Raw genomic sequence first — 133,208 nt, forward strand, 5'->3', positions numbered from 1 at the left:
AATCTGGAAGAAATAAAAGAAACAAGCGCCCCAGATTTTCTCTCAAACTGTAGCAAAAAGATCACAAGGGCGGGTAAAGAAAGGAGGGGGGAAGGAAGAGAGGGCTGAACTTTTCATCTGCATGTCCTCAGTTTGCCTTTAAGCTGTGCACATCTAGTTTACTCTTGTCAGAAGCTACTACCACTGTACTTTGTAGCTCTTAAAGAAAGAGATAATTGCCTTTTTTTCCAGTCACATGCTTACTAATACAGAACTTTATTTTTTTTTTTCCCCAGCCCTACACAGTAGGACCTCCATCATTCAAAACAGCATAAGCTTTGCTAGAGATGTTAATGCACTATCCAAACCAAACACAATGCACAGGCTCTGACAAGTTCACATTTTGAAGTCCCTTTTGAACTCAGAATTTCCCTTTTTTTTGTCAGATAAACAGTGGCCAATTATAAATTATGGCTCTCTCCTAAGGCCCCACCCCAACAGCTCCTATGGGTTATGTTCCTATCGGGTGTGTGTTATAATAGGCTGGTTTTATGTCTCCAAATAGTTGTTGGGTATTTTCCCTACTGTGGTGTTTAGCTAATACATAACTAAGCATATGGGAGAAAATAGAAGAGGGAATTAATTCTAGCAAGAAAGAGCCTTATAAACTACTTTTCTTTTTTTGACTCAAAGACGTGCCAAGAAAGCTATTTTTATCCATAGCATCAGATACTCAGCTGGACCTTTAACAACAGTTCACTAATTTACATCAGATGCCCCATAGGGTCTATTTGATTTGCAAGTTTAAGTAGAAGATTGTTATTGAAATCACTGTTCTTATATATAAATATATAGCTGATCCAAAGAGAATGTAAATATCTACTACAAACCAAATCCAGCCTAGATTCTCTGAACCTTGTAGGAATTAATTGCAAGAATTACACTTTGGAGCTTTTAAAGTAAGAGATAATTGCCTCTTTTTCTGTCATGGGCTTACTAATACAGAACTTCAGTTTTTCCTAGTCCTCCACAGTGGGACCTCCATAAGTCAAAGTAATGTAAACTGTGTGAGAGATGCTAATGTTAAGCACTACAAAAATATTCAAATGGGACATACAGTATTTCAAGTGTGAAACAAAGCCTGTGGGTTCAGGAAATATTTCTTCACTCAATTCAAGGAGAACATGTAAACAGGATTTTTTAACTCTTCAGAGTCCGCAGGGGGCTTACGGTAGTGCTAACCTCATAGCACCTCGAGCCCTGATTCAACAAAGATGTAAGAAAGACAGTCATTCCACCCTCGGGGGGACTACTCAGGTGCCCAAAGTTCAGTCTGTTTTTAATTAACTTGCAGAGCTACAACCTAGGTCAATAAACTAACATTTCCAACAGGATTCCCAAAGCAGCTACTGTCTTCCCCTGTTTTATCATGGGTGCTTGCTAGTCTACTGATTTTCATTCAACTACAAGATGGTCTTTTCTTACAAAAGCCCACTTCCATCTCTCTAATTCCCGCTAAAATGTTTCCCACCCTGCTAGAAGGCCCCCTGAATAAGAGATTAGAAGGATGATCAAGTAGAGGATGTTTAGCTCTCTCCTTTTCAGTATAGTACCTATTAACGGGAACTAGGTATATCCCACAGCGTTGCAGTTCCTAAAATAGCTACAGGCAGAGGAGACAGTGAAATGCAGAAGCCAGTGTGTTAATTCTCTTGTGAATTACTATCAGAGTTTGCTACTAATTGAGAAAGTAAATAAAAAAGTTCCTGACAATATGCTCTTTTCTAGTGGGGGCTATTCTCATTAAACGCAAAATAAAAGGTTGCTGCTTCTCTTTCTGACTGGAAATCCTTTACAGCAGAGAGAATGTTTCTCTTCATTTAAGGAAAAAAGACACCAAGTTATATTAATACCAGGCTGAGTAGCCAGCTGCATTACGAAGTTTCATTTATTTCCTTCGCACTTCACGGCAACCTGAAGCGAGCTGCCACATCCTTAGGGACCGTACTCCTAATGTCACCCATAGATGTAGTTGTGCCACTCTGTATGAAGGGAGTCATAAAAAATTCTGCCAAGACTTTGGCTCCTGGTTTCTACGAGTCCCCTGAAAGGGCCAGGGCTTAGGGGATAGAGGATGCAGGATGACTGGGCAACCATGTAAGTAACCCTGAAGGATTAGGTTAAGGAGTTACAAGCAACCAGCATGGACGTAGATGAGCTGGAAATTTAAAAAATGCTGTAGCCTCCTAGGGAAAGTATATGTATTTACAAACACTGCTCAGGCATTCCTACCCTTTCAGCTGCAATCACACCTTCATTTGAAATGTAGACATCCACTTAAATTCAAAATACCCCTGCCTTCTTAAGATGCACACTTAGCTTACTGTCACTCTCCTACAGTAACACAACTTTTACATCCACAAGAGGTAGGGACAAGAAAGGTATTAAAATGTTCTGGTCACTGGACTCCAAAAACTGGGATCACAAAGAGGTCTCTAATGACTAGTCCACCTGGCAACTTTAAAGCTAGGCACAAGGAGCTGCAATTTCCACTCTTCAGACGAAGGCTTTTGTGAGGAAGCAGATGAGAGGAATTCCAAAAAGAAGAAGGAAGGAAAAAAATACGACATATTGTGGGGAAGAATAAAATAGCCCACGTGAAATTTCATCAAGAACTTTGCTAGGCCCCTGCCTTCAGCCAAACATCAGGAACATCAAGTTATATTGCTTAGATAAAGCGAGTGGCACACTGACAACCCACGAAGCTGTGGTGTAAAGGGTGTTTGTTTCCTCTGGGATGACAATACCAGTTGGCAAGCAGAAAGGCACTAGCAGATCTGCCGATTAGCTCAAGTAAATGCTAATACAAAACTCTTGCTCGCTTTGCAAATTCTGTATATAGCTAGAGAAATATCTTTCACAAATGTCCTGGGGACTTTTCATCATTTTTATTACTATGCTGCTATATAATTTCTCCTGAAAAGAGAATGTGTCTTTTAATGTGTAATGTGACACTACATTTTTTCCAATGCCATAGTCATTTAAGAAGTTTCCCCCAACCACCACTCTCCTGCACATACACAGAGATGCAGTAGTTCACCATTCCCTCAGATTTACCACTACAACAGGTGACTTAAATTATCTAAGTTACAAAACTAACTTTGGCAACAGTCATTTTTAACCACATTGATTTCCGTGACCAGGTTACAGCACATCCCACAGATGGTTTTGATGACAAAACTCTGGAGAGAGGTGAGCTGGGGCAGAGGCAGGAGTGACTAGCCCACGGGTAGAGGAGGGGAAAATGACTTACACTGCTTTGTTAAGAAAAATGCAATGTACATTTGCAACGTTAGTGTAAGGTGTGTGTTGCAGAATTCAACCCCGGCGTAACCCCATAGATCACTGCAGCCATGCAAGGAATATACTTGGCACTATGTGAATCAAAATGTGGAGGAGATGGGGGAAAGCAAAGCACCACTTTTTAGAAAATCACTAAAAAATGATCTACTATTCCTTGTGTAGATGACCTAACCTAACACACAGACGGGTATATGCATCAACAGTGTTATCAGGAAAGATGAAGATTTGGACTAAGTCATAATCCTGAGAAGGAGGAACCGATCAGCGGGGGGGGAAGGAGTGACCTGTGGTTCTCAGCAATACTTATCTGAGAAATGAGAAAGATATGCCTGGATTGAAACCTTTGGTAGGAACCAGACGTGGCAGGCAGTGTGAATAAGAGGATAAGACACTGGTGTGAGCTAGAGTAGAGTAGGAATCAGGTCTGGATTTTATCCCCAGATCTAAACCGACCTGCTGCGTGAAGCTTAACTCACTTCACCTCTTCATTTTCCTTTTCAGCATTTGCCTTTCAGCTCTATTTAGGTGACAAACCCTCTGGGCCAGAAAGTCTGCGAGTGGATGTGTGCGTGTGTGTACTGCTGAAAAATACACTGTGATTTTGATGTATTAATTATTTGCATGACTTTTTCAGTGCTTTTTCTCCCATTGTACTAGGTGCAGTGCAAGCAGAGGCAGAAAAGACAGTCAATTCTCCAGAGGTTATTAAAATATAAAGTATGTTCATGTCAGACTCACAAGCAAGTTATTACTGCACAGCGAGTAGCCTACATCAGCTGAAGCATAGTAACCGTTCATATAGGCACTCTTAGCCAGGAACGAATGGAAGATAATTCTTTTTAGTCCAGTCCACAGTGAAAAGGGATTGACAAAGTCAAATTACATGGTGTTCTCTACCATGTGAGAGTACACACAGACAGTTACTGTGGCTTAGGCAGTGAGGAGTAACTGGTTAAACCATGGTAACTTACACAGAAAGTCTGAGCCCTAAGAGAAGAGAGAACCAATGGATACAAACAGACAGGAGACTGGTAAGAATGTTAGATTCACACAAATAAGTAATAGGTTTCATGGTCAAAGTGGGGGCTTTGATAGCAGATGCAACCCTGTAGAAGAGTTCTGTGGTTTTCACAATAAATTAAAGGGAGTTTTTTCAGAAAATGAAGCATTTCATGAAAAATACTTACATGCATTTTGTAAAATATTCCCAAAGCACCCAAAACTTTGACAGCACTAGTAAGATGGCATCGCTTTCTAGTTTTACTGCAATAACATCACATGTGGAAAGGAGCAATATCTACAGATTCTGGCTAGTGCCCATGACTAACAACTCCTGCAACAGCAGCATCAGAGGATCACTGATAACATTTCTTATCGGTTACAGGGAAGCTATCAAGATTCTGAGTGTAGCCAAATGACTTACAGTGAAATTTGGTCATGAACTTGATTTTATTGTATAGTGATTATTCAGCTAGAGGGATAGAATTTGATTTTCCATTTGCTGCTATCCCATGCATGCAGATGTGTGTTGGCTCCTCACTTACCCTAATGACGCAAGCTTTTGGTTTTAAAGACCATACCGGTTATGATGTATTTGAGCTCTATGGTGTTTTGAATGGAAGATGCTTCTGTCCTTTCAGGCCTCTTCTATGGCAAGTAGAAGTGCTAACTGCTTGGGGGAGTGCTGATTAGAGCAATTATAACTTCATGTACCTGTTGAGGCAATGAAATTCCCGAGGCATTAGCTGCTATTTACAAGTCTTATTTGGTATGCTGACATTTTTATGCTTCTGTCAGGAATGATCAATCAGACACATTGGTAACGCAGAGGTGGAGCACTCCCTTACTGTCATTCTTAACAGCAGTTTCCAATGAGTGAGGGGTGAACCCTGAAACGCAAAGATTCAGTTCAGCTGAACATACCTAAACTAGATGCATGTGAAACTTATCTACCACCCTTTAGCATGTTACTTTCACAACACAGTTCTGTAATTACTGACTCCAGAAGCAACATAACAACAGCTGTTCTTGTGATATTTTAATACCACTGGAATTAGGAGAGGTAAGAAATTCAGCGGTGTATGACAGTTTTGAAAATATCTGTTTCAGTATGAGTTTAATTCAAAATGAGATTGCTTTTGCCATCCCTAGGCAAAAAACACATGGACTAGACACCAGAGGACAAACTGGAAGAGGGCCACTATGGTCAGGATTATTCAAGTAGAAGTAATAGCTATTTCTTAAAGAAAAATGGTGCTATTTGGAACAGTTCAGGTGGACACAGAGCAGCAGAGGAATAGCTAGCATGGTAGTTGACTGGAAAATTGAATTTCCAGAACACTTTTTAAAACAAATTCTCATCTTTAACTAGGACAAGAAGACAGAAGTTCCAGTTTGTTAAGAGGAGCTACACTATTAATGAATAAATACAATTATTTCAAGGATAAACCGAAAATGTTACTACTATTGCCTAATTACCTTCATTTCCTGACTTTTACCACTGAAATGGGGAAAGACAGACACTCAAGAAGCCATGAAACTGCAAGAATTTGCAGTTCCAGGTTCCCTACTTGGGAGGCAGTTGAGAGGTTCAGAGAGCAAGCTAAGAAAACACAGGCAGGTTTCATAACGTTCCCATGAAATCAGCAAGCTCTGATGCAAATTTTGTTTCTTTGTTCTTTTGTACCTCTCGATGGGAATCTCTTTCACCTTACAATATCTATGGAATAGGCAGAAATGGAGTAGTTCCTCACGTGGCTTATGAAACAACCAGCCAAGCCATCACCTGCTTTTCTGCATCGCTTCTAGAAGGGGCTAAAACATTCAACAATCTCAAATTAGAATAAGGCATTCACATTTGCTGGAATAACCTCCTTCTCCAGTTTTGAGGGCCTCACTGGAAGAAGGACTTCAACAAAGAACAAAACTACTCAGAGAAGGGGAACAAATATGCAACGCAGGGTTGCATGCAATCACTGCGATCCATCTGGCAAACTACCACTCCTCCAGTCACCCAGCAGATCAGGGGTATGGACAGGAGAAGATGGGAAAGCGGTTGGAGCGAACCTGTTTCTTTTGTATTTGCAACAGATTAGGAAAACGCAAGGTGTCAGTTTCAGTGCTGTGAGAAGCATGTCTCACTTGAGGAATGGTAAACTGTGACATGTTATCTCAGCCCCTCACAATTTCCTGGCTAATCCTTGATCACTGCACATAGATCTACAGGACTGCGTTTAGAGACTTAGAAGACATGGCATTCAAGATTGGGAAAGCAAAAATTTTAAAAAAATTAATTCTGTTAGCAAGAATAAACGAAAAATATGGTTAAAACTATCCAGGAGCTCATTATTTTCTTGATACTTAATATAAAAATGACACTGAAATTAAAAGGCTATAAATACAAAGCAAAAAAAGAAACAAAGACACATTTATGCTGTATGCGGTTCACCTGTGGAATTCATTATCACAGAAGGTCAGAAGTGTTAAACTGTGGATTTTTAAAGATCTGGATAATGACCATGCATAGCATCTGTAATGATGTGACACAAAGTTAATAATTTATTCTACCTCAAAAATTTTGGCATCATCTGATTGCCTACCAGGTTCAATGTAAAGTTTTTTCCCTTCTGCCACGGTGATGCAAAACTGTAGTCATAGTCTCTTTTGGAATGTTTTCTGTCTCTGTGTGCACACCCCCCCCCAAAAAAAAAAAAAAGGGCAGAAAAGCGTGAAGAGAAATTCTCTTAGACTGAGGTTTCCTCTTTATAAATTCAGAACAAAGTCTCTCCACTTTTTTGGAAAATAAGCAGGGCTGGGAAAACTCTGAAGTGCCTGATTGATGTAAGGAGTTACAAAGTGAGGCCTTCAGATTGTTTCATAGACACTGCGGCTTGTAGTGAACCGTAGGTGCCTTTTAACCAGCTTCAGGATTTTTCTTCTTAGTCCTTAAATAGCCATCTTCCATTGTCTGGAAACAGTGTTTCTCCTGAATAGCTTAGAGCAAACCATCACATATTCCTACCTCATGCTGTATTTTGGTTTTGCACTGGTGGCTGAGATTCTTGAACATTTTGGTCACAGTCTGCAAGGTTTGGGCATTCCACAGAGAGCGCAGGGGCAGAAGTTGCCACTTTGGATCTTTGTTCTGGCTAATTCAGTGCTGTGTCTGTCCATGGGCAGGAATACTTGCTTCAGAGAGGAGCCACAGACAAGACAGGTGTGAGTATGTTTTACATGGAGTACTCATCCTGATTTCCAAATATTAGATTAGTTCAAGAGCTGAAAAAAAAGAAGAGTTTTATCTCCTTTCCAGTCTTAGCTTAAAATTCTTAAATTCTCTGCCCTATGACAGGGAAGTTGATTTCAACCAATGCTGATCTTGATTAATTTTCCCAATCCTAGCTGAGCCTTTCAGTCAGCTAATGTGTCAGGTACAGGACACTTCATGGGCTAATGACCTGATCTAGTCTGGGAATTCTAATATCATTATAGCTGTCAACAGAAAAGGGTTGAGGAGGAAGAGCACCATCTTGACAATGTCCCTCAAAAATGAATAAAAGTGTTCTTCACAGAGATATGGACTTAAAACTGTCAACCACAAATTCATATAATTAATGAGAAGATAAAAATCTCATGCACATGCTCTGGAGAACACAACAGTTCTGGTACCAACTCTTCTTTTTTGACAAAAATACAGAAGTCCATCTTGGACATGCATAACCCTGACCTGTCCAAGAAAATAATGAAAAAAAAAAAAAAAAGCAGCCTTATTAAAGCTAACCAGAATGAGGCACATCCACGAATGAATAACGCCCAAGGAGCCCTCAGGGTCAGAGTGAGTGGTGAATCAGACATTGACAATGCAGTATGGCAGGGGAAAAGAAAGCCTGCAAATGTGGTCCGTCGTAAAGGAGAAAGAGACTGTGTGCAGAAGGCTCTCGAAGGAATACTCTGCAAATACTCACTGAGCTCCTGACCTGCCATTGCCAAAAAAAAAAGAAAAAAAAAAAAAAAAAAAAAGGGAACTAGAGGAAGTTCGAAGAAGAGCAATCAGAAAGATCTGCAGGCTGCAAAAACTCAACTGTGTAGAAAGTCTAAAATGGCTAGATAATGTCAGTGGTACCTAAGTGGCTTTTCTGGGCGATTTGCTTGAGTTCACAAACATATGGAAAGCAGAATCCAGCCTCTTTACACTGCTTTGGCTTTTGTAGGTATCATAGAGAGTCCCTAAAAGCCCAGTGTTGTGCTGAAGAAGGACTCTGCCAATGCAGTGACTGTAGGGAATACCTTGAAGGCTTCCTTAGGGAGCCCAGCACCAGTTTCAGGGATAACAGCCAAGCTGTGGAGATGGTGCTGCAGCACAGTAGAAATTACAGTACAAGCAGCAAGATTGTTACCTGAACTTCTGGTGCTCAGGGTACTTAAATTATACTAAAAGCCTTGAAACGGTCCAGAAGCAGGAGGACACAAAGGTGGCTTAGAGCCAGCACAGCCCCGTCCTTAAGACATACAGCAAGCAGAAATTGTGAGAGGTGGGTAGGAGGAAGGGAAGAAAAAGGGAAAAAAAAAAAAAAGATGAGTTGATTGACTAGCAGAGGAAAAAAAAAAAAACATCATAAAGGTCAAAGCTAAGACTGTAGATGTGAGAGGCAAATGGCAGAAAGCTTCACTTCTTGCAACATTTGCCATGAATCTTAAGGGGACACCGTGCAGCTGAATCGGAGCGGACTCTTGTCAGGTAAATAATAAACTGGCAGGCAATTTCCATCTTGTCATTTAATATTTAGATTAAAAGACCTAAAGCCTTATTTCAGGCTAGACTTGGGTGCGGGGGAGGCTGTACAACATGCGTGGGTGCAGAGGGGCTCCACGAGTCCTACGGCAAGAGCCGAGATTTCAGTTCATTTTGCATTAAGATTAGTCATAACCCCGGGGGGGGGGGGGGGGAGCCCTCTGGGAAGAGGTGGCCCGAGCAAAGGCAGGCACCTGGAAAATCCTCCTCCGCTCCTTCCCATTCACACACAAACCGCCGCATGTGATCACCCCCCCAAAGTGTCATCTCCATTAATAATTCACCGAAATTCTTGATTCATCAAGTCCAGGAAGTTCCCGGGAAGTGTGGGAAAAGACCAGTCGAGCATCTCTGGTGTCAACAGAAGGACTTAAAAACCGGCTCCGAGGCTGAGAAGCCGCACGGCACAAACACACAGTTCACAACAGAGGAGCGTGCCTCTCCCTCCTCTTCATCCCCCCCCCCCCCCCCCCGATTTTATTCTGCTTTTACTATCAGTACCAAACGATTAGGAAGAAGCTGGCAGCTCTCCACCTCCAGCACGGAGCGGCTCTCGGGGGGAAGGGGGGGCTCCTTAGCACAGCCCTCCCCCTCTGCCCTCCCACCGCATTCACTTGCAAATCCCTGCCCGCCCGGAGGAGCCCGCTCCGCGCCCGCGCCCGCTCCGCGCCTCTCCGCGCCCCCGGTGCGGCAGCTCCGGCAGCCGCAGCGCCGGCGCCAGGACCGCCTGTGTGTGCGAGGGGGGGGGAAAGAGTGTGTGTGTGTGTGTGTGTGTGAGTGAGTGTGAGTCTGCCAGGGCGGCAAGCAGGGAGGGAGGAGTTTGGCTTTTTTTTTTTTTTTTAATCCCCTTTCCCTCCCCCCCCCTTTTTTTTTTTTTTTTTTTATTAATCAGGAGCACTGAATGGAAACCAATCAGATAGAGAGCCCCCTCGGCTTGGGCTGCCTGCATGCTGGAGTTAAAAAGTGCTGCCGGCCGAGCGGGAGCCCCAGTGCGAGGCGGGGAGGCTGAGCGGCGGGGCCGAGGAAGGGGCCGGGGAGCCGGGGAAGAGCCGCCGCGCCGGGCGAGGCTCGGCCCCGTCGTGCCTGCTTTGCCGGTAAGGAGATGCGGCTTTGCACTTCTTTAGGAGCAAGTTTCAACTGTCACCAGGCAGCTGCCTTCTTCCCTTCTTTTTCTTTTTTTTTTTCTTTTTTTTTTTTTTTTCCTTTCTTTATTCCGCGCTTATCGGGAATGCTAATTAAGGCGGGGGGCAGGGCGGGGGGGGGGGGGCAAGCACTTTATTTTTCAAAGTTGGCAGCTGTGTTGAGGAGGGCTCTGCACCCCACCGCCGCGCCGGGGGGTCCCGTCATCCCCCCCCCCCCGGCTCCGGGGCGTGCGGGGACCGCGTTCGCTGTCGTTTTAAGTGAGGCGAAGGGATGCGGCGTTTTCCTGGGAATTGTTATCGCCAGCAAGACACTTGGGTCGAGGGGAGGTGGTGAGAGCGGGAGGAGGGTCGTGGGGTTTTGGAAGGGAATAAGAATCTAATCATAACAACGACAACAACAGGAACAACAGGAGAAACGTGATGAATGACTAGCAAATAATAAGAATAATAAAAAAAATCCATCTCGGTTTCTTGACGCTGCCTAGTTGCTGTGAAATGGATACAGGGCAAAACCCTTCGGATCACGAGCAAAATCAGAGGCAAAGTGCAGACCTGAATGTAGAGCACGGTTGAAATGAGGTGCTCCCTCAGCGAAAAGAAGGGGGCAGAGGGGGCAGGTCTGGGGACGTTACAGGAATTGACAAATGTGAAATCTTTTATTTGATAAAGGAACGGGTTTGGGAGTGATGGAGGTGGTAGAAGAAAGGGGGTAGGCGTACAGGCATTTTACAGGAGAGAAGTTGGATAATTGCAGAAAGAAAGCGCTGAATTTGGCTATGTTGTAAATGTTTCTAAGGAGCTGGTAACATACTTTGTATGTCAGATAGATTGAACTATTTATATATTCACATGTATATAACACCTACATGCACACACAGGGAAACCGATACACAGTATGTATACTATATATATGTGTTCTTATGCAAAAGGTTGAGTCAAGAGATAAGCAATAGCAGTAGAGGTCAGTGGCTGTGGAAAGAAGTCTTGTCACTGCTGCAATAAAATCCATATTTTATGGAGAGTTAAATGCAGTACTTTGTAAGTGCAAGTGGATGGTCACCTAAGTAACTCCTGATGACATTCAAGGATCAAGAAGTTTAATGACTGAAATTACTCCCAGCACGATGGCACAGCTGCTACTTTTATACAAATCGAGAGGATGGGGCACCTTTTTCCTTGTACTTGTGTATGGTGTGGGATTTTAAAGTTCTGTTAGCACTGCGTGGGAGATGGTGTAGAAAAATTACTTACAGAGTGTAAGGTCAGTCCTTTCTCCAAATTTACCGTTCTTCTAGCACAGCTGGAACAGAGAGTACAGTTGTTCCCGTCTATTCAGGACTCTGTGAGGATGGCACATGCATCCTACATGTGTACTTTGTGAGCTATGTGCATGAGCATATGCGCAAGGAGAACACTACAATCAAGAGCAAGGTTATTTCCATTCCCTTTTGTCATAGGACCATATGTAATAGCACCCTGGAAAGAACATAATTCCAAGGGAATAAAATTGCTTGAACGTGCAGACCTCTTTGGTTTTAATCAAAATAGACATAACTCTCCCAGTCAAGATAAAGGCTTATCTCATGTATTTGCTGGGCTGAAATATCTATTATGCAGTCAGTTCTGTGCAAAAGTGCTTGCATATTACTTAAAGCATTCCATAAAAATGATTAACATCTGTTCCTAAGCAATATAATGCAATGGGTAATGGTGCATCCCTATTAATTTCTTTTTTTCTAATTCCTGTTTAAAGGCAATAAGTTTGCATGTCACAGGAAAGTCGGGTAGGGCTTGGAGGCTTGTGATCAAGATCAAGTAGATTCCTTTATCACGGATATATACAGTTTTAAAGGCCTGGCAGCAATGACACAATTGGATAGCTCCTTTAAACAGCCCAAACATGCTAATAAAGACTGCAGGGCTGAATCCTTTTCCTCTCTTCTCAGATGTTATCTGACACAGCACCGTTAAATATATAATCTCATATGCTTCTGGCTTTCAGCTGTACTGTAATCTTTCTGGACATGTTTCTAGTGGCTTGCAGTTGACTTTTGAGCTGGGGCTGGGGCGGGGGGGGGGGGGGGGGGGGCGGGAAGGAAAGCAGCCAGTCTTTTCAGAATAATGTAATCAGAGGCAGCAATTTTTTTTTTTTTTTTTTTTTTTTTCAGGGAAAATGGCATTGATTCAGTCCTGTTGTAGTTCTCTGCAATTATCCTTTGCAGCCATTTAAGGAACTGGGGTCCCCATAGGGACTTATTAGTCCCTCTAGGTATTTCAGTTTTCACACCAGTTCACAACTCTTGCATATCTCCATGCCAGCACTCCAAAGATTACATTTATAGACATGGTCATTCTTTTCTAACCAAGTTGTTCAGCTGGAAATATGCATCTTAACTTCTGACTCTTCCCTCCCTCCCTTGCACAGCTCTCCCATGCAGACGGTAACCTACCGCTCAAGGCAGCCTTCCCTTTCATAAAGTTTGCTTTTTGCCATCTGCTGTTTCAATAATATTTAGTTGAGAGACTTCCTTGAAAGCAAAACACACAGGTTAAAAAATGTTGTGGGGGTTTTTTTTTTCCCCTCCTTTCTGCTGAAGATCTCGAAACTAATGCAAACTTGATAGAAGTTATGAACGTGCGTGTGCTCTCACCAGCTGAGATCCTACCAGAGCACCTTCTCTCTGCGAGCGACCCTCTCCTCAAGGGCACACTGCGTTCCTCGCGCCGGGATCCTCCCTCCAGTCCACCCTACCCTCAGGTCTGCTGCATCATTTTTGCTTTGACTGAAGATTTCTGCACACCGATCTGCTGCTTGTTAATAGACTCTGGCAGTATTTCAGGGCTTGGAAGGAATCGCTCTTGGGTTTTCCAGTGGATGCCTGTGTGCTGTGTAGTGGTCAAGCAGACCTGGAGGGCATTGACATTTATCTGTTGTTAAATGAAATGGTGGTCTCCGTCGCTTGCTTACCTGAACTTTTTAGTGTGCCGTCTGTTCTTCGTTGACTACTTTTAAACTATGTTCACTTGCTAGTGCAATCTTGTAGCATTATGGCTCAAGATGGGCAGGAAATTGCTTATGGATCTCCTTGGAAATGGTGGCTAATTACTAAAATGAAAGGTAGCTGAAATCTATAAAAATGAGTGGGTAGAATCCGTTGGAAACAGCAGGCCCCACTGTGATGGTGCCTCATCGTGCATAATGGTTGCAATTCCTCTAGTGGCTCTGCTGCAATTATACCAGAATAAAGTAGAATTGGTTTTCAGTATCTTTTGATTATCATAAGCGTGCGGGAAATGCCATGGAGGGGCTGTGCCTTGGAAGCTGGGTGTTAGGGAGACTTCTTCGTTAACCCCTTGAAGACCTAGTTAGCTGCATGCAGTAACTGTTCCGATCTCTTCCAAGTCTTTGTGTCATTTGGGGTTTGCTTCCATTTCCTTTTCTTTTTTCTAAAATAATTACTTGGATTCACAACTTTCAGAAACAGGGCTGATAAACTTAGTTGTGATTATCCCGACTGACATGTAGGGCCAAACTCAGGACCTTTTCAACATAAATCTTTAAAGGGAGTCCCCCATCCTGCACGTGAAGTGAACGGCTCTGTGTGCCACCGAACCCGATCTCTTCTGCTGACTCTCTGCAGGATTCAACTTGCAGTATAAACACGGCTCTCAAGTTTAAATGTGTTCTGGTTGAGATAAAAATCCAGCAGCAGCTGGTTTGCTCATGCTGCTTGCTTAGTCATGGCAGCCCTTTCCAAGGGCTCTGGAGAAACTGGGCTCTGTGAGGAGAGAGGTGTTATGGCATCTCACCTTGTCTCATTTGGGATGGGGAGAGAGGAGATGTAGAGGGAATGTTTAGTGCGGTTAAATCCAGCTGTTATCTGTCTTTATTGCTTAACAAAAGGTATAGGGCAGATTATTAGTCCCTGCCTGAGTTTTAAAAACACCCTTGAAGAATGCATAATTAATGCAAAACATCAGCAGAAAAAGTCATCGTCTCTGGGTTGTGTTGTGAGTGATGCTGCAGTGGAACCAGGTGGAGGAAGTGCTGGATAAAAGCATTTTTAAAGTTTGAGTTTGATTACTTCTCTTCACATCCATTTGGGGTTTTCTTGCTGTAAATCTCAGTCTAAGAGCTTCTCTCTCATCCTTCCCCAATGACTGGCCGATATCTGTTGGAGTCCATCCAGCCTCAGGTTCCTAAGCTTCTCCAGGGCACTGCTGTGTGTCCTAATCCTGATCACCCATCAGCGGTTTCCCCTCCCTATTTTGGGCAGCCTTATCCCTCCTTGCACCCGTGACCATCTCCTGTATTTACTCCAGGTGTGGCTGGTTGCCAACATTGTCTTCCACCTTTTTTATTTTCCTGGCTGTGCACTTGGCACCGAAAGGCCCAAACAAATACTGTGAATATTTGTATTTATGCTTTTGTTTGTTTGTTAACAGGAGCATTCCCAGAAGAAACTAGGATAAGTGTAGTTTAGGACTACTTAGAGTGGTGTGAATTAATGTTACTGGTTGGTACATCCAGTCTCGTGGAGCTGCCCACTCCTCCGAGTATTTTCCTCTTTCAGAATAAACCAGAAAAGACAGTTTTGCTGCAGCTGCAACCCCGTAGCAGCGGCAAGGAGCAATACTGATGGGGAAGGGAAACTGCGTCTTTCTGGTGAGTGGAGCCTGCGGGCCCTGCCAGGATGGAAAAGGCACGTCTGGCATGGTGTCCTTCATGAGTTATGGTGTTGGGCCTTCAGCAAGAAGCTTTAAGCAAAGAAGTGATTGCTTAACTGTGACGGTGCCAGAGCACTTGGTAGCACTGTGCTGAAACCATCCAAGATTACACTGATACTGCATTATCTTTCTTCACACCCAGCCACAAGACAGCCTCTCCATACTCTCTTCTTCGCCAAGCACACAGACAAAAGAGCATATACATTTCCATCTGGTCGCGTTCAGGAACAGTGCCAGCCTTGCTATGTTTTAAGTAACCTGTTCAATAATGGCTTTATTCTGGTGGTGTGGGCAAATATTCTACGGATTAATTAGCCTGTTTTGTCAGGATATACATATGTATTTATATATAGTCAGAAAGTGCTTAATTCTAACCAGAATGTGACTCTTAGATTTGATTTGCAACATAAATACCCATCGTAACCCCTCAGCCCTTCCCTAGTGACACACCGCAACGCACAGAAGAGAGCACTTTATGAATGAGATCAGTCCTGTACTATCTGGGTACCTTAATTCCTCTCAGCTAAACTAATTCCATTATCTTGCTGTAATGTTTACAGCTGCCTGCGAGATAATAGGCAGTGTATCTTTTCAGCATTCCCTCTTCTGCATCTAATCGCAGAGCCAGAGCAGGAGGACCTAGGAGAAGGGTCAGCAGGAATTGAAAATTAGCACAGAAATTAAACCCTAGTCGAGTTTCCGCAGGTACTGCAGGTGCGTGCTCATCTGGGTGTAAGGCAGAGCCACCTACTCCCTAACTGCTGCGTTTCAATTGTCAGTTAATAGCTTCTATAAGCACAAAGCCTGCTTAATCAACACGATCATTAGCATGTAGCTCTGCTTTGGTGTGAAGGGTAAGACCAAACTCAAAGAAAATAGTTGCCTCTGATGGTAACTCCGCTTTGCGTTCTCAAAGGCCGTGGGGATCCAGACCTGTCCTGCGTGTGAGGTGGTGGGAGAACCACGCGTGCCCGTGCGTCCCAACCCGGGTGCTGACACTATGCAGCATGGTGGCCAACCTCCGTAGTGACGCTCTCACCTGAGGGAAAGCCCTCTCGCTTAGAAAGATACCCATGTGTCCTCCTCCCTCAGGCCCGCCAAGTTCCAATACATTAACAAAAATAATTAAAAGCACGGTTGCTTTTAGTTTTGCCCTAAGCGTTCCAGGTGAAATCTGTTTCCTCACTGAATTGATTCTCTTTGAGTGCCTGGTGGTTTGTGACTTTAGGGTGTCATTACTCTGGCAATCATTATTTGACAAAAACATCTTCATGGACAAAAAGAAAACGAAATAGCTTATAGTAGCCGGACAAAAAAAAAAAAAATAACGCTATCATTGTGAGATGCTCTGTGGACATTTGGGAGTCTTGCTTCAAGTAAGGGACAAGGCATAGCTGATCGACATGGGGCCTTCACTCAAAAGCTGTTCAAGTATTCCACAATGTCTAAAAATTATGTCTTCACCACACGGCCCCCGTTCGAGACTGGCCTGTATAATTGGCCTTGTTTTACAGCAGGGGGAAGTGAGTCACATCGGAGGTGAGCAACTCGCCGAAGGTCACACAAGGAGGCCGTAGCACAGCAGGGATGCTGAACCAGGATCTTACGGCAAGTACAGCGTACAGTCAACCCTCTTGGCTCTCTGCTGCTCACTTGAGTTGTTGGAGCTGATCAAAGAATGGATGGGGAAAAAAATCAGATTTGGGTCTCTTTTTTTTCATCCAAAAGAAAGCCAATTATTTTTCTCAAGGACTCCTTGCAGCCGCTTTGACACTCTCTCCCCAAAGGATTTTCTGGATGTTTTTTCTTGTTTGTTCAGCCGAGTTCTGCATGGAGGGGAGGGGGGAGGCTGGGTAGCTCCAGAGCAGTCTGGGACAAGACTGAATATCTTATTCCCGGGAGAAAGTAATCTGAGCTGTCCCCAAGCAAGGTGGCGACGACCTTCCTCTCTGCATTGGCCCGGTTGGACCGGCCACAGAGTTTCTTTACCATTCCCTGCCTCGTCCATTCCCACTTACTTATGCCTGTTGGGGAGAAGGGGATAAAAAAGTCTCATAAAAGGCTGTCTCTTGTGCACGCTGCTGCCCGTGGTTTGGGGCAGCTAGAGGTCACACCACACTCTCTCTTGTTCACGTCCATGCCTGTATGAATGCATTTCAAAGCACCCCTGCTTTGTAAACATCTAAGGAGTAGTATTCCTAGTGCATAGATATGAAGGTGAGTCAAAGGGAAGTCACTTGAATAAGGACATGGCGTAGACCAATACCCCTGGCATGGGTATTGATCCTAGTATAAATGAATAGAGGGAAAGTAGAAAAAGACACATAAGAAAGACACATTAAATTTCCAAGTTATATGGAATGTTTAGATCCAATAGTACCAGGTTCTGAGCTGCGTGCCACCTACTAATGCTCTTGGAGCTGGCCTCACAGCTGATGGACCACTACAAGGATTCAAGAGAGCCTATTTCCTCATTTTCACAGTGCAAAGAGTGCTCTGGCAGATCACAGAGCAGGAATATATAGAGTTAGAGGGAGCAAATTCCTTTTGTGAAATTGGTGCTCAATTTAGCTGTCACTGCTGAAAGGGAAAAAGATGCAGAAGCAACTTTTAAGTCCACCAGCCACATCCCTTTAAGCAATTCATGCTGTGCCAACCGGTTTTATAAAACTCTGTATTTCATCTAAACTCCATTTAAGTCTAAATAATATGAATGCCCTGCTATAGTATTTCCCTTCTCACTGCTGATAATTACCAAGTTATTTTCGCTATAAACAAAGCAGTGTTCTTCTCTCTCTGTGTCTTATCGTACCTGGTCCCAGAGCAGTTTACTTTTAAACATACCAATAAACTGCACTGAGGTCCACAAGACTGTTTGAATACTTAGGGGCCTTCCTGGATCAAGATGGCAGGATCTTGTTATGAAGTGTTTACAACTTTGCAATTATTTCCATGGTGACCAAACCGTGACCTCCAAAAATTTGTATACTTGGTCTCCCTAAATAATAGACAAGGAAAAGTGGGGATAGGAAAAAACCTGTGTAAGGAATGATCATCTTTTCCCATTGAAGTCCCTTCAGCAAAATAGCCCTGGCTCATTTGTACAGCATGGGGGTGGATTCTTCGCTGTCCTTCTGCTCCCATCAGCAGCTGGGGGCAGTTGCAGCGGGGATCCAGAGGACAGGACTGAGATTGTCGCTTGCTGGCTGGGTCTGCTGGAACATAGCAGGAGCAGCTTTCCTTTGTGCAAGTGTCACTGTGCGTTACATCTCTCAAGCCAATTCTTAGCTCAGATTCTTCCTTCTGGTGCCTGTGTCTTCAGGTCATCTGCACTTAAGAGAAAGCAGTGCATAAGCATCTGAGGAAAAAAGCTGGCCCAGTGTATCTTATTTGTTGATATTTACAGCCATCAGCACAATTCTGCAGACAATCTAATCTCAAGCAGCTTTGAAATTCAGTGCTTTTCAGAGCAGTGTTTCCCATCAGAAACAGAAGTGTGCACTCTGATTTGTAGAAAGGGTTTCTCTTCCTCTTGGGGGAAAAAAAAACCACAAACCAACACAAAAACTGGCTCCCGCTTTCTCAGCACAGAATTTATATTGTTATTAAATGAAATGTATTATCATATTGTAACATGTTAGGGTGTCTTTTGCAGGATTTCTGAAGTGGCTCCTCATTAATCTACCGTAATTCATCTGTCAGATATCTCAAAGCTACTTGATATCACAGTTACTCTAAGCTATGACAGAGTTTTCCTTAGCAACAGGTTGAAATTTCAACCAGGCTGGTAAATGTGAGGTCAGAAGCTGGTTGCTGCAAATCTAGGAGGTTAAAATACACTGCACATCCTTGTTTCCTGTTGCAATACAATCCTGAGTCCTGGATGAGGAAAAATAAATACTGGGGTTGCTCAGGAACAAACAGGTTTTGTCCTCTTGGAATGGCTCATTTACTATGAAGTGTATTTTCTGTTTATTACAGAGGTATTTATGTTTGGTCAGACTGGCATTAGAACCAGCCTTCATGTGATGCGGGCACCTCGGGTGCAGATTTCGTTTCGAGCCCTGATCCGAGCTAGTATCTGTTACGTCTCCGAGGCTGTGGGTGGGTCACTGCTGGAGCAGTGCTGCTGCCTGGGGGGGACGGGGACGGGGACGGGGGGTTAGCAACAGCCATCCTGACGTGGTCAGGCGTCCCAGCCCCAGGAGGCAGCCGGAGAACTTGCTTCTTATACACACTACTGATGGTAGTGCAGGACTCACGGTTATCCCAGCTTTATTTACGGGATGTGTTGTATAAAGGGTGACGAGGACGTGTTTTCAGGCACCACTCACTTCTCTACGTTTTCCTTCCCTTGTATATTTCTCTTCTTCGATTGGACCGTTTCATGCTCATCTGTCGTTTTATAAGATACCCATCCTTTGCCCAGCTCTGTGCATGTTAGAATCATAGAGTCGTTTGGGTTGGAAAAGACCTTTAAGACCATCGAGTCCCACCGTTAACGTGACACTGCCGAGTCCACCACTAAACCATGTCCCTAAGCACCCCGTTGCCTGTGGGAAGACAAGACGCGCCAGGAAGCCGAAAGTTCAGTCGAGATCAGTGTGTTGGAAGTAGGTCTTTGTCCTCACACCGTGCGTCACGGGGCTGGATGAGCTCGTTCTGCACTTGCTGTTTTACCGTTGACTGCGACAGTCTGAACAGAGCAAAGGGACCGAGCAGGATTCAGCTGCAAGCTGGGATAGGATGAATTATTGTAAATAACTGAGCTGAGCCATTAGAAATAAGTTGCTAATGTAAGCAAGATTAACTTGATGTGCTGCCTGAAATGAGATATTAGAGATGATAGGGGAGAGAGAGAAAACTTTTCATTTAGATGGAAACAGGACTGATTAATTAAGCAGTAACGAACAAGGAACCTTGCCTTGAATTGATATGAGGCTTGCAGAGCTAATTTAACACAAAGTACAGCTCCCAATTTGTTATTAAATTAAAATGGCTTTTAAAATTGTTTACATTTTTTTTTTCTTATCTGCTTCTGTGTGGCAAAATGATTATTCTGGCTAGTTAGAGAAACCAATCGGAGCAACCGAAAGTGTAAGTTGAAGGGGGGAAAGATTGTCCTGTTGTGTAATTAAGAAATATACACTAATATCCATGACATCATGAATAAGCACTTCAAAGTAGTAAGTGTGCTCTGTTTTGCATATTAAACTAAACAATTAGCATCCTAACATGCTGCTCTGGACATACAGTGAAAAGGCATTGCACTTAAGGAAATGACTGCCGCTTATTTTTTCAGTCTAGAGTTCTTCTCACCTGACTGACAAATACTATTAAGGAATAATAAGGAAGAAACATTTCTCCTTTTTCTTCCTTTTTCCCTTTTCTTACCATTTTGAAAGCAGTTTTATTTTGGTAGACTTTGTGATTGCCCCGTACAAGGGAACTTTTGCTACCCCCATCAAAATATATGATGGAAATGTGAGACGTAGTGTATGATAGACAAATCCTATGGAACAACAGGGAAAATAACCTTGTAGCGACATTGCTTTTTTAGCCTCAAACAAGTTTTACTCTTGACAGGAATGATTCTATGTAATTTATTGTAGGATAGCTCAACAGTAGCAATTTGTCATGCATTGTGATGTAATTTGATGGGTTCATTTCTTAAATGAATTATGGATTATGGATTACCTCTGTATATCAACAACAGAGCTGTATCTTTTATGTAAATATTCCCTCAACTTTTCCTTCCTCTTCCAATCCATTTTCCGTCATACAGAGATGACTTTTCTTCCATCTAATCTTTCTACTAATAAGGTGTTTAATAATTTAGCAGCCTAAAAAATGAGCATATTTCAAAGGAGTTGGTATCAATGGTAGTGTAAGAGCCTCAGGCTACAAAAATGTGGATGAGGCTACCAAAGTTTTAGAGTCAGGATCCCAACTGTCTTTCTGCTTCAGGCAGCTATTTTATTAAAGTTGGTATTAAACAACACCGCCTAAGGTCTGATTAACAATTTATGACTTCCTAAGAAGGATTAGCAGAAGCCTATCATTTTTATATTTAAATCTTAATTTGCATCTAAGAGAAACCATACCCAGGTTTATATTTTCATTATTTATTATTTTTGTTATTACTGCTGCTGCCTCTAAAACACTGCTTATGTGAACATTGCAGGGACCAGTTTGTTGTAGTGATCTTTTAGTACCTCATCCCCCCACACGTGTCAGAGGGAAAACTGGTCTCTTGTATCATGCGATGGGCTTGATCCTGCAAAATGACGGCTTTTGTCTCTTGCTGGGCTCATTTGCTTTTCACTGTCCCTGAAGTCCATTGGGATGGAGGGTGAGCGGCACTTGGCGGAGGCAGGCTGAGATCTGCAAGCCCAGGAGCTGAACGTTGTCCAGCTAACATTACTATAGAGAATGAAATCCAGCTGTACATGACCAAGGCTTGCTTGATGTACCTTCCAGAGAGGAATTTTCCTTTGACATTTACTTTGTGCCACTAGTTGCATGTCTGTCTCAGTGATGTTTTTCTATAAGCCTCCCAGCTCTCCTTATTAGGTTACTGCTGGGCAGCCTCTGCTAGGAGAGGAGGCAGAGGGTGATCCTGCTGCTATATTCTGGGAAGCAACGGAGCAGGAGCTGTTGTTTTTTGCTAATACAGAGGCAGCCCAGGAAGGAACATGCTGCCAGGTGGGAAGGGGGTGAGGAGTAGATACCAGTAAATCTGCTGGCCAAACTTTGCTCACTCTCCTGAATATAAAATCAGGTCAAAGATGTGCAGCTTAGTGGAACATAGTGGAATTTATTCCACTTCTGGCAAATCTAATTTTTTTTTTTTTAAACTTGTTAATGTTAAAGTAGAAAATAATAACAATGGTGTGTTCTGTTATCTATTTTCAAATTGATCTAATGCCCCCCCTTGACTTTGTCTTCTTCAAGTTCAGCTGCTTCAGAAAATTGTATGGCATATTTTCTTTTTTTTCCCCTGTGTATTTCCATTTCTGATACTCTTCAGTGGATTTAACACTCATTTCACCAAGGGTTGGATGTGGTGGTTGTAGCCTGTAGAGCTAAGGGAAAAGATTGTCAGCTAGGGGCTATGAGCTCCGCTGGCTCACAGCAAGGGAGACGTTATTTTTGTCTTGAGCGTCTCTAGTCAGTAAGACACTAAAAAGCTCAAAAGAAATGCCGATATTTGAGCATCTTCATTGCTTTATTTGAACTCTCAACATCTCCATGGCTTTTCTTTTAATCAATAGCTTAGTTTTTGTCTTGGACTCGAGGGCTTTAAGTTCTAAAACACTAGAGCCATAATCTGAAAACTGCTGGTTCTTCAAAGCAAAAATGAGCATTAACACGTTCAGAGGAAGATTTCTCATTTCCCTGGCTTTTCAGGATGTGATAAACTGAATTTTAGTTTCAGGGCTGCATTCACATTTCAAGGATCTGCTGTTAGAGGGACTCTGAGAACCGCAATCAGAGTATTTTCTTGTGGCACTTGCATTCGGCATGTGCTTGTGGGCCATTACTGTCAGTGGGATTTAAGCAAATGCTCAAAAGATTGTGCTGAATCAGGGACTGAGCAGTACCTGCAAGGAATAAGGCCCTTAGATTCAGGATTAGCAACATTCAAGGTTTCTATCTTATTCTTCAGTTCTGACTGAAATTTTATCTAGTCGCATTCTCAGTCAAAAGAGGACAAATGAATATTATTCCATTGACTTCCAGGGAGCTGTAATGATAAACATGAGCTGAAAAACTGGACCAAGCAAGCAGAAGAAAATGCATGAATAAATTATCAACAGTGGACTTGCCCAGGAACGGAGAGCAGTCAGCTCCCCCCACTCTCTCCTCACTCTCCCGTTAAAAAATCCTCAGCCATGTAGCCAGAGAGCAGGAGTGATATCATGGGACTTCTGTGGCCAGTGACACAGCAAACAACAGCACGAGCAAATAGTTCATACTTAATCTGTGTGATGAATTATTTATCCAAACTATTCTGCAGCAACATATTATTATTTATTTGTATGACATTGGTGCCCACAGGTCCTAATTGCATGAAGTGATGCTCTAACCTAATAGAGTCCCAGCTGGCAAATAAGTTCAGAGAAATCAGTCTTGGCTGCAGGATTATTTGACCAAAATGTGGCTAACTTCACAGGAAATTATATTAGAACAGAGTGGTTAAGTGAGTTCCACCCTGTAATAGATGTGTAAGTTAAGCATGTCAGCTATGCTTTTGTCCAATTAAAGCATACTTATTAAAAAAAAAAAAAAATAGCTGAATGCCTACTATATTATGATTCATTCTGTAACCACTGGAATGATTTTAAAGTCTTCTGTGTACAGAATTTTCAGGGGAGGTCAATGTGACTTTCACTCCCAACGATGGCTTCTTGGTTCCCTTAAAAGAATCAGAAATTAAAAAAAAAAAAAAGTAGGTCTGACCGTAACGCATAAGAATATCTTATGTGGAGGAGCAACATGGTATCAGGCCTAACATAAGGATATCACAATTCTTTGATGAAAGTAAGAGAAAGAACTAGGAAATAAGAAGTGAGGTACAAAACAATCACTGGGAGCTCCTGGAGGTCAGTGGAGATCATAATATGTGCCTTCAGCGGTCTTCAGGATAAATTCTGCCCTCAGTGTCACACATCTTTCCACTGTATTTGTGGGTAGGACTGTTGCCAGGAAAATGGCCACCTCTTTGCTTTGTTTTTCATTTTATTCCTATTCTGTGGCTGCACAGTCTGAACTGGGCACTAACTAGTGCCTAGTTATCTATAAGCCGTTCAGCCTCGGTCAGTAGGTATTTTAGGTTATCCCAGGTTGCTTTCTGCAGCAAGGATGACAGAGTTTTGTGAGAAATGTTGGCTTTGTTCCACACAAGTCTGCAGCAGCATGCCAGAGTTTGCAGATACGGACATGGTGTATGCATCAAAAGAACTGCTAGATGGAAAAAAATCTGTCAACACCTGGTTCGTGCACATCTCTCAACCTCTACTTTTGGATGCTCATTACTAATTGAGTTCCATCACACATCAATGCACTAAGATTTTCTCATGTGGACATCATTTCCAGGAGAACATGTGGATATCAGCTTGCAGCAGAGTGTCAGCTGGCCTGAATCCAGCCGTAAAGCCAAATACCTTCACACGATGAAGGTGTTTGGAGACTGAACTGAGGTCCACGTTGTGCAAGTGGCATCACCTTGACATGACTGAATGAGGGAAATGCATGAAATTGTGATCTCTTAACATCTGCTCCTGCCTTATTTTCTGAATCTCTTCAGAACGAGCAGACACCTAGCCCTGCATCCACACACCCCAGCTTTAAATGGGTTACTGGTACCCATCTCGGCACTTCGTGGCTCAAGTCTTTCTGCTGCTTCAACCCAGCTCTGAAATGTGTCCCTCCAGGTTAGCTTGCATAAACATAAAGCCCCAAATTAGCATTGCAAGCAGCCATTGCCCTCAAAAACCAGTAGTTTTTCTGTGCTCTGTGCATATTTGCCATCTGCTAATGCATTAAAAAAAGAAAAAGAAAAAAGAAAAAAAAAGAATCTGGGCCAAGTCTTTAACTGGAGTAAATCCATGTGTAACTCTACTAACTTTAAGGAACTGTCATCGCCTTTACCAGCTGATGAACAGGCCTCTGCGACTGCAAAGCAGAGGATGCTTTAGAGCATTTGGGCTATGCATCGTTTCTGCCTGACTGAAAGGATACCAAAAGGAGGGAGTATGTTTTCACAAAGGGAGGGAGGATGTTTTCAGGGAGGCAGCCTTCCGCTGGTTGTCCGCTCTGCAGAACGGGGTGTATACCGACACACTGCAATCCGCCTGCACTTCTGGCTGCTTGGCTCTAGGCACAATTCACATACCCTGTAATATAAAGACGCAGGTTTGCTTTCTCAGCTCTAACTCTTCCCATGCAAAGTCAGAAGCGTGGACACTGTGCCAAAAATAGGAAGCTGAACCCTAGCTCCTGCACAAATGATCTCTTTAAAAGCTATAAGCAAAGAGGGAAAAGGATGTGGGACCATCTCACATCAGAAAGGATATTTTTGTTGCCTGTGGGATTTTTCCTCTATCAGAAAAAAAAAAAACCAACAAACAAACCCCCCAAAACTTAAAAGATTAAAATAACAAGCCCTGTTCTTTTGGACACAGGAGTGAGCATTTTAACCTGACTCCTGCTCAGGATGAGTAGCATGTGACAGCCTGGCTTGTGCTACACCATTACTATTCAGGCCACTGGCACTGGAAAAAAGTACAGGACTGTCAAGGAAAATGTAGAATGGTGAGAATTTATAAAGAATATGATTATATTTTACTTCTAAAATTCTCTCTATTTTCAAAAAGAAAAAGAGAGACTCTTAGCATTTATCTTTTCCCCATACTACGGTGGATTGGTAAATGCCTCTGGGGGAGGGATATCTGGGAACAGGAAAGAACGCTCTCCAAAAGCTTTTAACTAACGCTGCTTGGACAAGGTAGTTCACTAAGCGTGTTTAAAAGGCCGCACAAGAGAAATTTTGCATCTTTACTTCATGGCTCACCCTCGCTCGCCTGTCTTTTTCAATAAACTATTACGCTGCCATTGAGAGCACCTGGCTTGCTGGCTGGTATCACACATCTTTCAGTATGTTGATACCAACATAGCTGGTATTCCTCAGGGGATTGGCAAGCAAATGGGTTTTTGAAAGCCCTCTACCTTCAAGGCCCCTACTCAAACCCCAGCTAGAACAGATGCCAGCAGTCGAAAGCACCATTAGTACCACCTAATGGCTCTTCAGAGGACTGTGTAAGCAAAACAAGTATGTGCATTCCCTTTCATACAGGAAAAAATAAATAGTAGAGGGTTGTATTAATAGCATCATCTGTTGAGAACCTCAGTGGCACTGGCTCATGAGCCAGTAGCAGAAGTGACATGGAGGACGGTGCTGCAAAATGAGCTCTAGGCTTCTTGTCGAGGTGGGCTGAAGAAACTCTCATTGCTGCTGTTTATCCATTATCTCTTCTGTGGACAAATAAAAACCTTCAGCCTCTGCAGCTGGCAGTGTCTACACTGCAGAAGCTTTGCATCAGTAGAGAGATTTAAAAGGAAAAAAAAAAAAAAAAAGCTCATTCCAAGGTAGCTGACTTGCCATGGAGGCAGGCACGGGAAGGATTCCTGAACTTTGGGGCCCCTGAGTTACTCAGAGAGCCTGTAGCCTGTGTTTTCTCATATCTGCAGAGAACTACAGACAGGGGAGTCTCTTATCTCAGGGTGGAATTCACTTTTCTCACACCCTAGTCATGCAGTGAAAGACCTGCAGTGAATATACCTAATGCATTTAGGCCACATTTTTAAATCTTAAAACTTTGACTTGCAACGTCTCCTGCGATGGCGAGGGAGCAGGGAAAGGGGGGACAAAAGACACTCACAGTTTTGCAACTACCCGTTAGAGACCAGTTTTTAAAAAGGAATTGCATAACTCAAGGTTTGAGTGTCAGTGCCCTTCCTTTCATGAGTAATCCTTACTCACGCTGAGTTCAAATTTTTTTAATAAAGTATGTTTTATCACTACCTTTTAAGGTCTTTATATGCCAGAGCAGATCATTTGCAAATTTGCAATGAAAAGATTTTTTCATGAAGCCGGTAGTGACTCACTTGAACAGGAGTTTGCAGACCTGGACGCTGGGGTTTGAAGATTCTCTGAGTATTCGTGCTTTGTAGACATGCACCTTAACAGAAGCACAGGCACGCAAAAAGAGACTATACGGCATGTATTCGTAAACAGAACAGATTTTGCCCTCACACAAATAGACGTATATGCATCTAAAATGCATATAGCTGTTTGTGCCATGTATACACCTTTTTCTTCCACTTAAATCTAAATCAGACCTAAAGCTCAGCCTTAAGTTTCAGTTCATCAGACAGGTAAATCAGTATTCTTCCAAGGGAAAAGCAAAGCAAAACCAATTGAAATTTATAACAACTGAGGACATGATCCTATTTTCTGTTATTTAGACTGTCTGGTCAAATGACAGGACCAACATTTGCTCTTATTTACATTGGATTATTGGTCTTCCCTCTCCACTGGAGATCCTGGCAACATTTTCAATGGACTTCTATGAGTTTGGGAGGTTGGGATTTTACTCGTAGATTTTAGTGCAATTATTCTCAGCTTATGTGACTAGTAGCAATGAATCAGGCCCTTATATTTTAGTATTTTGGTGGTGTTTATTTCATCTCAAAATCCACTGCATATGTCATTCCTTGTTGTCCACTCTTAGCATTTGTTTTCCTTAAAGCTCTGACCTATTATGGTAAAGATGTTATTATACAGGGATTATAATTATCACTAAAAAAGTAAAATTTCTAGCCCTTGCATATAAAGAAAGCCTTGAAAGCATGAAGTCTACTAAGGGGAAAAAATAGAATAATCTTAAGTTATTTTTAAGTCAGACCAACTTATGATTTATTTGGAGACTCCGGGTTGGCAATACAGTTAATTTAATTGCAATAATTTATTACTTCCTCACTAACTAGTAGCTTATTACATTACCAGCAAACTTACCTCTGAGCTTGCTGGAGCAAGGCAGATTTCAGGACTCCACCGCTCTGTTCCTGTGGTCTCACTGGCTCACCCGCGTACAATCTGGCCAAAGGCACGCAGATGCCTTGGTCACAAGTGGCTAAATAAGACAGAAATGTATCAAGTAAAGGTGAATGATAATGACTGTAACACTTAACACTCACATGTTCCTCCGTGTCCAAGTACTTCGCAAGCAGGAACTAATTACGATACATTCAGTAATAATGGTATGTTCAGAGAGATGCTAAATTATGTCCTTACTGTAATAAACTGCTGTGCTGGGATAGGAAATCACTAGATTACAAGCTAGAAGGAGGCAGCTTTAGGATAATCGCTCCGTAACCTCATGCACCCAGGTCCCTCATTGGAGACGGCACACATCTAGACTTCTGCGCAAACACCCGCTCTTTTTTCGGAAGAGGTTTATGCCTTGCCTCCAGTGCCTTTGCTTCAGCTGTATCGGTGCAAAGGAGCTGCAGGGCTACAGGCACATCTGCCTTTGTCTGTTTGTGGTAGGACACAGAAGAAGGGTTGGGAAAACACTTTTTAATGGCCACAGGTTTAAAGAAAGCTGACTAACCCCGAAAGCATTTTCAGTTACATACTGCAGAGCAAGAGAGGAAAAAAAATCCCCTCTTTGCTGCTCTGCTTATACTGCTGTAGCAGAGTCATCTTGTGTTTTCTCCTTGAAGTATGTGTTGTCACAAAAAATTAATTACTTGAGCAAAAAGAAATAGGATTGCAGGGAAAAAACCAAATTTGTAATGTTAACCTGATTATAGCTACAGGTAACAGAAAACCTCCTGCTTTATCTTATGGGAGAAAAGATAGCTTGTTTTAAATACTTACTCAAAAAAAAAATTCCCATTTTTTATGAGGTGTCTAGCAACAAAGGAAAGGAAAAAGCATCATCCATGGATTTTTGCATTTACTTATTTGTAGAAAAACTTTCAAGGGATAATTCACATTCCAATGTCGTCTTGTTTTTTAACTTCAGCCAATAATCCTTTTCAGGAATTAAGTCCGCTGCATGGAAGAGGTAGTGGCAGATGCTCACTAAAAGGCAACTAAATTGTGTGGGTTGTGCTTCCTCTCTGCTGAACTGACCTCTCTCCAGGCTCCGGGGGGCTGCCCTGGAGCTGCTCCTCAGGGATGCTAGGACGTGGTGATGCAATCACCGTTGCCCACCAGGGAATGATGAGGTCATTCTGGATGAGAAGGAATTATCAACTGACAAAGTTTTAGGCATTAAATGAACTTTGGAAATGAGCAGGATGTTCTGTTGACTTGGCCAAGCTCCCAAACAACTGAAGTTCATGGCATTTCTGAGCTTGCCCAGCACACAACATTGAAGGCAATTTTGCTTTTCCTTGTAAGGGATGGTGTATAGGTGACATTCCCTCTCCACGGGTGCTTCGGGCATGGAAGTTCTTAAAAAGTATACGGCCACTAAATGGCAGTGGTGGATACCCCAGTTACTGGCAATGTTCAGGGTTATGGAAGAACACCCCCCTGCCCAACCTTAGTTTCTTGACATTAAAAATTTATATTGAAATACCAGCCCTGTAAAATCCATTGATTACTTGTTCTAATGCAAGAGAGAAGGCATTTCTGAACCTCTTCAGTGTTTATAATATAGATTTAATGAAGGTGGGTGTTGCCAGTTTCATGGATGGTAGCAACTCAGGTTGTATTCTTTCTGCCCATCATTGCTAAAGTGACATGCGATGGCAGTTTCCCTACGCTAAGCTGGTGAACATCCTTCTCTCCTCTCAGCTTTCTAAAAATTAAGTGTAATTGAACTCCCGTGAACGTTAGCCTGCAGGTTACAAGACAGCCGAAATTCCAACTGGTGCTCATTTAAAGAGGTCATTATTCTTTTTAAATAAATAAAAAAGGAAAAAAGTCGGTCTTTATTGGCAAGAAGTATGATTACTTTTCTCTTCCACCTACTCTGTGTTCAGTAAATCCTCTAACTTCCGTGAATTCTAAAAGCAATTTTTAAAGGTATTACAGCACAGTTTTACAACAGATAACAGACGTGCTGAAAACTTATCCTTTTTTTTTTTTTTTGTGAAACCTTCCTAAAACAATATCTCTTTGACCTAAACTTTTGTGGTTAGCAAAGCACTAAAAACATGGAAGATACTAGATTATTGGCATAGTTAGCATAGCTGATGATCTATTTAACTAGAAGAAATAGTTAATTTTCTAAAATGCTGTTTTAAGAAAACAATAGCAAACAGAAGGTGTTTACACTCAGAAGACTAGGGTAATGCATTTATCATTAAAAAAAACAAAAACAAGACAGGGTCGAAAACAAACAAACAAACAAAAAATCCCCAGCTACCCAAATAGACTGTGGAAAAGGGGAATGATTAAAAAAATAAATCTCTGATCAAAAAAACATCTGCATGCTAATCCTGGTGTTTTCAAGTGGAACAACAGAGTAAGAGGAAAAACCCCACATATTTAAGAAGAAATGTGAGAAGCAAACAAAAAAAATAATGATGAATGGAAAAATATGACCAAGTCAGAAAAATTCAGAGAAAGAAACTGATTCAATCTGTGTGTTCTTTCACAACGGAGCTTCTGCTGGTGTGACTGCATATTCAGCGGTGTGAAAATTATAATTAAAGAATGTCAGCTCAAGCAAAATGTTTTAAAACCTTCCTATTAATAAACAGATAAACTGCTTAAAAATACTGATTAAATTAGGGAAAAGGGATGTGTTTGGGGTTTGGGTTTCAATTTCTTTCATCCGCTATGACACATTTAAATAGCAGATGTCCCTCCCAGGCGGCGTTTGATAGTGGCACTGTTGATTTTGATGCCGAGGTGGTAAGAACATCTTTAGGGAGGGGGTTCGTTCAGTGCTGCGTTGCAGGTCCCAGAGCTCGCCGGTACCCGTGCGAGGGTCGAGTCAGAGATCCCACAAGAGCAGGCGGGCTGTACCGGCGCCGTGCCGCGTCCGGGCTGGTCAGCTCTGCCCCTCGGCAGGGTGGATGGATGGATGAGGCAAGGTGCAGCGTGGTGCTGATCCGGCGGGGCTGCTGGCAGCGCCTGCCCGGGCTGGGGGCTCTCCGCATCGCGCTCGGCTCCGCAGCCGTGGAGGCATGGCCTTACGAGTGCCGCAGACAAAGAGCGTGACTCCCTACAACGCAGGCAGCAAGCGCCGTGCAGCGCTTTGTCCCAGGTTTGGACCAGAGCGGGAGCGCGTGAGGGAAGGCTCCCCAGCGCTGTGAAACGTGGATGCGAGGTCAATGCAAACCTCTTTCGTCTCTGGGGTTTGAAAAATTTTTCACAACGGATTGCAATTAAAGTCGCTGCTTCTTTTTGTAATAGCAAGATAAAGCTATCGGGGTAATGGACAAAGGACACTCATGAGTGCCAAAAAAATTTAATTTAAGCTAAAGTGAAAATTAGTTCTGGTGGTCGCAGGTTGGACCAGATGAGCCCAATCTTGCAAATACTTATGCACAGATATATTTTTAGAGACAGAAATAGTCTCAAGCACTTACGTGTGTAGCCACTTGCTTATCATTCAGAGGTTTAAGGAAGATCTAATCATTACATGCAATGATCTTAAGGGAGATCATCACTACAATGTAGCTTAAACCCACACCTTTTTAGGTCTTTTTAAGATACTGTTCCAATGCAAATAACTCAAAGTTGGCTGAACTGTGAAAAATGGCAGTTGAAAAATAACCACTGATGTATAGACTCATCCTGGGCTCACAGGAAAACATTTGTCATTTGAAAAGCCACTCTGAGCTTACTTTTTTAGCACCCAAAAGTATCAGAGCATCTTAATATTTTTGTCAGGCTGTACCTGTGAGGCTGCAGTGCGCTTTTTCTCCCCATTGTGGCCAAGCTCTGTCTCGTGAGCAAGACGGTTTACCTGAGGTGTCATTACAAAGTGTGAGAAAATTGTCATCGTAAATCATCAATGTGAAAATCAATGCAACCTCTGGGATTGCAGGATTTCTTCGAAAGTTTTTGCCTTGCTACGAAGTATCCTGTAATCTAACACTAGGTTTCTGTCTTTTTCAGTTGCTGAAGTGCTGTTCTGCATTTCTCTGTTTCCAGAGAGTCACCATGGCAGTTAGACTGTTAACCCAACCTTGAAGAGCAAACAACAGCACAAGCAACAGCCTGGTTATGAAACTGTAAACATTAGCTCATCCATTTCAGAGACATTTTAACTCTCTTTCCCATTCAGACAATGAGATACAAACTGCCAACTCCAATGTCAACTGTTTAGATGCCAAAAACATTAAGCATTATAAAAAAGAATTTTAAAAAATCCAGAGTAATAAACCACACATAATCACAGCCTGGTGACATCCTGATTAGACAATTTTTGAGTCATTCAAAGACAAAACTAAATACATTTCTCTCACTGTATACGTTTAACTTTGTTCTGTATAGAAATCTCACAAAAAAATGACCGGTTTGGAATTTGGCAGATGAGTAGAGAGGAATGCATTCCACTATACGTTTGTGTAGCAGAATTATGCGATGCAATATGATGCACATCTAGACAAACAAAAGGCTCCACGTTTAGCGGATAGGATTTGAAGAGAGCAGTATTTAATAATGTCAATTCTGAGCATGATTTTCCCTTCTCATTCTTTCATCCAGTTGTTGCCTTTTCACGCTATAGTACTTTTATATTTTGGTATCAGAAAATTATTGACCTCACATTCACGGTCAGTCTCTCTTCATTCCACAGTCCGGTCATAACTATTTGGCCACTATTTCTTGCTGCACGCTATTTTGTTTTAGGCTACTTAATAGGAAATAGTTAATTGGCCCTGGTGTCTTATGGCAGAGAAAATAACGATCTTAAACTGTATTAAGCTCCCATCAGTATTTCACTTCATGCTGATTTCTGTGCTTCTAGCTGAGCTGTTTAAAGTGCTCAGAAAACCACTTTTTTTTTTTTTTTTTTTTTGTCACAGCAAAATACTTTAGTAGGAAACAGTGAAAGGATTAGCCGTTTGTGGTTTAAAAGGTGTATCGGTGAAGGAGCCACTTCTTTTTTTTTAAAAAGACTGGCGGTCCTTTCCCTCCTGCCCTTACATTATTTGCCGAGTTACATATCTCAGCAAAGCACCGGTTTAATTTTTTTTTTTTTTTAAAGTATCAGCGGACCGACTCAGAGGACAAGTTCAGTCCCGGGCCGGCGCCCGTCTCCAAAGCCTCGAGCTCCCCCACGTGGCGGCCGGGAACGGGAGCGGGAATGGGAACGGGAATGGGAACGGGAACGGGAGCGGGAATGGGAACGGGAGCGGGGTCTGCCCCCGCCGCCGGGGCGGGCTTCCCTGCACCTCCCGCCTGGGAACTGTGCACAAGTCGACCAGAAATTCTGCCCTGCTATCAAATGCAAACGTGCCTCGTTCAAACTGACACTGCAGCACCACTTTTAATTAAAAAACAAACAAACAAACAAAAAACAACAAAAAAACCCCCCAAACCAAACAAAACACACACCCCCGCCCCAATCCTTTTTTCACTGTTTTTACTGAGTCTAGTTTTGCAGGATTTTCTCCTAGAGCAATGAAGAAGGGGGAACAAATTCCCCCAGAGAGTAGCGTAGTCAGACTTCGGTGGCCTGACTCTTCCCCTCGGGTTGTGGCTCGTTTCCAGCCCGGAGTCACGCCGGGAAGGCCGCGGGCGCCGCAGACCTTTGGTGCGACCCCGCGGGACTTCGGATGCTGTGGCAATTGTAAGGCCAGGTCATGTCACTTGACGGAGGAAGAGGAGCCTTCCATGAAGGAGGGCTGTGTTGTCCTGCCAGACAGACAGGGTGAACACAGCAAAGGCTGTAAGCACAGGGGCGGCGGGGCTAAAAATACCGTATCTTTGCACTGCACATTCACAGGGGAGGCATTCAGCCACGGGACAGAACGGCACTGTGGAAATGGTTTAAAAGGTTTTTGCCACCAGCCGTATGTTGCCATGCCGCTACCAGCAGTTAGTACTGATAGAGTGCAATATTAAGGTCAGCGCAAAATCGCCTGGACTTACTCCCACCAGGCTCCACTGATGTAGAAGTGAAGCGTGCAGGCTTTGTACCAGCGGGGCTGAGGGCTGCGCCTGCGTAGACCTCTCTGTGTTCAGGTGTGAGGGCAAAGACTTCCACGTGAGGTGCTGCGACTGACCTTTTGGTCTGAGACCTACAGAGATACCTCCATCATCTGACTCCAGCCCTTGCCTCGGCGAGCTCCAGAGCCTATGTATTGGGTCCGCCTGCACCCTCCGTGAGGAGCGAGAGGGTGGGTTTGGCCCCTCTCCACCACTTATATTAGCAACATGCAGGCCATGAAGGATGAGTATTTTTTTCTGGCAAGCACAAAAGTTCACCAAGATAGCAAGCACAAGAAGTCACAAGGGCTGATAGCATCAACTCTTTCCTCAAGTTTCTCAGTATCCTTCTTTCAATATATATAACAAGGCAGCATGCTTTTATCTGGACACACTGCTGCTTCTTGCAGCTTCAATTTATACCCGGCTAGTGTCATTTCAAAATCCTGGCTTTTGAATCACATGTGAAAGCACAGAGCTTAGAGATTTTCCCTTGAACATCCCATCCTTTCTTTACTTTTTACTAGCCTCAGTGAGAGTACTGAAGGGGCACTGTATCATGCTCAGTACATTATGCCTGTGATCAGAGTCACAGTGCAGTAATACGGACACAATTTTGCCCATCTATTTCTATAAGGTGGTTCTTTTAATGGCTTGGTAAAGCACTCATGCAATTGAGTTGCATTAACGGGGACTGAAAATGGGTTAAGTTATCGGTTTAATGAATGAAAAATCAAATACCAAAAAGCCCAGCCTCCAGCCAGCTAGGTCGCAAATATCAATCTTTGGCCTTAAATAATTCTGCTATTGTTATTCCCTTTCCGCAGTCAGACCCTGTTTGCATTAGCGCAGATTGGCACCATTCCTCCAGTATAAATCTGCCCTCACTTAGCCCTGGAAGGCTTATCCCAAAATAGGTGAATTCTTAGACTGAGCAGAGCTTTCCTAGCTGTATTACACTCCCTGCAGAGAGTATAAGTCAGGACTTGGTCTAAAATGTCCTTTATCACCCTGTTGAATCCCTGCTGCGTTTAGCAGCTGGCACAACTTAAAATAGCCTTCAGGCTACTCTAAATATTGCTGAATTTCCCAGGAACATAGCACTAGAAGGAATCATTCGGGACACTGAGTCCAGCTCTCCCATAATCACAAGTCTCCACGTAATAGACATCTAGTTTGCAGGAGTGCACAGCACACTTCACCCTTCACTACATCCTGTAACCCACCTGAGACCTGAAGTACAAGATGCAGAAGAAGCTTAAAAATGGCAAAACATTACAATAAAGGAAAGGGTATGATCTGGCAGAAACTGATGGAGGACTAGTAGTATATAAGGATGGCTTAAGGCCACCTTTAACCTTACCTTTGCTCCCCAAGCTGTTCTTAAGCCACAGCTTGGAATGAGTCAGGCTCCCCGTGCCGCTTTTGTGCGATGCTAACTTTGTAATCCTTTCTAGAAGTACGAAGCATTGGCAAAAAGATTGGTGGCACTCATTTTGAATCCCGGGTACTTTGCAACTGTGTAGGAGTTTGTACCATATGGTTTCTGCTGGATCATGTAACGTCATGCTGATGCGCTGAAAAATGCATCATAAAATAGTTTTGCTTGATACTGGCCAAAAGCAAGATCTTGCTCACTGCAGTAATGTACTGCCCCAAGTCTTATGTCCCTGTCAATGTATCCCCATATGAAATACATGCCTGCATGACGTGAACACTGTTCTACTGTCTTTGTAATACATGACAATAACGACTAAGGAATGCATTGCCTCAAATTGTACCTATGCTTTACCTACTTCCTTGCTACATTTCCACTAAATCCCACCACGGGCAGAGTTAATATTTTGATTACTTTTTAGGGCCCACTGAAAAGGATTATGAGCCTGTCAGTCATTCTGGTTTCTTTTAAGGAGTGATTAAAAATACAAATGTGAAATATATTCAGAAATTATTTTCAGGAGCTTGAATTTTACTTGCCAGCTTTTCCATTGCTTATTAGTTAGATTGACATTGACACGTTATTGCTCACCCAATAAACTTATGCAATACTGGACACAGTGGCAGGGCTTCATGTTTCCCAAGCAATAGTAATTCCTCTTCTTCAGAAGTCTAGCTGTTTGCAAAAGTCTGGAAAAGTTTATGATGTCCTTACTTTCCAGTACGTCTACAGTTTTTTGCTGCAGTTGAGCCAACAGAGGCATATCAAAATACATGTTTAAGAGCACTAGTATGAATATGTCCAAGAAAATAGTCTCATCAGGGCACACATAGCTGTTAGAGTAAGTGATAACAAGGGAAGGGTCTTGAAATTTTCTCATGTATGAAATACAGCAACCAGAAGGTCTTAGGGAAAGACTATAAAAAAAGCTGTTAGCAGTATCTGTAACATGCAGGAGTCCTGCCCCCGCTCCCATTTCCTCCTCTCCCTCATGCACTTGCAATATGTTGTAAGGGTGCAAGTGTGAAAAAGTACACATACGGAGTTACTCGTAGGCAGTACAGAGAGACTTGTCATTTTTCTTGGTGTGCATATTTATTTTTGATGGCCAAACATCATAATTTGGCCATTATCACGGAATGAATTGGGCAGTAGGTTTTGCACCTGGCATGTTATTGTTTGCCCTGAAATCTTGCAAAGGTATTAGAAGTTAAGGTAAGCTTTAGGTAGATCATAGGGACCTATTTTTCCCTGTAATCTGAATTTAGTTTACGTCCTTGATACAGCATTACACTGAAAGCTCTACTTATGTGCATCCTAATGTAGCCATATACTGACAGTCACCATTCATTCAGACAAAAACTTGTAAAAATCTATTTTATATAAGAATATGAATCATTTCTGACTTGTTGACTTCTATAATAAAGCAAAAGATCTTATACTGCATTGTTTGTTGGGAGGGGAGGGAGTAGGCTGGTAGGTTTTTGTTTGGAGTGTTCTGACAAGTATATAATGTTTCACATGTATGGGCTTGACTCGTCTTGCATATTTGTGCAACACTGTGGCATCAGCAGAGACAAACATCATTTGTCAGATATCTGTGTTTTATCGGTTCTCATTCACATCACTGTTGCAATTCCCGCTACCTTCTTCCACTCTTACGGCTGCTTTGCAGTACACCCCACAACTCTAAGCTTTGTGGCCCCATCCCTAAATGTACAAATACAGAGGATAGGAAATGTTGGGGGTTTTTTTCATGTAACAGGAATAGGTACTGCAGGAACCACTGCAACACATAATCCTGCTAAACCCAACTTCACTAATGTCCAGAAGGGAATGGGACATGTGTGTGGACACAAACTGCAGACTGAGAATGCCCCAGGGTCCCCACGACTGCTTTTGGAATGTCCATAATGCCTCAGATGTTCAGAGTCTCTAACTCTACCAGATTAGGATCCCCACATGGAGAGCAGATTATCCCCGTATCAGCCTATTGCTGGGATCTTTGACCATTCCTCTAGATGCTGGTCACCTTCAGAGAGGAGATACCAGACCAGATCTGCCACGTGTTTGTTCTCACACAGCACAATGGCTCTAGTCCTATGTCCATGTATTTTTTCAGTGCTTCAGGAATTTAAATTCTGACTCAGGTTGGACTCTGCTGTAATAAAATAGCTGTGGCCTGGAAGTGTTATAATGCCTAATCTTCTAGTGCACCAGCTAGAAGAGACAGAAGAGCACAGATGTAGCAAATGCCACTGCACACTATGCTCTCCAGTTACCTGGAGGCGTTATGCTGTACAAAAGCATAATGTCATCAAGTACTTGGGTGATTCGGCTCCTCCCCATCCTCAGTGCTACCTTGTAAAAGGTATAATTGAGCTCTTTTTTCTGTTCTTTTCAGATTTTTTTTCCTATGTGTTTTTGTAAAGTCAAACAAATAGGAAAATTAATGACAGCACATGAGTGCACCAGAGAATAATGCCACTTAAGGACTGCTGTGCCCTTGGCTCCAATTAACCTTAGTGTTCGTTATAGGTTGCAGCCAGCTGCATCAATCAGAGTTACTTTGGTTGGGGAAAAAAATCCATCATTATTGCAGCCACACACAGATATATACATTATTTTCCTAAAGCATCATAATCCTCCACTTACCAAAGAGGGCCTGTGATAGCTGAGAGGAGATGAAACTCAATTTTCCTTCACATCTGCTTGATCCTTCGGTATAATCAGCACCACATGCACCAGGCAAGGTCACAAACTATGGCAATGTTCATCACAACATGCAATCTCCCCATTCTAGTGCCATTAACTGCTCAGCAACCTCTCCTTCTCCATCCCACTGTTTTTAATCTGCTAGAGCACTTCAGAGCAGGAACAGGAGAGCTCGCCTCGCAGACCCGTTTCCACCATCGCTGTCACAGACCATGCTTTGAGAAGGAGTCAGCAGTGAACCACAACCCCATTTGTTTCACTGGAATAGGAAAAAGAACATCACAGTGGGATTTAATTTCAAGTTTGCTGGCCAGCACCTGCATCTAGGAAGAGACTCTAACGGCACCAGCATTACAGGCATTGCAGCATCTCCTCTGAGTAACTTTCTGATAGTTTGCAGAGACCTGTAGCTGATCGAGAGGCAACGGGATGAAAAGCATAGTTTATTTTCTTCCTTTTATTTTTTAAAAGGGTAGAGAGCCAGTGGTGTCGTTGCCCTCTGTTACAAAGGTGGTTATTTGCAGAATGATACGGTCAACACGCACTCTGGTTTTCTGAAAGCCTGTTTGCTTAACCTGCATTGTTTTGGCTGAATTTTTGTTCAAAGCCTATAGTTTGCTCGAACCAGAAGTTAAAGCAGAGGACACATCACCTGAGACGAGGGTGGGAGGTTCTGCTGAATCTCACCTAACATTATTTCATATGGCTCTTGTTGCTTCCTTCATAAACGCAGACCTTTCCCGAGCCACCTCCCTGCAGCTCTGATGGGTCAGATGCGCTCCCCTTGGCTTTGGTGCCTGCCCCTCTCCCTGACACTCTCTGGGCTCTCCTGCCTCCACGCGGGGCTCTCCCCTCCTGCCTCCACGCGGGGCCCTCCCCTCCTGCCTCCACGCGGGGCTCTCCCCTCCTGCCTCCACGCGGGGCTCTCCCCTCCTGCCTCCACGCGGGGCTCTCCCCTCCTGCCTCCACGCGGCTCTCCCCTCCTGGCCTCCCACGCGGGGCCCTCCCCTCCTGCCTCCACGCGGGGCTCTCCCCTCCTGCCTCCACGCGGGGCTCTCCCCTCCTGCCTCCACGCGGGGCTCTCCCCTCCTGCCTCCACGCGGGGCTCTCCCCTCCTGCCTCCACGCGGGGCCCTCCCCTCCTGCCTCCACGCGGGGCTCTCCCCTCCTGCCTCCACGCGGGGCTCTCCCCTCCTGCCTCCACGCGGGGCCGTCGCGCCGCGGCTCGCAAGCCGGCTCCTCGGCCCTGCCCTGCCTCACTCTCCCTGCGTAAAGGTTTGCACGCACAAGGGTTAGAGCACCCAAACGTTAGCCGCTTACTTTGAGGTTGCCCTTAGCTCAAACAAGGCGAAGTAAAAGCAAGCAGAAGCATTATGAAATAAGCAAGATAGGCCACAGGTGCACAGAGGCAAAAAGATAACCAAGTCCCTGCCTTCCAAGTAGCAACATCAGCTCTAAATAGCTCGCTCTGTGTATTCAGCTGACGAGCTGACAGATACTTCACAGCCCTCTGGCTGAGGATTTGGTTCTTATGCAAACCTATGACTTCAGATTGCATTCATGCAAGAGGATCTGGGATTTTTATAGAACCAGATGCATCTTTTGGCAGGAGGTATATATGCATGTGTGTGTGTGCAGGGGGGCACATTCAAATTCAAATTCTCCTCTCCCTTCTCTTTCCCTGCAAGGGAAATTGTTAACTCGGGGAAGACATTTATGTTACCAGACCAGTGTTTGCTTTTCCCAGTTTCAGAAATGCTGTTGTGCTTTGGGAATGGCAAGGTGCGGTGGTCTCCAGCATAGATGATAAACAGAGTCACCTCGCTCCTGGCCTGCCAACCCGTTCTAAGACAAAATGTTTCTTTGCCGTTTGGCAAAGGGAAAGTCTCAGTACAAAGCTTCTTCCCACACGGAGCCTTCCACCACACTTAGAGATGCGTCACTGGAGAAAAACTAAGGCTGCCCTGAACTTGCAGAACAATCAGAAGAGTTCATTCACCTTCTTCCCTACCTGGCTCAAACACAAAATGCCTGTTTGGAACAAGTAAGTTAAATAAACTTGCTGGAAACATAAAACCATTTATTTCAATGAGTGAGAGATAAGATGCAGAAATCCATTCCTCACCTGTAATCCCTACTGTTTTTATGTGCACTGAAAAAGTACTTCTATCAGCATGATGCCAGCCCATCATTTCTTAGATAATGATCAACATTTTCTCTGTTATGCTGTGCTGCTTAGGCCTCGATTCAGCAAAGCATTCAGGTACAGCTTTATCTTTAGGTCTGCTAGCAGCCTTTAGTAAAAGCACACAGTTTGAAAGCAAAGTGCTCTGCTAAATTGGGTCCTTCACAGGACTAAAGAGAAAGCTCACATGAGAGCAAAGCAGCATTGCTTTCCTTCCAGTCACACTTGGTTTATTCACTTGCTCTTGCTGTGTACAGCTGTGGATTGCTGGCAGTGTGGATTGCTTGGATGGAATTTGAGGGATTCACAGCTTCAAAGATGAGACGTGCCAGCCTTTAAAACAAGCTTGTATAAACACAGGAAACAAAAGCATCCATGTAAACAAAAGGAGGCAATACATATATTCACACCTGAGCAAACACACACGCTTTTACATGCAGTCCTGTATCAGCAGTGCTCCAGCAGCTTATATAGCACTCGCTGTATCGGCACACATAGCTCTCATTTCTGCTCTTGCTTTTCTCTTTGCTTCGTGATCAGAGCAGCACTGGGGCCAAGCCTGCTAGTTTTGCAGCACACTGTTAAAATGTATGAAGAGGTTTCAAAAGCTCTGACAGTGTCTCATCTATACTGAACTAGCATTATAGTTGTGCTCAGGGAGTGCAGCATGCTACATATCATTGAATTCCTACCTTATTTTGTATTGTCTGTGTACTTTCTGAGTTTCTGTACTTTATGCCTGTAAGCGTGGATTTGTCAGTTGTCTTGCTGAGATTTTGGGGGGGAGGGAGACGTTGTTTGATTTTTGAAAAGACAATGAGATTTTAAAACATATCCTCTAATTCAAAAGGCTTTTAGAGGCTGTGTGTAATCATAGAGATCAGAGGATCAGAAGTAGAAAAAAACTTAACATTGCAAATATTGAGCATTTCTGAACTCTCTGCCACAAAAGAGCCATCAGATTATCTCAATACTTCAGGGGAGCAGGTTGTCTCCTTGTAGTCTTTACTGCCTCAGCTCCTTCCCTCCCCTCCACTAACTACACCGAGAAGAAGCACTATCTCCACGGCTGGTGTAAGATGAACTAGATTTTATTTCCTGCTCCATTACAGAGTGGCCTGTGCAAGCCACCATGGAGGTGTTTGTTAGCCTTTTGGGGGCTACCCAGGGCCACCCTAAACGCCAGGTAAATACTGATCCTGGACGCACAGCCAGAGCACATGGAGCCTCTTGTGTATGAGCACACTTGGCCAACAAGTGCACTAGTTCGGCAGGCTCCTGGATTATTCAGGCTCACTGTCATCCCCTTCAGAGTTGTATAGGCTGACCTCTTATATAGCCCCAAGTCCCATTTACTTCAATGAGAGGTAGAAATGTTCAGCCCTAATCACAGTTGGAGTTGGCTCAGGCTTGACACACTCTTCTGTATGAGATTTACAAAGATTTAATGTTACTTCAAGAGACTTGCAAAAGTCCCTGAGGGAGTTCATCCATGGGAGTTAGATGCCTTCACGGGATGCACAGAAGTCAGCTGGGTGCCTAATTCCCATTAAGTTAACTCACGCAAGTATTTTTGTAAGTCCCTCTTGGCACTAATCCCTCTTGGCTTCCCTTCCCTCTTCTCCTTCCCCCTTCAATCTTTTAAATAAAGATAGCACTTAGCATAAAGATGTGTTGCAAGGCTCCACTCAGTGCCTATAAAGTGCTTTTCAACTCTGGCAGAAGTGCCTAAATGTACAGTATTCAGTAAAACTGGAAAGAGTGGGGATTTTTATGGAGATGATGTGCAAGCTCTGCTCTATCAGATGCATTCATCTCAAATTTCCCTGGTGTCAACATCATACGGCTAAAAGAGGGTGCCGAATCCCCAGGGCTCTCCGTGCCTTTTGGCACTGCAATTAAATCCCCCAAGTCTGATTCCCATTTCATCCATTTCTGCATGACTGAAGCAAGAGATGTGGTTTGAGGGATAAAAGAACAGGAGATATTTTAGCTAAAGGAACATAGCTAAGTCTTAGTTATACTTTGTTATCTTCAAAGAGAAGACAGATAATATATAAAGCAACTGCATTACAAACAAACAAACACATAGAAAGAGAGTAGGGAAGGGTGGAAGCATACAACTGAGAAACCAGTAATTTGGTAACAGGGAGATGAAATACAACAACTGATTTGTTTATCAGACCATTCTATTAACCTCTAATGCAACGTTTCATCCTTTATAATTGAGCTTTCCATTTTGTTATTAGACCTTAATAGCTAAATTGGCATCTTGCAGACCGGGCCAGGAAATACAAGCAAGCACAGGGGTTCAGAAACAATTCAGTCCCTTCATCTATTCCGCACAGAAGCTGCATCAGCCCCCATTTGCAGCCTTGTTCCTACATCCTCTTCTGGCTGCGCCGTGCTGGCGAAGGAGGCGGCAGCATTCCTCCACCTGCAGCCCACCTTCCCAGAGCTGTTCCCATAGAGCTGCTCCTGGGAGCCCTCCCCGCCTCCTTTGCGTCAAGACTGTACAGGTTCACTAGAGATCTGCAAGCTACAACGAGCTTATTTCGACCGAAATGGCTTAAGGCGTAGTACAGCTAACAACCTCCTCTCCTGGCAGGGCGTACAGCTGAGTGTCTGGTGACAAAAAGCCTCTCAAGCCAACACAGCTGCAGCTGAGAGAGAACATGTGGGCAATACCCCACTCCCCCATCTGAGCCCGTTTGGTTGTGTAAGGTAGAGCTGCGGCACAGTTTATGCTCTATCAATTCAGGCAGGAGCAGGGAAAAGGAGAACAATCAGGCAGGAGAAAGAACTTAAGCCAAACCTTTCCCTTTGCTACTGGGCCAAAGAAAGGCTGGAGAGGAGGCTTAGATGTGGTGGTTAGGGCAGTCAGATGGACGGCCTGGGTGCTATGAATATTAGAATATGTTACACAGCCTTAGCACAACAAATTGAAAAGAACCCAGCTCTGAGAGCCCCACCGGAGCGTGGTGGCCGGAGGTGGGAAAAGGGCTTGAATGCTGTTCCAATTTGGTGGACACATTTTGATGTCCCAGCTGAGGCTCCTGAGGGGAAATAGAAAAAGGAGGGTCTAGCTTGTGAATCGTGCCAAGTGTTAGCTGCCACTTTGCCTGCCTGCATCAGATTTGCATAATTTTGCCCTTTCTCAATAGCAGAAGTGCACGCACCTGGAGGGCTTTGATGGCAGAAGCACGAGTGCCTGGGGAATTCTGGCACAGCCAGGGTCAGCTGGCAGCTGAGAAAAGGTTCAAAGGCTCTAAATACTGAGCTTCAGGGCCCAAGTTCTCTGTCCAGGAGAATTGATCCTATTGACTATTTTATTTCAATGGTTGGACAAATAGCACTTCCATAATTTGAAAGTTGCTTTCGCAGTTCTCAACCTGCTTCGTCCCTCAAATGTCACTAATCCATTAAAAACCCCACATAATAAGCATTCTTACTCCATCCCTTTCTCCCATTTTTTTTCCTTCCTGATGTACTCATCCTTTCAAAAGAGGACAAATTAATAAAGCTCGTTCCCAAAACTCTGCCAATTATGTAAGTGGAGACTGTTATCAGCCACATTTGGGAGAAAAAAAGGCATCAAATTACCTATGCTGTCAGCTAATGCCAGAGCAGATTATATGTAAAACTGGTTATATTCCTACCAATGATTTGGTGCAACAAACTAGTTCACTCCATGACCATCCCTGTATGTGTAACGTGACATGTTTCATGAGATAGGGAAGGAAGAAGAAAGTACCATTTGCTAATTGGAAATGGATTCCACCCTACTCTTCTCAAAGTCCGTGCAAGAAATCCTCTGAATTAAAGTAGATACAAGAAAAAGGCAAAAACCAATAAAGTATTATTTTCTGGCCAGTAAGAGGCTTTTACTAAAATATTATTGAGTAGTAACAAACAAACATGAAAGCTACAGAACTGCACTTGACATGAATGTCTTTTTTAAAATAAACAGACATGTTTGATTATTTGTAATCCAGTATAATCCACTGTGTAATGTTAAATATTTTAAGAGAATTTTTCTTCCATTTGTTCTCAGCATGGTTGGCCTGAAGCCAAAATGTTGTTATTTTTAAAGGCAACACTCCACTAAGGGTTATGAATTTCTTTCATGTTGGCTCTTTTTATAGCATTTTGAAATTGATTGTGCATAGCAAATTCACAGACAGCAAAAAAACTATGGCAGCATATATCTCTCGTGTAGGTGAACTCCTGGTCTCATTTCCCAGGGTTCTGCAGCAGGAGGGACTCGTTGCTAGGAGAAATAAAACAGACCTGTAAGTATGGAAGAACAGTTAAAATCTTGCTTTTATACCTACGAAGCCAAAACACCACCAGTTCCTCCCTGTGCCTCTGCCAGAGAAGGAGAAGCAGGCGGATTTCTTAAAACACGACAGAGCTGAGGATGCCACTGGTGAAAGAACTGGGCTGAGCCTTAGTCAGGTATAGAGGTCTGGAGAGAGTCCGGCTTGCCTGTGGACTGAAACCAGGGCCCACGTTTTATCATACAGGTTTGAATACACTGTTTAATGGGATTTTGGAGCCAAAAGATGAAGTAAGTCAATCTCTGTAAGAAACAGTTTTCCTCAGTAGAAGGTAACACAGCAATTTTTCTCTGTTAGCTTTTCATTCCCTGGCAGAGACCATGATTTTGCTCCTCCTGGGGATGCAGCTAGCAGATAGAGTTTGCTACAACTATTCTGTTCCTCCTGGTCCCAACAGGTATTTTGCACCCCCCTCCACTCTCCTCCCCACAGCAGGCTGCCACGGCCCCTTCCATCTGCTGTTCTCAATCTCAGCATGTTTCAGATCTTGAATTTAAACATCCAGAATTACCCATGCCACATTTGGAAGTCTGGGGCCTGGCCCCAACATGTGTTAGTTTGGCTTTCCGCTCAGGAGGTATTTTGTCTTAAACAATGAAAACGCATTTTAAGTACAGATTGGCTTTCTTTGCATTCCCAGCTCTGGGGTGGCTAGGACAACACAGGCTATTTTTCCAAATATTATTTGGCAAACATCAGACTAGAAACGTGCTTTCCTAAATGAAAATGGAGATTCTCCGACAATCACCCATCTCCAGGAGCTGGGCTTTAATTAAAATAGCAATTATTACAAGACTTGTAACGAAATTGCCAGTCAGCTGTGCTGAACATCTCACATTCCTGCCCTACACATGCAGGCTTCTGAAGAGGTGGCATCCCTTTCTTCCTAAAACTTTCTGCAATGTAAAAATAAGCTGCATGAGCAGCCCAATTCTCTTGTAAGATATTTGTATAGGCCTATAACCTCTTTCAGGGATTTCTTCTTAATTTGTATTCATTCACAACCAGCAGAGAGAATGAAAAGTGTGGCAGGGAGAAACTCATTCCAGGAGTTCTGCAGCACCCTGCAGCTTAGCAAAGGTAATTTGTGTAGTTACAGCTCTTCTTTTATTGAACACATCTGCAGCAGTCATTGGATTGGGATGTTTCCTTTATGCCTCCTTGAGAGCTAGTACATGTCCTGGGTGGAAGGTTGAATTTGAAAAATGTTCATATAGCCTGTGACCAGCTATGGGAATACAAAAGCCAGACTACTTTGATCCTATCAAGCCACAGAAATACTACAATGCACACAAAGAAGAGAAACAATAGAAAGGACTCATGGGTAAACAGCTATTTATTTGTTATGATCTCACCCTAAAGATTTTCTCGTTAAGACTTAATGTGGTTTGGTACAGAGGTGAGCGGAGGCACGGGGTTGGAGATCAAGCCTATAAATAACAGCAAGTAAGAAAAACAGTTTAAAAAATTGTTCAGAGCTTTTTTCCTTGTCTAAAATAGAATTTATAGACTTTGCCCTTCTACTATGAGGATGAAAATAAAGTAGGACACAACAGCCTTAAAGTGCAATTAGAAGCAATTCAGGAAAAAAACCCTAATCATGACTAAAACAAGTGCAGCTGCAGGCAAAAGGCAGATGATGACCCACAGCCACAAGGTTGATGTTACCCAGCCAAAAGTACGAGGAATAGGGTTAGGTACCCAGAGTGCTCATGCGGTACTGTCCCCTCACAGTGGCTGAAAGAGACGCAATGGCAGCATGCGCTCCCTTTGAAACCCAAGGGGAAATTCTGTTTGACCGAGCCAAAGTTGTCTGCCGCTCCTTTCCCATCCCTCCAAGGCTCTGAAATGTTCAGAATTAAAATGGTGACCCATTCTACTTCTGATTTTCTTCCTGAAGTTTTGCATTTTAACATCCTTCCTGCCACACCTAGAACTACAAGTATTATGTTCACATATATCCAGGGGAAGAAAAAGGCAGACATTCAAAAAGCATAGATTCCACACTGTAGAAGTTTGTCAAAGTTTTGCACAGTAGACCAACTGACAATTAATATTCCTTTATTCCCCAGCCATAAGCTGTGCTTACATCCCCCCGCATCAGAAAAAGCACATTCGTCAATTATCTGTCTCTTTCCCATCCCATTCACCAAACAGCTGTAATAAAAAAAAAAAAACCAAACAACCTTATAAATTACTTCAGAACACAAAGGGAAATCTCTCCATTTTGTAACAAATTTGTTAATTTTAAATGGAACGGGGATTCTTTTTCCCTCATGTTTCATGCTAGCATATACTTTCTAGGACATCATATTTTGTTATCAATTTACAGCAAGTATTCATCCAGATTACTACAGGGTCCTCCAGCAAATGCAGAAACAAATTGACATGAAGAAGCCACACATTTTCTGCAGGGAGTCACCTTCTGCAAACCTTGCCTGCCCATAAGTATGCATAAAAATGCAGCTCCTGGGAAAAAAGATTGAATTCTTATCCTAGGGGAATGAGGGGGATAGCTGTACTATTAATAAATCCAAATGTTAGGTTTAACTCAATATGCAGAGTTTAGGCAGGGATGATATATTGTATTCCCCCATTTAAGAAGGAATGGCGAGGCAGGCCTGACATTGCCATTTTTTGCTTGAAGACAACTCATTTTCCTTCATATGCTTATTCAGGACACATGGCTCAGGTGCCTTTTAACTGGGAGCCTCCACAGGAACCGCAGACCAGCCCTTTCCCCACCATGTCAGTTCAATGGGTATTCAACTCCACTGAAGTGAAAATGCTCTCTTTCCCAGTTTAGCTTTCAAGAGCAGCGAGGCATGTTGTTTTTTTCTTTTTTTATGATTGAGAAAACCAACTCGTGTGTCACACTGTACGCTGCAATTGGATATGAATAGGGAGCCATCCATCACTCTCCCAGATTCCCTGTGTTTACTAAAGGGTCTGTTTAAGGAGCTGTTAAAGGAGCCTTAAAAGCCCCAGACACCGCCGGGAAGGACACGTTCCCCCGGACTTCATCGTTTGCACAGGAACTGAACTCCAGCGACTCTGCTCACCTGTATTATCAGCACAGAGAGCGTGTCCAGGATGGTCTTGGACTGCTGCTTCTAGATGCAGAGATTTGGGGAGGTGGAGACTAAGCAGCAAAGCACAGGCTGCTGTAGCGACTGCAGAGCTCCCCAGGACCGCCTAGGCTTCGTCAGGGGCCGCTTCAGCCCCAGACCGTGCCCGAAAGCCAGGCTGCTTAAAGTCACCCTCACCCACGTTTCCCTCAGGCCTCCAAATTACGGGCGGCGCCTCCGAGACGCGGCTCTGAATTTCAGTCAGCCTTGACTAACGAATTGACGCTGTCTGTTTTGGCACGGGGCTTGTCCCTGTGGTGCAAAACTGCGGAGAAGAGGGGGCTGCTTCAAGAGCAAAACTGATGGCTGTGACCAAGAGGGAGATCACAGCCGTCGTGACGGCCCCCAGTCCCCTGCCTTCCCTGCCGCTCCAAGCGGACAGACAGCGCCGGGGAGGGACACCCGCTCAGACTCCTTGCCGGGCTGGAGCCTAAGAAAACACCTGACCCCTGCGATGCCAGCCAACGTGTCAGAGTGCCACGGGCACGAGCTTAATATAAATGCAGTGAAAAGGTACATCTGGGGGGTGTGCCCTGAGTCTTCCTCGTCTGGCTGCGTTCCAGGCTCACAGCTGGATAACCAGCTGTGTCCCAGCTCTGAAGTGCTGCCAAGCTAGGAGCCTCTCTGCTGCCACTCCTTCTCTTTCTCCTTGCTGCTACTTCTCATTATTTTCCCTTTTCCCACACTTCTGCTGCATAAAAATTGCCCATCTGACAAAGAGTGTTACAGTCAAAGTCTCGTTACGGGCACAGGGGAACACACCTTATATGCAGAGCCAACAATTAGAGTTTATTGTTAGTCTAATTAGTGTTTCAACAGTAAAATCAAAATCAAACAGTTATTCTAAGTCCTGTTACAACGATGCTAACATTTATAGTCCATATTATCTAACTATTGCTAATTCCCATTAATAGCACAATCCAATTTGTTAGTCACCAGCTTCCTGGTATCTACCTCTTTTTGTCATGTCACGCTCACCTTTCTTATGAGTAGCAGCAGCAAATAGTGCCCTAAGTTCCACACTGGGAGGAGTATGCTGTTGGTGGTCAGAGTTTCTTCCTCTCTGGTGTGCTGGGTCAGCTTGGGGTTTTCACACAGTCTGTTGCTATTGCTTTTTTTAATTTCTGCCCAACTTTAGTTACAGAATATTCACTTAGGAGTTGTTGGGACAACATACATGGTATAATTTCTTTAGGGTAAAACCATGCGATTTCCCAGAGTTAAGCTAACACAAAAAATAAGTTGGACATTAGTCACCTGTTGGGCACTTGCTGGTTCGGCTCAAATAAGCTAATATAAGCTCGGGACCAGACAAGGCCTGAAGTAGCCTATGTTAAGATAAAACAAAATCTGCAATTTTTCAGTAGCAATGGCAACATCTTATTTCCTGAGGTGCAGGGCTACAAAAGCTGTGTTCACACTAGTTCTGCTGATGCATACACCCTCTCGTACATGCCAATTACATCAATGCTTTTGTCAGTAAAACTCTGCTTCCCTGATCTTTGTCCAGTTACAGTCAAAGGAACTACAGTGAAAGTGTTAAATGTTATTCCCCCAAACACCTGAGGTTTTCTTTCCAGCTGAAGTCACTCAGCTCTACTCACATCTGATAGAGTCACACTTTCATTTCAAGGAACAGCAGCTTGTGGTTTTAAGCCTCCATCCTATTCTAGATACTAACATCAAGGAAACACTTCAGCCATTCAGCGCTGAAATCAAAGTTCAAGTCCCACCGGCAATAGCGGCATTACTATAGCCATTACTAGTATAGGTAGTAGTGTACAGCACACAGGTGCAGGCATAAATATATGTATTTATATATACATATGTAAGCCTAACACTTGGAATATGGTGCCAAGTGACAATATATCACACTTCTGACAAACTTCAGGCATTTATAAACAGAAAGGAATGAAAATCTAAAATCATAAATCTTAGATTGCCCATTTAATGAAATACCATGTTTTTTCATAGACAGCCTGAATCTTGGATAATCCCTATTGCTTTATAAGTGCCCATACTTGAAAATAAGTCCTCTTACAGCCTACAGTGTAAAATAACCTGCAGTAAATCAGAAGAAAGGGGTATTGGTTAGAGATTATGGGGAGGGAGCAGAGGAGTGTACCTAAGACCTGCATTGTTGCTAAGTTGCAAGGGCTTTAAATAGGAGAGAGAATCTAATTTCTGGTTTAAAACAGATAAATTATGGATTGGCTATGTAAGTGAAGAAACAACATTTCATTACAAGACAATCAATTCAACAGATAATGTGTAGATGGAGCTGATAAACTGCTGGGTGTAATTTTGATTTTCTTTTGAAACTTGTCTTCATCCAGCAGGTGAGAAATATCATAAAACTGTAAATGTCTTACAGCTTATTTAAGGAAAGATCATTCAAAACAAAGTTGTCAAGACTTGAGTAGAAATACGTGAAATCTTACAGAGTAATGAGAAGGATACACATGTGTGTATTTATGAGTTTATCCATGTTCCATTTATAATGATTCCTCAGATTTTTCGGTGTCCATATTGTTTTATGTTTTTGAATTAGTGCTAAAACATCATGGGATTAACAGCTTAAATGCCATTGACCTGACTGCAGTAAGAGTTAGATTTCTAAATGCCTTTGAAGGTCTGGTCTTTACATTCACTTTGTTTCCATTTTCAGGAACGGTAGCTTTGCAATTCTCACAAAATTACTCTGAGGATAAATACAATAAAGATTATTAAGTGATCGAACTCCTTGGTAATTGAGACTATGCAGGTACCTTAGACAGGTGAATAAACACTCATGTTTGCCTTCAGGGCAATTTGACAATTTTCAGCTTACATCAGTTTGCCCATAATTAGAGGCGAGAAGGAAACAGGAAAGCAGAACGTGGGAGGACTTTAGGATGAAAGCTAAGTGACCTTGACAGGCAGGAGGCTTTTATCTCTCCAGAAGGAAGCAGCCTAAGCTGACGACAGTCACAATGCACTAGAAGTGCATGTAATATTTAAGATACTGGGGTGGAACATATTATGAGTGCAAATAAGTGCAATTTTTAGGAACGTTTGAGATTTGATTAAATGCATCCTTTGTTGCAAAAGCATGGACTTTTCTAGATAGTCAGTAAATATTTGGTGACTTCATGTGGTATTTAAGCTCCAGTGTCTTCAGCTGTAGTCATTAAAATAGGGCAAACAGAAGTCTGCCAATAAAAAGAATATCAATGATTGAAAGAAGCAATAGTAGGACTAAGAAACATGAAACAAACAAACAAAAAAATCAGGCCTGACATGCTGGCTCTAATGACACAAAATTCTCACCAGTTTCAACAAGACTGAGGCTGATTGTTTCTGTTTACCACAGTCTGCAAGAGCATCAGAGAAGTTTAGTTTTGGCTTAAGAAAATATATAAGACATATGGAGCAGTCTTTCCACTAATGGAAGAACTGCAGATTTACCCCTTTCTGATGTGAAGAGTAGTGTCAGAGATTGTACTGACGCCTCACCTGGACGAGTTTCATTTCTTACTGGAAATACTTTTCTTGAGCATTAACTGCTCAGGGGAATACCTTTGAGATGAAAAGGATTTTCCAAAATAAGAAGGAAGTCTCTCTTGTCCAGATTAGTATCTCTTTGTTTATTTTAAACAGAGACATCTGTTTACAGGCATGAAAGCACAAATTATGCAGAAATAGTTTCTTTGAATTCTGCTCCTCCCAAACCACTTATCCAGTGTTTTTGATCTTGGCTATAAATCCTGGCAACTCCATGGAATTAATTCAGAATCAAACCCAAAACTCCACTGAGCAAAGGCGGCCAATTTTGCCATCTTCAGTGGCTTGCACAGAGCAATGTTTTGCTGATGCCTGGACTGAGAACTGCCACTTGCATCACACATTTCGTATTTTTAGGATTAGCTCCTTCAGTTGTCTAAAACATAATAGCAGAGCTGTCCTAGAAGCTTCTAATCCCCAATTTGCTGCACATGATGATCACATAGTTATTTAGCATTAGCAATACAGTTAAGAGTTGCAGCACGGCTCCCGCTCCCTTCGATGGAAAACAATAGCAAAGAGTCTGTCTGGAACAGATTTTTTTAAAAAAAGCACCACACTCAAGTCTCCATTACACAAGGGGAGGATTGCAGTAATTCCATTAGAGATCCCACTTCCAAAAAATATAAACTCGGTTTATATCGCAAAGAGATTCCACGTTAATTGCAAAGAATTTAACAATACTATGAACACCAATTGTTTTAAGTCAGATCAGATTCTTTCCCTAGCTTTTTTTTTTTTACTCCTAAGCAGCAACATGTTTACAGGGGTCTGATCACATACCACTGAAAGGAACCTTTCTTACTGGTTTTAATGCCCAGAGGAGTATGCTTTAATAATACAAGTAAAGGGGTTAGTCACCTGTATAGTATTTGATGTTCACAGTGTACATATGCAGAGCTGTGTGAACAAAGAGAGGGGAAAAAAAAAAAAATCGTGTGATTCAAATTTCCTCAATATTCCTAATTAAACAACTCATTAAGGTTTTTCAAAGAACTAGTGACATAAGTGGCATTATTAAATATTTCAGAAGCTATTCAGTCACAAGTAGCATTATTCTTTTATACATTTTCATATTCTGAGAAACATAAAATTACTAGCAAAAACATATTAAAAGGCCCTTTTCAAAGAAGAAAGCCACCTCTCAGATTAGCGATTTGAAAAGCAAGTATGCATGTTTCCTATTCAAGAACCTTCAAGAGTTTCAGAAACATCACTCACTGTTCCCAAAACCTCAGTTAAGTAATGAGTCATCGTGGCTGGAAATACACACTGAAGTGGTAAAGTTTATTGCCTCACCTGAAGTCACAGGGAGAGTGTAGATGCTTCTGGTGTGCAGTTGTACAATGAATAAATATCATCGCGCCTGGACAAGAATGTCCTACTAGTCAGACTGCTACCACATTCCTGCCATCACAGCGTGGTATTTATTCACCCAGTATGAATGGCAAGCATGCCTTACTCCCATTTTAATAGTCATTATCCAGTCCTAGTAACTCTGAAGTCACTCAGAAATGGTCAGTCCCTTCCACTGCTGCAGCTTTTTTTAATGCTAGCCACGAGCATTGCCCAGGAAGACTTGCCACAGGTCTTTCCACCCTCTGCCATCCAGTCTAGCCCCGCTTGAGAGGATCTCCTAGATCCTTAATAGGATTCCAAGTAAGATCAAGAGATCTAAGAAGGGAGGCCAGCAGATCTGTATTAGCTCTCCTGTCTTTAGCTACAGCTTCTTAAGCTGGGCAGTTAATAGGGGTAACATTAAGAGGCTTTTAAAGAAGCTATAGCATTTTAGTATAGCCAGTTACTATCACAATCAAAGAAATAATAGACTCTTTCATCAAAAGAGAGACGTGACCTACTAATCTACAGTTCTTTTATTAGCACATTCATAATGAAATGAGTCTTAATGGGCACCCCTCTATTTTCCAGTTGATTGCTCCTGTTGGAACGTATTTGCACAAATGGAGTTCACTTGCCCACAATAAGCCGAGCATTGCAGGCATTTCTGATTTGGTAGCACTCTACATCCATTTCACAGTGGTAAATCACAATGAAAGTCTATGAGAAATAAGAAAGCCCTTGACAATCAAATACAAAACCAAAGTTTAGCTGTTTCTATCCTCCCCAGGTCCAGTACCTTATGTCCCACCTAGCGAATGTTTTTGCCTAACTTCAGAGTGGGAAATTAGCATATGTTTCTGTCAAGAAGTAAAGAAAAATACAGTGAGCACTGAGCCTCTAGCAGAGAGACAGAAGCAAACAGCAGCTGGTGAATGGAAAACTGCTTAAGACAGATAACTGCTTCGCTCTACCACAGATGAAATGGGGCACACTGGGAACGGGGGTGGTGAGGAGAGCACCTGTAAGGAGAACTGCAAAAGGCAGGCAGGCAGAAGAGATTAGGGTTGCTAAAAAACTAACAAACAACAACAACAAAAACAACCAAACCCCCACCAAAACAAAAAAAAAAGACAGTAGCAATCACATGTAGGATTGTGGCTATCCTAGAAATGTGAAGTTACAGACAGTTGTAATCAGAAAAAACAGAAAAGAACAATGTCTTTTGTGCATATGAAAAGTGCATAAGCTCTAATGTACCTAAATTACAGTCAGGTGAACTCTGCTTACCTGTTTGCCCTCAGTTGTACTACTTGCTATAACAATTCTGTTATCTCAGTCTGTGGGTTTCTTCTGTAGGAAGTAAATCAGGATTTTAGCAATCAATATCGTGTTTGACAACAATACACACTGCCCAAAGCACAACCAAAACATTCCTGTCAAACAATTTTCTTTTTCTTGTGTCTGTTACTGCACTGCCTAAGTACTACTGTCAGAAATAGTCAGTCTGATAGGAAGATATGCTGGTGCCCGTTGAAAAAGAAACCTTACCTCCTCCTTTCTTTTATTCCTGGCTGTGTATATGGCAGTATATCTTCTACCTTCATTATCACACTGCAATACTTGAGGGAGAACTGCAATGCCACTAAAGCAGCTGCAAGCCCAGATTTTTCTCTTGTGCTTGGAGAGTATCACTGACACCTTGGCTTTAAGTAATTGCTGATCAGCACAGAAAGGATCCGTTGTCTGTGGTTCTGTCTCATTTATGGGAGCTTGTGGGTAATTTTCCTCTGATGGCACGGAGGTAGGTGCCTATTAAATAGTGGGTTGAGTGCGCGTGGAAAAAACCAAACAGGGTATCTTACTATCACAACCCATGCTAGACAGACCAGGGAGGGGTCGTGGTGAGTTTGGAATTCCCTCGGGCTAAATTAAAATGAAAGGACACCAAACGATCAGTTAAACATTTTACTCATGGCAGAAGCAGTCTGAACTTGGAAGGTGTAATAGCAGGTGGCGGGGTTTCTCTCAACAGGAACTGGCATGGAACTACCTCAGAAAACCCGGTAACACGTGCTAACCGCGGATCTTGCAGTTCAGGGAAGACAATAAGGAGATCCCTCCCATTGGGTCACGAGGTTCAGAGCGGACCCCCTTGCTTTCTGGACTCCTTCTCAGAGAGGAGCCCAGGGGCGGCTGGATCCGCTCCTAGTCCCAGACTTGGTCAACGGTTTATGTCTAAAGGGATGAGGTGCAGGGGTTACGGAAAAGAGGAGAGGGAGAGAGAGAAAGAGAGACAGAGAGGAAAAGAGAAAAGTTTCACCAGTCCTGGATCCAGCGTTGGTCCCACCAGCCCAAGGAGCCAGTTCTGGAGGGCCCCCACACACATGGGGCTTCAATTCATGTCTTTTATCATCTCCTTGCCCCTCCTTCGGGCGGGCACTCAAACTCGTTAGGCTAATTAGGTGTCAGGAAATGGGTCGGTGGGCTTGGGGCTCGTCTGGGGAGCAGCTCTGGAGCATGCTCCGGCCCCCGCGCCCTGCTGCTGACCTGCTTCTCCACCTGCGGCTCGCCGTCACGCAGGTTCGCTGTCGTGCAGGACTTGCCCCACCACCATGTTTGGGACATTCGCTCTTTCAGTCCCTCACGTGTCGTGTTGCTATGCAGCCTTGCAAGCAAGTTCTGTTCCCTCCCTCAACTGCAAAGGCTGGGCCCCTGTCTCTGTCCCTCACGAGGGTGTTTGAGGCATTAACTCTGTCCAGTCTCTCACACTCACCTACATTAAGAAAACCAATTTTCAGGGAAAAGCTGACCAGTTTGGTTTTTTTTTTAATATGTCGAAAGATTTGGAAAGGTTCCCTTACTAGAGATTTTTGGGTGGTGGCATCTCATACCTTTCTCAGAATGGAGTGTTGCTTAAAATAGCTCTATTTTTGCTTTACATTAAAAAGCCTAAAAAGTCACTGATCACTTCTGAGAGCCTGTCTAGGAGACTTTCAAGTACCAGAGTCTAAAAAAAAAAAAGAAGAGGTATTCAAACCATGTAGATTTTTTAGTGGAAGGACAAAATGCTTTAATTTAGGCACTTCAAGTCACCCAAGAGCCTTCCTCTTTCTACTAATTGGGTAGGGAGGCTAGGCTCCTTTTCAGACATCAAATTTTGATGCATAAGGTAGACTGAATTTCTTTTTGATGACACTCCTGCTTTGAAGAACCTGCTAGTTCCCTATCCTAAAATAAACAAACAAACAAAAAGGCTTAGGGAAAACCCCAACTTCATAAAAAGCAATGCATGTCTGAGAACAACAGTAACTTTCACAACAGGATGACAACACTGCAGACTTCCATCAAGTACCGCAACAAGGAATAAGGTTTTCCTACAGCATTTTCATGGCTTCAAGGATACTTTTGGTACTGCTGAAAACCCTTTGGCTATGATTCCACGCACATCTGCTACTCTCTGCCATTAAGATATTGATCAGGAATAAAAGACCCATGTACAGGATTTGCACAGCAGTAGGAATGCTACCGATTTGTTCTCCTGCTAAATGTAGTTGATTGCTTAACTGTTTTAGTCCACTCTCCATCAAGGAACAACTTAATATAATTTACAGTATTATTCTGTATTACCTGCCAGTCGCACACCTGTCCCCCATTTTAGATTATAACGCAGCATTAGCAGAATGCTTCCCTCTGCAGGGGGACAATGAAATACGGTGGAGGCCTGTCCCCACATCGCTTGCAAAAGGCAGAAGAGGCCAGAAGCCTTTAGCAAGACCAGCTCCGGCTTCCTGTTAATGCCATGCAGAGGTAGCTCACAAAGTCAACAGGATCAGCTAGAGCTGGGTCTGTCCTTCCTCCTCCATGTAGCTGCTTGCAGAGGTGACTAGCCTGTGACGCCTACGTAAGGTTGCTGCTCTTGCAGCAGTTACTGCTCTTGCCTGTGCACCCAGGGAACGTCAGATCTTTTTCCAGGTGCTCCAGCTACCCTGCACGCACCGTGCAGCATACACCGACATCCAGCCAGTATGTGCAGCAAAGGTGCACGTGGTGGTGGCTAAAGCACAGCTATTATGCCTTCGATGGGCACACCATCAGAAAGGAAGGAGAATAACCTTGTGATCAAAATGCTGCTGTATGACTCAGAAAATCTAAGTCCAGGTTCCAGGCCCACCTTAGATATTCTTGAATGACCACAGAAAAGTCACTTAACACAACCACACAATGGAAACGAGTTCCTTTTTCTGTGCCATTCCTCTATGTTGTGTGTTGAGACTGTTTATGCACAGTGGATAAAAGATACGCTCCCAGTGTGGCTAAATGCAGAGACTTAGAGTGGGCATTTCTGAAACAAGATGACGCTAAGGCTCTTTGCAAATGCCAGGTGAAAAAAAATCAAAATATCTGAGAGCAGACAAACATCATCATCAATTCACTCACCAGCTACTGAATAAAGTCGTACAGTCATCTTTTGCCACCACCATTCATGAACTAAAGAAAGACACATACTGCTCACTTTCCTTCTTTTGTCACTGTGTTTTTGTGAAGGCTGGTGTTCATGTGCATTCAGGTCCACTAGGGTTAAAGCAGTTGCATTGTTCAAAAGGGCCATGTTAATAGATCCCAATGCAGGACGGAGGTAGTAGTTATCTTAACATTTCTGCTGCATTTAGTTATTTTTATCGTTCTGGACCTTTTTTCCTGCTGAGAGAATTGAATAAAAAAATGACTTTGAAAGACACTATAATCAACCACTGCTGGCTGCAATTACGTTGTATACTTGATGTCTTCAGAAAGTACCTCTAGTTTAAAACCACAAATCTTTCAGTTTGAATTCTCTCTTGGCTCTGTTCTGTTTTGTTATTTCAGAGGTGTATTTACAGGAATGATCGCTAGAGCATATGGGTTTATATAACAAAGAAAGACATCAAAAAAAGTGAACATCAGAAGATTAAAATTTCATCAGCTATCTTTACACTGAAAATTTGAAAATTTTTTTCTGTTTATGACTGATATTTACAAATGAATGCCGCATGGACAATGAAGGGAAAAGGGCATTTGGATTTCAGAACTGTAAAAGCTAATTCACGCTTGAGAAAATTATTAGATGGAGACTTTCAGATCTGACTGGTCATAAGAGAGACATAATTGTAAAGTAAGCTCAAACTCAACAACTGCTTTTTAAGTCCAAGTCAATTATGGACAAGTCTGCAGTGTTACAGCTTCTGAGCACATGAAACTTAGCTATTACTGAAAATATCTAGCAAAGGAATTCTTTGCTATATATGAAAATGTATCAATATGATATATTAAAATATATGAATGTGACACTGAAAAGAAGTGAATATGATAAATTTGGAAGCCTCTGTTTTTTGAAGTAAGTTGGAATACTTTCTTTTCTTTGTGAAGCTATTGCTATTTTAACTTCCCCCCCCTGTGATGAGAAAGGAATTTTTCTGCAGATTTTCCTTACAGCCTTAATCTTTTCCTTGCAGTCTTGCCTGCAGGGTAACAGAATTACATACTTCATGTTTGTGAGGACAGCCCCAACAACAGCCTGGGGTCCTGGCTCCTCTGGGCCATGCGAGTTCTCTTAGGGCCTTGGACATTGATTCTTTGGGATAGCTTTGTAACAAGGTAAAACCCAAGCAAATAATCACCAGATCCTTACCTAGCATGCCTCATTCCATACCACAATCACACCTTACACAGGACTCACTATTTCACCATCATCCTCCTCCCCCATTAATGCTTTCCCCATCTTTTATTTCTCAGGCTTTGACAATGAAGTGTTGATGTCTTCGTCTCTCTCAGGTTTGATGGGTTAAACACTTGCACCTGATGCTTGAGCCAGGGGAAGGTCCTTCCAGCAGGACCACGCAAGTATGGAGAGTCTCTCACTGCATGGTCTTGCTGGGGGACTAGCAACTGACTGTCCTGCACAGGGAAACTGTGAAGCTGAAGCCTGTGGTCCAGTTACTGTGGCTGGCAGTTTGCTCTGTAGCATTGTTTGGGATTTAAGCAGGGTCAGTTTGCCTGGCAAACTCAGTTGGTGCTGGCTGGGTAAGCATCTGGAATATATGATATCAGAATATTTTTAGTGCATCCCCACATCTTCTACAAAATTAAATGTAAATTAAAGCTTCCAGGAAAGAACCCTCCTTTTCTTCCAAAGACGGTGGTAGACACTTCATATAATATATCTGTTAGTGAAGCCAGGGACTAGTCTGCATCTTTCCACCAGCAACCATAAATCAGACCTGATTTTGGGGCAGTAAAGGCACATGCACTGCTGCATTCATAGTGTAATCTGCTAGAATGAGAGAGGAGGGTCTATCCTCTGTCTTTGCGCATTTTTCCCCAAGAACCTAAGCAATGTCCATGAGGACGGATGCAGTTTATTGTGTCATATAAATGGAACACACACACACACACACACAAAATCCCAACCTAAAACTAACTATTCCTATTAGCTGAATTTTCAGATCCGTATTACATTCACCCAGGTACATCAGTATCATTTCCCATGCTCAGTTTCCTAAATTACTATGCCGCATCATCTATTAACTTTCACCTCCTCTTTCAGTCTCGGTGTGAGAATAACATTATATTATCAATTCTTGAAAATACAATTAATGTTCAATCCAGTGTACTAATGGACCTTAACCCTAATGTGTGAAGCTTTGCACCCAACCCTCAAACAATGAAACTGTGCCTAGATGATTAGGGAATAAAAGATCTATTATACTGGCACTTCTGTTTGAATAAACGTTATGTCAGAAACTTTAGAGACACTGATGGTTGTTGGCATATTTAGAGGCTATTGAAAATCTAATAGTCAGCAGCCTGTAAGGTCCGAGATGTATAAATACATACAGAAACATAACTGAATGCATGGGATCTGAAAAGAAATTATGCTAAAATCCAGAGTCTAGGATACTTTATAGAGCATATTCTTCTGAGACTCTATTGATGGGGGGAGTACTATGGGGCTCAACAGAATGGAATGAAGAAAAAATGTTTTCCTTCTCCTTGCTGATGCCTCTCATGGGAAGGCTCTTTTCTAGTCTGGTTTATTTAACCACCAACTAGGAAGACCAGCACAACCCACAGTGCTGAGTGGGAGCGGAGGTGGAACCTCTTTGGGGTTCCTCATGTCAAGAACCTGCACCTGATGCCTGTCACTGTGCCAGAAAGGCATCTCCAGGGCAGAGCTCCCTGATTCATAGGAATGACTCCGATGGACACATTGCCTCTTTGATTTATAGTTGAAATAATTAAGTATTTCTCTGGAAAGGTGTAAATTTGCACTGAATTCTCACATTGGTGGCATTAAGACATTACCTACATTAATGAGATACTGGAAGAAAGGGTGACTAGAAAGGTTGACTATGAATATCATCACCTAGGGGAAATCATTTTGAAGTAAGTTGATATTTATAGTGATTAAGCAATTGTCTGAGGTTTTGATCCTTCAAAGAGGCATGAGCATAAACTTTAAATCTATGACTTGTCACACCGAAGACAGTTCTGTGACTGCAAGTGACATTGCTTTTAAGTTAACAATCATCATACTTAAAGTTAGACTGGGAGTATTTTTAAGCTTGGGTATGCAGATTCCTTCTTCTCCTGTAAAAAGCCCTGATTTGCTATACGTTTGAGCTGATAGAGCTAAGCCAGTTGGCTGAGGCTGTTGTACAGTAAAATTGTTTTTCAATCCTGAGAGTTGATTAACACAGTGAGTTCCCCAACCAGCTGACCAGTTGATGGTTGAGAGAAATGCCATGTTTAAAGCGCCCCTTTAGTCTTATTGCCTGTCTTTGTGCGATGTGAAGAAACCAAAGAAATTTTAGGTCCCATCAATTACATTTGCACACCTACATTTAAAGAAAGTAAAATATCCCTGGTGACTGGCTTGTTTTCAAAATAAAGAAAGGAGATTGCACGAGAAAAGCTATTACATTGCAGAGGCCTCTCTGGAGCACAAGACATTGGGACTGGAGCACAAAATGGCATTTAAGAGCCACAGGAGCTCACTCTTTACTAAAGGCTCAGCTCAGAGTATAGCGCTCCTGTCCTTTTTATTCACTCAACTGAAGACCCATAAACCGGTTATCAGCACCTATAGGGCAAAGACATCCTGGCCTTCAGTTGGTACTTACCCCAGCTGCACGCTTAAGCCGAGGTCTGTAAAGGTGTGTCTCTTCTCTTGCCACTCACAGGGAAGCTGCCGGCGCTTAGCTGCTCTGCTGCTTAGTGAAGACTACCCAGTCAAGAAGGACATTATGGGATCATGCCCTTATTTCAGCATTTTGGACACATCTCTGCAGAGAAGAGTAAAAGGCTGTATTTCACAGCTATGATATCATTCTCATGAGCTATATTTCAGCATGAGCCACTATAAAACCTCTCCCATGACATCAGAGCTGTGAAATATAGCTGACTTCAAGCACAGAAAATTCCCCCACAAGAATAATTGTTTCCTGGCAATTGGCATTTGAAGGACAGATCCTTTAAAAGGCTGGCGCAAATCCTGTCTAGGTAATGCTGCTCCAGGCAGCACTGCTCAGGAGACGTTACGTGCAGGAGCAGAGGTGTGGAGCCCCACTGTGGGATTTGGCCATAGGGGTAATGAGACGAGCACTGGGGAGCCTGTCGAGTGATGATTTTCACTCCCTCACGCCTCAGCAATCCGTGCAGACTTCACTAATAGCAAAATAATAGGTTTGCTCATATGCTGCGCTCCCTACCTCAGACCCTGCCTCCCTGATAAGGCAAGCCACGTGCGCACAGCCAGAGCTACCGTCTCATCCGTCTTTTCACGTCTGCACTGCAAGCACAGATCACGACAGCCGTGCTGTTGTTACATGGCAGCTCGCCAGGGCTGCTGCTGCCCGGGGCGCTAATTAACTCACCTGGGCAGGCCCAGCCTCCCCACAAACCGACCCGGCAAGAAAATGAAGTCAAAGATATTGGGTGAGACATAATCTCCTCTGCCGTATCACGCCAGGAAATATGCCCACCAGAACAGACTCCACTCAGCCGGGGGTTAGAGGAGTGGATGGTGGCAGAGGCGTAAAGGACAAGACCCTACGCAGGTCGGAAGGGTACAGGAGGAGGGTAAGAGAGACTATAAACGGGGAGAGACTTAAAGCCACCTCAGCTCTCCCTAGCCCGGTGCCTGAATCTCCCCGTGTCCCCTTCTAGCGACCTGCATATTTATTTGCCGGCGCTCCATGGATCGCACTGAAGGCAATCGTTGAACGCATTGTAAAGCTTAGTCACGCTGGCTTTTTCTGTTCCTCCTCTGTGAAGATCTTCTTGTGGTGGGCAGTGGTTCTGTTCTTGCTGGTTTATCTGTGTGTGTGTGTGTGTGTGTTAATGTTTATATGTATGTGTGTAGACTCTTAGGTGTCACTGTCTATCTCACAACACCCAAAGCCTTATGTGGACGCAGCTCCCATGACCTGCAGGACAGAGTTGTTTTTACCTACAGAAAGTTCACTGGCGTTAATGACAGTGAAGTAGAAACTTTCCCTCTTCTCCGGAGGAAATTACACTACTTCAGAATTAATTGTACCTTTTCCATTCTTCCTCTTAATGCTAAAAAACTGACTCCTCCTTACCCAGAAGTTACCTTTTTATGGTATTTTACCTTGTGAAGCAGTAAAACAATATTGTTTGAACAGCCCGGTTCCATTACCTACTATCCATCTAAAAGCTAAGTGATATTTCTTTATAGAAAATGATTTACTAAGAAGAACTGTAAGAGACTTGAGGTTATTTTATACAATTTATTACTAAAAACAATGACAACCAGAAGAGTGGCTAACCTGAGGCATTGTAAATGCTTTGACTCCATCAGTGTAGCTCAAAGGCTAAATTCTGCCTGATTTACACCTTTAAAAAACAAACACCCATGATATAGGGAAAAAATTGGCCTTTGATATAGAATACGATCCAAGTAGCATTGTGTGAAATGCTTACAGAATAAAAATAAAAAAAATTTCTGTTTTCAATTTGGTATAGTCAGACTGTCATTCCACAATCTTTATTTACAAAAATTGAGAGATGCTGTGTTGAATTTTGAGCTGGTTCAGAATGATTTCTTGGTTTTTGATCAGAATATTGAAAAAAATAACTTTTCCAAAGAGCATCTGTGTGAAACCAAATGAAAATTAATCAAATGATCCTCCTCTAAGAGTATGGATCTGTTTGGACTAAAAATTTAACAAAGTGTTTATGAAAACTATATGTTGTGGAATGTTTCTGTCAACTAATTCTGATTTCTTCACATTATAAAATGTTCCAAAGCTCTTCATTAGGCATTTTGCATAACCTGTTACCTGAAACACATAGTGTAATTTCTTCTTCCTGAACAGAAGCTTTCAACTTTTTTAAAAACAGAACTGTCCGCACGACACTGTGGTACTGTATGTATAGCTTTTTTCATGATGAAAATCATGCAGTCTTCAGAGATAGGGATCATTTTCATAACTATTTTGTAGGTGCACAGGTATTTAGTGTTAATAATAGTAGGAAGCAGTAGCTAGTAAGAACCCACAGGTAGTGATGAACTAGCTGAATTTTTTTATTTTTAGAAGTTATTAATGAAAACATTTACATATATAACTATGTATCTAAAGAACCTAAATTCAGTACAAAACTCTGGCAGTAGGTAACTGAGAAAACCAAAATGTCCACTTAACTTCCTACGCGGTAGCAAACAGGTGTAGTATGTGTGACATATTGACAAATATGCACGTTTCTTTCACTAACCTGTTTACCTGACACTTCCTAAATGAAGTCAAAGGCAAAACTTCTTAAATGTGAGGGAACAATCCTGGAGTTATCTAAGTCCAGGCTCTTCATCCCATAACTATAGCAACAGAATGCCTCCTGGGAAGACAGTGTGCATTCTTGCTAGCCCTTCTTCGACGTAATAAGGTAACCTCATCAAGATCCCCAGTCAGAAACTAATCAGTTGTTACATCCCAATGTTCAGGCAGTAAAAAGACAAATGCCTGGTTTGCCTTAGTCAATGAATGGAAGTAAGTGGAGTTAAAGGGGACCCCCCCCCACCCGCCCCAGAAATCCACAAACCCAATTGGGACTCCTTCCTCCTACTCAATATAGGTTCACTCAGATTATTTGAAGGACAACTTGCAACGTTTTGAACCAGAAACAGCCCAGCTTTTCAACAATCACTATTACTTTTCTACTTTTTGGACTTTTTTGCTGAGTGATGAATGTTAAATACCTTTGAAAATGCTCAAAAAGTTGTTATTTTTCTTTTCAGAGATCCTCTGAGACTGCAAAGACTATTTAAGGAAGGAAGACGGCATGAGATTGGATTCAATGCAGTAAAGTAGGTTAGTTTGAGGACAAGACAAAAAGTCGTTATTTAGACCCCCTTGTGTTGCCGTGATGAGAACTTACCATTGCTTCTGGCTGCTGTTTTGGGCTGGTCAGCCCCACCAAAGTTTCTTAACTCCATTATCCAAAAGGACTAGTGGCTTTCCAGAAAAGGAAAAGGTTTTGGTATTGTCTGGAAACAGCAGGCGAGACCTCCATCGTTCCAAAAGGAGCTGGATGTGGAATCAGTTCTTTTTATTGGAGGAATACACAGGAACTGACTACCAATATGTTGGCAAGGTAAGATTCTTTCATACACATCTATGTTTTGATTTTAGAAGTGCTGGAAGGCCAGCAATAGCAAGTAGGTAAGAACAATGCCTGCTACAACTTTTAGTTCACCTTCCTATCTGCCCAGCTCCTGCTGAGGAGTAATTCAGCGGAAAGGTTAGTAGACTTCAGCTTCAAATTGTAATCAACAACAGGAAGTTCCTTATTTAACCAGCAATCCCATGGCCAATCATGCACAATTATGTTAAAGATTTTCTGTATTATTTTTGTCTGGAAATAATGCAGCTTAATTATACGGTTGTCTAAGCCAGATTTTTAACTTTAAAATGTAATATGCATTTTCCCTCATGCTCATTAATTTTGCTAGAGTCAAACTATATAAACCAGAAGAGGTTTTGATCCAAGATATTTAGGATTCACAGTACCCATATTTTGGTAAGGATTTTCTCTACCCAGAAAAAGGCAACCATTTCCCTTTTTATTCCCCACTGCACACAACAATGCTGCAGCCATTTTCTGATGAGTTTTTGTGGTGCCACTGAGGACTCTGTGACATGACCTTAATACCACAAGCCATGCTATTACAAAGAGTTGAAGCACACTGTGCTTATAGACTAAGAAGCAACAGGCAGCTGAAAATTTCTAAGCTCAAAGCATGCTGACAGTTAGAAAACTGTCTGTAAAAAATAATAATAATAAAAAAAATAAAAATCACAGCTTAACTCTGAGAATATCCGTCTCCCTGAGCAGCAGACCCCCATGTAGGTAACAACCTTTATGTGAATTGTAGAGCTAATGCACCTGTGGTAAGTCTAGAGAGAGTCTATACTGCCCAAGGTGCCATAGTCTATAGGAGCCTCTCTTGCAGAATACAGTAATTATGCTATTGATGATGACATTCAAAGCAGAAACAATACAGCTTAGTTTTCCAAACTAAAATGGGATTGTGTCTGAACTAGTTTGATCTCTCAAGCCTTTTAGCAAAGGCTGCAGATCACAGTGGTTTGACATTTTATCTCCCTCTGCAAGCTTCTGAGCTTTCCCATGAGGGATGGTGGCTGCTTTTCTTGCCTGCCAATCAGCTGTCAGTCAAAGTTGGATGCGACACTCCTTTCCTGCTAAATGGCTGCAAGGCATGATTGAAATGAAGAGCTACTCAGCTGGTGTAATACTCATAGAGCTCCGACCAGGATAATCAGCATTCATGAAGGGTACCATTGAGCCCAATCTACAGGAAAAAGCCAAAGGCAGAGAGTCCACAGAGAGAAGAAGTAGAGAAGGAAGATAAGAGGGTAAGAAAAAAAGCCAGAAGAGAATAAGAGAGAAGAACTAGAAAGACAGAGGTGGAAGGAGAGGAAACTTTACAAAGAGGAATCAAGATTGAGGAGGGGAAAGGGACATCAAATGGCAGTAGAGGATAGGAGTTGGGAGAAAAAGGTTACCTAAAGAGAGCACAAATAAAAACAGAAGATGAGATGGTAAAGGAAAAAAACCCAACAGGTAAGAAAAGTGGAGTCAAGGAAAAAAAAAGGAAAGAAATTAAAAGACAGCAGTCCTCCATACACTCTCCTGTTCCACAGTCTACTCGGGGTGGGGGGGTCAGGGTAATGGGGATCTCTTTCTCCGAATATGAAGTATGTGGTCCTGAGGCGAGTCCTACAGCCTGTCATTTTCACTGTGAATTTTGACATTAAACCTGCTCAGCCTCAAGTCCCCTATTCTCTCCACTGCAGAATTAGAGTAGAAGCTGTTGGCTTCAGAGGGACTCATGGGGGAGCAAATATTCCTGTAGGATGAGTTTGCTGAGAGACAGTTAAAAAATGGTCTAGTTTGACCAGAAAACCAAGAAAGTTTGAACTGGAGTCATTGAGAGAGAAAAAAATGTGGATGTTATTTTTAAAAATTGTTCTTCTACCTATCAGTACTTTAATATACTTACTATTACAAAGCATAGAAACAACACATAATGTATAAATGTCATTGATTCTGTGTTCCTGGGCTGTTCACAAGTGGCCTTTCACACGTCTTTCAAATGTCAGAACTGCTCACACCCTTGTAATTGAACAATTAGCCAAGAGGCATGGAAGAGCAGCCATTTATTATTAGAGAAAGTTGCATATTGGTGTGAGGATAAATGATAGAAACAGCTGAATGTCTCCAGGTTGAGGTAACCAGGCAATTTAACTGAGCAATTAAACTTGATTGGTGTGGGGAAATGAGGATAATGAACATGTTTATGAAGCATATTTTTTCTCAGAGGACTAAATGTTAACCTTTACTATGAACCAAAAATGGTAAGAATATTTTGTTATAGTCCTTTTATTCTCTTATAACATAAAGAAATGTGAACAGAAAAATCTTTTAAAAAAATAGCAATATATGTATGTCAAGGGGAGTTGTGCTTATGTCTTACTGTATAAGCAGTCACACCCAGATCTTCTGGGTTTTTTGTGTATAGTGGTTAAAGCTGATGGGCATTAACATTACAATTGTAAAAAAGTGATTCCATATAAGCTACAAGAAAAAAAAATAATCTTTTACTTGGGCTGGTTTTACTTTTGTCTTTTCATTTATTAACATCTGTTTAATTCAAACATCTACATCAAAATTTGAGATATAAGAAGTCTGTTGTGAAAGATTCTAACAGCATTATTTCTATAAACTGCCCAAATTGCAGTTGTAAAATCCTGTAACTCCTTATTCTACAAAACCCACATTTATATCATAATAGTTTTAGACAGAAGGGGAAGAAAAGTGAAGGGGAATGCATTCAGGTTTGAGATAATAAAAAAGAAAGGTAATCTCTCTGAAGATAGAGCTGAAGGCAGTACTGAAGACATGCTGAAGCATCATCCAAGTCATGGACCAGAGCACTACTGTGATTCATAACCCGTATATTCTATATCCAATAAACCCAAATGCTTTCCATCCTTTAGGAAATAATTGCCTAAGCACACAAGAGACAAAGTAGCCCTTTTTTGGTACCCGTGGGTACTGTCAGCTATTAAAAAGTGCTCCCCAGTTTTGTCTGCTACACATTTTACTGTCAGCCCGAATATGTTGCTGTATCACACTGGACAAGAGTATGCGGGTGCCAACAAGAAGCTCCCAGTGTTATCAAGACGAGTTGATTGTATTCTGTGGCTCTGACACCAGATCCATCACTTTATTATCCAGTTCTTTTATTCCTGAATTTCATCCCTGTATATTCATGAAATAAAGCCTTTTAAAAAGAGTAGAAATTGACACCTCCAGTCTTGGTTAGCCTCAGACATAATAATATAAGGAACTTGCAGAAAAGTTCTAGACTGGAATTATTCATTGCACTGCTGAATAACTTGTGAACTACAGCTATTCATTGAAGTGTGATTGATGGGCACCGTGACATTTTAACCTGAAGATATCTTTTTTTCTGGTTCAGAAATTATGGCACTTGGCAGGGACTCAATCCCAAAATAAAATAAAAGGATCACATGAGCATCAAAGTAGGGAAGTGCCCAGAACTACTGCCTATCCAAAATCTGCCACATCTGAGTTGGGTTTTAAAAGAGATCTAGTTGTACTTGTGGCTGCTTAGTACAATTTTAAAGGGCTGGTGTGAATGCATCTCTAAATCACTGGTAAATAATGAAGCTGTGTATAGAAATATATGCTACGTTCCCTAGAGGTCTTCAGATATTCCTGGGCAAAAGAGAGAAAAAAATCTGCCTTGTTCCAAGATTATACTCAAAGGTATAGCTACCATTTTTATGCTCTTGATGTCTTTGCACGGCTGTCCCATTGGCTACATAAAATCCATGTACTGGCATCCATCACTGAGTGGTCTTGTTAGAGCACAAACCTACAAATCATTGTTACGTAAAGGAATAGGATGCCGTTTTCTTTTAGACTAAAGAAAGATCTGAACAAGTCTTAAATCTTACTCATTAACCTAGAAACAGCTTCTGGCAGCCTGCAGTGGAAAGGAGCAACTTGCTTTCCTGATAACAACAGGCACAACTGGGGAACGGTTTTGTCACACTCTCTCTGTCCGGCACTAAAAGGAAACTTCCAGACATAATTTTCATTTTTGCTGTGTCTTACTGATGTTCATATAGTTCAAGCAGTATGCTTGCCTGGAAGCTATCTGATGTTACTACCTGTACAACCCATCATAAACAATCATCCTCTGCTGACAACTCCATTTTTCAAACAAGATAAAGTCAAAGTCCTGCTGCTATGTGACTGGGCAAAGCAGAGACGATACTGCATTACTGTAGGCAAAACCAGAATCATTTTGTCTGGTGTTGAAAGAACCACTGGGAAAAATAAATTCCCCTCTGTCATGAATGGTTTAAGGTACTGTTGATCCTGCTTTGGAGGGGGAGGGGATGAATTAAATGGCATCACATTACAATATAGTTTCAGTACTGTGTTTCTTTCTTTTGCCTGATTTTACTTCTGGCTACAGCTATTCTGAAGGCAAGCAGAACCGTTCTTTGCAGTGTATTTCACCAGAAGCAAATCAAACAAAAGGTAGAATCTCTCCAAACCATTGCAAGTAATGGGACTAAGTCACATACTGAGACAAAAATATCTAGCTGTGAGCACACACAAGGGGCTATTTAAACAAGGAAAATTATTGTCATGTAATACTGTCCATGCATTTTCAGCATTTGAGGCAATAATGTGTCACATTACTCCAGTGGTTAAAAGGTGTCATATCTGAATTGGATGACGTGATAACTAGCAAGAGAAACCTTTACTTCCTCAAAGATCTTTAGTACACTAGCATTCTGTACTTATCATCAAAACTTTTGCTTCCCCCAAAAAACAGATGTGAAAAGTCAAACTAAAATAATTTTTCCCATCTGCACTTTTAACATCCTTTATGCAGTTGTATTGGCAAACACTTGCTCACTGTTTGTTTTCTTTACCTTGTAACTTGCACTATGATATGCACCTGATGCCTTCAGTTTCCTATTCCAAAGACAGTGACTATTTGTTATCTTTCCAAGGCCTGAAATTAAAAGTTCCACTTGTAACTTCTATTTATTCAGGGATTCTCCTCAAAACAGTTTTCAATTTTTTTTTGACACTCAGAATATCCTTTCTCTGGGTCTAGATTCTGCACTCTGCTTCCAGGAGAACTGGCAGCGCAAGAGCCAGGCTTTAAGTCTGAATGACCTCCCAGTCCTGAACAATTCCTGGGCTTGAAGTGGCTCACAGCAAAACTGAAGGCAGCTGTCAGTCATCCTTAGGTTGCATCAGTCAATCTGAGGTGCTCTGTGGGTTGCAGCAGTGCCCACAGTGTACACAAGGCTCTGGGCTGGACCCCTGTTGCTGGCAAGTCCTCAACGGTCTTCTTCCACAACTAAATGTGCACACGAAATTTGACTTTATGCTGTGCCTCTCAGAGGACTTCCACACTCTTTACCATGCAGAAGGAGGAGGACTAACGTTTTGCACTGTTCCAAATGTAGGCTCCCTCCAGCACACCGTCTGTGTGAGGGTGCTGTGGTCCTTGGCTGGCTGCATGACCCCCTGCAGAGGAACTTCTCTCTTAGCAGGGCATAGGGCTTTTGTGGGCCATTTATGGCACTTCTGCCCTTGCTCCTGACAAGAAAGTCATAGGGTCCGTTACGTGTACCAATATTAGTTAATTGCAATGATATGTTTAACTTTGTGGTGAAAGGAGCATTAAGACCAGCCTTTTACACACGAGGAAACTGATGTACAGGGAGGCTAAATAACCTTATGCACGGCTGAAAGTCAGAAATTTCTAAACTGATATTTAAAAAAAAATAATAAAATCAGAGTTCTTAGCACCCCCCCCCCCCCCCGGTTAAATGATTAGGTCACCTGCCTCCCGCTTCAATAGGCTGAATACTTGTCATTCTCTTAAAAGGTAGAACAAATGCTGTGGTGCATCTGCACTTCCTTTATTCCTCATCCATCATTCATATTTTATGTTCCACCACTTGACTTTCCCAAGTGCCCTTCATTCCTATATTGAATTGCACACACATACACACACTTGTCTTATATTCCTCTTTGAAAGATTTACTGGCGCTGATAGAAGTTCTCTGTACTGCCGGTCTCTGTGGAATAGAGATAACTCTGAAATGAGGGACAGTTGAGAGGTTAGAGGCCCAGGACGACAATCCAGAAACAGCTTGCAGATTTTAAACTGTCATATGGGGGCTAAGAAAGGAGATAATGAGAAATGGGTGGGATGGGCAAGAATGTTATTCAGAAAATGAAAAGGCAGGAAATATAGCATGGTTAATGTTTACGATCATCATAATTGTGAATCTATTTGGCATCATCCTTGTATCCAAATATATTACACAATATAAGAGCCTTACAACCATCTGTTTCAAACATACCACATTTCCTCCATTATGGCACATGATGGTACTTACAGTGTAACAGTACATAACCTCCTCCCCTTCTTCCCATTTCACCTAGAGAAGCAAGCAAATCCTGGGACCCTCAAGCCAGTATTTCTGTTAATTCTTATTTTTCATTTTTTGTGCCCTGAATTAGAGAATTTTGTTTTCCATATGCTAATGACCTGCTCATACCAGTGCTTACATTTTGGGACACATCTTTTCACAGATCATCCTTTCCTCCTCTTGTTAGCAATCAGCATGTCTTCCTGAATTGTGTACCCCTAGACTTCTAGCTATACAAAAACAGCTGAACACATTAATCTTTCTCCCCAAGGAGAGACTGCAGGTGAAGTTCATGCTTTATTTTGGGTTACTTAGATCACTGGTCTTTGGAGCCATGATTACCATTTTCTTATTTGTTTGTATAGCACAGTAAAGTCCTCACTATAAAGCTGCAATGTCATGAATATAGAACTTGCAGGCTAGCGACAGCTAAAAAAAAATCCCTTTTTCAGGCCCAAGACAAAGAACCATTGTTGCTCCACCATTTGTTGTTTACACTTAGCTCACCAAAAATATTAAACCATAAAACTTGGAGAAATCTCTTTATTAAATGAAACTCATATTGTCTGTGACTCCCTTTTCTTTTGCTGCCGTTTCTCTCACTGGTGAACATAGGTTCACAGTGGGGCAGCAGCAGATTGAGAGCTGTGGCCAGTCAGTGTAACATTTCAAAACACAAACTGAAAATGTGTTGTGATGTGAATACCTACTGTTGATCCGTATGCGCTAATGCAGACTGTGGCTTGCTTTCACCATTAATGGGGTGAAACAAACCTCAGCATGCACTTGCAAGTACTTGAGGATTCAGTGAAGCTTGTAGTTATGAAAGTCTGAGGTAGCAGATGAAGGAAAGGGAAGAATCACCCTCTGGAAGGAAAGGAGAAAGGAAAAATATCAATCCTTTCTCTCTTCTCTTTAATTTCAGGAAAAAACCCAGAACAACAAAGGTTGTAAAGAAATGAAACACTGAGTTAGCTGGGAGTTAAAAACATACATTAAAGGAGAAGGGGAAAAACAGATCAGCAAATGTTTATGCTAGAACTATCATTCCCACTGTTTTCTTTTCAGAGATGTTTATTTTGGAATCATATCATTCAACGAAGACTGCAGCCCTCTATCCCCAACTTGCATATGCCGTGCCGTACAGAGCCGAGCTCCAGAAGAGCTCAGCTGGAATGGCCTCTCTGTATAGGAATATCATCTATCTGGCACTATTTCTTACTTTGTCTCTTTGTGGAACATCAAGCAATATTTCACCATTAGATGTCTATTGGAACAAAGAAGGTTTTACTGTCCCGCACAGACTCACATAACGCTCATTCAGTCATCTTTAGCATGTTTGTCAGCTTTGCCCATACTATATCTTCATGTCGGAAGGCAACATCAAGTTAAGTCATTTCTATAACTTCTGTGTTTAGCATCATGTTATCATTAACGGAAGGTTAAGGTCTCTCTAAAAGACAGGGCCAAACAGTATAACTGTACCTTTGGCTCTATGACATGCTTCCTGCTACCTAGCAGCCCTTACAATCAAGCTGACTGGGGCACTGGCAGAGGATTTAAAGGGCATGCAAACACAGGTGTCAGAGCATTCATGGTTTCTTTCCACTCCATGCTCTTTCTGTGGTTTTACACATTTCAGGTCAGTTGTTTAAAGCAGAGTTAATGCTGCTTACAACTGCTAAAATTCCTCACAGAATGTCCTGTACACATAGGGAATAACAACTGCCAAGGGGGCTGAGGGCAAAGAGTTAATGCCCTGTGGATGAAAACTCTTGCATGTATATTCATGGTAATTGTAAACTGGTGTGTGCTTAAGCCTCATGCTACTTCCAAGTAACAAAGCCTGTCAGGATCTACACCATTCACCTGATAAACCTACCTCATGCAAATATCTATTATTTTACCTACAGAAAGTATTTTATGAAAAATTCCTTTTAGATTATTTAGAGTGATAGGATCACACCAATTATATGTGCTGCAGAGAGAATTCTTTTCTTTCATGAATACTAGATATGATATAATTGGGAAAGCATAGACACAAGTATTCTCACTCCAGTCAAAATAAACCCTCATTCTTAGACAGGCAATGTTGGATCTTGAACTATTACCTGAAGCCTGGGACTGAATATCACTCCTGCCAGATAGAATCACGGAATAATTAAGAAACCCCTAGAGGCTACCTGGCCTAACCCCCTCCTCGAAGAAGGTTAGACTCCTCCTCAAACCAATTAGAGCATGTTGCTCAGGGCGGTGTCTGGTCAAGTTTTGTGTATTTCCAAGGATGGAGATTCCACAACTTCTCTGGGCACTTCTCTCAGTGCTTAACCATCTCTCCTTTCTTTTTTTTTTTCCCCTCCTAATATCTAATCAGAATTTCCCTCATTGCAACTTGTGTCTATTGCCTCTCATCCTGTCACTGCCTTCTCAAGTTCTGCCTTCTCTACACCCTCCCAATAGGTAACTGTAAACAACAATAAGCCTTCTCTTCTTAATTCTAAACAAAGCCGTTTCTCTCTCCTCTTCTCATACATCATATGCTCCAGCCCCCCTAACCCTCTTGGTGACCCTTCTGTAAACTCACTGCAATATGTTAATGTCTGTCTTGTACAGAGAAGGGGCAAAACTAGATGCAGTACTCCAGTTGTATTCTCACAAACTCTGAATGGAGGAGAATGATCAATGCCCTCAATCAACAGGCTATACTTTTGCTAAAACAAACAAGTCGGCTTTCTTCTCAGCAAAGACACACTGCTGATTCATATTCAATTTCTTGTCTACCGGAATGCCCAGATACTTCACTGCAAAACTGTTTTCTATCCAGCCTGTACTGCTGCAAGGGATTATTCCAGCATAGATGCAGGACTTTGCATTTGCCTGTGCTGAACTTCATGAGTTTTCCATCAGTCCATTTCTCCAGGCTGTTGAGGTCCCTCCAGATAGCAGCTCTACCTTCTCAATATTGAGCGAGCTTCACCCAACCAACCTCCATTTTTTTTATGATTTGAAAAACTGCTGAGCATGCATTCCATCATTTGAGTCATTAATAAAGACATGAAGCAGCATTGACCCCCAGTATCAACCCCTGAGGAACATCACTAGTAATCAGCCACCAGTCAGACTTCATATCACAGATCACAACACTTCGAGCTTGGCTATCCAGCCAATTTTCCACCCACCTTATTGGACATTTTTCCAGTCCATATCTCACTGATTTGTCTGTCGGGGTACTATGGGAGACTGTGTCAAAGGTCTTGCTAAAGGCATGCAATATCCACTGCTCTCTACTTGCCCACAGTGCCATCCATGCCGTCATGGAAGGCAATCAGGTTAGTTAAGCGTGATTCTCCACTACTAAATCCATGTTGGTTGTGCCAAATCACCTTTTTCTTCATGTACCTGAATGTATCTTCCAAGCGGATTTGCTTTATAACCTTCCCTGGAACTGAGGTATAGCTGACCAGTCTCTAGTTTCCAGATCCTTCTTCTTGCCCTTCTTTAGAATGAGTGTGGCTTTCCTTATTTTTGGAATTTAAGAACCTTCCCCAATGATATCACCATCCTTAGATGCATCAATGTTGTTCTAGAGAAGTGAGTTTGTCCAATTTATTTAAAAGGCTCCTAATTCATTGGGTTTTGTCTGCTGTGGATAATGCTTCACTCCACCAGAATTTTCTGCTAGGCTCAAGGATCTTTGGGGCCTGTGGGCAAATTGCACTTGCACATCCCTGAGCAGTTCTTCTTTATTCATGAGTAATGGGTCCAACATAATGCATCCTCTGGTCAACTCATCAATCACCTGGATCAAGAAATTCTCTTATGACATTCTGCAGAAAACTGGGTTGCTTGCACACAGACATATTGCCCTTCCAGCAAACATCAGAATGATTAAAGTCCCCCATAAGTACTATGGCCTGCAATCATAGGGTTTCTGCCATCTGTCTAAAGAAGGCTTCATCTACTTCATCTCTTTGAGCAGGCAGTCTGTAGCAGATGCCTACCGTGATGTCTTGTGTTGGTCTGTCCTCTTATCCACAAGCTCTTGACTGATTTGTGACCTGTTCCAAAGCAAAGCTCCATCTACCTGAGCTGATCTTTTGCTAATCCACCTGCGTGCCTTCCTGGCCTGGCATTTCTAAAGGGCCTATATCCTTCTGTTGCAGCATTCAAGTCATGTGAGCTATCCCTTTACATCCTGATGAATGCACTTTGAGGAATACTCATTTGAAAGAAGAATCTACTCAATGGCAGCCTTGGCTAAGGTTTCCCATAAACATATTCCTAGCTGAGCAGCCTTCCTCAAGAGGGTCCTGTTGAGATTTAAATGTGCAGCCTTTTAGATTGTACCTGCTGTCTCACACAAATCCTTAATTATCTGTTTACACGACACAAACTTTTGTTGAGAAACAAAGCTAGGGAACACGACAGCATGGAGATATTTTTCCTTTCCCCAGCTTCTGAACTGTAGAACTAAATGATCCAGGCATGCAAATAGATTAAAGACTCAACTAAACCTGTGGATATGAATTAATTTCTTTCTTGTTAAGTCTTCATTTAAATCTGAATCTGGGTTCTCATTTGTTTTAGTGTTTGTCTATATCCTCCCTTCTCCATCCTCCTGCTTTCCTCCCTGCCACACACACTTTTATATAGCATATAAAATTCATACACATATTTCAGGATTTGATTGTCAGCATCAAGTGCTCAGAATATCAAAGGGTCACCTTTGTCAGTAAGCAAAGGATGAGCATTTGCTTTCAAGCGCATCCATCAGGGAGTAGTCAGAAGCTGTTACTTGCTGAAGCAGCCTGATGTTTTATTCAACTATATCCCAGTAAAAACATTTCTGGATATTAGGCCATGGGGGTTTTTTTGGTTTGGTTTGTTTTTTTCCTGGTTCATCTTTGAGATACTTTCTCCCCTCCCCCCATAGGAGAATAGAGGTTTTCACTGAATTAGAAATGTACTTGTTCATATACCTTAATGAAGGTGCTATATTTGCCTATCATATAATTTTTGAAATTTTGAGAGCCATTTTTGAAAATTCATGAGCCCAAGGAAAACATTTTCTCAGTGATGAAATTGATAATTTTGACCACTGATAAAAAGTAAGCAACTGTCACTGGGTAAATTCTCTGCGAAATCACAGGCAATCAAAGCTGGGCATATAATACAGACTGATTTCACTAACTATACACATCACATAATTTAGAGATTAAGGGTCATATACTAAACCAAATTATTAATTATTGAAGTGCATGTTTGTTGAATGTACTCTTTTCTGAAAAAAATATTTTCTTCTAATCTCAGTAGAAAACCTGCTGTCATCTACCACTATGTAAGTTCCCTTTTTGTTTGAGTAATGCAGTACAGGACAGAAGTCTCATTATAGTCAGTTGAAGACCTTCAAATTAACTGAAAAATATTTAGATCAAACCCACAAAAGTATTCTGCCATAAAATGGCTGGGTACACAAAAAGACTCATATGATTTGGGGTTTCTTTCCCTGTGTAATTTTTAAAAGATGAGATATATATATATGGGCCTTTTGGCTCAATGAGTATCTTTTCTTGAATGAAAAGGAAAATAGGACATAGTTTATGTATGAATTAGTAAGCTTAAAGACTGGAGGTACATTAACTGTGCTGTAAGTACCTTTTCCTGTGCGCATACCTGTATTTTACATAAACAAGGATATCGGGATATTGGAACTATTTTGCTCTGACTTGGAAAAAAGCTATAATGAAAGTTGGTGGTCTTCAATTGTGTGTACAATTCTCATTGAAAAATAGGGGGTTTGGAAAGAGATTTCCCAGGGAGGCATGCATCCCTTTAGGGACTCATTGTATTCCCATTGAAAATCATTACAAGTTAGGCACTTAATTTTCCTTAACCCCACAGCTCACCTAATAGAAATGAAAGCACATATATTCCATTTCACTTTACCACAAAGTCTTAAGATACCTTGAAATGTTATTTGAGCTAATATAGCCAGCCCCAGAGTGCAGAAACTCCCCTGTCTACCCCATCCCTTAGCTAACTTGTGGTGACAGTAACCTTCAGTTGGTGGATAATGACAAACACCTGAGAGCAATTAGATTTTCCAGCATTACAGCTAGATTAGGAATAGGCCATCCCCCCACCCTCTAAATGCAGCAGGCTGTGGCAAAGCCACAGTATTGCTAGCCTTGACTTCAGTTAAATAATCCTCAGTCTTTCCGCAAACTAATGCAGAACAAATTACACCCAAGGCTCTCAAATCATGTTATAGTCACTACATACAGAACTGGACATTGTTAACAACTCACATTTTACTGCAGGGAGAATGTGGAAGCATCAAGTACTGATCTGTCTAAGATGAGACAGGAAGACTGTGACAGAGACAATACAGGTTTTTTTAAACTGCCTTGGCCTTCCTTAGGAGAACAACCAGAGCTTCATGCTTTTGTGAGGGTAATTGCAGAAGTCTGTACAATGCTCTTTTAACATCACTACCGTTTAGCTGGAGAGATCTCTCTAATCTTTCAGACAAAGGCATAATGAAACCCAACTGCTGTAAGTAAAACTGGGAAAATTCAGTTTACAACCAAGGGGTTTTATTTTTTTTTTAAATGAGAGGTGAGTTATTATTCAGAGGCAGAATTGTTTTGAGTGCCTTAGAGTCTAAAAGGAAGATTGGCTATCTTTCTTACCGTTATACAGTAGTTCAAAGAAAAGCAAGAAGCTTGATAAAAGAACATGAAATTCAAGGGCCCATGCATATAGAGATCAGACTTGACACCACAGTCTCTTGTGCCTTATAAATTAAAGACCTATTTGTCTTTGTAAAGGCAAAATTTGTAAATTCCTGCTATAATTATGCTTAGAGATAATAGGAAGAGGAACAAATAAAACTGTATTACCACAGAAGAGCTGAGCAGCAATCAGCTTGGGAGAACATGGACACACCTTTATCTAGTTTGTAGCTTAAATATTCATTAAGATCTGATAACAAGTTGTCCCTAGAGAGAAGGGACAACAGAATAAGGGACCTTTCTAGTTTGAGGTACTGCAGTGCAGGACAAAAGCTCTTGTGCCGTTGTCCCTGTTTAATCACAGTGAAGAGCAGCAGCAATTGGGGAACCCAAGAGGGAAAAGAGTAGATAGGCCCTAGGCAACGTTGAAAGGATTGACATTTTCCAATTGATTTCTTGCAAAGCTGATTAGCTGTGGTTGCATGTTTGCACTTCAGGTTAGAAAACCTGTTTGTGATTTTGAAGGATGTGTAATAAAGGTGTGAGTCACCAGAGTATGGATGTTTATTCTGAGCTTCGTAAGTTTAAAATACAACAATAGGTTCCCGACTACTGTTTGGGCAGCCTGTTCCATAAACCAAGGATCACAACATCAGACAAACTGTTGTCCCTGTCTATCTCAAGCCATGCAGCCTCACATATAGCCCTCACAAAAAGAGAATGAAAGGAGCCTTCCAGCCTGCCTGGAGGGTCCAAAGTGAGAGTGCTTTGCCTCTTGTCCCCGGTCAAACAACAAATTTTTATTCCAGGGCTCTTTATACTCTATTTCTTACTCCTTTTTTTTTTTTTTTTTTTCACTCCAGCACCCTTTACTTTTATTATAGTGCCTTTTCTGTGTTTTGTTTGTTTGTTTTGAAATCAGATGCCAACATCTTTTATTCTCAGTTTGCCTTTTGAGTACCTGGTTGCTTCTGAATCTTGAAATGTTCTTAGTCCTTTTTGGTCCATTCATTTCCTGAAGTTGTTCAGCAGCACAAAGCTGTTTTGTAGCTTCTCTTAGTGTCATTCATTTACAGGGAATAGATTGGCACTCCTACTTTTGAGAGTGAATGAGAAAGATCACTAACGTTTTGATGCTCTCAAGAAACAGAAAGATAGCATCACCCTGGTGGGGTTTTTTCTAGGTGTTTTTTTATTCCTCCTATAGTTCTTGATATCAGGACAATCTTTTTTGCAGAAGATACTGCTGTTACTGAACACTTCTATCTGACATCTAGCATTTTTCCCCATTTGCAATGGGTGAAATTTTAGCTTTTTTTTTCTTTTTTTTTTTTAATCTCATGGAGTTTTTTTGGTAAAAACCTCAGGCCTAGAGCTAAGAAGCAGTACTTAGGCTAAAGGACACCCTTAGGGGTCATTATTGTTTTACCCTTTCCCTGGTATACTCTGAGGTGCTTACCTTAATAAAACATTTCATTTGCATTTTAATAGTCCAAGTATTGGATCCCTGTATCCTTTACAATTTTATTTTTTATTTTTTCCTGAGTTTTTCTTCTAGCATACCTGATTCCATGCAATCAGGGCTGATGCTGATATGGTTTCCTTAAAAAAAGTAGCTTGCCATTATGAACTTTATATAAAAATATAGTCTGTTATGTATTATTGTATTAATGGGATCCCACAGCTGAATGAGCCATGGTTTAAAGAATTTCAGGTTCTGCTATACAATCTCTTATAAACAAAACCCAGAAAAGTAAGCACAATGCAAATAGCACACAGCATATTTTCCAATAGCTCCAAAGAAACCAACACCCCAAAGTGCAGAAATCTCATATAACCTCAGTAACCTTCAGTGGTCTATTTCATTAATTTACTACAGATTTAATGTTTGCATGCTAGATTTCAGTAGTAAATCTTAACCTTTATTGATGACCAGAACATCACACAGGAAGAAAAGTATGGTCTTCAAAATGGAAGGAATAGAAACAGGATAAAAATGCAATGTTCTTGAAATAGGAGTTATTAAAAAAAAATCCAACACATAATGAATGGTCATAAATTAGAAACAGCAAGAGCAGGACAAAAAATTTGAGTGTTTTAGTCAGTCATGGGATGACAGGAAAAGGGTAGTTTGATATGGCAATGAAAATGGCAAATGTTTGTACCATTTCTAATAGAAAGGAAAATATCAACATTATTGTTCAAAGACCTGTGTCTATTCATACAGAAGGCAGGCCAACTGAAATGCAGCAATTACAGAAAAAATGACTAGTATCATCAGCCCTTCATATCTGGCCTGTTCTTCACTGGCTCTTTTTGGAATCCACTTGACTTGAAAATGAGAGACTGGGGTTGTAAACAGGATTCCAACCGAGGACTCAGAAGTGCCTATTTTGCAAGCAAGGACTGTATATAGGCTGGTAGCCTAGCAAAGAAAAATAATGAGAGCATATGGGATTATTATCTATAAATGTTGGATGAGGGAGAATGTATCTATGTGGGAAGAGGTTCTTAAAACAGAAGAACAATGTTGGCACAAGAAATGCACATCTAATCTGGAAAACAAGACTCTTTCTAATCACCAGAGCAGTGATTTCTTCAAATAGGAACTGTGTACCTGTTGCGCCTTTTTCTTCACTAGGCATAGCAGGAAGCAAGCAAATTAAAACTGCATTAAAAAACTGAAACACTCAGGAATCACACTGAGCCATATTCAGGTTTACTGTATTAACTATAGTATAGTAACTATACTTACTATAGTAAACTTGTCACTTTCTATAGTTAACTAATTTAAGTATTCCATAAACTGTGACATCTGTAAGTTCAAGAAAGTGATGAACAATGAAGACTGCTGATTGCTTAGGACAGCAGATCTTGGGTTAGTGATGAGATACAAAAAGTGCCTGTTGTAGCAGTCTAACAGCCCCTGTGTGGAAGTGCTGTTTCTGACAGCTGTACATCTGGAATCGTGATGCTGTGATCTGGTAAGGCTGGGCCTGTTTGCATTTCTTTTTTAATTTTGTCAAATTTTTTTTGTTTTATCTACTTTGAAAATGACAGTGCTTGAATCTTACTTCAAACTCTGGCTGTCCAGCTCTTTTGAGGATGTAGAGTATAAATCTTCATATGATCTTCAAAATACTTTATATAAGAATGGAAAGAAATCACCTCTTCTAGTTTCTCTAAACACCAAGAAAAGTTGGAAGCACTGTAGCATCTTTCTCCCATTGTCTTCCAACTTCTTTTTTAGCATTTATCCTCCCATTTTTAACAGAAATTTAAGCTACATTTTTGAAATAGTGGTCCCTAAGTGTAGCCTAAGTCTTGACATAACCTTCCAGATATCTGGCCTGAGCATATAACTAGCTTCAGCACTCTAGCCTCTCTTTCTCTCTCTCCATTGGCCACCTCTAAATAATTTTTAAATCCATTAACTGCTTTCAATTAAATTTTATAGAGGAATAAAGGTGTCAAAACCAATAATTTCATATACAGTTTGGAAGAACAGTAGTTGCTTAAGGCAAATAAACCTACATTGTGCCTTGACTGTTTGGTCAGCTGGCTGTTCCATAAACACACATATAAGCCACCACCAACTACAGCCCGTGCTGTCTCTTCTCCGGCCAGTATTTAGGGAACACAAGAAGTAGCAGCATTTTGCAGTCAAGAGGTTTTGAGGACACGGGCTGGAGCAGGAAGGGTAAAATACCATGCAGTGGACTAAGTGATATGAGGGAGAGCAGGATGCTTTGCCTTAGGGTGAGTCAGATAGAGAGGTTACGTGGACCATGAAAGGAACCAGACCTTAGCATGATTGAGGCCATAAGAACATGGCACACATGTCCATAGGAAATCTGTCATTTCTGGTGATGCTGGATCTTGCTGTGGATCTTGTGGAATATCTTTTTAGAAGAAAGGATCTTTTATGGCTTGAAATAAATGATTTGTGTAGGTATTTGCCCTGATGATACATGTTATAGTGTGTGTATATGTAGGTATATGGAACACATATATAGTGTTTGGGGGGTGTTTTTTTGTGCATTAGGAAGAAGTCTATACTTAAACTTCTGCAAAATATACGTAAATACTTGTTACCTAATGTGCAAAACCAATGCCATTTTCCTTTTAACACGGAGGCACCAAGTGGAGCAAAAACTTTGGCAGTGATTATTTGATGATATTAATGGTGCTGATTAGGATATTAACTGAAGAGGTTGGTTGATGCTATAGGGATACAGAGCACCAGAAGAGAAATGGAAGAGTGCAAGTTGTTATTATTCTGAAATAGAAACTGTGTGCAATATTATAGTATTAGCAGTTTCATTTTAAGTGCTTTAGTTTTTCTGAATGCTGTAGCATTGCACTGTGTAACCTCAAGCAATACATGTGGTTGAGTTTGTTAATGACTAGACAGGGCTCTGCTGTTTGGATCTATTCAATTTGGAGCAAAATCATGTGCTATGAATACTGCCAAGAGCAAACCCATAATTCTCTTTATTAGCTACCTACCAACTGCCTACTTACTATTTTAATAATTGGTCTCTATTTCATTATTGTGTTAGGAGACAAAAATGTGACCACAGCAACCCCAGAATAGCAAGTTTCTCTTATAAATACAAACAAATAATAGGACACAACAGGCAGCTTATTTCTGGATAATAGTAGGTTGATGGTTCAGTGTGTACATCCCAAGGTCTATTGACTTTGATCTTTGCAGACGTTCAGTAACGACTCTGAAATTCAGCAAGTAGGGTGTTATATTCACAACAGGAAACAGAACTTGGTCTGCAGGGTGGATGGAAAACCATCTCACCCACTGAATTGCCAGGTATCATAACCAGCAATATGACATTAGTGGGAGCTAAACTGCAATTTACAGCCGTCTTGCATAACCTAAAGCCACTTCATAAATGAGACTAACTATGCTGTTTAAATCAGTGTAATAAAGGGAGGTAGAGGAGGGATGTTATTTCATTCTGGAGAATACTCAGAGCCTGCAATTTCAATTTTTTGGAATTTAGTTACCACAGCTATAAAAGTACATTTTCAGTACAACCTTGTTACAAATATGCGTGCTAGAAAGCCGCTTCTCTCTAACGTATTCCATTCAAACACACAAAAAAGTTAGCGCTTAGCCTTAACCTATTAAAATATATGGGATCTCACTTTCATTATACAGTTTTGGTCCTGCTGTTTCACGCAGTTTCATATCAAAATCAATTTAGCATGGTGAGAAAAGGGCCCTGAGGCCCCGCCAGCCCTGACTGTCCCTGCCCAGGCCCAGGGCCGCCTCCCCGCCCGCGGCCCAGGACCCACGGCAGCCCCCAGAGCAGGGCCGCTCTCCGGCTCCCCACAGCCCTGTCCCGCCCGGCCATGGGCCCTGCCAAGCCAGGCCCACCCACGGGCCCACGTCGTGGCCTGGCCTCGGCCCGTTCCCCTCCCCAGGTTGTGCCCGATGCCCGGGGCTGCCCCGGTGCCCCCCCGGCTGCCCTGCTCCCGGCCGGGGCGGTGGGACGGGCCCTGGCTGCCGGGCCCTGGCTGCCGGGCCCTGCCGTGACCCACCCGGGGGAGCCGCCATCCCTCACCTCTTTCAAACACACTAACGCTGCTTCTTTTGTAAGAGCTGCCGACATTTTGGAGTAGAGCTCATGAATTTATAATACCAGAGATGGGCAATAATGAATTGTACAACTTAATGCAAATTGGATCTGCTGTTTTCGTGCCATTCACTTTATAGCCTTATTGCAAAAGCACATGAAACATGCCCTTAAATTCTTCCCACATACATAGCTGAAGTAATTCCTGTTTGTGTAGCATGGGTCCAACTCAATTTTTAAAACCCTGGTAAATTTTCCTGGAGTGTTGCTTTAAAGTGAAGCAATACTGTCTATTGGAGATGAACAAAAATGCTGTAAATGCATTCACTCGGGGGAAGGAAAAAAAAAAAAGCTCACGGTGCAAATACTTGAGCACAGCTTTGACTTGCCCTTTCCTTTTCGTCGTGCTGAAGACACCCGATTGCCACCACCCTTGGCTCTTTCAGAGGGCTCTGCCAGAAGCGCTGCAGAGAAGGAGATTACTCCAGATTGTAGCTACTTTGGGAAAAAAAAACGCTCCTTTTAAAGTAATTGTGTATTTGACAACAAGCAGAACGTCAAATACAGGCAGCTAATGCTGCTGTATGCACTTTAAACACCTCTTCCCGGAGGCCTGAAGCCTTCCCTGTTTTCAGGACGCCGTATTTGAATTTTTGGGCCAGGACATTTGGGGCGGGGGGGCGCAGGGAAGAAAGAACGGCTGGACAGTTTTTATCTGACTGTAGGTCATTAAAAGCAAACCAGATGGTTCACTTAACAGTGGTATTAAAGTAAAATGAGTAAAAGTATGCCTAGGGCATAGTAAAATGTTTAATTTGTCTTTCATCCTCAGCCTTAGCCAGTGATTGATGGACGATTTCACAAAAGTGTCCAGATTAGATTCTGAATGAATCAATTTACTATAATATTAATACAGTGCAATTGCTGATGCATTTACTTTTTATTGCATAGACTTATTTCTTCACAATTTTGCTTACCTTTGAGGTATGGCTGAGTTCAGTCACCAATTGAAATGAATGCCTTTGAGTAACACTGAGTTCCTAAGGAAATAAAAAAATCTACCTTTAAGTGGAGCCCTAAAAACCTGTGGCTGAATTAACTTTGTATTGAGGAATGGTAATATGATACAGCCCAGCTGACATGAGCACTATGTCCCAAGACGTTTTATTCTATCCCATGACTATCTGCCATGGTCCATTTATCTGTCCCATGACCAACTTTATGCAGAGGATAATGGACACTCTTTTGCAACACGGGTTAGCAGAGTGAAGCTATAATATCTTTTATTGGCTAGGATCAGTCCTGCTAAAAGCATCTGCAGTATAATTTATAGGCATATCTCATCACAGCAAACTTCCTTTGCAATGAGGTGTCTGGGTAGTGAAAAATAACTTCAACTTAAAAGGAAAGAGAGGTGTTGTTATTACTACTCATTTCATCCTCATAACTTAACAATGGTGTTAAGTTTTATATACAAAACCATCAACTGTATTTTTAAGTGCATCTCACCTCCAGGCCCTTCTTTTTAGCCTCAACTTGCACATTTATTTCTCCTTTAATTTTATTCCCAATTTATTTTTTTTTAACTTGGTTACAGTAGCAATTTCCCTCTTCATATAGGTCACACAGGCAAAATATTGCTTTCAAGATAAACTGACACTTAAGAAAAAATAAAACAGATGATTGTCTTTGCCTGGATAAAACTTTTCTACCAAGCAAACGGTCAAGGACAGATAAAGTAATCTAAAGTAATAAATCGTTTTTTCAGATGTTTTCCTCACAAGTGAATGTTACAAATTTATCATCTATGAGAAACTTTTCTGGAGATCTGCTTGTTTTATCTAATATATAAAACCAAAATGGTTTTCTGAAAAGAAGGGAACAAAACCCAAACTATTTTGGCCCAGCTATTAAGCAGTTCATGCTGGGGTTGTGGTATAGGCCTAGGGAACATTTATTTTCAAAAGTTAGTGCTTTTGCTGAAGGGCTAGAGATTGATCTTTTGATGATCACCTCATTCTCAATATTGATGAGTCATTACACTGAGGTATACTTTGTCTTGATATCCAAAGTCGCAGTCGATCTTACATAGGTGGGTTAATTGTGGAGGAGGAGTGGAAATTTCATAAACTATGGACTTGGAAAAAACACACAAGTTTCCATTTTTAGCTCTTTAGGTGGTCTGGAAAAGAATATTACGGCAGACAATTCCCAGCAGTTCCAACACCTTTTCTATCTTGACCTTTTTTGTTACCTTATTCATTGAAACTAGTTTTAATTAAAATGATGATAAAAATGAGTTTGGGATTTCAGCCTGTAATAAGTCTCACAACAGCACTATTCCATGATTCTTATGAATTAATGATGGTCTGTTACTGAGGGCTGTTTTTGTCCCAATATGATACAGACAAAGTTAAAGAGACTTTCAAGGCAAACAAAAGTTGAATTTTTGATGTGAAACAATCATAAAAAAATACACAATTTTAAAGACAAAATTCTTTCCATGCCTTTCCTGTTTCAGGTTGCCTTTGAGGAAAATTACACTCAAATGTCCTATTGAAATTACTTTCCGCAGTAGACTTCTAGTCTGACTTCTTAACAAGCAGGTCTAACAGATATTCATCAGATAATTCCTCCAGGCCCTATGGCTGAGTGTATTGGCCAACCGAGTGGGACTCAGGAGACCTAAACTCTATTCCAGCTTCCAAGACTAGCCTTCTGAGAAACTTCAAGATTCTATGCTTTGTTTTCCAGAAAACAGAGCAAATGGTATTGACTGCTTTTGTGAAGGGTTTTGAAATCTGCTTATGAAAAATGTTGCATACAAGCTATTGATTGGTACTTGTTGTGGTTTAACCCCAGCCAGCAACTAAGCACCACGCAGCCGCTCACTCACTTCCCCCCCCACCCAGTGGGATGGGGGAGAGAATCGGGAAAAGAAGTAAAACTCGTGGGTTGAGATAAGAATGGTTTAATAGAACAGAAAAGAAGAAATTAATAATGATAATGATAACACTAATAAAATGACAACAGTAATAATAAAAGGACTGGAATATTTGAGTGATGCACAGTGCAATTGCTCACCACCCACCAGTCGACACCCAGTTAGTCCCCGAGCGGTGATCCCTTCACCCCCACTCCCCCCAGTTTCTATACTAGACGTGACATCACATGGTATGGAATACCCCGTTGGCCAGTTTGGGTCAGCTGTCCTGGCTGTGTCCCCTCCCAACTTCTTGTGCCCCTCCAGCCTTCTTGTTGGCTGGGCATCAGAAGCTGAAAAATCCTTGACTTTAGACTAAACATTACTTAGTAACAACTGAAAACATCAGTGTGTTATCAACATTCTTCTCATACCTAGCTCAAAAACATAGCACTGTACCAGCTACTAGGAAGACAATTAACTCTATCCCAGCTGAAACCAGGAGAGTACTCCTATTATCAAGAGGAACGGCTCTGTGCAAAATTACAAGGAATGCCCATTTTCTCCCCGAAGGAGAAACTTAAGAAGAGTGCCTCAGCACGTCTGCTAACGATTAACTGTGCTACAGTTCTGATACTTTGTGTTATTGGACACTTTTTGTATGTGTGGTGACAAAGAGTTTTGCCCTTAAAGGCAGACTTATTGCATGGAACATGCTTTCTGTAGGGACCATAGGCATAAGCGCAAGCTGTGGAGCACTGTGCCACCAAGTGGATAGTCAGTAGGCTGCCAGCACAGCCCTGATCTGGGCAGAAAGTTGGAGGAAGCCTAAAACATTGACCATATGGTCATGCTGGAGGCTGCCCTTCCAGCATGGTAGGGGCATAGCCAGGCATTGGTAAAGTCTATGTGAAGACTTCCTATGTTCTTTCAACCCAGAAATCTTTCTCTTCTACAAAGCATGCCATCCAACAATGCTAAGTACTTTGCCACATAATCAACTAGGTGGTTTTTTTTCTAACTTGTATGCAGGAAAAGAGAAGCAAAGAACTGGTTGAGAAAGTCCAGTGCTCCTGACTCATAAACATGTCTTTTCTATGAAATCAACAATTTCCAGGAACCTGCTACCTAATAGATTTTTTTTCCCCATGAATTTCACCACCTATGCCCCGACTTTAGAAAGAATTTTAATGTTTCATTTTTTTATTTTCTATTTTCTCTAATGTAACAACAAAAGAAATTGTAGTTGATTAGCCTTGATTTTAAGGCCAGGGGGATAAATAAGCCTTTATCAAAGGAACAGCCATGAGAGTATGATTTAATCGGTCATACCTTGCGTGTGTGCTAAGCAGCTTTTCAAAAGACGTGGAAATCTCCTGGGAAAAAAAAGATGTTGATTTGGGCAGCTCATGCTTTGTATGCTAATTACCATCATTCTCTTATTTCCCCTGCCCCCACCATGTTTCAGCTTTGTCCGGGTCCCTTTGGATAAGGCAGCCGATCTCTTCACTGCCAGTGCTCTAATAGTCTAGTATGCCTGCCTGATTCTGCTCTTAGTTTACCACATCTGTGAATGCATGTAGTTATCTGCTATTCACGTGTGTATTTAGTATGTTGTTATGTTGTGCACTATGTGGTATATAACATAATGTCTGTGGGGCGTAAGAGCAGACCACCCCAGAATATAAACTTAAGAAGTGGCTGGCCTGGCCACTTTTTAATTCTTTGCTTACTGCAGTTCCCAAATCCAATGTTTTTCCACTGTAGGATCTCACTGTCCTACATATTGCTAGGATTCCACCCAAGCCACTAGCATTTAGACCTGATTGATGTATGCTTAGCTTGGGAAAGTGATCTGCAGCTTCCGTTCATGATTTCCCTCAGGCAATTTCTTATAATACTGCAGACCATTTCAATTCCGACATCAAGACACAACTCTATCAATTCACTGCTTCTACTGTGGTCGCATCTCATTTCCCAAAAGCAGTATACAGCCTTTTGGCTGGGTATTAATAATACTAAAGCATGTATCTAGGTATCAGTTAAAGTATCTAGAATTGTGTCCCAATTATTTATTTTCCCTTCTTTCTTTTATTCCCATTTCACCACCAGCTGCATTCAGACCAGGATAAAGGAGATGGATCACTTAAGTACATCCTTTCTGGAGATGGAGCAGGAGACCTCTTCATTATCAATGAAAACACTGGTGACATCCAGGCCACAAAGAGACTAGACAGAGAAGAAAAGCCTGTATACATACTCCGTGCCCAGGCTATAAACAGAAGGACTGGAAGACCAGTGGAACCAGAATCTGAGTTCATCATTAAGATCCATGATATCAATGACAATGAGCCAATGTTTACAAAGGACGTTTACAATGCCAGCATTCCCGAAATGTCAGATGTTGGTAGGTGCTAACTATAATTGATTTCAGTGTCTGGTCTGGGTTCTTTCTGTGGAGCTAATGAAGGGCCCAAATTTTACAGGCACTGAAAACAGGCATCCACTGTTTGAGTCTGGAGTAAAAGCATCTCAGCCATTTAAAAAAAAACCAGTCTAACTCCAGGAAGATAGTGACAACAGTTTGCTGGAATCAGAGGTGCCAGCTGAGTGAAACCCACTCCCTCTGTTGTACCACAAAAAAATGCAAGTGAATACAATCTATTTTAGTTCACAGTGAAAGTGAGCTGAGCTAAGCTGTGTTACATGACACTTGTAAAGAGTTTAGTACGCTTTGTTAACATGATTTAGTAGCAGTATAATAATATGGTAATCCATGCTCACCTAAGCACATCCATACCATCCCTAGATCTGTTCAGCAACACTTCTTTAGTTCAGGAAGGTAAAAAAAATGGAAAAGGGCAGGTGCAGAAGTGGTTGTACACACTTCAGGAGCGAAAACTGTCACCCGAGTCAACTCATCACTGATTCCGAGATATGCCATTAACTTCCTATGACCTTTGTTGCTCTTTTCATGCAAAAGAAAAGAGCTCCTAAGTCTACTGAAGTCCATTGAAATCTTTCTATTGATTTAAAATGTATCAAACTGTAAGAATCAATGAATAAAAGAAAATAAAATAACTTGCTTGAAATACGATTTTAAGATTGGATCTTTTCCAGAGAAGTTGACAGGTTTTGATTCTTTGTCTCTGATTCTTACGGAGGTCATTTGGATTTCTTTGTCACAGAGCGATGGATGGTTGAACTGCAAGAAGCACATTTCTAATCCGAAATAGTATCCAGGGAGAGGAGCATTAATTAATCATAATCAAGAATGAGATTAAAATAAAGCTCAAGCAATATGAAAATAAAGACTTTGGGGCATACTCTCTCCTCTCATTCATGGGACTTCTCACATGGATGAAACCTCATCTGGTGAAGAGAGAACCTAATATTCACATTTTAATATGCGAAGTGAATACTTTATTCACAAATCTGTTTTAAATGCCAAAACCTAAGCTAATTTTTTATGTTTGTTAACACTTTGCCTATGATTCAACACCATTTCTTTCTCTAGAAGGCACATGAAAAAACACATTCACAATCCTATGTCAGACACCTTACAAGCATGAGTAAATTTGCAAAAGTATATTCTTGACCTAGATTCAAACTCTGAATGCCTTCAATATCTGCAGAAGGGTGCGCTTCTGGTTTCTTCACAAGAAATATGATGAAGGTTCTACATATCCAATCAGTAACTATGTATTTTAATGAACTGAGAATAACCCAACTATTACTTTGTTTTTGTATCTATGTCCTTTATGAACAGAGAAACGTCTACAAAATAAGAATATCTCTAACTTCTTCCCACAAGTTTGACCTGAACATTAACTATGGTTTTTCTACATCATAAACTGTCTTGGCCGTGAAAAAAAACTGTGGATTTTTATTTTCTTTAATTTATCATTGCAGGTACCTTTGTTGTGCAAGTCACCGCAACTGATGCCGATGATCCTACATACGGGAACAGTGCTAAAGTTGTCTACAGTATTCTCCAGGGACAACCATATTTCTCCGTCGAATCTGAGACAGGTCAGGGGACCTTATCTGTCATTCTATGACAATGTCTGTAATTCAAAATGACATGCTAAGCCAACCTAGGACATATTAGACAAAAACTCCAAAGAGATTACATCTTCCTCAGTGCAAAATCTGACAAACTTAATAGGGCGATACATCTGTAAACATGACACCTACATTATTTTAATCTTACCAGCAAAGTCTAATAAATACAATTAATACTGGATGTGAACCAGTTTTCAATCATTTTTAACAAGCAGTGGGTACAGAGACTGCTGTGGATGCTTAAATTAAACCAAATAGGTTGGCTTTTAGATGAAAATGAGAAACAGGTGGGTGTGGAAAAAAGTGCTTAATCCTCATAGATCTTCATAACGGCTAAATTAAGACTGAGGGTTTGTTCGGGTGGGTTTTTTTTCCTCCTTCTGCTTCTTCAAAACTTGTTTAAAGTAATTATAATTTCTGTACATCTGCAACATATCACTTTAATGCTAATTTTATGAAAGAAATCTTAATTAAGAATAATGATAGAAGAGGTAAAATTGGCTGTTGCGCTACACTAGAAGATCACAAATAGAATCCCAAACTTCTGAGTTCTGTTTTTGGAAGGCATTTAAATTATATACAGTGACTGGAATTTTTTATGGTCTGAGTAACAGACAGCTTTGAAACCTGTGCATGTAAAACATAGAATTCTGGCTGACTGAATCTGCTGTACCATTGACTATCTGACTACATAGATAGTCTCTTCCCAAGATCTATAACAAAATTCTCCAACAAGAAACAAAGGATCTCAAGAAACTCCTTGAATAGGAACATTCACTGTGATAGGTTGCTGGAAACCAGAGAAATCGGTTCTCCTCAGCATCCTTACAGGAAGGAATGGATAATCCCAGACAATTAGTCAGGTTTTAGCATTGTTTCTTAAATAAATCTTAGAAACTCAGGCAGGGAAAAGGAGGGAGAGATTAGATGTCTCAAAGAAGAACCTGAGGTGAAAAAATGTACTTTATTCTGAAAAGTGAGAGCCAAGATCAAAGGGAGCTTCCCTTCAAGCATAAGGTATTAGATAATACAAGCAAGGATTTTTGCACTGATGCACTCATTCTGACTTGGACAGCACACTGTGTGCTCTTCCATCTAGAGCTATAATAAGGATAATGTAGCTGGGAGTTCACCAGTAATAATCTTTTAGCAAGAAGGTTGTGTGGGGCGCAGAGGGGAAGCAAGGTAAACTACAGGTTTGGTCTTCTTGCCATGGAAATCAATTGCAAAACTCCTAGACTGAAATAAGTGTCTGTTGAAGCTGCTGTGAATTTTGCCATGGATTTCAGTACTTGAATTTCACCCCTTTTGCCTACAAAGGAGTCAGTTCTTAGCCTTAAAAGACCCAGTGAGAATGCAAACATTTTACTTCATGGTAAATCTGAATGATTGAATTTCAATAGGAGTTGGCCTCATAACTGATATTTGTGCCTTTGAAGAAGGAAGTGACTGGCAAAATCATTTAAATCAATGTATAAATAGAAATATATATACTTGGGCATGCTTGGATGCTCATAATTTTCTTAATTAATTTCTCTTCTCCCATTTAATGTTGTTGTTCTGCCTCTTTAATGATATCTCGCTGAAGTTAACTGTTTGTTTTTTTTTTAACCATGTCTGTCAAAATAAAAATATTGACAGAACAGGAGAGAAAAGATGGAGCACATTATAATGAACAAAGACCCTTTTTCCAGTTCAGTGAGAGATTTTAGCATGGAACTGCAAGGGGGTAAATAGTTATGTAAAATAACACTGCTCACAAATAGGTAGAAAGAACATCTTTCTGGGGATGCCACTAATACTGTGTCTGTCACATAGGCAGCAGCCTGAGATATGATATGACAAGTCTGTAATTTAGTGTGCCATCTCATAACAGTAAATATTTGTATTGGGCAAAGTTTACTTATTGCACAGTGATTGTTTTGTTCTTTAGGCTGTGGGGTTATTTTTAATAAGAATTTCCATCAAAGTCAGTACCTTACTTGTGAATACCCCCCTCTATAATTTTCATGTTTTCAGGCATTATTAAAACTGCTTTGCTAAACATGGACCGTGAAAACAGGGAGCAATACCAAGTGGTCATCCAGGCTAAGGACATGGGAGGCCAGATGGGTGGATTATCAGGAACCACCACCGTGAACATCACACTGACTGACGTAAACGACAATCCGCCTCGCTTCCCCCAGAGTATGGAACATTTACATTCTATGTCTTTACATTAAAATGGACAAAAATTGGTTTGTTTTTTTTTTTTTCACCTGAGATATTGTTTCTGCTGTTGTGCACTTACTGAGTATCAGACTTCCTTTAAGAAAGAAAAAAAGAACACACAAGCAAGCAATAGCATCATGCTAAGGTTAATTACAATAACTGGGAATCATATCTTTAGTATTTTTACTGCAGTTGCAGTAGATCGTCTGAGAGGTGAATTAATGTACAGAAACATTATTTTTCCTACCCATTAAATAGCTTTGATGTAATCTATAGTTCTTGATCAATATTATTTCTATTAGACCTTGTGGTTGACTGAGTTTTAAGATATCTGTTCTAATCTAACATATCTAAGTTTTGAAACATTTATTTCAGTACATAAAATGATCCCAAGAGCAATTCTATCAAAATGAATACTTACACCCAGGAAGCATGGGTGCCATGCCTCAATGGATTTTCCTATATTCTTTGCATACAGAAACAAAAGCACATACATAAATATACCAGACATTGCTGCCTATTTTCCTTCCCCTGTCTCAGATCATTTGGTAGGTATCTGTGTGATATTTAAGGGAATCTGTTGAGCCAGAAAGTAATTTCTATTAATGACCATTCATGGCCATAAATGATTCAAAGTGGATCAGCTTTCATCCACTTCTTTTTCCCTCTCTTTCCTTCCTTCTCTCTTTCTTTCTTTTTCTTCCTTCATTCTCTCTTTTTCTTTTTTGCTTTGTCTAACCACTGCTCTGTGTGTGATGTGTGTGTATCACAGTGTCAGTGTGTGTCAAAGTCAAGAGCAGCTGTTAGAGAAAATAATTGCAGATACTATCAGACAAATCAGCAAGCTTTGGCGGTTAAGTCACTGGGAAAGTTATTGGAAGCAACTTGTCATTTAAGTTCAAAGTCTGTTCTTAGCTGTGGGCAAAGCGTTTCCATTTAAATTAGAGCAACTTAAGAGAAAATATAGCACTCTGCCTCCAATGAGTTAATTATACATCTCTGGACATAAGCGTCTTCAATATAAAAGCCAAAGATACAGCTTCATAATGCCAACATTCCCCAAGTAGAGTTTTTGTAGAGGAGAATTCAATGTAGCGCCTTATTAATAGGCATTTGTGCTGCACTTGGCTTTAGTGTTACTAAGCTGCATTGGCCTCTGGAAGTTCTTAATATTCACCTTTTGGCCTCAAGACATTTTTCATATAGAATTTTGATATGGCCAACAGACACCCTGGTAATGTCTAGAAGGGGACATATGTTGCTAAAGATACATGTATGTAGGAAAAAAAAAAAGTCCATCCTTCATACTAGAAAATAGATAGAAAAACTATTTACCTTTATCCACATGAAAGTATGCAGAAGCTGAAGGCTGTTGCCCTAGAAGGCCTGAAGACATAGCGACTTGCTAACTCATCTGTGCATGCCCAGCATGGACAGCGGGATGAGAGATGGTGTCCAAAGTACCATGAGACCAATTGACAAAATTTCCTTCTCTGTCTGCTGTAGGCACATACCAGTTCAGAGCTCCTGAGTCTACGCCACCTGACTCACCAGTTGGCAGGATAAAAGCTAATGATGCTGACGTGGATGAAAATGCAGAGATTGAATACAGCATCACTGAGGGGGATGGATATGACATGTTTGGAATTACCACAGACAAGGACACACAGGAAGGAATTATAACTGTCAAAAAGGTACACAACACACTTAATCCCAGCCTCTGAAGTACCACTCAATACTTTATCTAGCACATATTTGTTTTCCATTTTTAGTGCAACGTGTGTTGTTTATTAATTTGAATGCTATCTATTAGGAATCTCTACATTACCTATGTAAAGTTTCTTTTATACAAGCAGTTGGAGTCCTTCCTCTTATACCCTCCTTTATTAAACCAATGCACATACTTTGAAGGACCTGAGAGAGTAAATCACCTAGGGAGTGGGATAGGACTGAGAAAAAAATTCTACAGTCTGAACATATCTGCAGAATAACGCAAGGAGTCACCACCATCCAACTGTGATTTTCTCCCTGTGATGCTTACAGGATTTGCCCAGTTACTAGAAGGTGCTGTGTTAAGACCACAGAAATAATGAGTATGACATTGCCTATTTTGCACTATCAGAAGGTGTTGAATTGTATAGCTATAATGCATTAAAGTACATAGACAAATTTCTTTTGAATCACATTTTGTAAAACTAATTAATAAATCCATCAGCGTGCTTTTGCTTTAGAAAAAAAATCACAGTGCCTTGCTGGATCACAATGGACATCATCTACTAGGTTGCACATTGGCTGTCAGAAAAGGTTTGAGAAATATTGTTTACAGTGGGTTATCAGGCAAGCTTGATAAGGTTACAGATATCACCCTCCATCAGTTCAAGTTCAGTCACCACTAGATAGACATTGTGTAGATTTTCTGAACATGCACTTGCTTGTTGATATCAGTACGACACCTGTCATTACTTGTTTTTTAGGAGTTGCCTGCCAGGGGCTGATTATGATATCAGTCTAACTTTGTTTGCATTTCTGTCTGTTGCTGACAGAAGCTGTGAATCTTCTACAACGTAATGGAAAAATGGGGTGACTACTCTCTCCCCACGTTTCTCTAAGTACTGTAACAAGGAGTCGCTAAATGCTGCTTCTTCATACTTTTAAAAGAGTGTGATATAGTCATAGCCTATCATAAAATAATGTTTTCCTTGATGGGTGGTCCTGGATGTCCAGGCACTAGATGTCACAGTGTTTCATTTCAGTGATGGAATGCCAATATTTAAACAAGCAGCTCCTAGAAAATCTTCCCCCCCTTTAGCGTGTGGTGCTTAGGGGCAAAAAGTAGATAAGAAAAGATCAAAATGCCAAAAATGACAGAATAAAAGGCATGAGGAGTTAAGACTATTTGAGAAGGAAAGATTAAGTGATGTTTAGGAGTTCCAGGCATAGAATTCCCTGAAAAAGTGTTTTTTCTATACTGTATCACCAGTGGCACAGAGTCCTGTCTTTGTCCTTTTTGCTGGCATTTTAATTCCAGTTCAGCCGCCTGTTACCTAGCACAGGCCTTTCCATGACATCCCCCCATTCATTTGGCTCATCTGGCTGCAAGCCACAGCAATCCCCACAGACCTCTCAAACTTTTTTTTTCTCTTCCCAGGCATTGGATTTCGAAAATAAAAACCTGTATATTCTGAAAGTGGAAGCTACCAATACTCACGTGGACCCTCGATTCCTCTACCTGGGCCCATTCAAGGACTCAGCTACAGTCAGAATTCAGGTGGAGGATGTAGATGAACCCCCTGTGTTCAGCAGACCAGCATACATAATGGAGGTGAAAGAAGATGTTCCAATAAACAGTGTGATAGGAACAGTAACTGCTCAGGATCCAGATGCTGCCAAGAACCCTGTCAAGTAAGCATAGACTATTTCAGGTTGTGTGTGAATTTTTTACAGCTCTAATTTTGATTTTTTCACGTCAGCACACAAAAACCCCTCTTGTAACAGTGAAATTGTTCAGGTGTGCTTAAATATGGAGTCTTGTAGATGGTAAATGATCTCTCACACTTGAGCATATCTAGGTATGTGTGATTGTGTTTGCATGGCCCTTGCATCTTGAATTATATCCTATCCTCTTCAGTAACTAATGTTTGTGGTTACTTCTACCATGGAAGAATTTACTGCAAAGAGAGCACTAAGAAGATGTTAGTGTTCTCCTTCCACCTTTAAGATTTTCCAGTGCAGTGCGGTGCATCCTCTTGGCTATATGACAGGGGGCTGACTGAGCAGCCCTTTCTTCTCCCATCCCTCCAGACCTCCTTAACAGAGGTCACATTTGCCTTCTCTAAACTGCAAGTAGAAATGCCTTAAAAGCAGCTCATGTGCACACACAAACTCTGATCTCACCTGTATCAGTGTAAGGTTAATAAGATAAGAAATCAGTCTCATGGACTTCATAAATTACACTTGCCATGAATCAATAAACTAGTCTTAGAGGAAGTGGAGGAAATGTTAAGGTTGGAGAAGCTAAAGCTAAGCTTTCATTTTTTTGTAAATTAGCAGGTATATTGTTTCAGTACATTTGAAAACATACTGGAGTACTTAAGTCATATTGGATAGAGTATAAAAGAACTTTTAAAGAGTTGTTTGCTTTAATTAAAGTTCATTGCTACTGACAAGGCAGTAAGAGGAGGAAATGAAAAAATACAGCAATATTAAATCCAGGTCAATTTTCAGCACGTCTCTGGGTTGGGCACCTTGGAAATGCAATAGTAGTCTTAAGATCAAAATAGAACAATGCAGGTTTAATAAAAATCCAATCCACCAATACTTTGCACTTCTGCAAACAACTATCTTTCATCAAGATATCTTACAATGTTTATGAGGCATGAGTAAATTTTAAGCTCTCAGCTCATCTTGTGAGAGGGGTAAATATTATCATCTTAATTTCCTAGATGAAGAAACTGAATCTAAAATGTTTCTGGCAGAAACTCGCTCTGTCTTCAGTTTACATGCAATGCCCTGCATGTGAATTCTTGTTCAAGACTAAGCCTTCTAATTTTAATTAAGGACTGCTTTCATTTATATCACGACACGCAACAATTAGATCGAGCTCTGGACTAGCAGAGCATCATAACTTAAAGAACCACCTAATGTTTTGCTGACTTTGGTGAAGCCCAGGGAGAGCATTAATACCTTCTATAGCATATCTTCATGGGCATGCTAGCATGAAGATGAAAAATTGGTTGGGGTGACACCCAGGCCCCTTGCAGTCTTCATATGAACCTGCTTGTTTCTATCTAATGGCACTGGAGAGTGAGGGGAGTACTTCCCTGCTTCCCTCTGCTTTCCTGTGGTGATAACTACAACCATTTGCATTTCGCACCAGCGGCATCTCCTAATTACAAGTGATTTACAGTGGATAGGGATTATGCTGTTCATTGTTGAGTACTGCCTACTGGCTCTTTTCTGTTAATTGAATGTGTGTGCTAAAATTTACCTATCTTTCAAAGGGCAGTTCTTTAATACAGTATAGGTACTTTGCATATTAAAGTATCAGATAATTATTGAGCAAAATTGAGCAGAGGTGTCAAAATTGATGCAGTGCAGCAGAAAACTTGTCTCCTTTATACTTTAATAGCATGCAACAATCAAGGTGAAAGGAGAAGACAAAGAAAAATGAGGAAGAGGTTAGAGTAATAGAAATAAACACAGCGAGAAGAAACATGAAAATCAGTAAGAGGGGAAAGAAATCAGCAGAGAAGAGTAGCCTGAGAGAGGTTAGCTTGCAATAAATGTAATTTTATGGTGCTAATGTCTTGGGTATCTCCTAGAATTTAGGGGCATGGGTTGAGTCTGCATCTTTTTGACAGGGTGATTTTTTTTTTTTTTCCATCATGCAATAGAGATGCTAAATCAGATTTTCACTCTCAGCTTCAGGGAAGATGCAATTAGACTGTATATATATGGCTTGTCACTTGCTTGTCAATTTTTCTTGACGGTTAAAAATAAAATCTTTAGACACTTGATATTACAATGAAAACCTTCCATTTTCTCCTCTACTTGAGGGAAGATTTCTCTTTTTAAACAAACTGAGCCCTAACTCTGTTAGATGAAAGCCCCTTTGATCTTCCATTAAAGGAAACCTTCACAATATCATTATGAAAATGCATTATGAAAAATTCACACACACATCCCTTCCTGACCCACAAATCTTCCTGACTTGCGGTTACATTAGGCAGCAAGCTGCTGAACATCAGAAGACAATGAAGCAATAGCAAAATATGAAGCAGATACCTGCCCTAGTTGTAAGACTTCATAATCATTCATGACCTGTGTATTGGTAGAGCATTTCATCAGTCCAGCCCTTATAAATAAGCTTTGCTGTGACATGACATTAAGAAAATAAAAAATTACACCGGTAGATGTTTGCTATATTTGAATATGCATCCATGTGTAGTGACATTACTACACTCCTGAGTAACACTCCACTGTCCAGCTGTGTTATAAAAAAAAAGTTTTGCATTCTGCTTGTGTTTGATCTAAACAGAAATATTATGAACTGCTGCGTACTGAAAAAAATAATGCCGCAACTGGCACTGCTGTATTGTACATCAGATCTTTTTAAATTGCTAGTTGAGTTTTTTTGCTATAGTAACTCCTCAGAGGCATAATGAAGTTCATCAGTCACTGGAACTGTCTCCCTGCTGTGATTTGATTTACTAAAGTATCCCAGATGAAAATGATCTGCAAACAAATGTAAGGCTTAATTTTGTTTGTGTATTTTACTGACAACATATTTGCATGTGTTAGATTCTCTTTCACCCTCCCCTTCTTCCTGTTATGTACAAGGAGAGACTGGAATCTACATAGATACCTTTTAACTTCCTAGCTTGTCAATTCCTCAAGATTTGAAAGGGATGAAGTCCTGAAATCTGACTAATACACACCAGTAATTTCATTAAATAAATGTAAAAATGAGTTTGATGTTGTCTGCTTAATTCTTACTAGGTTATGATCCATAAGTCAGAATCACCACCAATTCAACATAATTAACAGTCCTTGATCAAAAGAGACTGGATTATACAAACTGAGAAAGAGAAGTGACAGTCTAGCTTATTAAAATCATCCTTCTAGACCAGGGTTAATGGTATAATTAGAATATACTTTAACTGCATTGACCTTGTATGTATTTTCTTTTGGATATGAAGAAATAAAATTAACCTTTCATTAAGAAGTTGTTCTCTGAGGGTTTTTTTGTTTGGTTTTGGTTCGTTTTGGGTTTTTTTTTTTTTGTGAGTTTAACTCTCCACTGTACAAATGACTGAATATACATACAGTTTTACAAGGCCTTATATTTTAAAATTCTTCATATCTTGAAGAAGAGGTCCTCAATGTTACACCTCTGGTAACCTCAGAAAAAGTCCAGAACGTTTTTTTTTTTTCTTTTTTTTCATTTCTTCCAGATACTGTACCACAGATTGAATGTGGGAAATTTTACAAAGTAAAGATTGAGATTACAATATGCCAAGGCATTAAAATGTGCTAATGCATTAAGATATTTTAAGTCCATTCATAATATGAAGCATGAGTGAAAGCATAATTAAAGAAAAAAAACAAACGAAGGGACAACACATGCCTAAAGCTAGTTGCTTACTTAAATACCTTGCTGAATAAAAGCCTGAAACACACTATTACAGTTGGCTGGAACAGCTAATCTATGGAAAATCCTGATATTTTGTTTCAAATAGGAATGCAAAATCTAGGTTTACTGCAAAATGGAAATACCAAAGTATTTCAGCTGAAAGATATGGAAATGAGCTACAGAATATCTGAAAAATAATTGAATTCACGAAATACCAACATAATATCATATAAAAGCCTGAATGACTGAAAGTTAAAATGAAATGTTTACCATATCAAATACTTACTTTGTCAAAATAGAAGAGAGTCAGACTGGTTTGTATAAACTTGTTTCCATCAAACATTTCAGCTAAGTCATCATATTCACATGTACTATTTAGATTTGGACAAAACAACACAGCTTGCTGGAGCTGTCCCATCAGTCAGCGCTGCCTATTACCTACCTTCTCACATACTCTTTTCAAGCTGCTGGTAACGTTACAATGCTGTGTAAAGGAACTAGGTTAGTGACACCGCAGTTTACTTTGTGCAGCTGAAACTATGGTACTGTTAGTCAAGTGACAGCAGCAAATAAAAACTAAATCAACTCCTGAAAAACTAGCACGGTGTGCCTGCAAGTCCTACCAAAAAAGGTTAGCTTTTTGTGCGAGTACCTTTGAATCTCATTTGGTTGTTTCCATAGGAATTTAATGTGGAAAAAGAAAAACAATTTAGTGCAAATAATTAATACTTGCTATAGTTTTATTTAGGAAGATAGGCTATGCTAAAATTCTTATTTTAGAATAAGACCTGTCTAATTTGCTGTGGATATTATATGCCATTTTTTTACTTGCAAAGAAGAAAAAAAATGCAGTTACAAGGTAATTAGCAAGTTAGTTAATTTTCAACCTTTGCCAGAATCACGTGTTTCAGTTGGACTCCTCTGTTCCTTCCTTCATCCATGCAAGATCTTTCTCAGAAGTTAAGAGACACTGCACAGGCACTGGGAAATCTGTGCAGAATAAGGGACATGTCACGCAGCTGCTCCTAGGGCAGAGCAGGGGACGGAACTTTTTCTTCAGCCTCTGCATTCCCCTCAGTTCTGTAGTGCCAGTAAACTCTGCCAGTCGTTCTCCTGGCCCAGTTTTCATCTGACTGCATACCAGCTCAGCCGTATCTGTATCCTTGTCTGGACACAAGGGACAGCAGCGGCTGCCTTGTCTCCATTGACGTGCCCTGCAAGGAGACCAAGGGAGCGCACGGGGCTTCCCAAGGCTCTGTCCTGGGTTGTACATCAGCACACAGTCGGGCTTGAAACAGGAGCAGAATAATGCAATTACATTCTCGCTTTAGCAACATCAGAGACATATTTCCATCAAAACCTCTGTAATTTATGCAAGAATTTGCTCTTCATGAGAGATGAAACCAAGTCGCAGCACTTGGATCAGGGTGGTAGCACCCTCTCCCACAAACTGGAGAGTTCTGCTTTTAAAGTTGGATTCAGTTCAGCAGAAAAAAGCAAAAGATCAGATTGAAAATTTGAATCTGTATTTAGACTCTGAGCTCCTCCAGAGCTTGTTAGCATGCATTTTCACATCTAGATACCATCAAGCAGGGCTGAGCATGTTAGTTTTAATGAATTACAGCAAACCTTTATGTGATATGTACCGTGGAATAATGAATCTCTGTTCCATGCTGACTTGTTGGGTGGGGACAGTCTTTTTAAATGCCAGGAAGTGAAAGGCAGAAACGCACCCCAGCTGTCAAATTTTATATCAGAAATTATTTCGAATAGTTGAGATATCAAACCATAAAAAGAGAGTTTTATAAAGGGAAAGCCAACTCAGCCTTAAAATAAACTTCATATCTTTCAGGACACAGACTTCACATTTCTCACTAAAAACAAAGCTTTGATGATTCTCAGAGGTATGTAAATTCTGCAGTAATTCATTTATTCAGTGACAATGCTCCACCTTCTAAATCAAACCTCCAATGTGTCATTATCCAGTAGCTCAGAACTAGCTCTTTGTGTGAATATATAAAGACTCTGAAGCCTGCACTGAAAACAAAAGGCAACCCCATTTACTAGCTGTTTGATGTCTAGTCTTAGAAAATGGTTTAAGAACACAGAAATTAAAAGGAAAGCATTCGCCTAACCCCTGTCTCTGTATTTGCAGGTACTCTGTAGATCGACACACTGATATGGACAGAGTATTCAACATCAATTCAGGAAATGGTTCGATATTTACTTCAAAACCCCTTGACCGGGAAACACTGCTATGGCACAACATTACAGTAATAGCAGCAGAGATCAGTAAGTCAAACCTAAATACCACTGCTGTGCCTGATGTAATGAATTTAGCCTTCTAGCTGAGCGTGTGGGAAGCATGGCTGGACAGATGTCGGGTTATATGGATAGTCCACTCGATACTAATGAAGAAGCGGAAACTCTGCAAGAGGTGGTCTGCCGTTTTGTGTTTACTAGGGACACAGTTCATGAAGAGGTAACTTAGCTGAGCAGGGAGGAAAAGTAACAATTCTGTGTTTTCTAATCAGCAATAGCCATTTTTAATTTTGAACATGATTGTTGAATTGTGAAATTGGCATGCAGCAGGCAAGATAGTTTAAAGCCAAACTGCATTCCGTGGCTGAATTCAGTCTGATCCAGACTGAATATAGCACCGGCTGGATGTTTTCAAGTAAGACTAAGGTCGCTAGGCTGAGCTAGGTGCTCAGATCTTAAACAGTTTTAAGGTTTTCCATTTCTAACTTCTTTCGCGTCCTTCAAAATTATGAGCTATAGTTACAAATCAGTCTGTCACTTAGTTTAGGATTGCTCAGAAGAACTAATCTTGTGGTAATACTAGTCATGTTGATTTTAGGAGCTGAAATGCCAGGGATCTAGATAAGGACGTGTATGCTAGATGGCCTTAATAAACAATCCTCTTTATTTTAATACATTAACTGCAAGCATGTGACATGCTTAAATATTAGGGAATGCAATTCTATTTGGTTTTGCAGTCACAGTACCTATGATAGCGAAGCGTGGCAGAATGGTAGCTAGATCTAATATGAACACCAGTTCTATAACTGTCACAAAGTCTTTGTGCAACTCGGAGGCTAAATGGCGGGGGGGGGGGAGGGGGGGTTTTATGAACATATTCTGAGACAATATAAGCTCTACCTTCTTACATTGTGTGTAGGTGTATATGGCTCAGTTGGCTGCTGAATGGTGAGAAGACTGTAACTGAGGAGTACTTGACTCCAGATTTCTTTATTCTGTAGGTCTTTTTAAAACTGAAAACTGATGAAACAATGCTTTTGAGGCAAGGAGATGGGGTTATGTAAAAGAGTAGTGGGCTAGAGCCTACAGGAATGTTGTTTCTTAACAGTTTTCTCCCCCTCTTGAAAGTTTCCACCTTTTAACGCCAGGTATGTGGTTTCAGCATACCAAACTGACTTCTGGCTGACTGTTAGTCAGGTGTTTGTGTTTCTGTTAAGTCTTTGAAGGAGTGATCTAGGGTCAAGAGTTGTACACTGTAGACTGAGCTCCTGGGTAGAGGAGGAGGGGAAAAATAAACACCTAAAAAGGAAAGAGTAGCAAGCACATTTAGGAAGCACACTTGCATTGATCCCAGCAGAGCTGAAATAATATACAGTATAGACAGTTGCATACTGTCTGAAAACCAACTTAGAATCTATGAGATACTCTTTTAGTTCCTTGCCTCCTTCTCTAAGGACAGACCTTCTAGTGGGCCAAACCCTCTCAACTAAACCTTTTGTGTCTGACACAGGCTTCTGTCTTAATTACCATACCTCTTTAGTCTGAATCCTTACAGGCTGCAACAAGCTACTTCCCAGGCTCTGCTTCACTGAGCCTAGACCAAATTTGGCATAACTGGGGTAGATGCCTTCCAAAGGAAATTTTCGTGTTTGAAATGCAGCTACTGTTTAAACGAGCCTTGGTCTGATCCAGGCTACCTCACTAATTTTAGTCTCAAGAGACTAGACTGGAAAGCACCACTGCTTAATGTTCCTAGCCGAAAATGGTAATTTCTAGCAAAGCTAGCTAAAGTCCCATTCCACTAAATTCCAGCTAATCACTGCTCTCAGTGACATACCATCACATCAAACTCCAGGTATATTTCACTGAAGTAATCTAAAAGAAATATCCAGTCAAGTTACAGGCAGGATATGTGTTTAGATGGATGGGTGCTGCCTTTGATATAAAAAAAGTTTAAAAAAAATTACAAAGTCATAAAGAAAAACACCTTTCAGAGATGACTGTTCTTGATTTCATTTTACAGTAGGAAAAAAAAAAAGAAAACATGCAAGTTGTTTTGCCTTTAATTGTCTAGAATTGTCAGTAAGTGTAGCTAGCTCCATTTTTTAATGTTGTTCTTTTTCACCAGTATGAGCTGCAGTTGCTCAACAGCCTGGAGAATCATTCTGTGAATATTGCAGACAAATAGTGAAACACTAGGTCAGTACATCTGCTATAGTCAGAAGGCAAACTGGCAATAAAACTGAGTACACAGGGCTAGTGATTCACAGCTGCAGAATTACAGCCTATTTACCAGAGAGAATTCCCAGAGTATTTTTAAATATTCTTTACTTATTACTTAAGGGTAAAATCAAATATTGGCAGGACTTTGAGGCTGTATTCAGAAAAAAACCACTTCAACAGTTTGGTTGCTGCTAAACAGAAAACACACAGCTATAGAGATGAGTAAATTTAAGCAGTTTGTTGAGTCTGTGGAGCTGGTTTTGGAGATGAAGCCCAGCAGTAATTAAAGTATAATGCAAACAAATTAACCTACATCCATTAGTTTGCAAAAATAATTTGAAAGATGACAAAAAAAGACTCAAAGACGTATACGTATATTTTGACTTACATTTCCATTAAATCAGAAAAAAGGCCCATGTCCATAGAGATTTTATGAAGCTTCTATTTATTACAGTATTATTTTAAATCATGAGAATCTTAAGCACCTAGAAGTAAAATGAAAATACGTAGTTCATGGTTCAAAAAGCAGGAAAGAAAACAATCGTAATTCTTGAGAGGAGAAGAAACACATTTGCCAATATATTTGAATGTATTTGTTAGAAAGGTATGCCCTTATAAAATAGTCTTGCCAATAGTCCTGTGACTTCAAATGAGTACCTTTGATTTCTGCCTATTATAAAAATTCAACATTTGTATTGATGTATTTTAGCACAGAATTCAGCATAGTCTATATTATACATAAACTGTTATTTTAGACATTGAATGAATTTAGCCCTATGGTTCATATTAGAAAGTGGTTTATGCCTAATGGAATCATATTAACTTCAATGGGGCTGTGGAGCTTTAAAGCACAATATTTTGTCCAAATGACTGAACCCTGTAATACAAATATACAGTGCCAATTTTGGAGAAGGCATTTTCAAATTTATAAAAGTATGATAAACACAGTAATAGGACTTTTATTAAAGCCTAACTCAACAAGCTACTATAATGAATGCTTGTAGAAGCATACAGAGTCTTAGACATTCTATATTTTATTGCACTTTTTTTTTCACTTGTATCATAGATTAAAATGCATTAATAAATTATATTAACACGGGTAGGAAGTTAACGTAGCAAAACTCAGTGTGAGCCCTCATGAAGGGGAGGGGGAAGGTATTTATTTTAAATGAAACTAATTTCAATCACACACATTCCCTCATAGATTTTACTCTCTCACATTCCCACACCCACATACTCCCAGGCACTGAGGTGGGTAGGTCTGCATGACCTGGCCTAGATAATTTTTTGTGCGATATGGAGCACAGATCACATCCTGGCAATGTCTCTTGGTTTCCTTTTGGTTGGTGATGACAAATTCGTTTGGGGGCAGATCTTGTGCCTTTTAGCAGTCAGTGGTTGTTATGATGTGACTTTTTGCCTCTGAATCTCGCCTATTTCACTGTTCATGGCTCCTAGACAAGGTTGGTGCCTGTTGCCTTTCTTTCTTATTTATTTTGTGTATCTTCGTGACTAAAGCCTGTCTCCCCCCAACAGGAAAAGGAATGGTCCAACAGAACCAATAGTGCAACAGGAAAAGAAAGGATCTATAAAATGTGGTGCATTTCCAAATGTTTTCATTTTTATCTAGAAAGATGACAATAGTTTCATCAGTATTTTTTGCTCAGGAATATCCTTGTCAAATTCAATCTCTTGGCACTATACAGTCCTTACAGGGAGAAAACCATGTTCACATGTGGGGGTCTGCAGATTCTACATAACGCTTATATCCTTCAGCTGGTACATTTTAGTGTTAACTCTAGAATATCAGCCAAATCAATTCACAACAGATTAGAAAATATATGTGATCACAGCCTCAGTTACTATTTATATAACATAATGGTAATTATGGTAGCCTAAGGAACTCTGTCATGAGGTTTGTAGGAGACAGAATATTATATATAACGGGTGGAGAGGAAACAACCCACTCAATCCCATCTTCATGACTCTTCAGTCTTCCTGTTTCAGAGTTAAGGAAGGGATTATGTTCTAGAAACTTTGTTGCCACCAAACTGTATCAGTTAGGCTAATAAATAGATTAAATTTAATTCCAGTACTATATTTATATATATATATATATCATGCGTACATTCATAATCATACTTGGAGTGTTCAAAGGAATGTGTAAATCCTGGATTCCTACCCAATCTTAACTGCCTAGCTTACACAGAATCAGAGTAGTGATAACACAGTACGATTTTGTGGAATTCACCCCATAATGCATTCCGCAGAAATCAACAGAATATAAAGTGGAGTGTTGTGAGTGAGAAGAATTAAGGCAATGACCCCCTAAGTCTGTCCTGTCTGTTTCTTCTCCTGCACTGAGTCAGTAGCTGGGCTAAATAAAATCACTATTCTTTCTGGTTTTATCATTTCAGACAACCCAAAACAAAGCAGCCGTGTCCCAGTGTTCATTAAGGTTTTGGATGTAAATGACAATGCTCCAGAGTTTGCCATGTTTTATGAGACCTTCGTCTGTGAAAATGCAAAGGCAGAACAGGTGTGTTGTCTGCTTGTACTAAGAAAATACTCCAAATTAATTGAGCTTTGCTGTTACTCTTGCATCACCTCATCAAGAGGTATACTTTGCATTGCATCAAACTGTCAGTTTTGCAAAATTAAACTAAACAGTGGCTGCATAGTACCTGATTACACTTAGTATTCTTTCAGCTAATGTGTCAGTATGTTTTAGACTGTTGTTTTCTGTACTGCACCTTGTTATCCCTGACTCATTTTTATTCTGTGATTCTGCTTTATTCAGGCACCTCCACTGTCTCCTTCAAAAACAATTTCAGGTCCATAGCTGTTACAGGTCCCGTCTGTGATATAACTATTCTCTGCCAGATAACTCTTGCCTTACCGGTCCTATTACTAAATGGTTCAAAGTAGCAGATAATTTGGAAGGTTCAGCCAAAGAACTCCTGTGACATGAGATTTGGGTAGATAAATATACAGCTTGGACTGTCTTACCTTTCATCTCTATTGCTTGTCACATACAAAGGTTTCCTACCCATTTGGAGTGGCATCAACCCAAGCTCTTGAATTCAACATGATTTTCCTGCCAACTTTCAAATTCATTATGTTACTGGCTGATGGTACAGGATACAATAGCATGGTGATCCTAAACAGCATCAGCAGCACACAGACCACTTTTCTTTACCTCGCCATAGCAGCAGCAGCTGCCTTAAAGCAGAAGAAAAAAATTAATACAATAAGATTGCTTTACAATCCTAGAGTACATAAATAAGCATAAGGTCCACTGACTTTGAAGATAATTTTGTTCTTGTTGTTTCAGCTGATACAAACATTAAGTGCTGTTGATAAAGATGACTCTTACAGTGGACATCAGTTTTCATTCTCCTTAGCTCCCGAGGCAGCCAGCAGCTCAAACTTTACACTACAGGACAACAGAGGTGAATTTCTAGGAAGACTTTTCTTTATTATCTCATCCTTGTTTCAGTCTTCAGATGAAGATTTGATGCATGCTTTGTGTTTCCAGACAACACAGCAGGGATTTTCACCCGAAAAACCAGATACAACCGGCATGAAATGAGTACCTACTTCTTGCCAGTGGTAATATCAGACAATGACTATCCTATCCAGAGCAGCACTGAAACGGTGACTATTCGAGTATGTGCTTGTGACCATCGAGGAAAGATGCTGTCCTGTAATGCAGAAGCCTTGATTCATCCTACTGGTCTTAGCACTGGGGCTCTTATTGCCATTCTTCTCTGTATCATTATATTACTTGGTAAGTAGCTCAGAAGCATTTTGTTCCTTTCATGGTTATTCTGCATTTCTACAACTGATTATACCAAGGCTAGGACAAGAGCAAAGCAAAGACATCCTTGTCTTATCCTCCATTTATATTATTGTGTTTCTTCCTCTGAGGGCTGCTACAGATATGGTGTATAGAACACATCCTATCTAATCTTAGTTATCTAAAAGTTACCAATGGCCAAGCAAGAGGACACAGCTGGGCTGCACCCTCTGGTCAATGGAAAGAGACAGGCACCTGTAGAGTGGGGATTCATCATCCCATCCCCTTACTGGTATCTGAGGTGGACCAGACTAAGCACCTTCTGCAGGTGTCAGTCTCTTTCTGTTCACCGTAGAAGGAGGCCAGATAACTTAATTTTAAACAATTAACTTCCTGTGGTCTAAACTGAGGAGAAGCAAGTCTCAGTGCTTCCATTCTGCTGGAAAAGGATGCTGAAATGGTACTAAAGCACTCTCTCAAAAGCTGCAGGGTTCTCTCTTTCAGGCACCTGTGAATATGAAGAGGTTGGATCCTGAGTGTGGAGGATGTACAGATCTCTGGCTAAAGCACTTACAGGTGGTCAACATTTATTTTTATATAAAAGTAAGGACAGCTTGCAACATCTCTCACATTCCTGTCACTCAGGTTCCACCCCTCTTGTACAGCAAACAGAGCCGATTGGTCCCTCGGCCATTAGCCATAGTCTGTCCATCTGGGGAGAACTGTACAATACAACACAGGCAGCGCTCGGGGAGACACCTTTAGTGTCAGGCCAGGAAAGACAGTAGTCAGACCAATTCTATAGCAGTAGGGTCAAACGGGAGAAAATGTTTCCTCAGTGATTCCACTTCTTTCTACCATACTCATAATTTCCTTGGACATGCTCATCACCACTGCGGATTCATCCCGATCTTTACTATTAACAAAATTTCCCTCTCCAGTGATGAGTCAAAGACCATGTTGTGATTTTCAGACTTCAACAATATAGTCATGGCCTGCCCAAGTAAGTACTATCCCATTTTCAGAAAAGATTCCCACAATAACAATCTTACCCTTAATTTACCATTAAATTCATTTTTCAAAACATGGTGTCATTGCCTCTAAGGGTTGAGCTCACTTTGTATCAAGCTCCTTACCAGAAAAAGAAATCTAATGCTGCAGGTAGTCTTGTACTCGTTAGTACAACTGTGCTCATTAATATCAATCTGACATTAAACGATTTCCTGTTTTATGTCAATCGAAAATAATTGATTCTGTGTGCTAAGCAGCACTTTATGTCAATTACTGCTCACGCCACCATGCACCATAAGCAGATTTTCAATTAACTCAGCTATATAAATTTCTATTTTCAGGCTGGTTGCAGGGTTTGCATGTGCAACCACTACTGAGTGAAAAACAATGCTCTGGGCAGACCTGAACCACAACTTAAAGTTTAGCAACAACAAAAAGTGCCTGTAAATTGCTAAGTTTATTTGCAGTTTGAGTAAGTCTAGCGGCTTATCAGGAGGCCTCAGATACTGCTAAACACTGACATGCAAATAAAGGTGATGTACTTTAACATATAACTTCTAATGGGTTTTTTTGCTTGCAAGTTCAGCACAAAATAAGAAAATCCAAGTATCAGAGATGTGACATAATTATCAAAGTCTCATCCTTACATATTCTGTGTAACACCTTTTTTGTTAATGAGATATTTCAGCAACCCTGCAATGTAAAAACTATCATTCCTACGCTTTCTCAGATCGTTCTACCGGTTGCTCTTCTGGAAGCCCATTCAAAATCAACACTGTGTCTTTCAAGTTCTCCAAAATTTTCTCCGGCTATCTCTGTTCTCTCACATAGACCTTCCCCCAGTCCTCCCATATAGTGGCACAGCTTTATGCTCTTAAAGAAGAGAATTCTCTTTTACTGCATTTTTGCACAGCAGCACAAAGAATCATCACTCAGATTAGGACCCTTACGTGACACTGTAAGTAAATCCTCACCGTTAGGGTGAGAGCCTGATGCTTTCACTATCTGAACCAGCTTTCCTAATTCCTTCAGTTTCGCCACCTCACTTATGTCCTTTCAACTCACGTTAACAGATTTCTCCCTTACTCACACTACTCCTATTATAAAGACATAGCAGGAATTAGAGCATTTTCCTACTTTATCCTCTCTTCTTGGGATCCCTCTATAGTCAAGGGAGAGAAAGAGTACGAGACTCTTGCACAACATGCTTGAGCACACCTACAGAAGCAATCCTGCAGGGGAGCCAATCATTTAAACAAAAAAAACCCAGCTTTTTGTCTGTCAAAGGAATTTAAGAAAGACAAGTTTCAGTAGGCTAAAATTTTCTTTTGGGGATGCCCTTAGTCCATGGCATTGCCCTTAAAAGGGTTACAAATGAGGAAGGGAATGCCAAAAAAAAAAAAAAAAGTCTTTAACAGCTACTGTGCTTTGACTCACACACCATTTTAGAAACACAGTTGATATGAAAGATAATTTTGACCCACTTTATTATCTGATATCAATAAGTTTAGGCATTTTCTGATTTGCTTTGCTTTGAAAGAACTATAAAGACAGTAAGATGTGTCTTTTCTTGGAGTTTGCACAGCAGAGCTGAAATACTGGGCACTGTGGACCTCAGACTACCAAAGCAACAGAGACGGTAGTAATACAGCCCTGCTCCTTGCTGCTGTTCATTTGTAAATATTCAACCATTTGCCATCTTAAGGTAGAATCCAGCTAAGAAATCTGAAATTAGCTTCAAAAGGAAATAAAGTGTTGAACATATCCCCTTCCACCCTCTGTGCTCACTTCTCCAACAGTATTGGCGATCATTATAAAATATTTAAATTTGGATCAGGGCCTTGGAAAGAGTTCCTGCCCTCCAAATAAATGAAAAATATATGTAAACACGCACACACGCACTTAGAACAAAAGGCATAAAATATCTGTTTGAGAAATCTCATGCCTTTGGCAGATAAAAGAATACCATTACCATATCTCATCAGTCTAACACTTAAACCCTGTACTTTTTTAAGATGACGTACATTGTAAAAACATGCCAGGGAAGTTAATAAAACTTGGACCTTGTGCTGGCTGAAAATCCACTCCATACTCCAAACTTTTTTTCCAGAGGAGAATAGATTTACTTATCTTGAAATGCAGCTTTGCTAACCTTTTGTCATAGCCCAGTAGATACTAGCCTCGTCCATAGCACAAGTCGCATCTCGTCCCAGGAGTTCAAGGTAAATAACATCTGACGTTACTTATTTTGGAGAAAGCATTTCTTCCTTCCCAACTCTCATGCAGCTAGTTCTGTTCTCAAGGCAACAAAATTGCTATGTGACTCTGGGTGAAAATGTGCCTACTGACAAAAAGACGCTCCACTTGGCTTCTTACAAGCTTGACGTCTCCTTTCTCCTAGTGCATATCCATGCCATTTCATCTCCCAAGGTACTCGCAGGCAGAGCAAGCAGAGTCTGAAAACCTGATGTGCACATTTGCAGGTTTGCAAAACTTCTTTTAAGACTTCGAATACGAGCAGAGGTGCAGCATTTCTTCTGGGTTTTAATGGAGTTAGGGATTAACCTTTCCCTTTCGCTTTCCCTGTTATTTTTGTTTCCAGTTACAGTGGTGCTGTTTACAGCACTGAGACGGCAGCGGAAAAAAGAGCCTTTGATTATTTCCAAAGAAGACATCAGAGACAACATTGTCAGTTATAACGATGAAGGTGGTGGAGAGGAAGACACCCAGGCATTTGATATCGGCACGCTGAGGAATCCCGAAGCCATAGACGATAATAAATTACGCAGAGACATTGTGCCCGAAACACTTTTTATGCCACGGCGGACTGCAACAGCGCGAGATAACACGGATGTCAGAGATTTCATTAACCAAAGGTTAAAGGAAAATGATACAGACCCAACGGCACCCCCGTATGACTCGTTAGCAACCTACGCGTACGAAGGTAATGGTTCTGTGGCCGAGTCCCTCAGCTCCTTGGAGTCGGTGACTACGGACGGAGATCAGGACTACGATTACCTCAGTGACTGGGGGCCTCGGTTTAAAAAGCTGGCAGATATGTATGGCGCAATGGACAGTGACAAAGACTCTTAATATGTTGCCTTTTTTTTTTTTCTTTTTTGTTTCCCTTCCTCATTTTCAGAAACAGCATTAAGATATGTGAAGTGGCTATTTCTTTCTATTTCTCCACAGCTGTGTGAAGGGGTTCTCTGTTCTACCCGTTCAAATTGTCTAATGACTGCAGTCTGCGTGGCTCAGCCATCAGAAAACTTTTTCTAGCATCATTTTATGAGCTTCCAAGAGGCAAAATTCTTATTTTTTAGTGCATCCAGTTTACCAAGCCAATCTTACAGGCACGGCAGTAGTGGAGGGGGGAAAAAAAAGGATCAGATGGGGAGCAATATTTTTACTTGTTCTGCTTATATTGTAAATTGGAGTATATTACTGTTTAAGCTCACTTGCTCTTTTTACTTGTATTTGGACTATTCAGCTCAGACAACTGCTCTGCCGATTGTGTATTGCACATCCCAATGTAATGAGGTACCCTAGTTTACCCTATGTATTATAGTCAAAAGTAGTGGTGATGGAATGGAGGTTTATTATACAAGTAGAGTAAGCTGAGAAAAAACATCAAACATGTATTTTACTCACGAGGAGGGTAGAAAGGCCAATGGTCATTTAAACCTAAGTGTTTTTCTAGAACTCACCATTGCCCCCAATGCACTGAATCATACTAACATACATATATATATAGTTCATTGACTGCTATGTATATATTCTTCTGACCTAGCATTGCTGGAGAGATGCGTGTGCGTGCATGTGCGTGTGGTCAGTAGCCCCAATATCCAATTCTTAGATGGTTTCCCAGTTCTAACCCAGACTTGCCTTGTGATATGGGGAAAGTCATCTAATCCAACGCCAGATTAGATCGTGACTTGGAGGAAGTAGCGGATCATAACTGTGCTTTTCTTTGTACTTCTCCAGTCGGCCTCCCCCTGCACATCAGTTCAGTGACGGCCACTGCACCGGGGAGGTGGGAGTCAGGCTTTTCCTAGCCATCCACTTCTGCCTGTTCTCATGTGCAGGAGGGGAGCAGTAGCCTCAAGGGGACTGCCACCCACTGGGGCAAGAGGAGCAACTGCAAAGGAGGAAAGAGTGCTTCTTTTGTCCTGACCTTCCCTGCCTGGATGCCCAGGGTGGCTTCCCGACTGACTCTCTGCCCAGTTTCGCTATCTGTAAAGTGGGGAAATAATGCCTACCTCATCAGGATGTTGCAAGAATTATCTAAGTCATTTGGAAAATGCTTTAGAGATGGAAAATGCTGGCATTCTGCCAGAGGAACTAGTTTCTCGTGTTTCAGGTGTTTGTTTTCTCCCCCCGCCCCGATTCAAGCCCTGAATGCACAAGTAAGCAAGAATCAATTGTCATTCCAGTGGCCTGAAAAGTAGGGTTTATAACTATAACTCATTTTTAAAAATAAATTACTGGGCCAGGGTTGTTAAAGACTTCACCAAAAGGTAGAATTTTAATCACAAGTCTCTCTGTGTGTGTTTATCTGCTTTGCCAAGCTAAGTAATTTTTGTCCGGGGTAGAGAGGGGGAAGATGCCATAGTCTCAGGCCAAAACAATTTTCTTTATAGCTTGTGCACCACTAAGTATTTCTGTTGGATTGTCAAACGCATGCAGTTGCTGCTCTTCAAATCCAGCCAGCTAGGAGAGGCTATCTGGAGAAAACCCTAAGGCACTGCCATGGGACATATCCAATTCCAGCAGCTAAAAGCCACCCTGTATGCCAAAGCAGGGACACAGCCCATGGCACTGTGCCAAGGAAAGAAGGAATTTTTTTTTTTTTTTTAAGTATACCTCTTACGTAACTAATCTCATTTATTTCATTTTGAAACAATATTTAATACCAGAATTACAAGCATGCATCTACTTTCCCCCTCCCCCGAATCTAAAGTGAATCAGTTTGAAAACTAAACAGCAGCTCCAATTTACTCTAAAAATAAAGAGAAAAGGGAAAAAAGTTAAGAAACAGAAAATTAAAAGGGATGAAAAATTAATCCCTAGAATTCATTACTCCTAGAGAGTTAAAGAGAGCAGTAAGGTTCCCGAGCATTAGACTTTTACAAGCACGATGACATAATGTCACGTCTTGCGACCCAGCTCACAGTGAGGAGCATGAGCCAGCCACACTGCGGTGCCCGGCTGGGACTGGGAAGGACTCCTTTGCGGTGGGGAGCACATTTATAGGTTTAGGGCAAGGCAGCTAACGGCTTGCAGAAGCCCAGCATGATAGATTAGATGGGTTTTCAGAGTGGAGGGGCCCAGAGTTTCAACGGGTCCCGAGCCCCCGGTCTCCCTGACGGAGACCTCTCCCGGTGCTTCACTCCAGCAGAGCGAGGTGCCCAGCTCCATCGCTTAGGGGGGCTGAGCCTGTCGCACCCGTCACGGTGGCAATGGCACGACTAGGCCCTTATTATGCCCTTCGGAGGGCACCCCAGTCATTTAAGATTATAAAAGCCTCTGAAAGTCTAGCCCTTCACAGCTTCCTTGCGATCAGAGGAACCAGGAGGCGAACTGTCCGAAGCCTGGCTCTGGCACACAGGAGTGACCATCTGGGTTTCAGCCACGCGGAGGAGCGGCAGATGCTCAGCATCACCCGTCACAGGTCCCTCACGGCGGGCTGCTCTCCTCATAGTCGGTGGAGGCAGAATATCCCTCGGGGGCTCTTCCAAACGGCTCCCAAACACACGCCTGCGTCTCACCCTTCGCTGCGCGGGGTTGCCTCGAGCAGGTCGCCTCAACCTCAGAGTCCGGCTGGACGCCCAAAGCGAGCCGGCGAACCGTCCCTTCCCCTCCTCAGGCCGCGAGGAACAGGTCGGCGTGCGGAGGGGACGGCAGAGGCGGCCGCGGAACCGCACGCGTGTTTAGCCCCGCGAGCTGCTCGCGGGGAAGAGGGACTTAGCGCCGCTCGGCTGAAGCCAGACCTTGCACCCTGAAAGGGCTGGGCCACCCTGCAGGTAAACCTGCATTAGGCACTCTTTGGGGTGGAATAACAAGACAGGAGGATCGCTGATCTCCTTGTAACTACGTTCCTATGGTTGTACAGTGATTTTGTCCGATTTAGTGGTTGTTAGTAGCAGTCCAAGCGCAAGGGGCTTTTTTGTTTTTCTTTTTTTTTTCTTTTAATTGAAAACTGGTTTTTTCTTGTCCATTGAGTGACACAGTAAATAATAGAGAGTGGCTACTCGTGCCTGTTGTGTATATATATTATATATAAAATTATGTTATGTCACCACAAATAGGGTGCCTGAATAGCAAATGGATTCTTCTAGGAAAATTCAAGGCAAACTTGCATCTGAATTATTATTCATCCATCTAGGTTTTAAGGTCTAGTTTCTCCTGCAAATTAGACAGATTTAGCATCTCTCACACAGAAGAAGAGTTCAATTCTGTCTTTTCTTCTTGCTTGGCAGTACCACAAAGTGCAATTTATAAAATCAGTACTGCATATTAAATATTGAAAGTGCCATATTGCAGTGAATACAAAACTTTGCAGTAGTATTTCTTTGCACTTTGTTGCATGCCGGCGTGCTAGATGATAGAACCGAGTATTTAACAATGCTAGAATTGTCACTTATAGATAAACAAGTGTTAGACTATGGGCTATGAAGTGGGTTTCAAGGCTGTTTTAAGCCTGCTTTTCTTAAAACCACACGTATTTGAGAAGAAATATTATTATGAAGTTTAGCTAAGCCAGGTAGAGAGATGAGCAATGCGGTTGGCTTTTAATTTGTAAAAACATCTGATCTAACAACAGGGGACCTATTAAAAGATACCAAGGAACTCAGTGGAGTTAACATGAAACAGGGGCATGTTTACATGGGAGACTTTTCCAGCCTTGCTACTGCAGAACAATAACATCTCTACACTTGAAATGGAATAAGGTTTCTAGTATAGCTATTTCATCCCAGCTCCCAAACCAGCCATTTTATTCCAGAAAAATGATTTTTTTACTCCAGAAAAATTATTATTTCAGGTTAAAACTGATTCTGTCTCACAGCAGCACCAGTATGGGGAGACACGGCAGCACATACCTCCAATGCAGTCGTGCCAGGACATCTCTCTGTGTAGACAAGCACTTGGAAGAGAGCTGCGGCAGAAACATGCAGTGAGCTCCAGACAAGGGAATTTGGGTGTTTCCACAGGGCTTTACCAACAGTACCACACGACTGGGATGTGTTCCCACACCTGACATAGACGGAGATGTGTCTAACCATGAGAAAAACAAGTTGTCTGTGTTTTCTACTTATCACTGGTTAAAAAAAAAAAAATGCTGGGAAAGATTCTGAGTACAACACTTCACCTGTACCAACAGCAGTATTCTCTAAATTTGTCCTAAGAAACAGATATATTTTTCTGACTTTTTTTATTTTGTTAGTTGTCAGGTCTTACTTCATTCTATGGACAGGTATTTCCTGGCTGTTAAATGTGAATGGGAGAGGCAACCTTCAAACAATCCAGTTTTGGAAGTAGCAGGCTCCATTACAAGGCACAACATTTCCATTTCTCTGTCACAAAAACAAAAAAATCCCACAAAAATAAACTAACTGAGTATCTGTAGTACCATAAAAAGCAGAACGGTCATAAAGAAGTAGAGCAGGGAGAAATGGCTTTGGGCATGCGTGTCTGCACACGTACAGTATGAATAAAAAGAAGGGAATAATGCACATTGGAAGCCGGCCATGTTTCAAACCCAGATTTATCCATGTTGAGGAGGGCCAATGGTGCACAGTCACTTCTAACACTTTCACGCTTCCTACATCAGCCAGAGGGAGATTTGCATGGATAGAGAGACAGACATCATCTTTTTCAGACCAAGCAAATTAAATCCAGGCCATTCCATGCAGCTCTCTAGGAAAGAAAGTCCCTTTGTCATGATTATTATTAAAACATGTTAAATTTCTGCAGCAGATCTATCTTGATGGCCTTCTGCAGGGTGAATTATGGACAGCGATTCTGAGCAGGTAACTCTCTGCGAACACCACTGTGTTAGCTCTTCCTGCCACCATCTGTTTTAAATCCCTCCACATTTCCTTTGGTTGTAAGTAGTATTGAAGTGTTTCAGAAGACCACTGTCCCAACTGGATGCTGCCATTCCCTGCCCATTTGTGTTTCAATTAAACACTGCAGGCTGAGTTCCCTTATTAAATGAGAGCTGTCAAATTAACAGTCATTACGCTGCTTCCAATGAGTATGAACTAAGTCATTAAGTTGTGAAAGGCAGGGTTTTCTTCTAACCCCTCCAGACCTGTGAACAGCAGCCTCCTCCAATAAATATCAAAGCTACAACAGGTTTTGGGTTTTTTTTTCAGTTTAGTCTTCAGAAAGACTTGTTTTCTTAGAGATTGTTTCTGTACTTAAAGAGGAACAAAAGCATATTTAATGTCTACGGCCTCATGCATTGCTCCAGAGGGAGGGCAAAAACCACAGCAGCCAATGCAATGTTTTTAATGTCAGTCTCTCCCCTCAGTAGTTTTATTTAGGTACAGCTGAAACAACCTTGATCCTGCCCATCACTTGGCGATATTACACTTTTCAGCCCAGACCTGCGTTTGTCATACACTGAACACTTTCCCAAACCGTTCATTAAATTCAGCAGTGGATATGCAAAAGCCATGGCTGGGGTTACAGGGAGTACAAGAGTCAGAGAACTGGGAGTTTCAGGAGGAAGAACAGAAAGTGGATTGCATGGGGGGTTGGGGGGAGGTAATCACTCATATGCAAGGCAGGCCCGTGGCACTTAAAAGCCACAAAGCTGTCATATTATGCATAGAATTACTGGATTTCAAATGAGTTCTTACAGAACCTGCTCTTTTTTTTTTTTTTTTTGCATGTGTCTTTTGCTTTCTTTAAAAAAAAAAAAAAAAAGGAGCTGCTAACTTCAAATTTCTCCTTCCACAAAGTCAATTCGACAAATAAATCTTAAGTCCAGCATACAGAGAAATTCTTTCCAATCCCATGGGCTTTTGACCTTACCTATGAGACTGCACTATTTATGTAAATATACCTGGAGACACTTTCTATAAGCTTTTAGTTTTCTATGATCTATTACTTTAGTGTTTATTAAAGAAACAAATGTATAGAATTATTAAGCATTCAGGTGAACACAACAAAGAAACGACACTGCAAACACAAAATTGTTCTGGATTTTGACACATAAAAAAACTCTTCAGAATCACTGTACTGTTTTAATTCTGTGATTACTTTCATTGCTTTGAAAAATTAAACTTAAAAGAAAGGCCTTATAATAAATGCTATGTGCATCTTAACTGTGTTACTGAGCGAAATCAATCTGGCAAACTCCTATTGCGATTTGTGATTTTTAAACCCTTAAAATAAATGCTTTTCGGTATTGATTTTTTTTGATTAAAAATACTTCCAAGCATAAATTGAAACTGATGCCGCCGCCTGGGAAGATTTACTTGCTGGCACGCTCCAGCCACACAGTCTCTCGCGATGTCATCCCCTGGTTATGCCAAGGGAGCCTCAGCATCGGACAGATCCGGTCACTGCTCAGCACAGAGGGACATTTGCGGGCAGTAAGATTTTTGTCACCCAAGAGATTTACACCTAGAAGCTTCCCTGTGTTGCAAAGGGACCCATGCTGGAATGATTCTCTCTTCTGCAGCGTGGATGGGCAATTTGTTATGGTCAGATGGCAAGTGTGCACTCTTCTCCCTTATATTTCCTGTTCACTGTACTGGCTTCTTTTTTGGGGGTGGGGGGCAGGGGGGAAAGAAATTTAAGGATTTAATGAGAAACCAATTTGAACAACAATTTCTCACAGACAGAGTGAATTTGCCTTTTTGCAAATTGATTTTTGTAACAAGTTATTTATATGATACTACTTAATAAATCGTTTTTTCTAACTTGGGGCTTTTTTTTCCTAATTCTCTCAATCTCTGTTTTGTATTTACAATGCTATCATAAAGATAAACCTTTGAAAAGATTCTGCAATCACTTTAAGACACAGGGGTAAATTGACTCAGTCTTTCAAATGCCATTTGTTAAGTGTCTGGCTTGCAACGTGCTGTAAGAGCAGTAGGATCACTATTCAGTGACCAGCAAGGCCTCCCAAAAGAGTGATATAATTTCAGAAGGCATCATTTAGTGATGCTTACTATGTAGAGGATATTAGTCTAGGATCGCAAGCCACATTTTGCATAGCCAAGGTTTCCCAGGAAGTCAGCAGGAGCTTTGTCAAAGTAGAGCATGTGGAATACCTTCCTTGAAGCATATAAAGTTCATATAATTTATAATAGCACTGTTCAGTTATCTGCCTTTCATTGTATGAGGTCCAAAAAAGACTTAAAGGCTCGGTTCACTTATGGAGACTGCAAATGTTATTTGCAATATCTTTTTACATAAGGAGAACAACCTCCAGAGAAAATTATTCATTTTAACACTTCTTCACTAAAAGATCTGTCTACATCTCTAGAAATTCCATCGCGTTTCAATTTCTTCCTAAACACGAGGACAAATAAAAGAGTAGGAAAGGTCACAACAAAGCAGTACTTCATCAAAAGCATTAGAACTAACCACAAGAAGTGACCAGTTTACTACTGAAACCCATATGTGGTTTATGAAAGAACTGAGTAACTTTTGTAACCAAAGAGATGAATTAGCCTAAGCATCCACCTCCAATCTTTGATGGACCTCCAGAAGAAAACTTCTGTATGAATAGCCCAAGAACCCAGCTTTTTTAGACACTCGATAGCAGTTTATAAGGCTGTCAACACATAGGTCTACATGTTAATTAAAAGTGTTTGTTTTTAACTGTCTCATTATCTGAACACACCAAACCTCGGAAACTTAAGCACTGCACTGTACGTGGAGGATGGATCTCCTGCCCCTCCGCAGCCTCCAGCGAGGACACACACTTGCAGGCGTCAGCACGCAGAGGCTGCGGTGAGCCCACCGCCTGGCTCTGGTACTTTCTGCATTAGAGCAGCCCTACAAGATTGCACAAAACATCAGCTTGAGCTTTTCATCTCCTACACAGAGACAGGGGCAGCAGCGGGAATCCTGGCTGTTCACCTGCTGAGAGGTGGTCCAGGCTCCGCAACCCTCCACGTGTACTGAGGCTCCGAGTACCAGAAGCAGGACAGAAAGACCCGACCACTTTTATTTACGTGAAAGAGGAATCTGCCATATTTCTTATCTTCTTATTTGACTTACTATACCAAAGAACACCTCGATCACAAAGAAAAGGCAATTAGAGGCTAGCATTTCAGCCAGAAAACATATTTGATTCGCAGACATTGATTTACCAGGTTTATCTATGCAAAATAACTCCTCCCACCCCCAACAAGCAACACAGAAACCACAAGCCCCCAACATTCGTCTTTCATTAATACTACCAAAGTCATCACAGAGACAAGTTAGCCAGACAAGCCATTAAAGCCTACTGTCTCTTACTTTAAAACAGTTTAGCCAGTCCTTGTTGAATTTCAAGGACAGCTCAAACAAGGAAACCAAAGAAAAGAGCAGTGCATTTAACTGATACTTTAATACTTGCATAAAAATTGCAGGAACGATCACTTACATGAGCAGCCGAGTGAATTCAGTGTTGGTCCTTCCAATTTTAATCTCAGATAATGTTACTTTTGATGCTGTAAATGAAATCCAAGTTTGTCGGATAAGGTACAGACATTTAAAAAAAAGAAAAAAATTACCTATTCTTATCTAAAGCCTTTGAAGCCTTTCCTCTTTCTTACCAGCCCTAGTACATCTTTGCCTGTTTTTATCACGGCCAGCTATCTAGCAAATACCCACCCTCTACATTTTCTTTTCTCTGAAGTGACCTCACCAACTAACAGGTTCTCAGCAGCTCTCTGTCCCCACATCAGATCCCCAAGCATCTCTGTCTCTCCAAACAGAAAAGCTGATTCCACTTTCCTTATTCCCCGCAAATTAGAAAACAAACATGAGCATTGTCAGAAGTCCTCAGTCACTCACTATTTCAGAGTTGCTCTAGTACTCATTATGCATTTTTTTAACCTTAGCAAACCACAGAGCACACAAAACCATGTATATGTTTGCTAGCTGAGGAGATACTCATAGCCTGATAGCACCTTATCATGTACCTTTTATTTAAGCAAAAGAGAAAAAACTTACCAGGACCAGGTGAGCAGAGTCAGGAAGACTATATGCAAGGGGACATGGTGACCTGAATTTTCCAAAAAGCTTTGGGGTGTTTCCTCTTTTATAAAAAGGAAAAAAACCCAAACAAACCAAAAACAAATCCCCAAGAATCACCTATATACAGCTTTCCTTATACCCCCTGCTGGAACTTTGCCTTTCTTAACTTGAAACTTTGCTGGCTGTCTGCTCATGCATGCATCTTAATTAATAAACAAATGAATAAATCCCCTCCTGATTGCTTTTACATGTTTTTCTAAACATCTGCTTCTACCTACATTGTTAGACAAAGCCACTCTCTTCTACAACTCAGCTGGGGAACTTATTTCACTCTCTCTCAGGATGCAGTTGGGTATTTCATGTCAATTATCTTAATTGGAAGCAAGCTTAACCCATTTCCCAATCACAGCTCCAGCTTATTAGAACAAACAAACTCTCAAACCTTCTTTAATAAAATAAAACAAAACCCAAAAATGCCCGCAAGGAACAAACCTAAACTTTGGTAACAAGACATTGAAAAGAGGACTGAATAAAAGAGCTCTGGTAAGTGAAAGAGTGGGGAAGGCGGTGTAGGGACAGAAGGAGAAAGCGGGGGTCCGACCGGCCCGCTGTCTGTATGTCTGCTTGCCGGTGGCTCGCAGAGGGTGCACTCTTCACCCTGTTCCTCGTTTCGTGTACTTTTCTCCCCCACGTACCAAGGCATCCCTGTCAGAACCAAAAAAGAGAGCTAGGTGCACCTTTGTTTTGCCCCTGCTGGGCATTTTGATGGCTCAGCTTTTTCATAGAGTATGGAGCCAGGTTCTCTCTGCCTCCTCCAGCTCACACCGGTCCTAGACTTTATCGCTCACGTTCAGATGGACATGAACCTAATACCTATTGCCAAAGACAGAAAGCCTAAAGGGATAAAAGGAATCCAGTGACAACAGGGCCGAGCCACCTGTTACTGCTCCCAGTGATGGCTGGGTTAGCCGTGCCTCTTCACATGGCCTTCGTTCTCTTGCTTACCCATTTTTTGTCAGTGTCAAATGCGTGAAATCTAGAGTTTCCCATACCAGACACATCCCTTATCACATATCTGTGAAGACAACAGATTTCAACTTTTCTATTTGGCTTCAAGTGGATGCTACCAGCTTTTTGAGAGGCACCCACGTCTTATGCACACGCTGGATACTAGTCTAAGAAGCTGTGCGTAGAAATTATTCTACACATTCTACTATCTACTTGCACAGAGCGCAGGGTAAATGGGTAAAATATTTAGCCCACAAGGTTATAATATTCTGCCCACCCACAGCATCTGCCAGGTACCGATCCAACGATGAGTGTTTCCCCCTTGCCAAGGTTGCACGTTCAGAAATAGTAACTATGATGCTATTTTGATTTTGCTGTTTTCTGGTATTGTCAACCTTTCTCTAAACAATTTTTACAGTTGTTTTTGAGTAGCAAAGAAAAGTCAAAACTACACTTCGAGATTCACCGTTCTAATATCTTGGTATTTAATCAACCTGTAATATAATATTGATTACAAATGCCCTAGAGACAAGAGATTGGTACTTGTCTTTAGAGCAAATACTTCATATAGCTTTTTATTGCAGAAAGAGCCTTTCAAATGTTTTGATACCAAATATCCACCTGGCCCATGGGCTCACTCACTCGCGCAGTTGGAATTTTATCATTGATTCTGCAGGAGTGAAATGGGATTCCTGAAAGACAATACAGGTTAACTGTTTGATGACCAGCATGAAGCGCAGCGGAGGACAAAGGGACTCAGATTGTCGATGTTGCTCCTGAGGACTATGAAATAAAAGAACCACTTGTGAACAAAGATCTCTGGCAGTAGGATCATAATATATAAAACATTGTGCCAAGACTTCAGCATTTCATGTTATTGCCCCTTAACTATTACTTTGCAAAGCCAAAAAACCCCTCGTTGTATGTCAGCTGAGACGACATCAAATCCTGTAAGCCGTCTCCCTTCTCTCTCTCGGTTCCTCCCCACTGGAAGGTCACGTCCCTGTTGCAGGCAGCGCTTGCTTTGTGCCAGCTCTCACCACCCCTCCTGCATACCCAGCCTCTAGACCAGCTGGACCAAAGCTGAACTGCAAACTTATTTCATTCAGCTCTTGTTCTTGCATATCCCTGCTTTTATCCTCTAGATAGCCTACAGACATTCATAAACATTTACGCTATAAACTAACTGTATACACACAGAACTGTTATGCTAATGCTTACTCAGTCTTATCATCTTACTCCATCTTGTCTTTTGAAACCTTGCCGGGTACTCAGCCCACGCTCTGGTTTACCCCTACAATTGTGAACGGACTATTCACATTTTAGTGATGCACATAGTTCAGGGCGCTCACTAGGTACCTTTTAATCATTGGTAAAGTCCAAAACACCTTTTCTCTGTGTGCAGTACTGCCAGCACACGAGCTATTCCTGTCATTGCCGGAGCTACTGTTGTGATGAAGTGAGAAAATGTGAACTCCAGAAGATATTTTGATTATTCAAGGAAAAACACTTTCCACTTAGTCTGCCTTCCCACTGCCCAACCTCTTCGGGACAGCAGAGAGTTAGAGGCCACCAGAACTCTTTCTAGGCTCCTTAGCAAACAAGGCACATTTTTTATTTGGTGCGAGGGGTGTTGAGTACAGGAAAGAGACACATATGATTCCTCCCACACTGAAAGCAAGGCCCAGAAAGTAGCTTTAGGAAGCCCTTTTTCCTACAAAAACAGTGACAGCTAGTGCTCTCTTCCTACTCCTCCGTAGTACCTCCTCCCGCTTAGTACCAGCCATGGAAAAGGAAGACAAGAGTTGTCTGTATTTGTCTCACCTGAGGACAAAAGGGGTTGACACTGCAGGAAACAGAAAGGTGTGCTGAGGGTCAGCTGGAGAAACGTTGCTCCTGACAGAAATATAACGTGGACTGTCATGAGAGGTTAGTGGACATATTTACATCTCTCCCATAATCCTGAACCATTAATACTGCAGGCACACAAGAGCTGATCAAGGGGAACTCAGAAATCCAAAGGGGGCTCCAAAAAACATGGAGTTGATTTCTAGAACATGATGGGGGCTCAGAAACTGACTTTGAATTGTTTTGTATTTTATGATTATTCAGTCTGTCAGTTCACTGAAACTAAAGGCACTGGTCCTGGTGCATAAAATGAAAAATATGCACAAATCTGGGCAAGATTGGTGCTTTTTTTTCTTCAAGTCTGGGACAAGGATTCAAACTCTAATCAGTCTGAACTGTTATTTGAAAAAACACTTCCACACTTATGAAGACACGCTGATATCCTGCAGATATGAGAGTTTATACTCATGACAAAATTATTACATGTACTGTCAGGCACTGTCTTTTCCAGTCCTCAAAAACCCTGCTGCTTTACTGCATTAGATTTCTCATCTGTTTGCTGTAGCAACTTCAAGTCATTTACCATAAAGTCAGAAAAAGAATACAAAGAAAAAGCAGCTTTGGAGAGAACTCACAAACACACGAACAGACTCTAGGCCAGGGTTCATTAACACAGTTAATGCCATATTTGCAAACTTGCTCCATTTGCAGGGATGGCTACAGCGCTCACTTTGAAATTGGCTCCATACAAATGTACTGGTGTATCCCTCTGCAATAAATGACAAAATGATAGCCTGTTTAATTTCCTATTACATCCTGGATTAACGCGATACCCTCCTTTGTTGCCAATGGTTCTGTACCTGTAGGAGGATGCTTGTCTAATCAGATGTTGCTTGCCATGTCCTAGTTTTATGAAGTTAGCTTTGTTCTGCTGTGCTGTAATTATATTTAAGTTGCACTGGGCTGTACAGTTTAAATGAACAAATGACATTTTGGCATATATTGGTTGTAAAAGGTCTTGGAGTTAGTTTGTTTAGAAGAGAAAAAGAGGAGAAGGAAATGAAGTCCCCAGTCTCCTATTACAGTGTTTGGACAGACGGCTGTATCTGTGCAGAGCGATAGAGCAAGCCAAGGAATAATTGACCAGGCTATTAAAGAGGGAAAAATAATAATGTTACCAAACATTAGTGTTACTGAAACATTTATAGCCCCATCATACAAGCTATTCTGTAACTGAACAGCCTAAAAGTCACACATGTGTGTGTGTTTACACAAAGAGGTTCTTTCTGTGTTACAGATAATTCAGACTCAATAATCACTTTTTTCAAAAGAGTATTTTTGTCAGGGAAAAAAAAGGCCAAACTTCTTGAGTTTTCTCGTATTTACTTCTACATATGCTTCTATATACATGAAGAGATGAGTCTGCCAGGCATAAAGACACACTTTATGACTCCAACTTGTTGATAATTCTACGGAGAATTAGTATGAATTTGTATTCTGTGCTTCCTTAGCTCTGGCTGAGTTGAAGGACTTGATTCTTAAATAAATATTTTAAATTATTTTAAAATCGTTTTAGTTACTCTAAAAGAAAAATTTCATCAGGGAAGCACTATCAGTCTTTTTAACTGCAGTGGCACAAATAGTATCTTTATAATGTGTTGCCTATTGTACTTAAGGCTTGAGCTACAATAAGCACAATGCTCCTTCAAATTCCCCCATCTAAATGAAAAGTGATTTTCTTTATTCAAGCCTCTCCAACTAAGAAAGAAAGGGAGAGGAGATAGATACAGCTCTTTGTAGTACCGCTTAGATGTGAAGGTTAGTCATAAAGTGCAGCGCTGTTTTTAAAGGTTTCAAAATGTAAAACAGAGATGCATTCGGACCTGCCTCATAAATGGACCGTTCTAGTTGAAACTTTGAGAAATGAATTCCTGGGTCTGCTTCTGTTTACTGAGAAAGAAAACACTGTGGCCTTCTGAGGCAAGATCTTTAAAGATTTTCGATGAGATTTATGTGGCAGAAAGAGCTTTCAGAGACAAATCGATATAACTAAGTACAGCGCTCTCATACAATCACGCTGATCAGGAAAACTGGCCGCATCATCAGAGGGCTGTCATTTTCCCACTTGCATTGTGTGAGATTGCCTAAGGTTTCTCACAACATTGCAACCAAACCCTCCGGTTGACAGCAGCCAGTGACAACAGGGGGGTCAGGGCAAAGGAGCTGTTTCTTCTCCAGCTCGTGGGTTGCTATACACATTTCTTTTCTGACAGACTTGAGATTCCCACTCCCTGGCACCGTATTGCCAGCGCAGACACATTCTCAGATTGCAGCTGTCCCTCTATTAGATAACCTTTATAAAGAAATATAAGGCTAGAGATTGCAAGGAAAAACATATTCTTGCACTTTTTATACATTCAACCTATTTCTTTATTTGGGGATTTTTTTTTAATCAGTCTATTTGCAAAGAATAGAAAGACAATGCCTCATCTTGAATTGCTAAGCAAGATGTTTCTGATCACCAAGTCTTCACTCCCTCATCATCAGATGAACTGATTGCATGGTGTCTTTTTTTTCTTGCGCTTCTACTTCATTCTACTTCATGTTAATTCCCACTGCATGGCCCCTTGGCATTGCTCTGGTTTTGTTTTGCTACTGTTAGGTGTTTTCAGGTTGGTACTGCTGATGAACCAACTGGTAAGGGCAGGGCTCTGCTGTTCTCAGCACTGCACAGAGAAAATGGCAGCTCCCATCCCTGCAAACTTAACAAGCACAGGTAGCAGATGTCCAAAGGAATTCAGGTGTGAAACAGTAAAATCAGGAAATTAAGGATTAGGAACTCAGCCTGCCTAGTCACTTCTCAAAATCCTGTTAGACATCTGCGTGGCTTAAATGTAGCTATGAACCTGACCTGGCCTTTCTTAAATGGGAAAGTGTCCAAAGCAGGACACGCACACTGAATGCCATTCTTGTGTTTCATTGCAGAGCACAGACTCTGCCTGCTGGTTCAAATGCACGCACCAGCCTCGCGTATGTACCACAAGTTATGCAGAGCCTATGCAAGTCTGGGCAGCTTGCAAATAATATATGCACCAGTGAGAAACTAAAGCAATTGGAATATAAAGTCCTACTTGACAAAAATGAAGGCTATAGATTTTTTTTTTTTTTTTTTTTTCATAACTGCGGCAGCTGGCTTAGCAATACAAGAAGTTTGCTGCTGATGGACATTAAAAGCACAAAAGAGTGTGATAAAAGAGAGACTATTATGCAGTATTTCTGTGGAAATGTCCCTCACAGCATTTTAAAGTCAGTTCTGCTACTGAAGTATTAGTCTTAAAAATATGAGAAAAAGATCACATGTAAAATTAGTCAAAATGCTTAGCTGTACTGGTGATAGAAAAAGATGGGGAGCATACAAATTAGGGAAAGAGAAGAAAAAAGAAAGGAACTGAAAAGAGTAACACAGGGGAAAAGAGAAGCCTCAGGAGGACAATGAACATAGCCTGTAAATATCTTCAAGGTAACAATGTAAATGAAGGAAGGAAATTACGCCAAGTCTCAGATGAAAACAGAAAAAAGAAGTAATGGCCATAAGCAAGCGAAGAAAAAGTTTAGGTGAAACATGAACAAAAATCTAAGAGTAATTACGCTAGTGAAAAATTCAGAGGTAGCTGAGGTGCAATTAATGCACATTTTTAAGAACACTGGACCAAGAATAAAACGATGAAGAGAGCAGATCTATAAAATTTATGTTTTGAGATGAAATGAAGAAGAAAATCTTCCCTGGCACCCTGTCTATGATTTTTCTCCACAATGGTCTAATCAACTTCAGATTGGCACAGTGTTCAAATTCTGTTACTTGCAACATACCTGTTTTCTCATTACACCTGCTTGTCCGTAATTTTTTTTTCTTTTGTGACAGCTGACATCAGTGCTATTCTTTTCTTTTTTTTTCTTAATCTTATTTGACTTCTCATCAGTTATACTTCAGTCACCGCATCTCCTCAGCTCATCATTTTGTTCCCTCTCCATCCGGCTCCTTCAATCAGTATATAGATGCAGATGCTTCTTTCACAGGGAGCACTGATTTGACTGTATGTTCCTTCAGTTGCATTTGCCTCAAGCATTTTAAATTCTGTCATGTTCCAAGAGAGCCTGTAGCTGTTCAGGTGTAAGAGGTGACTGTTAAAAGCTGTGCAAATGGATGACCCTTGTTCAACACAGGACTGGTTTTGAATAGGTCTTTTCTTTCGAGAGACATCTGTGTTTCACTAAGCACGTTACGATTTAGTACACAGCATAGACGTTGTTTCATCAGCACTATCTCCTTGATATTTTGACAAACTGTAAATTCACGCTTTTAAAGTCTCAGTTACTCGCATGCCAAGGTTTCATTTCAAGGTTCAACTTTCAGCTCAATATAGATGTTTATTAAAGTCAAGGGAAGGATCCTATCAACTCAGATTGAGTTTAGAATGAGACCTTATACTTCTATTCAAGCTTAAGTAACCCAGAACATAAATTTGCCATTTGGATCCTTTACTGTGCAGTCAGTACAATAGCTTCCACTTCTGCTATCACAGACAGCTTTCGAATTCGACGGTCTGTTTTAAGTCCTCACACAACTCTCCACACCTTTGTATGCAAGTGTTCAAAAACCCATAACAGACTTACACTTCCAATACTATAAGGTCAAGGAGTGCTATTTTCTGCTTTTGCGGATGGGCGATTGACTCGCAGTTTAAATGGATTTGGGCACCTACACGACCTTGATGACCTGTGCCAAAAGGACTTCTGTGGTGTCCCAGTAGCCCTCAAGTTTTTCCTGGAAAAAGCACTTGAACGTGAACTTCCCAGCGCGCGGCCGTAATGCAGAGGAGGCCGGCCGGAGCCACAGCCCTCCTGTGGATGCAAGGGCAGGCTGGCGCAGCAGTAGGGAGCTCCCGCCAGCCCAGGGACGCTGACGGGAGGCAAAGGGGAGGGAAAGGAAAGACAGAGTTCATAGTCCCTTAACATTTTTCTCCTCATTTTGCCGTTCTAAAGTTGCCCTTGCTGGGGTTAATTAACAACTATGCATGCTGGTGCTAAAGGAACAAAGCAGACTGCAGTTTTTACCCCTCTCCCGCATTTTCCATAGCAGTGACCAGACCTTGGGATGTAACCTCTGTAAATGCTCTGTCATTACCTTCCTCCTAATTAGTCTCATGTCATTTATGAGGTATATTATCTGGGGATTTTATATGGTTTAACACATTAAAAAATAAAGCTTCTTGACATTTGAAAATACTCTCACTTTGGAGAAACTGTCATTCCTCCTCACATCTGCACATAAGGGGATGGTCGGAGGAGTCATCTGGGGATAAAGAAGCATCCTCACAGCAACGGCTATGTAAAGTGTTAAGGAGGCTATGCCATGCTGGCTCAGTTTGAGCACTTGTGTCTTATTACAGCTACATGCCACAAATGTTTAAAGCCTAGATTCAACATATCTAACTATGGGCATTGGACTAATTGGAAAGATAAAAGAGCTGTCACCCTTCGGTTCTCAGACACGAGCGGGTGATTCATCCTGCCTAAGCCATGAACTAGTCTCTGGAGGTGTTGGCTCCTCTCTCCACTTACCACAGCAGGGAGCTAAGGGCCATAGCCAAGACTTCAGCGTCTACTATTTGGTAGGATGCGTTTCAACCTTAGAGTTTAGTATGGTGTATGAACTTTCCAGGAGTTCTTGAGTTTGGGGTATTTTCTTTTTCTATAGATGCAATGTGCCACGAGTTCTAACTTCAGGCACGGTCCTTAAAAGCCTGTTGTGCCAGCCCACGCTTCCCTCCGCCGCTCTGCATGCTTCTGTGCATGCAAGCTGGAGACAAATGTTACTGAAAATTCATCCCAGAGCGGCAGAAGCCCAATCAGCACACCTCCTCCACCATGTTGGCGAAGATACTTAAAAAATCAGAGGCTGTTTTGCAGAGCCAGGTACGTTCCCAGGTTGCTGGTATTCATCTTCAGCAAAGTAACAGCGCTCAGTCTTTTCTCCGCTATCCCCTCCTTGGAAACATGAGAGAGATCAGTGAGGATTAACCTTCTGGAAGTGCCATGCCAGAAGTCAAAAGAGGAGCTTCTTGTCTCTATACACTGGAACCTCTTCTGATGGGGCGTCTCCTCCAGACTTGCCTTCTCTACATATGCCTCCTTGTACAGAAAAATTGCTGAACAAAAGAAACTGAGTTAAGGTGAACATCTTGAGTTGTATTACAAGTTTTAAGACAGAAGGATGTGATCTATTCTGAAAGTCCCTGATGATTTATTTAGTGGGCATATTTTACATTGTTTCCTTTAACATCACAGAAAAGGTGCCTTTAGAGAGGCACGGCTTTTATCTCATCTCCTTTAAAATCACACCACAGAACTCGAAAGAAAGGCTATGCCATGTCAGAATTTAAAACATTCACCTTATGGCTGTCACCCAAAGTAGATGAAATACGTGCCACTGAGTTTTAAATGATTGCTTATGCTGCCAATCATAGTCAGGTTCTCAACTGAATAAGTTCCCACTGTTTCCCTGAAAGTGAGGAAGCTGAAACTTTTTATAGCAGAAAAGGATCTGGCCCTTAAGTTTCAGCATCTTCCGAATCCAAAGTAATTTTATCCACTTGAATAATTTATCATCATAACCTATTTTTCATTAATTTGACTATGCTCTCGTTCCTCTTGGGCTTGGTACTTACCGTGTAGCTCTACTGCGAAAAACAACGATGTGAAATTAGCACTTTCTTACTCAGCAGATCCTTTTCCTGTGTGAAGTCAGAAAGAGTGCTGCTTAACTTACCATAAAAAGTACTAAAATCTTCCCCCCCGCCCCTTCCCTGCTTTCCACCCAGTAGAACCAATACAGCTGAGGGGAAGCAAACAGGACAGGATTTTTGTCTCCTGTATTTACGGGACTGTTAACCGAAGTCCAGGGCCACCTGGGCAGCTTCCAGGTCTCTGGGCTGTGACCACCACCGCGCTCCCGCCGCAGACAGCGGAGGGCTGGACGTACAAGCGGAGCTTGCAAAGCCGTCGCCACTGATGACACGCAAGTCAAAACAACGCGAGTTCCCGATCCTAGCTGACGTGCTCAACGCAACAGACAGTCACGCGCTTAAAATTAATCTTAGGTGTAAGCGTTGCAGGACCAGGGCCACTCCAAGTCTCGGGAGTGAAGACCAAATGAGGCTATTTGATGACGTGCTGCAAAACATCTCAGGTGTGAATCCTTCTGTGCCAATCCTGAGGGATTCGCTTAGCTAAAATAGATTGTGGAATCAGATTGGGGGTCCCAAAATCAAATAAGATTTGGGGACAATTTCTTACATCGTAAGAGAGAAACTGATTGCTCTTTCAGAGACAGATGAAGTAACACTGGCATAAGATCTCTTGTAGAAGACAATACAGTTTGAGGCAATACTCCTTCCAGTGTATTTAAATTTTTTTTTTTTTTTTTCTACTTTTCAAGATAAGTTCTTTTGAAAACTCACGGTTCAAATTCAGGATTAGCTTCCCCCAAGAAAGCATATGCAATACATAATAAAAATAGGAATTTTCAAAACATCTTTCAGTTTCCCTTTGCCATAAGACACCGTTTATTACCAGAACGTTCTTCAAGTTTAGACACTCTCTAACATACGACTAAATCTGAAGTCACTTCGTCTGTCAAAAGGTAAAGGGCAAGTGAGTTATAAGGGCAGGTGGGTCATCAGAAGTTGTTCTCTTTGGACCCAATGTAGTAAAAAATATCCTCAGTCTTCCAAACAACTAAAGTCCCAAAAGGCCAGAAATCCTAGCTTTGCAACAGGCCAACCTCTTCAACACAAAGGTCAGTATCATTAAACAGAATAAACAAACCAATCCTATAGCCAGAAATGACAGATCTGCCTCGGAGGCGAAGCAGTCGTGCGGAGTCTCTCTCGGCCCCCTTCACTCCCGCACTTGCACAGTCCCAGCCTTCTTTATGCACAGACGCACTCTCGGCCGTTTAACTCCACGCACATGTATGCGCACATAAGTCCGTAGAACGCGTGCGCGGGTGGGACCAGGCAAAAATCCCCTCAAAGCGTGGGAAGCTGCGAGATAAGCCATTACCAGACAGTACAGAAGCAACCTCTGATCGAACTGAGCTCTTCTGCACGTGCGCTGTCCTCGGGAGTCCTCCTCCTCCTCACCGCCTCGCAGGAAACACTATTTCGGCCAGAGATTAAACCGCAGCTCGTGAAGAGAGAGCGGTCCTGCTTCTGCTTTCAGCTCTCACCAATTTCTGCGTTCCCGCTAGCCTGCCTCGGCACCGGTGCCCGACGCTGCCAGCCCGCGGGCTGTGCTCAAGCACGCGGCGGGGGTCTTGCCCCCACCCTCCCCCTCCCGTTGCTGCCGCGGGGGCTGGCGGGCGCCAATCCTCCTCCTGCGGGAGCCGGGACACGTGGCAGCCCACGACTAAGAAGAGGGGATGCTCTTCTCTTTCGGTGGCCTTAACCCACAGCCTCCTTCACCTATCTGTGGCCGTTACTGGAAGGCAAACAGTTCTCCAACAATTATTTTCAAGGAACCAAGGAAATGGCTTAGGCACTTTGAAACCAAGTACTTTGCATGAACGAGAGCACAGCTGTTCGCGTGCTTATTTTCTTTTGTAACCATGCTGGAAGTATATTATACGTGCTTAGAGCCGTACTAACCCCTAATGGGTTTGGTGAGGATACGATCAGCCTTAAAAAACCAGCAGCCATTAACATCTGGCCGTGAAGCCGGAGCAGAGACGCACCTCGTCCTGCGCGCGTGTGAGGGAGCCAGCGCCAGCTCACACGGCCGCGGCACACCGTCGCGGCACACCGTCGCGACCCAGGCGACGGTTGTCTCGCACCGTCACGACGCGCGGAGCGGCGGGCCTCGGGGCCGCGCGCCCGAGCTGCGGCAGCAGTCGCTCAGCCGCAGAGGCCGGCAAACGCGAACACGCGGGCTGCGCAGAGAGACTCCTACCGAGCAGCACCAGCCACTTGAATTTTCTTTCGCTTTTTTTAATTACTTGTATAAGCTTTCGGTACGATGTTACGTAAAACCGCATTCTAGTCTGCCGTGCGTGAGATTTAAAACGCCCACGTTGATGCGGAAATAAAACCACCACTAAATCCAAAGCTAAACGCTGTAAATAAGTAGCTATGTGGTACGAAGAGAGGACGAATCTCAGATGGGACTTGACAGGCGCAGGTTTTGTTCTCATTTCTACTCTTGACCTGTTCGGCGACTTCGAGTAAGCCGTTGCTTGCTTTCTATTTCTTTCTGGGTCAGGGACTGCCTGTCATTTTGTGTTCGTAGTCGCTGGCATGAAAAGCGCCAGCGCTAGTGAAGATCCCTGGATACTACTACAATAGAAACAATATTTAAATACCTGTTAAACAAACTATGAACACAGAAAAGACTTTTTTCTTGGGAAAAAGTATCATGTTGCAATGAGTGAAAACTTCAGATGTTTCATAAATAAATAAATAACATAAATCTGCATTTACCCCAAACACACATATTCAAATATGTTCCTAATTAAACTCTAGATACCTATTACACCTTTGCTAGATTATTTCCCACCTCTGTATCTTATTAAAGTTTTATCACCTCACTTCTAATAAAAAGTATTGATTTGCTATATCATATCTTTAAGATTTATGCTCCGGCTACGCATAAAACTCAACTCTTAATGCATT

General features: G+C 41.5%; 1 protein-coding gene and 2 long non-coding RNA genes across 4 annotated transcripts; 1 reads left to right on the top strand and 2 right to left on the bottom strand.

The window, feature by feature from the left end:
* Nucleotides 1-8,718: 8,718 nt before the first annotated feature.
* LOC115353012 (cadherin-6) lies at nucleotides 8,719-118,352 on the top strand. Its single transcript, XM_030041913.2, has 13 exons — nucleotides 8,719-9,079; nucleotides 10,026-10,227; nucleotides 63,677-64,032; nucleotides 87,827-88,121; nucleotides 89,627-89,746; nucleotides 91,799-91,966; nucleotides 93,497-93,684; nucleotides 95,139-95,392; nucleotides 101,278-101,414; nucleotides 106,025-106,146; nucleotides 106,942-107,059; nucleotides 107,146-107,397; nucleotides 111,020-118,352. The coding sequence occupies exons 3-13, from the start codon at nucleotides 63,805-63,807 to the stop codon at nucleotides 111,508-111,510; spliced, it is 2,373 nt and encodes a 790-aa protein (XP_029897773.1). The 5' UTR covers nucleotides 8,719-9,079; nucleotides 10,026-10,227; nucleotides 63,677-63,804; the 3' UTR covers nucleotides 111,511-118,352.
* On the bottom strand, nucleotides 22,024-27,892 carry LOC115353014. 2 transcript variants are annotated; one of them, XR_003927372.2, is made up of 3 exons: nucleotides 27,766-27,892; nucleotides 27,584-27,664; nucleotides 22,024-22,607 (listed from the first exon to the last, which is right to left on the bottom strand). It is a non-coding gene; the product is annotated as an uncharacterized LOC115353014 (long non-coding RNA). The 2 variants fall into 2 exon arrangements; XR_003927373.2 differs by lacking the exon at nucleotides 22,024-22,607 and adding an exon at nucleotides 27,183-27,324.
* On the bottom strand, nucleotides 50,607-52,558 carry LOC115353013. Its single transcript, XR_003927371.2, has 3 exons — nucleotides 52,339-52,558; nucleotides 51,901-51,939; nucleotides 50,607-50,687 (listed from the first exon to the last, which is right to left on the bottom strand). It is a non-coding gene; the product is annotated as an uncharacterized LOC115353013 (long non-coding RNA).
* Nucleotides 118,353-133,208: the final 14,856 nt, after the last annotated feature.

This window comes from Aquila chrysaetos, chromosome 18 (genome assembly GCF_900496995.4).
Source record: "Aquila chrysaetos chrysaetos chromosome 18, bAquChr1.4, whole genome shotgun sequence".
In the NCBI taxonomy this organism is placed as follows: Eukaryota; Metazoa; Chordata; class Aves; order Accipitriformes; family Accipitridae; genus Aquila; species Aquila chrysaetos.

Bases quoted from the DNA above. Each gene is read 5' to 3' on its own strand.
- LOC115353012 (XM_030041913.2), top strand. From the start codon at position 63,805: ATGAGAACTTACCATTGCTTCTGGCTGCTGTTTTGGGCTGGTCAGCCC. The intron at 107,060-107,145 runs GTGAATTTCTAG...TTGTGTTTCCAG, and splicing joins TACACTACAGGACAACAGAG to ACAACACAGCAGGGATTTTC. The intron at 107,398-111,019 runs GTAAGTAGCTCA...TTTTGTTTCCAG, and splicing joins CTGTATCATTATATTACTTG to TTACAGTGGTGCTGTTTACA.